Here is a 143471-nt window from a genome sequence, read left to right on the forward strand (position 1 = left end):
ATCTAGGGCACGTGCTTGCATGGGTGGGAGGTGGCTAGTGTTAAGTTTAAGGTCTCTGCAGGCCACTTGGCCAAACAAAATGGATGCCCAGGCGGCAGCACCACGGAGAAGCTTGGCGAAACTCTCCACACTCAAGGCCAAATAGGGATTAAGTGGCAAAATAGGGCTTCAAACTCAGGCAGTCTGAATCCAGAGACTATCCTCCTATGCCTTATTACCTCCACTGCTGGAAGAAAAAGAATCAAGACATTGCCCAACTGTTGTAATTTCAACCTACCTCTCAATGCCTGTAATGTTTTTAAATTTTTAATTTTTTAACACATTCAAGGAAGGCCCTTAGTATGGTACCTGACACACTCAATGAACACTCACATAGCAATAATTATCTCTTTTCCTTCTTCTTAAATTACTTTTCCACTCCAATACTCACTTACATTAGAGGAAAACTGAATCTCACCCTCCCCTCATTTCTCAAGATCAAGACTGAGACCCCTTTTAACAAGACCTTTCTAGGTAGCCTCATCTCCATTAGAACACATCACTTTTTCTACATTCACCCAATCACTCTAAAGGAATCTTCTTTTAGAGAACATTCTTGGAGGAAAGTTCTTCTAACTTTACAATTTAAACCCGTTTCCAGGCGCCTGGCTGGCTCAGTCGGTAAAGCATGCAGCCCTCGATCTTGGGGTGGTCAGCTGGAGCATAGAAAGTACTTAAAAAAAAAAAAAAACAACAACAATCACCATAATCTCAACCCTTCCCGACTCCCTACGAAGAATTTCCGTGTACATATCCTGTTATCATCTTAAACCGATCTGCTCATTCATTCAACCCACCGTGGTTGAGCTCTTCACTAAGTGCTAGACGCTGTATATTCTGTAATGAATAAAATCCTCCTTTCCACGAACTCAGTCCAGTGGAGAATAAGGCTCATGAATGAGACATAACGCGAATAAACGCTACACATAAATCTGCGACCCCTGACCACGGCCGCTATGATGCCGGGGACGGGAGCGGGGGTGCTGGAAGGAGGTGATGGGACACCAGGGGCACTGGAGGAGGGCGCCCAAGGATGAGCGAGCATTAAAGGTTGGAAAGGGGCAAATAAGTGGCTGCGGTGCGCAGACTGAAGAGAAGGATGAAAACGGGCGCAAGGAAGGGAGAAGGGAGAAAAGTGCTAGCGGGATGGACGATGAAGGCAGGCGGGCTCCTCGGGGCGAAGGTGCGTCCGTCTCACTCACCTCCTCCCTCTCCTCGTCCCGGAGGCCAGGCCGCGCGGATGGTCGCTCCCGGAGGGGCGTGGGGAGCGGACCAGGAGGCAGAAGCGAAGTTGGCGGGGAGGGTGGGTGGGGGGCCGGGCGCAGACCGCCACTCTGGAGAGCTAGAGCGCGAACGGGATCTGCAGGGCTGGTGTGGGGGATCCTCGGTCGCGGCCACTCCCCTGACGGCGCTGGCCATTCCGGGGCCCGCGCAGCCAGCAAGAGTGCGAGCGAGAGCCGCGGCCCCACGGCGCACGGGCGGATTTGCCCGGCTCCGCGCTCTTTAACGAACAACTGCGACGCTTCTCCCCGAATACCGACGCCTCCACCTCCTGACCGCAGAACGGGACTCTGGAACCATCGTTGCCACCAAAGTAGGGAACACGCTCAGGAGCCTGGGAAAATCTCTGTTGCCTTGGCTCCCAGAAGCCACCTGCGCAACCGCCCAAAGCTGAGAAAAACGTGGAAAGCGTTCCGGGTACGTCAGCAAAACCCTTCCCCGGGGCTACGTGGCGTCCAGCCCAAGTGAAACGGGTGGTGTATCCGTGTAAATAAGCCGCCGCTGCTGCCATGGGCTCGGAGTGCCCGTCCTTCCAGTTCCGCAGGAGGTTCGGCAGGTCTCGTTCGGATCAGAGAGCTTGTCTTAGCTTTACACTTGAAATACCCGAGGGGAAGGATGACGGACCACAAGGTACATTTCACAGAATGGCCATATCAACAACACAGTCAGTTCCGCTGTGTTTCAGGTGCTTTCTGTGAGTCTCTGTGTGTAACATATTATATAATATTGGGCGCTTAGTGTGTCTCATGGGTATGTGTATATATGTATGTATGCATAATATATGCAGATATACGTATATACATGTACATATATGATATATAGGAATGGCTCAAGTCGAATCACATCTTTTCTTCTGAGTCTACCCTGAATTAAAAATCTAAATGGGGAACGGGGGGGGGGGAAGCACAAAGTAGTCAAGATACTTCTACTCTGCTGACAGCGTATTTATTATAGTGTTGTGATATTTAGCAAAAAGAAAAAAACAGACCAACTTACATTTGAATTTCTGATAAACAATGAACAATGTTTTAGTATAAGTTGTAAGGTTTCACAGGCGAGATACACACACACCAGGCGAGATAGGCGCAAGGCAAGGTTTATTAAAGGCGCCCTCGGGCGAGGTTCCACGACTCAGGAGAGGAGAGTCCGGGAAGTCGCATGTGGGAAGGGGTTGAGTGAGCTTTTATTAGGCCAGGGCAGGGCAGGGGCTCATAACCATATTTGGTAAGGTTAGAGGTTGGGGGTTAGAGAGTCCCAAAGTGGCTGGTTTCTGTTTCTTGCATAGGTTTTGATTTACTCAGCGTGACACGTCCTTGACAGATGTCCTTCTGGCGGAAAAGTCCTGGGTAGGGGAAGATGGTGCCCTGGCGGCCATTTTATTGTTCCTCCTGCATTCCCAGGGCCCCCGACCCAACATTCTGACCTTTTTGGTGTAATACCCTATTACAGCAGTGACTCAGATCTGGCTACTTCCTGCTGGCAGGGAGGCGTTGTCATAGGGTTCCTCGGATGTGGAGGAAGTAGGGATGTAGGGATGTAGGAGGATGCAGGAGGAGCTGGTTGACAGTGACCCTGGAAACCTCACGTATGCGAGCCTGAATGAAGCCAAGAACACAGGGGGCGATTAGTAATAAAAGGCAAAGGAGAATAAGAGGACTTAGGATCGGGAGGAGCCAGGTCGTCAAGGGGGAGAGCCACCATTGAGAGAGGGTTGCTCCGGGGCAGGGCTCGCTATGGAGGGAGTCACAGACTTTTGCCAAGGTGTCGATATTGGTTTCGACTATACCGGATTCATTGATATAGTAACAGCACTCTTCATTGAGGAACATGCAGGTTCCTCCGTTGTTCGAAGTGAGAAGGTCCAGGGCTCCTCTATTCCGTAGAGCTACCTGGGCCACTGAGGTAATCTGCCGCTGTAGGGATGCCAAGGACTCAGCTGAGGCCTCGATGGCTGTCCGGAGCTATTCAGATAAATCTCGGGTAGCGTCTATGGAGTGGGCTAGGGCCCCAGTGCCCAGTCCGGTCGCCACTAAGGAAGACGCTAAGGAGACCCTGATAACCAGGGGAAGAAATTCAGCCCATTTCTGTCGGGGGAGGGGGGTAGTGAGGATGGCCATTTCCGCTAGGCTGGCACCCTCCGGGCTGGCAATCTGTGGTGACCAGCTGACTAGACCACGTGGTATCCCCATGGGTCCAAGTTTCCACTAGGAAGAAGCGCCACCTGAACCCAGGGTCACCAGAGGGGCGGCTATGAGGGGGTAGAAGGAGGAGTGTGAGGAGAAGTGGTACAGGAAATCTGCAACCGCGTGGGCCGCAGGGTCTGGGAAGTCCAGCCATCTTGTGGTGGAGCTCGCTTTAGGCTGGAAATGTGTACCCACGGGTGGTGTCCTGGACGTTTTGCCGTGGTGGGGGTCGTAAGAATAATAGTATGGGGGCCGGTGCACCTGGGCTGTAAAGATTTTGGGTGAAGTTCTGGTAGGAGAACCTAGTCCCCCGGGGTTTAGAGACCGGGGGAAGTCTCCGCCCGGGCTCTTGGGGGCGGGGATGGTCGCATCAGCATGGGGCCGTAAAAGGGCTCCTAGGAGGGTCAGATGGGGCAGATAGGATAGGAGGGGTGGAGGAGAAGCAGGGAGGTTGTGATTGAGCAGGAAGGGCCTGCCGTACAAGAGTTCAAAAGGGCTGAGTCCTGATGGTCCTCGAGGAGAGGCCCTGAGTCGGGTGAGTGCTAGTGGGAGAAGGGTTGGCTAAGAGAGGCGAGTTTCGAGTGTGAGTTTGGTGAGTTGCTCCTTGAGGAGGCCCTTGGCCCTCTGGACCTTACCCGAGGACTGGGGATGATAGGGGATATGGAGTTTCCAGGTAATGCTGAGGCTCTCGGAGACTGTTGTGTGATGCTGGAAATGAAGGCCGGTCCGTTGTCCGATTGTAGGGTTCCAGGGGCCCAAATCTTGGGATGATGTGTTCGATGAGAATCATGGCGACCACGTCTGCTGTTTCCCTAGCGGTGGGGAACGCCTTGATCCAGCCTGTGAAGGTGTCCGTGGGGGGTTAAGGGTGGGTCCCGGTCTGTGGAGGCCGCCCTGGGCGTTGACTGCAGAACAGGTTTTGCGGGCCTGGTGTACATGCTTAATGGTCTTTTGGAGGAGGGGGTGGTGAAAGAGAGGTTGGAGAAATTGGTAATAAGGTCTTTGGACCGAAGTGAAGGGACTGGTGGATGTCAGTAATGAGGGTGTGGATTAGGCCATTCGGGAGGGCAATTTTGTCCTGGACATAATACCATCCCTTGTCGCCTAACCTGCCACCTAATGTCTCAAGGGCCCAAATCTCCTCATCAGTGTACGAGGGACTGTGGGGAGTGTTGAGGAATAGGAGGGGGGCTGGTGAGGAGTTTAAGGCCGTTTATCGGGCAATAGAGTCAGCCTTGTTGCTCCCTAAAGAGATGGGGTCCTTGGAGGTCTGATGGCCATGGCAGTGGACGATAGCCACCTCGGTAGGGTGATTGAGGGCCTCAAGAAGTTTGGCAATGAGAGGCCCGTTGATTATGGGGGTTGCCTTGGTCATGAGGAATCCCCTTTCTCACCAAAGGACAGAGTGGGTGTGGGTAATAAGGAAAGCATATTTGGAGTCAGTATAGATGGTGACCCGTTGACCCTTAGATAAGTGAAGGGCCCTGGTGAGAGCCATGAGTTCTGCTTTTTGAGAGGTAGTCCCGATGGGAAGAGGGGCTGCCTCTATGGCAGCGTCTAGGGTGACCACTGCATAGGCAGCGTGTCGCTGTCCACCCGGCGCTATAAGGGAGCTCCCATCCACGAACAGAGTGCGATCAGGGTCAGGCAGTGGCCGATCCGAAAGTCCTGGGTGGGAGGGAGTAAGTTCTTCCAGGAGTTGAGAGCAGGAGTGGGAAGGAGTGGGGGTAGACGAGGGTGTCAGCAAGAGAGTGGCGGGATTTATGTGAGGGGAGACAGAGTGTGACCTGGGGGTTTTCTATGAACAACAGGTGGTAGAGTTGAAGACGGGAAGGAGTGAGTTGTGCCAAGGACTTGTGGCTGACTAAGTCTCCCAGTCGATGGGGAGAGAAGACCGTGAGGGGCTGTCCTAAGGTAAGTTTGAGGGCCTCCTTTGTAAGAGAAGTGGCTGCCGCTGGGGCCCTGAGGCAGGGCTGCCATCCCTGGGCAGTGACATCTAGTTGCTTGGAGAGATAGGCCACTGCTCGGTAGGTGGGACCAGTTGGTTGGGCCAGGAGGCCAGCCCAGACCATTCGTCTGTGAAAAGATGAAAAGGCTTTGAAGGGTCAGGCAAGGCCAGACTCGGTCCTGAAATGAGGTGGTTCCTGAGCTGGTAGAACAGGCATCTAACGGAGCCTGGGTCGGTTAGAGGTCCCTGTGGTGTGTCTTTGGCGGCCCGGTATAAGGGCCGGGCCAGAATGGCAAAATTGGGAATCCAATGTCTAAAAAAGCCCACCAGTCCTAGGAATGACAGTATGTCTTCCGCATTCGGAGGGGGTTGTAGGTCTTGTAGGAGGCAGATAAGATCTCCTGCGAGGGATTTGGAAGTGGGAGTTAGTAATATTCCCAAGTAGGTGACTGAGGGGGTACAGAGTTGGGCCTTGGAAGGTGTCACTCAGTATCCCTTGGTGCCCAGGAAATTGAGCAGAGTGGCAGTATCCTCCTGAGAGGAAGGGAGGGAGGGGCTGAGGAGGAGGAGATCATCTACATATTGGAGGAGAGTGCTGGCCTCGAAGGTGCACTGTTGGAGATCTATGGCCAGGGCCTGACCAAAGATATGGGGGCTATCTCGGAAGCCCTGGGGCAGGACCGTCCAGGTTAATTGTCCAGAGATATGTGTTTCGGGGTCCTCCCAGATGAAGGCGAAGAGAAAATAGGAGTCTGGATAGAAGGGGATAGTAAAGAATGTGTCTTTGAGATCCAGGACTGAGAAGTGGGTTGGATGTTGGAAAAGTGGGGGGACGTTGGAAAGGAGGGTGTAGGGATTGGGAACCACCGGATGGAGTGGGACTACTGCCTCATTGATGAGTCTTAGGTCCTGTACCAGGCGATAGGCTCCTGAGGGTTTTTTTTTTTAACGGGAAGGATGGGGGTGTTGCATGGAGAGTTAATGGGGATAAGGAGACCCTGCTGCCGGAGGCGGTCGATGATAGGCTTAAGTCCTCGCCGGTGAGTCATCGAGACAGGGAACTGTGGGTGGGATGGAAAATGTAGACTCTTCCTTGAGTCCTGTCTTAACTGGGGTGTGGTGGGTTGCTACTACAGGTCTGGAAATATCCCATACCTGCAGGCCTACAGAGGGGAGGCAGTCTGGGATAGAGGGTGAGTCAGAGGTGAGTAGGGAAAGGATGAGGTGAGCAGAAGTCTAGGGAGAGGGAGAGAGACGTATGGTGGCCTGAAGCTTGTGGAGGATGTCCCTGCCTAGTAGGGGAACAGGACAGGAAGGGATGATGAGGAAGGAGTGTGAGAAGGGGAATCCATCCAGGCTGCATGCGAGGGGGAGGGTGGCCTTTGGAGTGGAGGAAGTACCGTCAATTCCCATGACTGCGACTGGGGAGGAACGAGTAGGACCCGAGTAGGAAGGCAGGACAGAATAGGTAGCCCCCGTGTCCAACAGAAAGGAAATGGACTTACCGCTACCTGGAGTGTGACCCTGGGCTCGGCGTAGGTGAGAGGGATGTCCGAGTCTGGGCCTCGTCAATCATCCTCCAATCCGAGTAGTTGGAAGGCGGGACTTACCGTCTCAGGGTCACCCCCGCGAGGAGGCGCCAGGGATCCCCCGAGGCTGGGGCAGTCCGATTTCCAGTGGCCCATTATGTGGCATTGAGGGCACAGCCTAGTAGGCGCTTTGGGATTGGGGCAGTGATGGGCCCAGTGTCCCTCGGCTCTGCATTTGAAACAGGCCCCTGGAGGGGCACGGTTAGGTGCTCCCTTCTGTTGACCCCCAGAACCTGCTGGCCTCAGGGCTGCTACCAGGGCTTGGGTCTGCAGTTGGACCTTCTGTTGGAGTCTGGCTTGGCGCTGAAGTTCCGCTGCCTCCTCTCGGGAGTTAAAGACTTTAAATGCCATTTTCATCAGATCAGAAATGGGAGTTTGAGGGCCCTCCTCTGCTTTCTTTAATTTTTTCCGAATGTCGGCGGCTGACTGAGAAATAAAGTGGGTAGCTAAAACAGTCGCCCCTGCCGGGGAGGCCGGGTCTAGGCGAATGTATTGAGTCAGCACCTCAGTAAGTCTGTTTAGAAATATGGCTGGGTTTTCATTTGGTTCCTGAATGATTTCCCTAATTTTATCATAATTGACCGCCTTGTTGGAGGCTGCCCACATGCCGGCAATGAGGCACTGGACCATGCACTCGCAGCGCCGGCAGCCATCTTGGCCATTCTGATAGTCCCATCCAGGTTCTACAGCTGGGACCGCCTGAGCGCCAACGGGCATGGTGGCGTCAGTGAGATGGACCTGATCAGCATGTTCTCGGGAAGCAGCCTGAATGCGTTCCCTCTCCTCTGTGGTGAGGGTGGTGGTTTGGACCACATGTAGGTCGTGCCAGGTGAGGTCATAGGCCTGGGCCAGATATTGGAATCCTTTTATGTAGTTATCGGGGTTGGCCTCAAAGGAGATGTGAGGGGAGAGTCGGTGGGGGCAATACCAGGATGGGAAGGGGTAAGTTTTTTCCAGGAGTTGGGGTAGGAGTGGGGAGGGGGAGGGGTAGACGAGGGTGCCGGTTCAGAAAGCCTGAACATAAGGGACCTCTGTCCATCTGCCTTGGTGTCTGCCGAGGTTATTTAGGTCCATGAGAATCTGATAGTCAAACATGCCTTCCGGAGGCCATTGGGACTAATTGTCTAATAGGTATTGTGGCCAAGCGACAGTACAGTAATGTATGAGACGTCGCTTTCGCAGGTCCTGGTCCAGTTCCAGGGTCTTAAGTTTAGCCAGTAGACACCCTAGGGGTGTTTTGGGGTTGAATTTGGATTGGGAGGTCCCCATGATTCGTTGCTGGGCAATTCGAGGGCTGGAGGAAGGCATCCCCTCGTCCAACACTGGGTTGCGGAAAGACTGTCGACTGCGGTGGAGGTTAGGACATCTCCCAACTCCTGGAGTCGCAGGGGGTCACCTGGTGACAGGCGGGGTCAGCCCTGACGCAGCCAAGATTCGGACAGGGCTTTCCAGAGAGACTCGGAGTCAGGGGAAACTCACCACGGTCTCGGAAGTGGCGCTGGGAGAGCCAGGTCCAGGTCCAGATAGGGACAGGAGAGAGCCTTCTCACCGAAGTGGGGGCTCAATTTCCTCCCGGGTTTCGGCACCAAATGTAAAGTTTTACAGGCGAGATACACACGACACCAGGCAAGATAGGTGCAAGACAAGGTTTATTAAAGGCGCCATCGGGCGAGGTTCCGCGACTCAGGAGAGGAGAGTCGGGGAAGTCGTGAGCGGGAAGGGGTTGAGCGAGCTTTTATTAGGCCAGGGCAGGGCAGGGGCTCATAACCATATTTGGTAAGGTTAGAGGTTGGGGGTTGGAAAGTCCCAAAGTGGCTGGTTTCTGTTTCTCGCATAGATTTTGGTTTACTCAGGTTGATGTGTCCTTGACAGATGTCCTTCTGGCAGGAAAGTCCTGGGTAGGGGAAGATGGCGGCCTGGCGGCCATTTTATTGTTCCTCCTGCATTCCCAGGGCCGCCGACCCAACATAAGTATGTCACGTACAATAATAATGCAGTATTAAATGACTATTTTTGGTTGAAGATGAGAAGAACACTGTTGTACCTCCTCCACGTCCTCTAAATTTTATTCCTTATAGCTTTTTACTTGCTGTTTGAGAATGGGGAAAAGGAGAGAGCCCTGATATCTGGAAGCTAGCAGGGCATTCAGGCCATGTTCCTCTATTGGACATAAACTCACACAACATTAACCTAAGACAAAGCCACTAGGAGACTGAAGTAAGGCAAAACAAGACTAATTTATAATTTTGTCTAACCATAGATTTTTTAAAAAAGGTTGCTGTGTCACTCAGAAAACACCAGACATCCCCTCTCTTGGCCAAAATGGGTGACTGCTACTTTATCAATTACAGCTTTATTCCTGCTCTCCTCTGCCCTCCCTAGAAATAAGATTTATTGAGCTGCCCAATCATACAGTGCTGCTTTCTGACAGCATTTGATCTAGAAGGAGCTCCCCTTTCCTTAGATCATCCCCTAAATCGCCCAAATACTACAATAGGTTCTTTCTAATGTCTTCTTACTGAAACACCCCACAGTTCCCTATGGTGAGCCTTCTCCTTCCCTGCAAAGAATAATAAACCCAACTTGTCAACTATGGGCATGTTCCTGGGGATCTTTGGTTGAGGGGAATTGACATGTTCCACTGCCTAGAATGTCCTTTCCCAGATATATGCATAGCTCTTTCCCTTGGTTTATTCTGTTCTTTGCTCACACATTATCTTTTCAGAGAGGTCTTCCATGACCACACTGTTTACAGTGGCACCTGATAGTTCTCTATCCCTTGACACTGTTTATTTTTCTTCACAACATTCATTATTATCTGATATTATGCATTTAGATAATATATGCACATATGTTTATCATATGTCTCTCCCATTAGAATCTAAGTTTCACAAAGACTGGGACTTTGTCTTTTTTTACTGTATCCGCACTGCCTACAACATTGCCTGGCACAGAGCAGGTACTAAATGATATATATTTCATGAACATATGAACGAATGGGTTTTTATTGTGTCAGGGTTTATAATGGTTTCATTCTGTCACATAGTCATTGTTTGGTCTTAGTCCTCCATTTAAATAGATTGGCTCACTGCAAAATGTCAGTTCTCAATTTTTTATTTTGACTCATTTCTTATTTGAGTTTATTTCACATTGCCAAGTAATTTTTCACAAAGAACTCATGGGTAGTAATTTTCCCTCAATTTTTTTCATATTTGAAATAAGCTACCTGGTTGTTGTTGCTGTTGTTCCATAGATTCTATTATTGTTAGCAATTGTCCACTCCCTCTTTCCCATTCGGAGTGTTATCTGTCCCTATCTAATTGAGTTTGGAAGGCTTTAAGAAGAAAAAGAGAAGCAGCAGTATCAAGTCACTTAAAGAGCAAATTGTTAGGATTAAGTAGAAAAGGGGATAGAGATGAACAAGCAAATGTATATCCAGCTCTCATTAGGTACCAGACACTCGTTCATTCAACATTAAGTAGCCATATTTATCTACCATTGAGTGGATCAAGTTAGGCTTCACAAGTAAGTTAGTGAGGAATTGCATCTTTCTGGAAGACCAGGCACTTGCCAACCAACAGGAGAGACAAACTGTGGATGTGAAATGAATGGTTATTCCAGACTCAGGGTTCCAGGCACAGACACGGAAGCAGTCAACAGCATGTCATGGTTTGAAAACTGAAACTCAAAACAATTCTGTGGGAAAGTATTATTTCTATTATGCATGAACCGAATGAACGTCATTTTTTAAATCTTTTATCATCATCCATTGAATATATATTAAGCGCCCACAAGATTCTTTGCATATTAATACAGGAGAGGACAGTTGCTGCCCTCAAAAAATTCATAATCAAGGTCAAACAAGGCAAGCAAACGCTGACAATGTGGTTATAAAACCTAACTGATTCCATTATCAGCCAGTCAAAAACCTTCCAAGAATGTGAAATGCTTGATACCTTTAAAATCTACTGGGTTGGGGCGCCTGGGTGGCTCAGTGGGTTAAAGCCTCTGCTTTTGGCTCAGGTCGTGATCCCAGGGTCCTGGGATCGAGCCCCGCATCAGGCTCTCTGCTCCGCAGGGAGCCTGCTTCCTCCTCTCTCTGCCTGCCTCTCTGCCTACTTGTGATCTCTGTCTGTCGAATAAATAAATAAAATCTTTTAAAAAAATAAATAAAATAAAATCTACTGGGTTATTTGAAGTAGGCTTAAGCCTACAGATGAAAGTGAAAGATGAAATGACTGGTCAAGAAACAGAAAATTAATGAAACTCTCCAATGATCTTGTCCAAGAGGCAATCGTGAAGGTCACTCAAATTTCTTGGTGTCCTTTGCTTTCCTACCAGAAAATTCCTTTCCTGATCATTGAATCCCCTTTGGGTATAGGTAGCTTTTAAATTTTAATTTAGTTTTTGCTGGGCTGGGGGGTGAGGGACATGACTAGAAGGGAAGAGAAGGTTTCCTGCCTTAAACAATAGGTTTTCATTATACCTTAGTTGGGGCTCCACATTTTAAAAATTTTTTCAAAAGATTTTGTTTATTTATTTGACACACACAGAGAGAGATCACAAGTAGGCAGAGAGGCAGGCAGAGAGAGAGAGAGGAGGAAGCAGGCTCCCTTCCGAGCAGAGAGCCCTATGTGGACCTTGATTCCAGGACCCTGAGACCATGACCTGAGCTGAAGGCAGAGGCTTAACCCACTGAGGCACCCAGGCGCCCAGAGCTCCACATTTTTAAAGCCCTTTCAGGGAAGGGGAAAAGGCAAGGCAATTCTCTTGGCCACCTTGGTGCTGGTAATGCTGGTGTAAAAGAAATGACATCGTGTCTTCCAGTTTACTGAGAGGTAACCAACAAACATTTTATATCAAGAGTGTAGCTACTACCACTGTGACCTGTATTTCAAAGATACATCTCATTTTAGTTTTAGTCAACGAAGCTACTGAAAGGCAAAGAGTTTCTAAATTTTCAAGAAGTACTTTGTCCTGGTTCCTAAAAACATTTTTTTTTTTTGCTCCTAAATTTTGGGCAAGGATGACTCAGGAAAATGGTCATTAATCTGCTAACTAGTTTTGTTAAATCTGCTAATTTATTTTGTTAAGTGCTCAGTTCCAGGAAAATACTAACCATCTGCTTTAGTTTCCTTTACAACAGTGGACTCCTATTTCCTGTGAAATGTCTTTATATTAAACAATGAAACTCATAATTTTAAGTCCTAATTTTTAAAAAGCCCAATAATGCAGTAACTTGCACATTGTTTTCTCACGATACAAAATCTTGAAGAGCCTAAGGAATTTCATGTGGATTTCCTATTTCCGCATGAAAATACAACTGTATTACACCACTTTGGTATTTTTCTATGTGGTTTTACTTTATTGACAATGTAGAATAGATTAGGGGTGGATCGATGGTGACATTCTTGTCTGATTTCATGTTGAAGAAAATTAGATACAGTAAGATTTGTTTTCATTATGGAATATCCTGATGGACATTTTCAGCAAGGTTTTTGTACAAAGGAGGCACAGGGATTCCGACTGAAAGATAAACGGGTAAATTCAAGTATTGGGAAATAGAGGAAATATCCTATACGTATTTTTTTAAAAAGAGAATGAAGGTAGTGAATGGCCCTAACTGTTGAAGACAAAATCTAATATTCTGGCTCCTTAGTTGGATACGATCAATAATCAGCCTAAAGGGAGAGATTTTGCTCTCCAAACACCCATTCTGTTGCTCAGTTCATCATGGTACTCAGTCAGAAGTGTATTACCAGAGGGTTTTCAAAAATTACCAGGACTCGGGGCACATGGGTGGCTCAGTGGGTTAAAGTCTCTGCCTTCTGCTCAGGTCATGATCTCAGGGTCCTGGGATCCAGCCCCGCATTGGGCTCTCTGCTCAGCAGGGAGCCTGCTTCCTCCCTCTCTCTGCCTGCCTCTCTGCCTACTTGTGAGCTCTCTCTCTGCCAAATAAAGAAATAAAATTTAAAAAATTACCAGGACTCATTCATTTATTCATTCATTAAACAATTATTGAACACCGAATATATGTCAGACACCAAAACCACCTGAGAAGGAAATGCTATGTAAATAAAAATAATAAATTAACAATGAAGTATTAATTTAGGGGTGCCTGGGTGGTTCAGTGGCTCGGCGTGGCCCTTCGGCTGGGCTCAGGTCGAGATCCTTCGATCCTGGGATCCAGCCCCTGCGTGGTCCCTGCTCAGCGGGGGTCTGCTTTTCCCTCTCTCTGCTCCTACCCCCACTCGAGCTCGCGCTCTCTCTCTAATAAATGTGTAAAATCTTTAAAAAACAAAACAAAACCAGGGGCGCCTGGGTGGCTCAGTGGGTTAAAGCCTCTGCCTTCCACTCAGGTCATGATCCTAGGGTCCTGGGATCCAGCCCCGCATCAGGCTCTCTGCTCGGCAGGGAGCCTGCTTCCTCCTCTCTCTCTGCCTGCCTCTCTGCCTACTTGTGATCTCTCTCTGTCAAATAAATAAATAAAATATTTTTTAAAATGCTTAAAAAAAAAACACAATGCAAGTGTTGATTTATTCCTCTTTCAAGATACAGCTCAAATGGGAACATTTAGTTTGCTGTTTCCTTCTCTGTGTTCTATAACCTTGGACAGGTACTTTTGTCCACGTTGGTGTAACCATCTACTGAGCTCTTTGGAAAGGAGACCTTGGCTTACTCATTTTTGTATTCCACGGCACCTAACAGGAGATTTGGAATAGCTCAAACAGGTGGTCAGTAAACGATAGTCGAAACGAAGGGATTAAGATAGTACTGCATCATTTAGTATTCAACTTAGAAGGCAGTCTGGTGTCCAAACCCTAGACTGAGTTCTTAAAAATAGTGTGATGTCGCTGTTAACTTGTCATCCTAGAACTTGAGTCATCCTGAGTCGATCGATTCGACTTGGTGATATTTATTCAGATTCTATTTCAAGGTGGTTTATCGTCTAAGAGACAGGCTAACGGAGCCGTTTCAAACTTGTAAAAGAAATGAAACTCCTACGGTCTCCAAAAGTTTTCACGCCCTAGAAGCTTGCGCCGACTTTAGGATCTCAGCCGCCGGAGACCGACCGCATAACCCCATCTTTCCCTTCCCTTTTTCCCACCCTTTCGCCCTCCGGAAAGGGCCGAACGCTCCCATAGCTTCCCAGTCTCACTCCGCCCCCCGCGGAAGGAGCCGAAGGCAGCGCCGGACGCCGAAACGCGGCCGCCTAGAGCTCGGGCCCTTCCGGAAAGAGCCGAGCTGCGCTCGGAGGAGGAGGGCGCCTCCGGCTTCCGCGCTGCGCCCCCGCGCTGTGCCCTCTGTCGGTGGCGTGGGGCAGCTGTAGCAGCGGTGGCGGCAGCCGCGTCGACGTCGACCAAGACTGGAGCGACGTTTAAAGAAGGAGCCGAATCGCCGCGGAGTCCGGCTTCTGGTCGTTGGAGGGCTCCCACCCGTCCGCGCGGCCCGACGAGGAGAAGCGGCGGCGCCGGGAAGCAGGTGAGGACCCGGCCCAGGGCCGGGAGCGGCGAGGGAGCGCGCCCGCTGCCTCCGTCGCTGGGCCGCGCCTGCGTTTGCATTCTCCTCACTTGAACCAGGAAGCCGCGGAGTCGGAGGCTCCGCTCCTCCGGCCCTTTCTTTGTGTGGGCCCGGGAGCGAAGGAGGGGACGAGCCCGAGGGCCGCGGCGCGGTCCCCTCCGCCGTCAGGGGCCGAGGGGCTGCCGGTGCCCTGGGTAGGCCCGGCGCATGGGGAGCCCACCGCGGGGACCCACTTGGCTTTTTCCTCACCTTCCGCCTGCCTTTTTGTGCCTCCTTTTCTCCTCCTAGCCCCTACTTTGATTTAGAGCTTTTCTGCCCGGCCCATCCTCCCCTTCCGTCCCCTTCTCAGGGCACAACAATGCCGCCTGCTTGGCCTCATCCCCTCCCAACACCCCACCCTCCCGTTCGCCACCTTCTACTTTCCCCGGCTCGCCGGCGGACCCCCGCCCTGGCGGTGCGTTCCTACCTCCATCTGGATTTGCAGGAAGCTGCCTTTTCGCGTGAATTGGGGTGAAAAAAGAAAAAAAAACCCACCTCGGTTGCAGCCGGCTGGGTGCAAATGGGGAAGAGGGGGTGGAGTAAGGAAGATGGGGTTCAGCTGCCGCAGGGAGCCGCGTGTCGGTTGGCTTTACTCGCTCGCGGATGGCGTTTCTCTCTTTTCCACCTTCACCTGTCTTCCGTCAGGGATTTTTCTCCCAGCGATGCGGAATGGCTTTTCCGGAGGCAGGTCGCAGATCTCGGGGTGGGTTCAGAGCGATCTGTGCGGTTCCTGGGCCCACCCTGACGGGGAAAAGCGGGAGGAAATCTAAACAAAATGAAACCAATTCCCAGTGTCACCTGGACACGTATGTTTGATGCATTGCCTCCTTCCAAGAGCGCATTTGCAAACGACAAAAATTGTATTCGGAAAACCTATCTACCTACTTAAAAGCGACTTCTGTCGAAATCCCCGTCTTTTGGAAGCCCTGGTGGCTAGCTCGCTGTCCAAAGGTCACCCTTTCCGATGAGTGCCTTTAGGGTAACCTGGAATTCCTTGGTACTGTTAAACGAGCAATGCCTTATAACAAATGATCTTTCAAATCCTCATTTCTAGACTTTTTGCCTACTTTTTGTTTTTAAGCTGCAGTTTTGAAAATTTCGAAGATGCTTGAGACGCCCCGCCTTCCACGTGTATATAACTTAAGCACTGTGACAACAGTGCTACTATTTTGGTAACATTGAAGGGAGAGAATATTAGCAATAAAAGTGTTTCTCTACTTAAAGTACTTATCAGCCAATTGTGTGTGTGTGTGTGTGTGTGTGTGTGTATATATTCTATAGAAGTTAAATACATAAAAATTAAATATATAATGTATGTATATATTTTAAGCTACTAGGCACCCTTGTTACTGCAAATGTATTCTGTGACATGCAAAAAAAGAATGTTTTGGAGTGGTACACAGCATTGCTCTTTACTGACCTCCCCCCTTTTTCTAGAGTAACTGCCTGCTCTGCTCCATTAAGTTTATGTTTTCGTTTTCACTAACACATCTGGTATAGAAAAATTTTTCATACCAGTGTGCGTAATTCTTTACATAATTCTTTATGAACAAATTGAAATATTTCGTGTTTTCATGCAAATAAGCATTAAGAAATGGTGACCTTTCCTTTGTCTTATTTTTTTCACAGTACCATCTGTTGACTTCGCTTGGCACTCTAACATTTCACCTCTGGAGATTGTAAGAGTAGAGAGGTGAGGGGAAGGGACAAGGAGATGATGAAAGGGGAAAGGGCAAAAAAGGTGTTTCATAGTTTATCTAGGTGAGGCACCCCAATTTAAATAAGAACAGAAAACTGACCGGCAGTCTGGAGGTAGTAATTGTCAGTGTTTATAAACAGTTTGGTCATTGGCTGTAGGGAGTAACTTTTGAAGGTGTTCTTAGGATCAGTTAAAATTTAGGAAGAGTATAGGATGGATATTGCACACAGTAAGCTTTTCTGACACTTAAATCATTCATTTACAGGTGAAATAACTTGTGTGTGTTCACGATGAAGACTTTTTTCCTAAAGTTTTAAGATTGTTAAAAATGAACTCTTGAGTCTTCTTGGGGACAGAACCCAAAAGTGGAACTAAGAAAATTAATTCTAATCTTAAAAAATTGCTTAGTGGTGACACATGTATCTGAGATTCAGAGGAAGAGATTACCGTTCAGATCTGTAGATCAATGAAAAACTCACTTGTCTCTTCTCAGGGGGAAGTCATGAGATATGACGCATGGTCCAAAAGCCAGCCTGTATGAACAGTTTATATACGAGCCAATAATTTATGCCGAACTTCAGTTAAAATTTGAATACACCTTTGAATGGCGCTGCAGCTTACATTCTGAAATGATAAAGTACTTCTTGTTTTTCTTTTCTAATCTTCTCCCACCCCTTTCTCCTCCCTTTCTCTCAGGCATGGAGAGTAGAAAACTGATTTCTGCTACAGACATTCAATATTCTGGCAGTCTGCTGAACTCCCTGAATGAGCAACGTGGCCATGGACTCTTCTGTGACGTTACCGTTATCGTGGAAGACCGAAAATTCCGGGCCCACAGGAATATTCTTTCAGCTTCTAGTACTTACTTCCATCAGCTCTTCTCAGTTGCCGGGCAAGTTGTTGAACTGAGCTTTATAAGAGCAGAAATCTTTGCCGAAATTCTCAATTATATCTATAGTTCTAAAATTGTTCGTGTTAGATCGGATTTACTTGATGAGTTGATTAAATCAGGGCAGCTGTTAGGGGTTAAGTTTATAGCAGAGCTTGGTGTCCCATTGTCACAGGTTAAAAGCATCTCAGGTACATCTCAGGACGGTAATGCAGAAACCGTACCTCCTGGTTCTGGTGACAAGAACCTTGAAATACAAAAGTCAAAAGATGAAGCCCAAGATAACGGGGCCACTATAATGCCTATTATAACCGAGTCTTTTTCCTTATCTGCTGAAGATTACGAGACAAAAAAGATCATTGTTACCGATTCAGATGATGATGACGATGACGTCATTTTCTGCTCTGAGATTCTGCCTGCAAAGGAGACTTTGCCGAGTACCAATGCAGTGGCTCAGGTCCAGCCTAACCCAGGTTCCGTTGCCATTTCAGATGTTGCACCTGGTGCTAGTAATAACTCTCCCCCTTTACCAAATCTCACACCTACTCAGAAACTTCCTACTTCTGTGAATCAGGCAACTCTGAGCCAGACGCAAGGAAGTGAAAAATTGCTGGTATCTTCAGCCCCGACACATCTGACTCCCAACATTATTTTGCTAAATCAGACACCACTTACTACACCACCAAATGTCACTTCTTCACTTCCAAATCATATGTCTCCTTCAATCAATTTGCTTGTGCAGAATCAGCAGACACCAAACAGTGCTGTTATAACAGGAAACAAGGCCAATGAAGAGGAGGAGGAGGAAATTATAGATGATGATGATGACACTATTAGCTCCAGTCCAGATTCGGCGGTCAGTAATACATCTTTGGTCCCCCAGGCTGAGATCCCCCAGAATGCCACTTTTGATGGATCGTTGGTACAGAAGATGCAGATTCCTACACTTCTGCAAGAGCCACTTTCCACTTCCTTAAAAATTTCAGATATAATTACTAGAAACACTAATGATGCAGGTTTAGGATCAAAACATCTAATGGAGGGTCAGAAGATCATTACCTTAGATACAGCTACTGAGATTGAAGGCTTGTCGACGGGTTGCAAGGTTTATGCAAATATCGGAGAAGATACTTATGACATAGTGATCCCCGTCAAAGATGACCCTGACGAAGGGGAGGCCAGACTTGAGAATGAGATACCAAAAACATCTAGCGGTGAGACGCCCAACAAACGTATGAAAGTAAAACATGATGATCACTATGAGTTAATAGTAGATGGGAGGGTCTATTATATCTGTATTGTGTGCAAAAGGTCATATGTCTGTCTGACAAGCTTGCGGAGACATTTTAACATTCATTCCTGGGAGAAGAAGTACCCTTGCCGTTACTGTGAGAAGGTATTTCCTCTTGCAGAATATCGCACAAAACACGAAATTCATCACACAGGGGAGCGAAGGTACCAGTGTTTGGCCTGTGGCAAATCTTTCATCAACTATCAGTTTATGTCTTCGCACATAAAGTCAGTTCATAGTCAAGATCCTTCTGGAGACTCAAAGCTTTATCGTTTACATCCATGCAGGTCCCTGCAGATCAGACAATATGCGTATCTTTCTGATAGGTCAGGCACTATGCCTGTAATGAAGGATGATGCTGTTGGCTATAAGGTCGATGCTGGGAAAGACCCTGCAGTAGGGACCGCATCTACTCCTCAGAACAAGCCAATGACCTGGGAAGATATTTTTATTCAGCAGGAAAATGATTCAATTTTTAAACAGAATGTAACAGATGGCAGTACCGAGTTTGAATTTATAATACCAGAATCTTATTGAACTTTGAAATCTCCAAAAGTTTGGTTTGCATTCAGGCGCAGGGGTTTCAAAAGACCTGTAAAACAAATTAAGGTGAAAACGAGTTCATTTGATCTGCCACATCATCTGAAGGCAGTCTAGTTGGATTATTTGTTGATAAGTTTTAGAAGCAAATTATTCTGAAAGTTTGAGTAGAGATTGAGATACCCCCGCCCGAGTATCTGTTTGTATAGTTAGCTTTCAGCTCGTTTTAAAGAGGCAAGAAGAAAAAAAAGCTTGGAGAGATAGTTTCCTGAATAGAATTTGAAGCAGTCTGAATGTTTTTTGAAAATAACTGGAGTTATTAGCATACCCTAGTTTATCTTACAACTTTCCCCTTCCATGTTAGCACTTTACTGCTGAATTCTCAATTATCTTAATATTGAGACTATAAATGTGTGTTGTGTTTTGGATGTGGCATAAAAAGTAAACAAGAACTTTTAAAGTTGTTCTGGAAAATTGCAGAATAAGTCTCTGCTTGGTTGTGTGTTCTGCTAGTCCAAATGGATAGCAACCTCCTGCCTCCCTCCCGCCATGAAAATGGCCGCACAGACAAGTGTCTCATCTGAAGAAAGAGTTTTAGCTAATTAGAATTGAATTTTGCTTTTATTGCCATTGTCTGGAAAAGACTTTGGTGGCTGGACTACTGTATATATACCTTCGCAGTTGTGGCCTCTGTGGGCAAAGATGTTAATGGAAAACACATCTCTGTATTGCAGAGAGGAGGAGAGGAAAAATTCTGTTGCGTTTGTTTTGAGTTCTGTGTTCTTACATGATAGAGAGTGGAAGTGAATGGAGAGTTCCCTTTTTGTTCATCTGGTTAAAAATGTTCCCCTTCTGAAATTTCAAAGTTCGAATCCGAAAGCCACCAAATAAATATTTCATTATGTATAAATCTTTATAAATGATAGATTCCATAAATGAGACTCCTACATATTTTAGGCAGGAGGCTACCGGTATATATTTTTAAATGTTCATATTACTTAGAATTTCTAATAGAAAGTTTTCATTCGAAATAGTTGAATTCATGATCTAGTATTTTCCCTTCACAAGACCTTTTAGGTTTTTACCCCTTCTAAAGTAAGTTCCATTCCATCTGCAAAGTGCTGCAATATTATAGCAATCAGAAACTATATATGGAATGTTATATAGGCTTGTTGATTCCCGTTTATCTTGCGAACAATACGTGTACCTTTCTTCCTTTTCAGGTGACACATATTTAAAACACTTAGAGAATAAAGTCAAAACTCATTGAAATGCTAGTACTAAAAGGAAGCAGGTTGGAACAAATATATAGCCTAGCCTTTATAACAGGATTAATGTGTTGAACTTCTGTAAATTACTTTTTGCAAAGGAAAAAAATTAATAGATACTGAAAAAGATTGTTGTGAATAGTCGTTAGTCCTTTGTAACCTTGCTTAAATATTTCTTAATTCAACATAGATATTTTCTTTCTCTTTAACTATGTATTTTTAAAAATAGTCTATTTCTTGACTTTGAACTTAAAGCTTTAATCATAACTTTTCACGTATACATCATTCTTCTGACGGTAAGCTAGATTCAAAGATAATGGTTTCAGTGTTTCAGTTGGTAGCAGAGGGTATCAGGCCTCAGTATTTGCAATAACACGAGAAAGAAAAATGCTATAATCTTCTGCTTACCGAGGGCTAGAATGATGTGCATCTGTCTGCTTTCTGTTCTGAGTCTTGACGTTCAAACCATTTTGCGAACTAATCCTTGGAAAAGTTTAAGTTACCTTAGAACTTAAGACTCAGATCTCTGGAATCACAGTATCTGTTTCCATTCTGTGCAGATACTGACAACGTTGCTCTGACTATAAGGTGCACTCAGAAATATTTCCGGTGGAAATCTGTGTGAGTTTCATTAATGCTCTTTCACCAGTTAGACATAATTACTTCTGTAAGTGTGAATGATACTGACAGCCAGCAGAGCTTCCAGACCTTTCAAATTTACCTGCTAGGAAAATTAGTTGATCATAATAAAACTTAAGAGTTTCTAACAAGGCTATTACGACAAACCAGGTATCGAGTCTGTAAGGGAAAACTGTCCATTCTGAAGAATACGAACAGAATTATTATGCCCTGCCGCTGTGCTCTGTGTCAGTTTTGAGTATAAAATTTAAACTCTGTGCCTAATGAAGGTGTCTTCTAGAGTTTTCTGGGGAGAAGGAAAACTGGAAAGTTAACTTGTATTTTTGCCAGAAGACTCTTCCTTGCATGTATGTCAAAGTCTTCAGTTTTTTCAGAAGTTGCTATATCCAAAGTTCAGAATTTGTGTGAACTACTCCTTTGGGGCTGAAACCATTCACTCCTGGTGTTTATTGGGTTGGAAATCTGTAGCAAGATTCTGTTTAAAACTTACCATGGTGTTTTCCTATTTCGTACTTCGCTTTCTGGCTACTAAATTCCTTCTTTTTTCTTTCAAGTTGGCTGCAAATTTGCTCCTACACTAAATTACCTGTAAACCTTCTGGATAGGAACTGTTTGAAAATACCAGTGTGCTGAAAGAGATGACAGAAAATGAAAATGCCCAAACTAAGCAAAGATTTTAAAATGCCATAGCAATCCTGCAAGATTTACTTTAAAATCGATTTTAAATGATCATTATCATCTCGGTACTGATCCCCCACATGTAACTACTATGAGGAATTGATGTTGTCTTTTTTCCATTGTACCAAAAAGATAAATGGTTAAAAATGGTCAAGGTATTTCGTATTGTCAAGGCATGCCTAACCTAAAGGATTAAATGTTAATTCAACAGCACTGGCTTCCTCACCTCTGTCAATCATACGAAACTGTGTTCATTTCCACCCAGTACTGTAATGTTCATACTTGTACAATCTTTCCTATCATATGACTTTAAGTTCTACTTTTCATTAACCATTTCCTGGTATTAGTTCGTAGAGCTTCTTATGGCAAAAATAAAATGTTATAATTCTGATTTTCGAGCGTATTTTTTACAAGGTTATCTTTCAGAAATGATACAGGCTTGGAGGACTTGGCTGGCTCAGTTGGTGGAGCATACGGGGGGTGGGGGTCATGAGCTCAGGCCCCACATTGGCCATAGAGCTCACTTAAAAAAAGAAAAGAAATTACATAGACTCTACTCTTTTGTTTTTCAGTTTAGAGGATATTTCTGATGACAGCACAGTGGAGTTCCCCACTAGGTTTGTTGAGGTGCTGACAGTACTGACTCCATCTTGGGCTCTCCGTCTTCTTCATGTCTGCGCAGTGACCTCGCTCAGGGCTACACGTTCCAGGGCCCTTGGAGGTTAACGTATGCCCTGACCAGAACATAGGAAGGCTTGTTTTGATCTTTCCTAAAGTTGTCGAAACAGCTAGGAGAGCTAACAATTTCTTCCCCTCCCCTCTGGCACACAGATGGCACCACTTTATTTTTTTATTTTTATTTTAAAAGATTTTATTTATTTGAGAGAGAGAGAGAGACAGTGAGAGAAGGAACACAAGCAGGGGGAGAGGGAGAGGGAGAAACAGGCTTCCCACTGAGCAGGGAGCCCAATGCAGGGCTCGATCCCAGGACCCTGGGATCATGACCTGAATCGAAGGCAGACGCTTAACCAACTCAGACGCCCCAGATGGCACCACTTTCGATAACTATACTTTGGCCTCACCACAGTGCTCTGTAAGATCTGTGGGTTGAGGTCCGGACTTTGGAGAACAGCTGTGTAGTGCCTGGATTGTGGCCCGCTCCACAGAGGACCCCCCACCGCCCCCGCTGCCCGCCTCAGTGAGTTACCCTGAGTCAGACTGTTCGCGGTATGGAGTGGCTTGCTTCGCTCGCTTGCTGCTTTGTTTGGTCTCAAAATGCCTACTCAATCTGGAGGATACTTCACTGTCCCTCTTCTACCTTCTAAAAGGTTTTACATGTTGGTTCATCACATCCCCATTGTACCTTGAACCATAATAGTCAAAAGTGAATGGGCTGTTGTTAGTTGCTTTGGAGTGTTTGTGATACTTTTGTGGGTTCCATGAAGACAACGTGTAAGTGGATACGGAGGAGGATAGTTTTATTAATTTGAAACATCACAAAAGCAGTCTGGGTTTCCAACATGGCAGTGATACAGATTTTAAGCAACATCCAGTTTGTAGAGGTTCTGGATTAATATTTTAATGTTTCATGCCCAGTTCCAATACTTTAAAGCAGAATTAGGAATAAAGCAGTAAATATTACAAAATGCAGTCAAGGTACATATTGGAAATACAAATTCCTTCATTACAGCAAATGTTCTGCAAAAGAGTAAAGCAGTGAATATTAATTTTTCTAAGGTAACATGCACTTTATATAATTCAATGTAATAAAAAAAGAAGCTCAAATTAAGTGTTACAAAATCTATTCTGTTTCAAGTTATTTTGTAAAGTAAGAAAAATACATAGAAATGAGTCAGAGTCTCAACACTTTAAGAAATGTGATAAATGTAGGATATACTGTGTAATGGTGCCTTTTAAAAAATTAAATACTCATACACGTTCACTAAAGCAAAAGGTAGTGTAAATGGCAAGAAATTTCATTGAGTATTACAAGTTGGTATTGGTATAGTAAGTCAATTGGTCATTAGTCCCTTTTTGAAATCCAATAGAATTTAATATGCTCAGAACTGTAGAAAATAATAGTAATTTTATATAACGCAAAAGGATTCTAGTTTTCCTGATTTGAACTCTGGATGAGACATCATTCATAATGCCGGAAGTTAAACCGAATGCTTTGCAAACATTTACTGTGAACAATGAGGGCACTTGTGCCTTGATAATTCTTGATGGCTGGGTGTCTACAAGGTAGATGGGAGCACCAGCATTTGCCTGCTACCTCTAATCCATCAAGTCGGGAGGTAGCAAAATCGGCCGGAAAATTTTCCAGTATGCGTTCTGTGTTTGCAGAACTAATTAGGTACCCTCCTGTAGCCCCTGTATTTTTACATTATACAAGTGTAGGATTATCCATCTTCCTTCAAATCACTCGAGTCTCAGGTTAACATAAGACCGCAGTGAAAGTGTTCCTTCTGAAGTGAAGGCATGGGTGCCAAAGTGTTAAGTTCGTCAGGTGGATGGTTTAAAGCTATGCATAATTAAAAGAACCATACAAATGCCTACCACAATGTGCCAGATGGATGTGAAATCTACGGTAACACCTAAGAATTTGTCAAGTTGGCTACTTTTGAGGTTTTGCAGACTTAAAGCGGCATTGTAACACTTTCATAGTCTTGAACACTGTCGTGATTGGTCTCAACAGAAAAAAGGGCCAGTAAGAGCAGTGGCATTAAAATACAGATGATTCTCTCGGGGTGGGGTGCGGGATACGTGCGGTTTGCTGGGATTGAAGCACAATATTTGAAGATTAAATAGTCACAAAGATTAGTAACAATTCATCATCACCACCCAAGAACCTAGCCTAGCGTTTTAAACTCTGAATTTTAACCGTAAGATCTCCCATAGCCAATGTCTTCTGTAACACTGCACCATGCAGCAGAACCTCTGTCTCTTAAGTTACCGAATGTGTCACTGAGATCGACTCAAAACACCTCACACATTGGTCTTTGTATTTCAGCGCATCCTAAACAATCAGTCCTGTTCCCACTACTCGAGGGAATATTGCACTTTTCCCTTTGGGAGGTACTGATAACGAAAGCTGAGCTGAACGATCACAACAGCCATTTTTACAATACTCACAGAGAAGAAAGGAGTACAAGATACAGGCAGCGTTTTTTGACATCCAGACACAAGCAAACAAAATCTTAGCCAAAACTCTCTGCATTGGAACCACTGGGTAGCTCCAGCTGGGAAATTTTCCTTAGGGACTGACTTCAGTGGTAGGGAAAGATAGGGCCTATAGATAAGCCAGGTGCTCAACCCAAGGCGCTAGGGTGGCGGTCTGTCAAGGGTTTGAGGACGACACTGCATTTACACAAAGTGGAACAGGTGGCAAGCCCCGCTGCCGCTGCCGCAGAGGACCGAGGCGGAGCCATAGGGAAACGCAGGTCCAGGTCCCAACGGGACAAGCTTCTTGCTGGGATGGCTCCCCAGCCTTGCTTAGAGTGCGCGCTGCCCTTTTTGGAAGCGCTGGGTTCAGCCTAGCCACCCCTGCTCTGCACTGATAAATGAATAAGCTTCATCCCTATCTTTCCCTAGCTTGGCAGGCCTTCATAAAACTTTATGCATAAGAATCACACTTTAAATTTTGTACCCTACACACTTCCACTAAAGCAGAAATACAAAAGCCACGATAATCTCAATAGCCAGCAGGCATTCCTCTTTAGGGGCTGTAAGGTGGTGGTTTTTCAAAAGGAGGGTAGTAGGGGGGAGAGTAGCGGGGCGGTGCGCTCGAGGACCACATGTAGCTGGGCGAAGGCGAGGCGGACTGGGGCTCATCAGAAAGTCCAGAGGGCGGGGAGGATGGGAAGACACTGGAATGCTGTGTAATAAAAACGAAACACCAGTTAAAGCAGCTGGGTCGCAATCCACCCCCCAGCCCATCGTTACTTAAAAAACGAGTATGGACCAGGTGTGCTTCTGTTTGGAACAACAGAGCGCTCCGAAGCCTCACAGAGTTCATGCGGGGCATCAGCCGGGGGTCCCGCTGCTGCAGTCACTTCAGGCCGCACAGCGCCTGCGCGGAGAGCATGGGGTCCTCCTCCCCAGCCCCTTGAGCCCTGCCTCCAGCTGCCTGGTCACTCCTACTTCCGTGTTGTCTCTTCAGTCCACCACTTCCCTGTCCATGTTTACAGCCCAAGCCTTCAGTGCCTCTCCCTCGAGCTATGGCAACAGCATCCCCGCTAGTCTTCGGAAAGCTACTTCGGGCCTTAAGAACTTCAGAGGTTAAGCCAGTAATGCCTGGGAAAGTCTTGGCCGCCAGAATACGTCCCAGAGCCCATCTCACAGACCAAAACACCAAACAGAAACTAAGGTCAGAGAGGTTAATTGGGCTTTCTTGGATCTGGGCTTTTCCAAGTCTGACAATTTCTGTTTCATCTTAACTGCAGCCCGCCCGCCCGAGCATGGGGTAGGTCGGAGAGCAGAGAGGAGCACCGGTGCGGAGACGAGAACACCAATGGTAAGAACAAGGAACAACGTGCCAGGTTTCAGTGACGTAGGATTCAGTATTACTTCGTGTTGTCTGATTTTGGTAGTCTTTGGGAAGGGAGAGCATAGAGATTTTTTTTTTCTTTTTTAAAAAAACAGTGAATTGACACATCAGGAGTCATTGCTACTTCTCTTTCCCTGGCTCATGTGTACCCTTGACCCTGATAACTTTCCTGCTCAAGGAGAGTTGGCCTGTTTTCATTTTGTTCACTGATATATCCCCCAGAGCTCAGAACAGTGCTTGGCAAGTAGTAGGTACTCAATAAATGTTGGATGAGTGACCCTAACCTCAGGAGTATATCAGATGAACTTGGTATGTTTTTTTTTTAAAAAAAAGGTTTTATTTGCTTATTTGAGAGAGAGAGAGAGAGAGAGAGAGAGAGAGAAGCAGACTCCCCGCTGAGCAGAGAGCCTGACGTGGGACTCGATCCCAGGACCCCAGGATCATGACCAGGGCTGAGGGCAGACAGTTAACCAACTGATCCACCCATGTGCCCCAACTTCGCATGTTTTTTAAAAGTAAAACACATTTTCAAAGAATACAGTCACATCTTGTGGGTACCTCTCCTTGCTCTGGCGGTGGAGCACGGCTGAGGCCTGGAGACTGGAGGGGACTACCTGGACGGCAGGGGGCCAGAGGCTGGTTTTAGGCTCTCAGGAAGGGTGAACATAATAAGCCAATGAACAGGGCTGGAGAACTGCAATTTTCTGGTGTGTCTTAGTTCTAGGAGGAACTGGTACATGAAAAGAAAAACAAAAAGGAGCACCTGGGTGGCTCAGTCGCTTAAGCACTGACTCTTGGTTTCAGCTCAGGTTCTGATCTCGGGGAGCCCAGGGTTGGATTCCAGGTCCAGCAGGAAGTCTGCTTGATCTGTTCCCTCTGCTCCCCTCCCCCACTCCCTCTCTCTCTCAATCTCTTGTAAATAAATAAATAACTTTTAAGGTATGGCTTTTAAAAGAAAAACAAAAAGACCCACTTACACCACAATTTCTCAACAGTTGAGTGCTGTTTGCAGGAGGTTATGCCTTTACTTTGGCTGACCAGTCTGAGTCAATCATGTTACTTTTAAAGGTCTGGGGCTACCAAGAGTTGGCCTTGACATGAGATTTCTGGAGCCTGAGACCACCTGGCTGAGTCTCCTAATCCCCAGTCCTCACCCCTGCACTCCTTAGAAAGGGCTGTCCAGGGGCACCCGGGTGGCTCAGTGGGTTACAGCCTCTGCCTTCGGCTCAGGTCATGATCCCAGGGTCCTGGGATCGAACCCCGCATCGGGCTCTCTGCTCGGCAGGGAGTCTGCTTCCTCCTCTCTCTCTGCCTGCCTCTCTGCCTACTTGTGATCTCTGTCAAATAAATAAATAAATCTTTAAAAAAAAAAAAAAAGAAAGGGCTGACCGGGTATCTAGGTCTTGCCCATGGCACTGAAATATCCATCCACATTGTGCTGGGATGACAAGGGATGTGGCTCCCATCACTCCCTCTTCCTCCCCCGCCCCATTCATTTTTTCAGCCCTGAGTGAAGGAATGGACAGGGTCAAAGGACCTGCAGAACCTTTAAAGACAAAACAACTTGAGTCGGTGGACTTAAGACAAGCCCGATTCCTTGCTAAAATCCCAATTCCTCTCTCCACTCTGGGAGGACTTCCTAGTTTTCCATTCTGCACTACAGGACTCCCTTCTTCCCTCCTTCCCTCCCTCCCTCCTCCCCTGTTGCTTTCAAGGGAGAGCACTGTCCTCTCAGCCCAGTGGGGACAAGAGTCTCCACGCCAGGGACTGGAGACATGGCACTTGGCCCTTCTAAAGGCGCCACGGGAGGGTGAGAACCAGGCGGCCAGGTTTAGGTGCTCCCAGACAGGAGGCACAAGCTTCCAACAGCGCAGCAAGAGGCAGTTCTGTCCCGGGAGGTGCTGCGAGAAGCTTCTGTGGGCAGCAGCCGCCGAGGGTGGCAGTTGCACACTTTGATAGTAAAAGGTGGGGGTGTGTGTGTGACACAATGGCCTTTGGTTCTCACTTCTTGCTTTCATGTTTGGGAAGGATTCAAGCGGCCGGGAGTGGTATGATTCTCACTTCCCTTTGAGGACGCTAGGAGTCTTAAGGATAAACTTGAAGGACTCCTGGCAGAGCTAGGGAGCTAACTGGCTGCAGTCCACACACCCTTGGGGCCCGGGGTTGGGGGGGACAAGCAGGGAGGGAGGACAAGGCCCACAGGACCCGCACGTAGTTTCCTAGCAACGAGCAGGCACCTTGGGAAGGATCTGGCTTTGTTACAGCTGGGGAGCTGGCCTGGTGCTTTTTGGTTCCTGCCTGGGAGTGGGAGTCGACTTTACTAATGGGACAGGCAGCTCAGCAGAACAGAGCTTTGAATCCTCGCACACCACAAAGCATGAAAAGCATCTAAATAGCCTACTGCTGGGCCACCGTGGTCAGTTCGAGCCTGCTGCCTGCCCAGTTGCTCCTTGGAGGCAGGGGCGAGAAGGGGGGTGAGCCGCAGGCTGAGGGTGCTACCGGAGGATGACCCCCCAGCCCCCCCCCCCGCCCGGTGGAACACACTTGGTAGGCGAGGGGGAAATACAGAGAAACGGTTGAGCTGGGGCAGCCACAGCCTTCTAAGGCTTTCGGCAGCCTGTGCCATGCACCCCCTCCCCCAGGACTAAAGCGATCCTCCCATTAAACGGGTCCAATCTCTAGTGGGTCATTTTTGGTAGCTACGGTACTTTCACAGGCTTTAATAACGAGCATAAACAGAGGTGTCTGCATTTTGCGTAGGCTGAGACTTTTGTTTACTAGGTGGACAGGAGAGGAGGCAGCTCACTGTTAGTGAAGGAGGGGGACCTGCCCGGTGGGCCAGACTGGGAAGTACAGCTGGATCCCTAGAGGTGTTACATAAAGCTCCCTTGGGTTGAATTTCCCAGTGCAAGTAGAACCCTATGCCTTATACCCCACGGAATTTGGGCTACTTGGCTAAAACCAATGTATAGGTAGGAGGGAAATGAGCGTCGTTGGGGCAACGGAAGTGAGTGGGGAGGTTAGTGAGGAGGCCAAGGTAGCCTCAGTTTCAATCCTTCCTGCCTTGGGGGATGGGGAGCTCATGAAGTGAGGACACCGTGGAGTCCAGTGTTTGCAAGAGTCCCGTTTCTCCCAGCTCAGCACTCACAGCCTCCTCAGGGCCATCTGACCAGAGCAAAGCCCTCGTCGTGTCTGACCACAAGGAGTATTTCCTAAGCTTCCTAACTGGACAGCTACCCAACGAGGGCACAACTTGGAGGGATTAAAATAAAATCCTATCCCTCTTTTTCCTCTCTCTTCTATCAGCCTTGGGGTAAAAAGGAGCAGTAGCTTTCAAGCACAAAGTTACATATATAGTCCTATTTAGAAATGACCCGAATGGGGAAGTCATTTAGAAGAAAGTCTAGAAAAGTCATCTGTGATGTGGGCCCTTTTCCAATCTGAGAAGATCATAAGGAAGCTCTGGCTTTTTTTGGTGGTGGGGGAGGGAGGGGTAGGTCTGTCCTTCTGAAAGTTTCATCGTCAGAGCTGGTGTGCGGTTTTGCTGATTGCTTTCTATTTATCTGGGAATGTAAGCAAGGTGTTCCCTCATTCTCTTGGCTTTCCTGGGTAAAGACTGGTATTTCCTCCTATGAAACTAGAAGGGAGGGGCGCCTGGGTGGCTCAGTGGGTTAAAGCCTCTGTCTTCAGCTCAGGTCATGATCCCAGTATTCTGGGATTGAGCCCAGGGTCCTGGGACTGAGCACCACATCGGGCTCTCTGCTCAGCAAGGAACCTGATCCCCTCCCCCACCTCCCCCGCCCCACCTGCCTCTCTGCCTACTTGTGATCTCTGTCTGTCAAATAAATAAATAAAATCTTTAAAAAAAAGAAACTAGAAGGGAATGAAAGTTGGTGAACAAAAGAAAGCTCAATTCAAGCACACCACTGAAGTTCCAGAAGGAAACAGTTTACCTAAGAACACATCACTTGGGGTGCCTGGGTGGCTCAGTCGGTTGAGTGTCTGACTCTTGGTCATGATCTTGGGATCCTGGGACTGAGCCCCACGTGGGCTCTGCTCTCAGTGCGGAATCTGCTGGAGATTCTCTCTCTTCCTCTCCCTCCCCTTCTGTTCTTCCCCCTGCCCAGGTGTGCGCGCTCTCTCTCTCTCTCTCTAAAATATATAAAGTCTTTAAAAGAAATGTAAAAACCCACATCACTCAAAACCCACACCACCCAACTCTGAAGTCTCCAATGCAGAGACAGCTCAAATCTAGAAAAAGAACCGGGAGAGGTATGAGAAGTGTCCCAGCAGCTCCTGGAGTGGGGAGCAATTTAATAACTAACCAGAGAGAGTTTACTCTCTAGAGACCCCTTCTGAGTCATGATTAGGAAGCCCGTAATTTAAATCGGTAAAAAATATGTGTCCTAAAATAACTGGGGGAAAAGATCTATGCTGGGGTCAGATTTATAGCTTCCGCAAAGAATTCTTCAAGCCAATCTAGAGTCAGACAGACTCCAATGACAAGAGACGGGCAATGGCAAAACTCTTTCCCCCAAAGGATGATATTTGTATTGGATATATAAATCGGATGACATACGTGAAGACCTCAGCACCACAGTTGGTGCGGAACAAGGGCTCAATGAATGGGAGCTGTTATTAAAAAGAGGAGGCTTCCACAAATCCCTGCTGGTAGTGTAGGTTTGGGTTAGGGACCCTGTTTCTGTAGTGTAGGTTGGGGTTAGGGACCCTGTTTCTGGGTTTCCACGGCACTCTGGGTCTATTTATTTTTTGTCTCCACTGCTGTCCCCTGACCATTCCCCACTCAAGTCCCTGATTTCTTTTTTTTTTTTTTTACGGTTTTATTTATTTATTTTTGTGAGAGAGAAAGAGAGAGCAAGAGTACGAGCAGGGGGAGAGGCAAAGGCAGGGGGTGAGCTGAGCAGGGAGCCCGATGCGGGACTCGATCCCAGGACCCCGGGATCATGACCTGAGCCGAAGGCAGACGCTTAACCAACTGAGCCACCCAGATGCCCCTCAAGTCCCTGATTTCTTTTCTTTTTTTTTTTAATTTATTTTCAGCGTAACAGTATTCATTGTTTTTGCACCACACCCAGTGCTCCATGCAATCCGTGCCCTCCCTAATACCCACCACCTGGTTCCCCCAACCTCCCACCCCCCCGCCCCTTCAAAACCCTCAGGTTGTTTTTCAGAGTCCATAGTCTCTCATGGTTCACCTCCCCTTCCAATTTCCCTCAACTCCCTTCTCCTCTCCATCTACCCTTGTCCTCTATATTATTTGTTATGCTCCACAAATAAGTGAAACCATATGATACTTGACTCTCTCTGCTTGACTTATTTCACTCAGCATAATCTCTTCCAGTCCTGTCCATGTTGATACAAAAGTTGGGTATTCGTCCTTTCTGATGGAGGCATAATACTCCATAGTGTATATGGACCACATCAAGTCCCTGATTTCTTAATGCAATCAATCTTTATATCCACAGCTCTTAGCACAGTGCCTGGCACATGGGAGCAGAGTAAACAGTGACGGGACTGAAGCCAACAGCCCGAGTCACCACTGGCATTGTCAATCTTGTTTTCATCCCTGGGGTAGTGTCTGAATGAGGAAAAATGGACAGAGAAATGTTTCCATACCCTATAGACAGACTTCCTATCTTAGAGTGTACAAGGACCATCACCAGGGGGATGATTGTTCCTACTTTTGGGTTTGTTAGAAAGTGAAAATTCCTAAAATCAATGTAATCAACATAATTTGCTTTGATAAAAAATAAATAGAGGCAGCCTCTGGGGCTGGACCTATGTGTCTATGGCCCCTCCATCCCAGGATGACCTTTTCTTTCCTAAAGTAAGCTCTATGCCCAACATGGAACTTGAACTCAGACCCCGAGATCAAGAGTTGCATGCTCCACCAACTGAGCCAGCCAGGCACCCCCCGGGGATGACTTTTTATTACTTTTTATTCCTGTGTTAACTTCAACATCCCTGTATCCTCTCTCTCTCTTTGAAAGATTTTCTTTATTTGAGAGAGAGAGCACATACAAGAGAGAGCATGAAGGGGTTGCATAGGGAAAAGGAGAAGCAGATCCCCTGCTGAGCTCAGAGCCCGACCCCAGGACCCTGGGATCACGACCTGAGCTGAAGGCAGATGCTTAACTGACTGAGCCACCCAGGGGTCCCATCCCTGCAGCCTCTTAAAGGACTCCTTTTGCCTCTGTCACTGCTGAAATTATCTATGCCTTTTTTGAACAGATCCGTGTTTCCCAGTCTATACTTATTTGGGGAATGAGTTCCCTCTGTTGTCTACCTGTAAATATCGTAGGCTTTAGAACAAGTTCCGGCACTATTTGTTCCCAAGCTTTGATGGACACCTCCTTGTTCTGTTTCTGCATTTTATAAGAGTGAACAAGTCCATGGTCACATGTATTACTGTTGCAATATACCGGCCTAGACCTCCATGCACAGCATCGGAGCTGAACAAAAGGGCACTGTCCTCAACAAAACGGGGCTTTCCAGGTTCAATTATTTTGTGAATCTAAAGCTGAAATTAGGTTGCCCAAGGGCTTTGTGTTTGTAAACTGGCTGGCTAATTGGAAGTATCCCCAAACAGTCGTGCCTTTATGTCCCCTTGGAGCATCCAGGGGCCCTTAGGAGAAGCAAATTCATTATGGGCTCCTCTCCTTTCAAAGGTATTTCTTTTGGTTCTCAAATTTTCAATTAACCAGATTTCCATGTAATCCCGCTCTTCTATGGTCAAGGGTTGACGATCACTGTAAATGCTGAAAAGACCATTTTGCTTATTTCCTTGAAGTGCCTAGCCCAGTGCTCGGCACACAATGAAGGCCTTTTAATTAGGTGTCTTTCTTGGTTCTGTTTTTCTGTGCTTCGTCTCAGCTCAAAAGGAAAAGGGAAAGTGCAAATTTGGTAACTCTATTTTGGGTCTCTGTGATAACAAGGCAAAAAAGGGGAGGGGGGATTGTTATTAAAAAAAAAAAACAAAACAAAAACCCTTTCTCTGTATAGTCCTAGTTAAGGAAGTCTGGAGGAAAACCAGGGAATTGTTCCTTATTACAGATGCTATTCAATCCATTGGCCAGAGTCTGTTGTGTTAAAGAGCAGGGCTAGGCCTCTCTCAGTGGCAGAAGAATGGGAAAAGCCACGGTTGGACGGGGGTCCCTACTGATGTACTAATGAGTAACGTCCTCTCCTGGGTGCCGGTCAAGGCGCTCTGGGACACCTCGATCCTTGCTCCTTCTCTCCCTTTTCTTCCATCTCTCTGTTTCCTGTGTCTTTCCCACCCTCCCCATCTCTCCTATCTTGCCTTGCTATTGTCTGTAAGCTGGTCACTAGTCCCCACAGGCTGCTGATGGCCGTCGGGCTGAGGGCCTGGCTACCTTGTCCATGGTAGGGAGGTTCCGTAGTCAGGGAGAGAACAAGGCAGCATGCACGGCACCAAGAGTCACGGTGAGCTCTTTTTCTCTCCAAACTTACCTGAAAGTCATAAGCAGAATATGGCGGCAGGTGGGGAGGGCTATGGTAGTAGGTATTGTACGACGCCACTTGAGGACGAGCATAGTAAGAAACCGTCGGATGGGCATTTTCAACGGAACAGTTCAGCGCCGGCAGAGTTGGGTTCTGTAGAAGAACACAGATGCGAAACAACATAAACGTTCATCACCGGGAGACAGCGTTAAATAATAATAAGAGTAGAAAGCCACCGGCAAAACTAAGGAGGCAATAAAGAGATCAGTGGTAGCCAGGGGGTGTGTTGGGGGGACGGAGAGTGTGGAGGGCTTTTAGGGCAGTGAAACTACTCTATGATAGTATAATGATGGATATGTGTCATTATACCTTTGTCCAAACCCGCAGAATTACATCAAGAGTGAGCCCTAACGTAAACTATGGCCTTTGGGGGATAATGACTTGTCGATGTAGGTTCGTCCTTGATAATAAATGTACCACTCTGCTGGGGATGTGGTTAATGGGCGAGGCTATGTGTGGGGTGGCAGCACTGAGGACATGGGAAATCTCTATACCTTCCTCTTAATTTTGCTGTGAACCTAAAACGCCTCTAAAAAAAAAAATGAAGTCTTAAAAAAACCGCGATGAGGGCACCTGGGTGGCTCAGTCGGTTAAGCATCTGCCTTCGGGTCGGGTCATAATCCCAGGGTCCTGAAAGCAAGCCCCGTGTAGGGCTCCCTGCTCAGCGGGGAGTCTGCTTCTCTCTCTTCCTTCCCCCCTACTCATGCTCTCTGTCTCTTTCAAATAAATAAATAAAATCTTGGGGAAAAAAATCCCACTATGTTACATAACATGATTCCTGACTTACATAAAAGCAAAGACCCAAATAACTATGTATGTATGTACGTTTGTAAATGAAAAGAAATCAACCTGGGAAGATTCACAACTGTGAACGTCAACTGTGGTTATCTCTGCAGAGGGGAGTAGTATGGGGAGTTAAATGGGGACCACTCACTTTCTTTTTTTTTTTTAAGATTTTATTTATTTATTTGACAGAGAGAGAGAGAAAGCACAAGTAGGCAAAGAGGCAGGCAGAGAGATAGGGGGAAGCAGGCTCCCCACTGAGCAGAGAGCCTGACTCAGGGCTCGATCCCAAGACCCTGAGATCATGATCTGATCTGAAGGCAGAGGCTTAACCCACTGAGCCACCCAGGTGCCCCATTTTTTTTTTAAGTAAGTTCCACAATAGGCGTGGAGCCTCACTTGGGGCTTGAAGTCATGACCCTGAGATCCAGACCTGAGCTGAGATCAAGAGTTCGACCCTTAACTGACTGAGCCATGTAGGTGGTCCTCTTTTTTTTTTAATATGTATTACTGGCATCATTTTCCCCCCAAATTATTATTTTGAAAAATTCAAACATATAGAAAAGTTGAAATCAATTTAAAAAAAAAACAAAAAGACAAAGAAAAGAATAAGACCCAAAATACACTGCTAAAGAAAGTGGCCACTGACCATTAGTTCCCAAACACAGCTGTTCCAAGCAGGCCCTTATGAGTGCCGCATGGGTCAAGGTGTGGGGTCAATGTTTTTCTGATTTTCCGTGTCGTTAATACTGCTGCCATGTGTGTGGATAACCAAGAGCTGTCTGCAAAATCAATGGGTCTTGATTCTTGGTACATATCTACTCCACATTAGCGGAGAGCAGAAGCTTCCTCCGGAGTGATGAAAACGTGTGGGCAGGCTTTGGCAATGGCTACAGGCAGCCACGTTGGGAGTGTTGGCAGAGGAAGCTTCCTTATAGCAAGTTTCAACACAGTTCTGCTGCTCTCTTCCTTGGAGTGGGTTACTGTTTACATCTCCCGGAGGTTTGAAGAGCTACAAACTTCAGGCATTACAATGCAGCTCCCGGACAAGAAGAGAAATGTTTGTCAGCCCCTCCCATATGTGGGAGAGGGCTGAGATTCTTGACCATTCCAAGGGCTGGCTCGCTTTATAGAGAAAGGAGTGCTCAGAAACACCCTTACCTCTCCACCAGAATGCTAAGAAGAAATTTCATCCCCAAAGAAGTCCCAGAAAGCATGTTCCCTTGGCCTTCTGTCAATTAAAAGCACACCCTCCAGCTCTTGCAAAATGAAACCAGTTCTTCTATGCAAATAAACTAAGCCTAGCCAGAGAGAAACAATCATGCAATGTAAACTCTATCTATAAAAATTTCTGTGCGTTCAGCGAGGCCAGGGACGGCTGGGGGGGCGAGGGGGAGGTGGGATCATCTTTGAAAGGAAGATGACTGTTGCAGAGACAGCAGCACAAGAGGAAGACTGAGTGAGCACAGGAAAGGCACAAGAGAGAGGAGAGTCAAGGGTAGAGAGTGTAGACAGAAAGGACAGGGCAAGAGAGGCCCGGGGAGCGAAGAGAGGTACACGGTCGGGTAGGGAAGGAGCCAAAGAGATGGCTCCAAGTAAGTGTCTCGTGAGGCCTTACACTGCCAACTGTGATTTTACGACAGATCCAGTCTCTGTGTCTATCTGTGTGTGCATGCAGCAGTGTGTGTATTTCTGTTAGAACTCGGGGGTTCTGGGGGGGCCTAGGTGGCTCAGTCGGTTAAGCAGCTGCCTTCGGCTCAGGTCATGACCCTGGAGTCCCTGGCTTAAGCCCCACATCAGGCTCTCCACTCACCAGGCAGTCTGCTTCTCCCTCTGACCCTCCCCCGCCTCATGCTCACTCTCTCTCACTTTCTCTCTCTCAAATAAATAAATAAATAAAATCTAAAAAAAAAAATCTCTGGGGCTCCGAGGTTATGAGACTCCCCATTACTGGTCAGTCGCATTCTGAGCTTCAAGGAAACAAAAGGTTACAAGGCGGCCCAGGAAATGGTGAACGTGGTCTTGCCTGGATGAGACATTGCGGACTTTGGAAAGAGTGCCACTTTTATGCCTCCCCACTTTCCTCCAAATCAGAGACACCCATGAGGAGAAAACGGCAAGAGACAGTCACCTTTTAAAGACCCATCTCAACTTCTATCTTGGGTCAAAAGACACTTCATTAAATATTTCTCAAAGATCCTTTTCCCCAAGCCTCCTCTGGTAAAGGAATGAGGACATCCATCTGTGTCCCTCTCAGGAGGGCATATTCTGGAAGCAGCAGCTCCGAGCTGATCCTCCTGACAGCTGCCAGCTCCCAGCCCTTGGCTCCTGTCCTCACTCCCTAGGAATGGCTTTCACCCGCCAGCCCCCAGTGGGCCTCCCTGCAGATCCCTGGGCCTGCTGCTCAGTGGGGAGGCACATCACAAGTCCCCAGCCGTGTTTGGACCCAGGCCAAGGACTGTATTTAGGCTCACCTGGTTGATGTTCCAGGATGGCCTACACCACGTCTCATTTTAGTAAAGCCATCAAACTAAGGGCTCCTTCTTGGCCCCCATCTTTCACTCCCAATCGCTCTCCCATCTCAGGAAATGAATGCTTTGCCCCGATCTTTGCTCTGGTCTTTCGTTTTCCCCACTGGTCCTTGACCGAGTTCCCAGGCCCGGTATTTGTACTTCCCTGGCCCTCCTCCCCCTTCCCCCCTAAGGAAGCTCTGGACAGCTGGAAACAACTCGCTTTCAACTGTTCTAAATTAAAGCAGCTAAACAAAGGAGGTAATGTGTGTTAAAACACTTGTAGAACCGGAAAGGGATGTCCAAACGTTGGTCTGGGCAGCTGGGGTACAGTAGAAAAAGCAAAGGCTCTGGCATCGGACAAAGCTGGACTCCACTCCCAGCTCTGCTGTTTACTTCTGGGTAAGTCACTTGACCTCTGTTGGCCTATTTCCTCATCTGTTAAACGGGGGCAGAAATACTTACCTCATCAGGTAGTAAGAGTGAGGAGGAGTGAAGAAAGTAATCGTGCAAAAATCCTTTGTATAGAGTAAAGGACCATCACTGCTACCTCTCAGGACAGACCCTCAACAAACCCCTTTTCCCCCTAAAGATCAAAAGTCACAGTGAAATGAAGATTCCAGAAATAAACCTATACATCGATGGTCAACCGATTCCTTGCAGGAACCCCATGGAGGCTGCTGAGTAGCCACCACCCACTGCTTTTGAGCCTCAGGGCAGCTCGGCTGCCCAGGTCCGAAAGCACTAGGAACCTTCCAGAGAACCCTTAACACCCATCCCGCTGTCCCATCTCCCCAGCTTGCCAACCCTAGAGCTTCTCCTCCAGCCAAACTGGCTCACATTCTACACAGCGCCTCGACTTTCACCCACCCCCTTGGGGAAAGTCTCCAAGGGGGACTTGGGGGTCCCCCAAGAATACCCTTGGGGGTATTCTTTGTTCAACCCAGAAACAGCTTTTCTGAAGCCCTCTCACCCCAAAGCTCCCTTAGGCCCAGACCTACAAGACCTCCTCCCTCTGAGGGTCCCACCTATGCTGATGTGTCCCCCACCCCTTAATGTTTCGGCTTGCCCTGGCGTGGGAAGGGGCATAGGAATGAGAAATGTGTGTATGAGGGGTGCCTGGGTGGTTCAATCAGTTGAGGGCCCGACTCTGGGTTTCAGCTCAGGTTGTGATAGGGTCATGAGATCGAGCCCTGCATCAGGCTCTGCGCCGGGCATAGAGTCTGCTTGAGATTCTCTGTCTCCCTCTCCCTCCTCCCCACCACAACCCCCACTCTCGCTCTCTCTCTCTCCCTAAAAAAATAAAAAGTGGGGAAAAAAGGGGAAATGCGTGTGTGAGAGAAGGAGAGAAAAAAAGACAGACAGACAGACAGACTATATGTGAGCGGGGAAGGAATTCTCCTGACTTGGAGTCAGGAGCAGGAACATACAACTTCTTGACAACCTGGTCCAGCTCTAGAGTGTTTTCTTTTCCCTTGTCTTACCCCCCCCCCCCTTTCACTTTCCATTGCTGAGCCTTTTGACCGTCCAAGGTCAAATTACAAACTGCCTTTCAGATTCCTGTTCCTCAGGGAGCCCAAAATGGGACAGAAACAGCCCGGGGCTTAGGGGCTATCTACCTCATTTCCGGGGTCAAAGGAAAACCTCTTTTAGGTACAAAATAATTCCCTAAACACAAGTGGGACCCCTCTAGAGCAGTGGTACTCAGTCCTGGCTGCAGAACAGAACCACCTGGGGAACTTTGAAAAATATTGATGACGGGTCTTCAATTTAGACCCATTAAATTAGAAGCTCTGGAGGAGGGGTCCAGGCATCTGGGCTCTTTTAAGCATCTCAGGTGATTCTATTCTAATAGGAAGCCAGGTTAACAACTGTAGCACTAAAGCTATTAACCCCATAATCAGAGGTCAAGGTTTGTTAAATGAGCAAAGAGATGCTTAAAAATGCTTTAAAAGCAAAGGAAGGAAGAAGCCCATTATTATAGGGCACGCACTTACTGGGGGCTGAGTCCTCCCACACTTCTGTATGGCGCGTGCGTGTGCGTGCGTGCGCGCGCACACACACGCACGCACAAAGATGGCGAGAGGTTGAGAGGGAAGATCGGGAACTCAGGGAGGTTGAGGCTGAGGGCAAGACTGCGCAAGCAGCTTAGCCCAGGGCTGGCACACATGATCTTTCTGGAGAAACTCCAGGGTGAAATTCCTGGGGAGGGGGAGACTAGCATTACTCTTACCTGAGCTAAAAAAAAACCTCTTTTCTTCCATCTCTTCCCAATCTGTTAAGGGAAAAACTACCCAGAAAGGTTTCCTGCTAACAGTGTGTATTTGTGTGTGGCGGGGCGGGCGAGCACGAAAGGCTATGTTTACATAACCAGCATGAACGGGAGAATTGAGGCCACCAACTCCTCAACCCCGCCCCCAGAACGTGCCTCAAGAACACGGGCAACTCATGTTAACAAGAAATGTTTGCACACTAACGACATTGCCTGGCTCCTTCAACCTGAGTTGTTTGAAGATGGCTATATTCTTAAAGCGACTGCCTCTGATTCCTCCCTTCAAAACATGAGTTCCTCATTGCCTCCAGCCTCCTAGCTTCTACCTTGGCCCCCACCAGGGGCCTCTGGAATGGGAAGGCACTTCCTTCCTTACCATATCCTTAAAGCCTCCAAGGACCGCGGCAGTGATGATGCCCAGGAACAGGCCCACGATGTTGAGGATGGTGGCAGACCAGAGCAGATGGTAGAGGTGAATGATGTCTTGGCAGCTGCTGACGTCAATGTACTCGTAGTACCCACCGGTGATCTCCACGCGGCTGGACAGGGAGAGGCACACACCAGTTAGTCCCCAGGGAGCAGGCTGTCTCTCCCCCACAACCTCACCCCCGCCCCAGGGCTCTGGCTATCAAGCAGCTCAGCAAAAAGACAGGTGAGCAGGTGGGGAGCTCTGGTGAGGGACAGCACAGCCATGAATGTGCTGGGGGAGTGAGGTGCTATGATAAAATGTGACTGCTCTTTATCCAAAAGATAAATGAAAAAAAAAAAAACCTCCTACTGACCAGAGAAACCCTTGTCACCATCACTAACAGAATATGTATGCATATCTATTATCGTAGATGTCGATCGGATCCATGATTTTGAAAAATAATACAATTATAATAGCAAAAAGGGCTACAGTGCCCAGTCTTAGATAGCATATGTGGGCACTCGGTCCGTGCCAGGCCCAGTGCTAAGCGTTTTACATATGTGAATTCATGAAATCTGTGCTGTTGAATATGGTAGCTACTGCTCATGGCACCGTTTAATTAAATTAATTAAAGTGAAGTAAAACAAAAAATTCCGTTTTCAGGCTCACCAGCCGCATTTCAAGTGCTCAAAAGCCGCACTCCTAAGAGCCACACTGGAGGCTGGCAGAGCAGATTACATTCCCATCATTGCAGAAAGTTCTATTAGCACGGCAAATCCTTACGCTAGTCTATGAGGTGGGTCCTATCACCATTCCCATTTTCCAGATGAAGAAACTGAAGCACAGAGAGGTTAGGGGCTTGCCCAAGCCATAAGTAGGAAAGCTGGCATCTGAATTCAGGCTTCAAAGGTTTCCCCATTTCCTCTTTCAAAATAAAACAGCAACAAACACAAAAACATTGTCCCAGGAAAAAACTGAAGACAAGCTGGTGCCCAAAACCTGAATTTCACCTCCTTGGAGAGGCCTTCCCTGGGCACTCAGTCCGAGGACACCCCCAGGCCCCCCCCGCCCGGCCACCATCTCTCACGTGACTTGCTGTGAACTGAATTGTGTCCCCTTCCAACATTGGCAAGTCGAAGCCCTAGCTCCCACTAGGATTGCAATCCAACACAGACAGGGTTTTTAGGAAGTAATTGAGGTTAAATGAGGTCAGAAGGGTGGAGCCCTAATCCGATAGGATTGATGGCTTTATAGAAAGTGGAAGAGAGGGGTGCCTGGGTGGCTCCGTGGGTTGGGCCTCCGCCTTTGGTTCAGGTGTGGTCTCAGGGTCCTGGGATCGAGCCCCACATTGGGCTCTCTGCTCAGCGGAAAGCCTGCTTCCCCCTCTCTCTCTGCCTGCTGCTCTGCCTACTTGTGATCTCTCCCTCTCTGTCAAATAAATAAATAAATAAAGAGAGTGGACGAGAGAGAAAGAGAGAGGAAGAGATCTCCATCTGCACCCACCAAGGAAAGGCCAGGTGAGGACACGATGGGGGGTGGAGAAGGTGGGTGTCTGCAAGCCAGGAAGAGAGACTTCCCCAGGCCCCGCCATGTAGGCTCCCTGACCTCAGACTTGCAACCTCCAGAACTCTGAGCAAATCAATGTCTCTTGTTGAAGCCACCCTGTCTATGGTATTTACCACAGCCGGCCGAGCTGCCTGACAGGTTTACCCTCCTTGGATTGCTAGTCTCTAGCACGTACTCGTTCCTGTCTATCTCTGAATGGAAGCTCTAGAGCAGGGACTCGGTTTATTTTGTTCACTAACGTCCCTGACACATAGCTGGTGCTACATAAGCACTTGTTGAACTGATTCACTGAAAGTTCCTGTCTTCTTGGATGTTGCAAACTAGTTTACAACTTGGCCTGGGAATCGTTAACGAATCTCCAATATTGTGCTTCTTAAAAAAATTGAAGGCTAACCTCCAAAGCGAATCAGGGAGGGATTGTTCACGCCAGAAAAGACTTTTCAGCATCACAGATGATTTTATTTTATCTTAGGTTTCTTCACAATCAGTGTTTTTTTTTGAGAACTTGCCATCCACGCGGTTACAGGACAGACTGCATCAGAACCATCTGCGTTTGTGTGTGTGTGTGTGTGTGCGTGCGCGCGTGTGTGCGCACGCCTGCCTCTGTGTGTCAGTGCATTATTTGTGTGTCTGTGCACGCATATGTCTTGGAGAAAGAGATGCTTAAACATGCAGATTTCCAGGCCTGGCTTCAGTCCCACAGAATTGGGCAGAATGTCTTAGGGTGAGGCTCAGGGATCTGTGTTAACAAGGTCACTGATGTTTGAAACCCACTGTTTTATTTGTTTTTTTTTTTAATTTTTAAAGGAAACTCTGCCCCCTACGTGGGTTCCAACTCTCAACCCGGAGAATAAGAGTCACACACTTCCCCGGACAAGAGCCTGCCAGGTGCCCTGAAACCTACTGTTTTACATAGTAAGCTTCTAGAGTAAGATTTTAAAGGTGTCTTCATTCATCAGAATTTGAACTGGACTTCAGTATGTTCAAGGGCAGAGCTGGAGCCCACCCATAAGCAGGAAGGCATACACAGAAATCGTATTGCCTAAAGCTTAAAGACCCATGACTCCCTGCGTACATCCATGAACACAGTAACTCCAAAGTGATTATTACTCGTGGCAGGTAGAATATTTTGTTTTTGAGAGTATCAAATAAGAATACATATATCTAGCTCTCATCAGCGATGTCGATCAAATCTACAATTCTGAAAAATAATGCAATTATAATAGCAAAAAGTGCTACAGTCCTTACTATTACCTGGTTCTACTCTAAGCAGTTTGCAAACACTAACTCAGTCAATCTCTATAGTAACCCTATATGGTAGGGGCTATTTTTATCCCTATTACATACAGATGAGAAAAATCAAGGCAGAGACAGAAATGAAGAGGTAGAGGCAAGATTTGAACTTGGACACTCTGGCCTTGAGTTTGTACTTAACCATGACATTTTGCTGCCTCTCGAAATCAAAACTGAGCACCACTGACATAGATCACTGTGGAATTCTATTACTCTATCATTATGAATTACAATCAAGCAAATCAGATTTATATTTCATGCTACGTTTTTTGGATATTACTTGCACGTATCTTTTCTTTTTCATTGAACCTAATACAAAACCACAAGCCATAACATTGGAAAGAAGACCTATTTCATTATCTTCTTGAAAAATTCTTGCTTCTGATATAAAATATGAACATATCCCGTGTTTATTGGGATTTTAAGGCATTACTCCCAAGAGTATCACTTATTAGTAGATTTATGCAGTGAAAAGAAAGATAGTTTACTGCCACAAAGAAGCACAGACAGGACTGCCGAAAGGCAGGCCGGTGGGTAAGGGTGAGTGTGGGGTTGTCGGGGCGCAGGAGAGGCTGAAGAGTCAGCTTCTGACTTCCCCCAGGTTATCTTTGTCTACTTCCCAATACACCAAGGGCAGGCCGGGAGTACACACAGACAGGCAGTACTGCACAGAAGACTCTAGAGTTGGACCATGTTTGGATCCCAGCTCTTGTCGCTTATTGTCTGACCCTCAGCAACTTTCTTAACTTCTCCGAGCTTGGGGTAGATTTAATGAGAGAATGCACGAAAGCACCACTCCAGCACCTAATAAGAGCCCCCGGCAAAATATGTAGCTATGTTTTTCTTTCCCCCTTCTAAGAGCCAGCCTCTGGCAATGAACCTTAGACTCTTGTTCTTAGAAGCATTGACACTTGAGAGGCGCAGACCACACCACCGTGATAGGTTAGTGGTTTGTTTAAAAATATTTAATAATTTTAGATACTATATGTTTGGTTCCAGTTTGAGCAGGTTCAGCAGCTATTGAAGTATTTTTTACTCAACCATGAAGCGAAAGAACATTAATGCTTAGATCTGGTTCAGGGTTTAGCAAATGAATGTGGTTTGTTTCTCTGTGAGATTCCGGATTCCACTTGGTTCGGTTTCTAGACTGTAAGGCCCTCCTACCAGACCCTACCACTGCCTGATTAAGCTTCTTTGAACATTTTGAAAACTAAATCATTCATTTAATCAAAATCCTCCGTGGCTCTCCATTCATTACCTTCCTGAAAAAGAGTCCCAATTCCTCAGGCTGCCATAATCCGACTCTAGAAGGAGTCTACACTCCAGCTAGCCTGGAGCCCCCAGGAGCCCCAGCCTGGCCATGCTGGCTACTTACTCCAAACCTATGCTCAGATTTCTGTCCCTACATGGAGGGTGCTGCCTTCTGTTCTCTGCCTGTCCTAACCTCTCCCACTACTCGAAGCTTCCGTACCATCTCTCTAGTGTCTTCTAAAAGGACTCCAGTGCCCCATTCATTGGCTTTTTCCCTGGACTCCCACAACCTCAGACAGCATGTTCCTCTTAGTCTGGCACTTCGCAAATGTCAGTAATTCAGTTAGTCATTGAATCCAATGTTTCTTAAGGGCCCACTCAGTGCCAAGAACTAGGCTGGGTGCGGAGGTTACAGTCAAGTTGGACATAACGTCTCCACCTAAATTGTAACCTCTCGAGGGTGACGGTCTTCTCTTACACTTCTGTTGTGTCTCCCTCACTGCCTAGCACAGTGGTAGAAACATTCTAAGTCATCAATAAACACCTGGTGAATGAGTAACTGAGTTCAAAGACTGATTGTGGCATTGATCATGAGCTTGATTGCCCAATATAGGCTTTCACCCTCTTGCTCTCAACTTGCTGGGTGCGCATGGAGACACAGATAACCTCTCTGTGTTTCAGTCATCATTTAACAAAGGAGGAGGCAACAGACCTTGGATAAGGCAGCAGGACATCCTTCTGCCCTTCCATAGGGACCTGGAACCCTGGGAATCTGCACGCGGGTCTAAGCTGCCCTCCCCACAACCCCCACTGGTAAACTGAGTTCCGTAAGGGTAAAATTATGCTTTCTCCATACCTATTCTTCTCGAACAGTCCCTGGCACATATTTTAGGAGCTCCGTAAAAGTTTGTTGAAGGGAGGAATGAATGAAAGTAAGCTATCTCTTTCTGTTTTATTACCGGTGGAGACAGCTGACAGACTACCCCATATCCCTCCATTTCCTTTAGGTGACGCATTGGCAACCAGTGATATTGACCTGACCTCTCCAAAGCTGAGCGAAGGGCTTTGAGGAGCTGTGTCCTAGAGAAAGCCACCTTCCTGCACAAGGCTAAATGGAATAATCTATGTTTGGTATTAAAACCTCACTGCCTTGACGTCAGAGAAGGTCTGTGGGTTTGAGGGGACAGTAGAAACTCTGTTTCCATAGCACTATACAAATGACTGCCTGATGTTTTTGTTCCCACTTTTTTTTTTCTTTCTTGGCCTCCTTTCCAGGAAATGGACTGGAGGAGCTGGCAATTGATTAAAAATAGGTTTCGTGTGAGGAAAACAAATACACACTCGGCAAAATTAAAGTCCCCACGTCTCTCAGAATGCTTGTTGTTAGCTATATTTAGGCCTGGAGTTCAGGTCTCTTTGGCACTGACTGGAAAAAGACTGTGGACAAGGAAAAACTATTCCCTCTATTGTAGGACTGTTACCTCTTCAAATCTCGTGGCCCTAGTTTATGACCCCATTGAGACTGTTTCCTGATGGAAAGTTCAGGAAGTCTTTTCCTAGTGGCTTTGCCTTTGGAAACTTAGCACTGCCGACAGGGCCTTGACTGATGCCCGGGGTTGGTCTCCAGGCATCAGGTAGGTGAAAACCATTTCCAGGCTTGAAGATCTTTAGGGACAGTATCCCCGTGACCTCTCTTAGTTGCCTAGGCCAATATTTTATCTTCCTGGTGAGGAAGAAGGTGTTCTTCTTTTTGGTACTTTCCCAAAAATGTCACTCCTGTTTCATTAGGTCTTTACTCATACCTGGTCCTGTGCTGGGGCCTGGGGATATAGATAAGATGAAGTCATGTTCCCTGCCTCTAGAGAGCCCAGAGTTTAGCACCGCTCCTCATAAAATTCCTTTAGAGAATTTAAAGACCATCCTGGCCTACGTTGCTCTAAGAAAGTAAGAAAGTCAGTTATTATCAAGTTCAGATTGACAGGAAGATATACTGGGGCTCCACTTTCGGAAAAAAATTTCACCTAAGGACTCAGTTAAATGTAATTTAAAGTAGGGTTTAGTTTGTGCAAACCTTTTCCAGCAACACACCTCATTGCAAAGAGAAAGGTGTGTGCGCAAGGAACACACTTTGCAGCCCTCCCAGGGCTGGCCTCCCCTCTTTTCCATCTCAGGCCTGTGGTGCTGGCCAGCTCCCAGACCCCATCACCCCGCCCCCTACCCCCCCACGCCCCCCAGCCAGGAAGTGGGAAAAGAGGGGGAGTGGACCAGAGGAGGGGGGAGAGCAGGGAGACAGTGAGAGAGAGGGAAGAAGGGGAGAAAAGGACAGCAGTAGGGAAAGGGAGGCAAGGGGAGGAAAAGGAAAGATAGTAAAATAACCCCAATTCCCGTGGGACCTATTTTACATTCCTTTGATCATTTTTGGAAGGATGAGCTCAGGAAGTACAATTATAGCCAGCCTCTCCATCACCGCTGCGAAGGAGGGAAGTCCTTTACAAGTGTTAGTTATTATTACAACATGAATAATTGAACCTCCCAGATAATCCCCAAACCTCATTTGAGTCTTTAAGTTTCTCTTCCTCCGCCCGCCAAACCTTTTAACGAAACGAGGCTGGTACAAGGGAAGGAGGTAAAGGGCTTGTGTGAGTCCCGCATGTCTCTTCCTTGCCTCTAGTCCGCCAGGTCTTGATTCTCAAACCAGAGTGACGGGCCCCCCCAATACCGAGAGGAGGGAGTGAGGAGGGGGCTGCATGTATCTGATCCTTCTGGATCTAGCTCCAGCCAGGCCCCCTCTGCCAACTCCCTTCCTCTCTCCCTCTCCAGGCCCTCAGAGCCCCATATTCCACACTCTAGCATTCAGTGGCTTATGGGGTCTGGCGTTGAGTCCAAATTGCTTACAGGGTCAAGTCCAAAGTCATTCCCATGGCCTGTGAGCTCTCTATGGTCGCTTCCTACCCCCTGTCAAACGGGCCCCACCCCACAACTGCTGGGAATGCCCTCCCCACCTCTACCCCCTTTTGGTTTGTTTCCTAACTCCCAACTCATCCTTTAAACTTCAGCGCCCACATCACCTCCTCCTTGACACTGTCCCCCAGCAACTCTGAGTTCAGTCATTTGGGTAACCAGGGTCCCCAGTGTGCCCACTAATCCCCACTCTAATTATCACACTCTGGCCTATGTAATCAGTCGTCCACACATCCCCACTATTCTGTGAGCTCCTCAGTGGTAGACTCTGTATTCCTACCCCCTAAATATGTTTTGAAAGAAAGAATAAGTGATGTTTTTGCAATTAGAGAGCAGAGAGCCAGGGTGGTTGTGACAGGACTAGCACCGAGTCTGCTCCTGCCACAGGGCCTTTGCACTTGCTGTTCCCGCTGTTTGAAATACTCTTTCCCCAGGTATCTACTTGGGTTGCCTTCTGCCTTCGTTCAGGTCTCTGCACAAATGTCGCCTCCTCAAACAGACCGTCCCTGGCTACTCTGTCTCACATAGCACACAGGCTCCTCACCTTGTCACTATCTATCTACCACCCCTGGCTCATTTTTTTCTCAGACCCCTGATCAACCCTTGACATATTATATATTCACACGCTATCGGCTGTCTTCCCTAATAAAATATCAGCTTCATCAGGGTAAGGACTTCTATTCTGTTTGCTACTGAATCAGCAGGGTCTAGAACAGGGCCAGGCCCAGAGAACAGGCTCAGTAACTTTGTTGAGTGCTGTTGAACTTGGACTTAAGACAGAACTGGGTTTGAACCCCATCTCTACAATTTCGAGTTCTGTGTGACCTTGGGCCAGGTGTCTGCTTCCTCTGAGCCTCACTCCTCACTCTCCACATCTGTAAAATGGAGATGATCATCCTACATGCATCAGAAATGAGGACTAAATGAGATCAAATATTCCAAAGCACTTTGCACGGCACCTGGCACAGGGGAGGCAAGTAACGCTTATTAGCCGAAATCCGTTGACAGGTCAACATCTTGCATTTCTCTGATCTGGACAGCGGTGTGCCCTTGCACTCTGTCCTCCCGCCCCCCCTCCGCCTCCCTGCCCCTTATAGTCCCCACTGGGGTCAGACTGTCATTCCCGGAGCCTGGCCGCTCAGCACGTACTTGCCACAGTTGTAGAGGTCGCAGCAGAAGCAGGTGTTGCCCCGGATACGAGGCGTGCAGAATCCTCGGCTGAGGTGAGGGCAGTTCACCTGAGGGCACACACAACAGTGAGGGGGTGGGCTGGCGGGGATGAGGACATGACCCTCCGGGACTGGAAATATGAGTCAGTGACTGATGGAGACGGCAAGGACGGTATGGACAGCTGTCAGATGAACACCCCCGCGTGGGAGAGGGATGGGGCTGGGCCCTGGGCTGGCTGAACTTGTGCCTGAGACAAGCCACCGAGGGGCCGGGGTCGATTCCAACCCTGGCCACAGCCCTCAGTGCCCCATCCCTAAGGTCAGAGAGGCAGAGGAAGGAAGGATGGGTGGAAGGACAGATGGAAGAACAAATGACAGTAGGAAACAGGACAGGTGGGGAAGGGGAGCCAGCGGATGGGGGTGGGGAGAAGGGGAGCACATGCAGGCTGAAGTACAATAGTACCTCTCTAGCTGCCTGGGTAAGGTTCCTCATAACCCTCGCGGAAGGAGAATTTTTGGTTGAGGAACTTATGACCTTATATAGGAAAAATAGGATTAGGGGGAGCAGGGTTACAAGCAAACCTATGGAAGTCATTATTAATATTTTCACAGTCACCAAGTTAACATAAGAAAGCGATCAGCACGAAATCGAGAGAACATCAATGACATTTTTACACATTTCGAGTTTGCAAACAGTTTAAAAGATCAGTTTTTCCATTTACCATCTTTCAAGAACTTTTCCAGACTCCTTTCCCCATATGGATGCAATGAAGTGCTTGTAAGCGGACACTTTTTTTTTTTTATATATATCTGGTCCTTCATGTAAATGCTCACTGCCTTTTTGATAAACTGTCAGCACACGCACCTTTCTACTCCTCCCTTCGAACCCGAGGATAGTTAGAAAAAACGGTGAATTTGCAATGGGGGGAAGGAGGGGGAGCAGGTGAAACGCAGGGCCATAATAGAAGTATTTGCCCTGGTGCCTTGGGAGGAGGGCTGTCACTTTGCTGAACTCCAAGGGCACCATTCAGACAGTACTTTATGTCGAATGGCAGTTTCATGTTTGAGGCCTCTCTGGGTTGGGGGGCAATTATTATGTGTTCGCTGAGCAGGCAGTGGGTTGGGTCACTTTCTGAAAATGACCCGGAGCTGAGCTTCCCCTCGCTGCCCACTGCCTCTGGTTCTGCGTGAGGCATGGAAGAAGGGAGAAGTTGCCATGCAAAGTGACCCAGACTTCTCAGTGGCCCTCATTTGGCTTCCTGAATTGTCTTGCATGGGGGACACAGGCTCTGCCTCCCTAGTCCAGACCCCGGGCTCTGGTGGGGCTCCTGCTTTTCTTCCAGCTGGCCACCTAATCCAAGCAACAAAACCATCATCTGCAGAGCCGGGGGCGGGGCCTGCCTTGGGGCCTGAACTCAGCTGTCCCTCTTGGGATGGAAGCCACACACTGAGAAGCTGCCTGCTGGGGTCACGGGGGCAGCCTGTGGCCACAGAGCAAAGTAAATCTGATTAGGTCTCAGGAGGCCCCAACCTATGACCGTGGCCTCATTAGCACTTGTGCTCTGACCCACTGAGCAAATCAACTACAGACACCTAGTGGCAAGCCTTAGGCCTGTGAAAAGGAGTAAAAGAAAGGGGGTTTCAGGCAGAACAGAAGACCCTCCCAAAAGGTAAGGCATGCAGCCTCATTCAGGCTCACCTCCTCAGCCTCCTTCTGGGATGTCTTGGGGACATAGTGGCACCGGTTAGCGTAGAGTGGTTTCAGATCCTGGAAAGGGAAACAGCAAACCAAAGAGTTTGGGTTTTGGAAAACAAAGCAGCAAGTGCTCTGACTGGTAATAAAACATCTGAAAATGTGCACACGCGCGTGCACGCACACACACACACGCACACAAGCCGGCAGTGGGTCAGGTTAGTTTCTGAGAGCGGCTCATCTATGGAGCCCAAGAATCTGAGGATTAGAGACAAATGTTCTCATAACTGCTTTCCACCAGGCCACTTGGTTAATGAGAAGTTAGGAAATTGACTGAGAAATCAGTTCTGTGAAATTTTCTCTCTGGTTTTCTTTTATTTCTAGTCTCCATCTTCCTGCCCAGAGTCCCCAGGGAACACTCTTGCAACATGGTATTCCCAAAAGGAGGGAGCCCGGCTCCCAAGATGAGGTCTCATTATCACCTGAGCTCAGGAAGCGATTCCCCAGGGGGCTGAGCAGCTGCTGAGACTTCTGTAGATTCTAACTCAGCTGAACTATGAGCCATTTTCACTCAACTACACAGATTAGATGAAGACCGTGACCTCCAAAAATACCGCGAAAGCCCAGAAGACTAACATGGGGCTCAAGGACAGTTGACTTACCCTCCTGGCTTGGCCAGCTTCCTGGTGAGGAGCTCTCTGGCATGGGGGTTGGGGTAGATCAGACAAACACGATCCAGCGCTGCCTGGGAACTTGCAGGCAGGGGATGCTATTCACTTTTGGGGTGATGCTAAACATCCCCCAAGGGGTAGGGGGCTTTGGCCAAAAGCAGGCTAGGATGGGACAAGCAATTTATGCAAAGCGACCCACAGAGTTTGGCCAAAGCACCCTCCCTCCTGCCCCCGCTTTTCTCACCTGGCAGTTGCTTTTCCCCACACATGATTTGCCATCTCCTGTTCCTGGTACCCCAGGGCCTCCAGCCTCCCAGCCTCCCAGCCTGCAGCCCCACCGAGGACCCAGGACTTTCCATCAGCGGCTTCTACGTGAAACCTCCTGTCTGTCCAATGTTGGCTTAGGCTGGAGTCAGGCTGGAAAGGAATGAAGGTTCTCATGCTCGTACACAGCAAGGTTTATTTTCCGTGCTTGGGAAATAGCAGAGGCCCTTATTATCTTGGGGAAGGGGAGGCTTGATGTGCTGGTCACAGCCCTCCTGACCTTCCGGTTCTGCAGAAAGTGTTCAGCCACCAACTAAATGAAGACAGACACGTTCACACGTGATGGCTGCCCACGTGCTGCACTGAGACCCCCAGTGGGAGGTAGGAAAAAGTCACTCAGCTCAGGCTCGGCAACCTTTTTAATCTGAAGGGCTACCAATTCCAGAGTGAAGAGACAGAAATGAAAATTGCTTCATGAGCAATAGTGAGTGGCTACTCTGTGCCAAGCCCCCTCAGGGCGGTTCCCACCCATCATTTCGTATGGCACTCAGAGGAAGCCTGAGAGGGAGGTTACTGTGACACAAGAAGGTAAAGTAACTTTCCCAGCTGGCTAATGGCCGTGTTAGCGGGAGGGGAAGGGAAGGAAATGGGAGACGAGAGAGAGAGAGAGAGAGAGAGAAGGAACAAGACACATTTAGAGGGGTGTGTAAGAAGGGTATGTCTTGAGAGGAAATGCACATGCCCCCCCCCCCAAGCCAAAGAACAGGGCAAGATGGCGCTGAAGGACTCCAACAACTGAAAAAGCTGGCTTAGGGGCGCCTTGGCCATCACAGCAGCTAGAGCATGCAACTCTTGAACTCGGGTTGTAAGTTCGAGCCCTATGTTGGATGTAGAGATTACTTTAAAATAAAATCTTTTAAAAAATACATTATTTATTAAAAAAAAAAAAAAGAAAAAGAAAAAGCTGGCTTTAGCCCACCCAAGTGGTGCTAGGGTCCAAAAGTGCCTTTCATTCAAGTGGCCAATAAATATTGCCATCTGTCAATCAAAGCCTTCTTCCTCAAAACTCCCTGGGTGTCCGTGAGGACTGGCAGATATCACAGGACAGGTACAGCATAAGCAGGAAGGTTTTCTTAAAGATTCATCCAGCCTTACCCCAAATCTCTGAGTCAAAAGCCCTACTGCAGGCCACCAACTCTAGGAAGTACTGAGGGCCTGGAGTCAGAGACAGGTAGGTGGTCATTAGAGGAAACTTCCAGTAAATATAACTGGAATTTTCCCCATTGCCTCTGACGGAGGCCAGTGATCAAAAAAAAAACATGAGGAGGATCAAGGAAATGCAAGTCAAAACCACAATGAGGTACCACGTCCTTCCCACCAGGATGGCTGGAATTAAAGAGTCAGATAGTAAAAGTTGGCAAGGATGAGCAGAAATTGGAACTCTCGTACATACACTTCTGGCAGGAATGCAAAATGATGCAGCAATTTTGGAAAACTGTCTGGTAGGTCCTCAAAAGGGTAAACATAGTGACCCTATGACCCAGCAATTCCACTCCCAGGCATATACCCAAGGAAAATGAAAACATGAGACCACACAGTACCTGAATGCTTACAACAGCATTATTGGTAAAAGCCACAAGTCAGAAACAACCTAAATGTCCACCAGTGAATGGACAAACCAAGTGTGGTATATCCATACAGTGGAATAGTATCCGGCCATAAAAAGAAATGAAGCACATGGCGCAGTGTGGATGAGCCCCGAGAATATCACACTCCGTAAAAAGAAGTCAGGTCGCAAAAGACCATAATATATATGATTCCATTAATATGAAAGGCTAATTAATGTAGGGAAATCTATAGAGAAGAAACAGTAGCCTAGTGGTTGCCTAGGGCTGAGGGGAATGGGGCATAGGGAGGTGAGAGCCCAGACTATGGGGTGTTGAAAACCTTCTAAAGGGCGCCTGGATGGCTCAGTGGGTTGGGCTGCTGCCTTCAGCTCGGGTCACGATCTCGGGGTCCTGGGATCGAGTCCCACATCGTGCTTTCTGCTCAGCGGGGAGCCTGCTTCCCTCTCTCTCTCTCTGCCTGCCTCTCTGCCTACTTGTGATCTCTGTCTGTCAAATAAATAAATAAAATCTTAAAAAAAGAAAACCTTCTAAAATTGATGTGGTGATGGTTTGCTTGTAACAGTGAAGATACTGAAACCTGTTGAATTGTACACTTTAAATGGGCAAATTATATGGGATGTGAACTATATCTCAATAAAGCTGTTTATTTTTTTTTTAAAGATTTTATTTATTTGACAGGGAGAGAGAGTGCATAAGCAGGAAGAGCAGCAGGCAGAGGGAGAGGGAGAAGCAGACTCCCCGCTGAGTGGGGCTCGATCCCAGAACCCTGGGATCATGACCTGAGCTGAAGGCAGATGCCTAACTGCCTGAGCCACCCAGGTGACCCAATAAAGCTGTTTAAAAAAAATACACATCAGGAGTGGGAGGAGGAGGGAAAAGGAGGAAGCCATTTTAGCACATGATGCCGTCAAAATCTACTGCAGGCTTCTTGGCCACTAGGCCTCTGTTACCATGGAGACTGCCTCGGAGTGAATACTCCTTGTCAAATGGGGATAATAATGTCTGCCCTACATATCTCACAGGATTGCTGTGGGTCTCAAATGAGATAATAGGTGGGAAGGCACACTGAAAAGCTAAATGCTCTCCAAGAAAACAAGGCATTATTGTTATGAAAATGTCTCCTGTTGAATGCAACATAGCACCCATGCTGGGATTGACTGTAACCTCACTACACAAATAGGTGTGTACTCAGAGGGTAAGACGCAGAAATGCTAAGACTTGTTAGGTGAAGGTGGTAGGCTTGTGGATGTCACAAGTTCCCCATGTGTCATTTTTCTTTAAGAAGAAACAGACACAGAAGATGGCTGCCCTCAGCTAAGATCAGAAGGGTTGGGTCTGATATCAGGGCCTACATTTAAATTCTTGACCCCGAAAAGAAAATTGGGCCAAGAGCCTCTCTCTCCCACCCCTGACTCTGCCCCCTGCCCAGAAATGACCTCCTGAGTCACCAGTTCAGAAACTCTTTGTGGGGCAGCACTGACCGCGTGAGTTCCTCTAATCTTGGCCAACGACGGACTGACTCTTACGCCCGAGAGGAGGGTCCAAGAGCAAGTTGGAATTGAAATAACACCATCACAGATCACCCTTCCCCAGATCCAACCATACTCAGGCCACTGCCTCAGGACGACCGGCACTATTTGCCAATATCATTAGTCCAGAGAAGCTTCGGATAATACAGTTTCGCTCTAAATTGGCTGTTTCGGAAAACAAAACGTTTCCAACTAGCTCATGAGATGTTTTCATTTTCTGAACAGGAGTATCTGTGTCTGTCGTGGGGACCCAGTAAGTTGCCGTAGCTTGTGTTTGATTTTGGTTTGTGAGCGATCAGGGCTATGCTATGACTGCCCTGGGACGTAGGCACTTTTGCTTTTGTGGGCCCCTCTCTCCATTAAAAGATAGTGAAAATTATATTTTCGTTATTTTAATTATATCTAATGACTGCTTTGGTATAAAGACAAATATATTTATACGTGAAAGCTACTCCTTGACCTAAAAACTCATCCCTTTTCTACTGATTTGAAAAGAAATGATAATATTTTTATGAAACCCTGGAAGTACCATGGGTCATAAGCACTGTGCCCATTGTGCCTAATGGAGAAGTCAGCCCTGGCAGAATAGTCTGGAAGAGTGTGGAATGGAAAGTATGAAAAGAGGGGCAAGGGCTCCTGTGGAGAGCCACATGGGGATGCCCTGAACCCCAGGCTTCCTCAGAGAAGAGCCCGAGTTTGGGTTTCAGGAGTCAAATGGCCTTTCTCAAGGCACAGCTTTGAGGATTTGGCCCCTCAACTCCAGGACTGAGCTCTGAGTGGAAGCTTCTAGCCCTAGGGTTTTCTCTGGACCCCAGTCACATCACTAAACACCAACCCCTGTTATAGGGACAGCAAGGTTCAGGAATCTAAGAGGTGACTCTGTGCTCAGGGTCTGCTCCTGCTGCTACTGAAACCTCCAAGGCTCTCAGAACTCATACGCCTTCCCGCTTCTCCCTACCTCTTTGCCCCCAGCGTCCCTTCCAAGCCGTTCCCTGGCCCCAGTGCCCTTGCCTCTGCCTCTCCAAATCACACTTTCATGTCAAAGGCGATTCAGGGAAGCCTGTCCTGGCTAACTGGAGTCCAAGAGAAATGGCTCTGGCACTTAGAGTTCATACCCCCAGCTTCGCCCCGGTTCTCTAGATGACTGGGGGTTGAGCGGCGTCCTCAGCTTGACGCTCAGTGACTTGAGACAGGGATCCCGTTTTCCCCGTCCTCTGGACCCGGCACATCCCTTAGCACACACAGCCCGCACACGCTCAGTGAAGTCTTGCTCTATGGCACGCTTCCTCTGACCCAGGGCTAAGAGTACTCACAATGTGTCTGGCAGCGAAGACCCCGTCGACGATGGCACAACAAAAGGCCGCAATCACACCGAAGCTGATAAAGACAATAGAAGCCACCAGCTGCGGGGCGGAGGTGGGGGGGACACACAACACAGGTGTCTGTTAGCCTTCCATGCTTGCTGCTCCCGGATACTACAGGATCCCCAAGAGAAAGCCAGCCAAAGGCGAACTGTGGCCGGTTGCCCCACGGGGGTGCTTTTTTTCAATCACCCAGGATGAGTGGGAGCCGGGGGAGGCTGGGTTAGGGGCCACCGAAGGCCATTTTTTACATTTTCGGGGCGAGCTAAGAAATCCACTCTGTGAGTCTGTGAGCACCAGATCAAGAGGAGGCTCTGCTGATACCGAGCATATTGTCTGCGGAGGAACATTCTCTCCCTGTGGAGGAATTTGATTGTGTGTCCCTCCGTCCTCAGACTCAGAACAATGTTGCACCTTTGACATTGCGTAGCCCAAACCCCTGTTTTATTTACTGTGGAGTTGGAGGCTCAAAGAGTGGAAGTGGTGTGCCCGGGGTCCCCATCCAGTCTACAGGAGAGCCCGGTGCCCACCAGCTCCCGGTCCAGCATTCCTCTCAACCCCTCACTGTGGGCAGCGATGGAGACGGGGCCGATTCTGAGTTCCCACACAACCCCACCTGGCCTTCTGCGTGGTTGAGGAAGGCACATTCAACTTATTAAGATTTAAATATCGAAGACATCTCCCAAGGATGGAAGTCTCTGGAACCCATCAACGCTGTGTAGTACTTACGAAAATTTTTAAGAAAGAGGTCTGCTTGCACCAGACTGCCCTATACTCTGATCATGTTAGATAACAAATTTCCCTAATAATCTGTCTTCTGATACAAGGGAGATAGCACAAGCTGATGTGGGAGAAGGTGCTTCCAGGGCGGGGGGTGGGGGGTGGGGAGTGGGGATAGGTGTCACCTAAACCCACCATCTGCCCAGGGTCGATCCTCGGAAGGAGACAGAATCAGACCTTTTCTTCCTCGAGGTGTTTGCTGGGGGAAAAGGGGGAAAGAGCACGGCATTAAACTGCTCTCCGGGGCAAAATCAAATCAAAGTCAAGGCTACCCTAAGGTTCTCCTTCTCAGCAGGCTGGGAGGAAATACTTCTCTCCTTCAGGATTGTTCAGAAGCCTCTGCCCATCAATCTCACTTCACAGGGCTACAGAGAATTGGTAAATAATGGATGAACGCTGTCGTGAAATTGGCATCATTAGCTATGCGATGATCAGCCCTGCAATTAAAACTCCCCCGTTATTTTGAATAATGTAAGCCCAGAGAGCAAACAGGACTAGCGGAAGAGGCGAGGGGTCCAGGTGAAATGGAAGAAGAGAACGCTGAGCGCTCCCCTGAGGGAATTCCCCACATTGCTGGGGGAGAACAGCCGGTTGGAGTTCTCTGTCCCTGGAGCTATTATGTTATCTGATTAAACTTGCCGTTAAATAGACCCCATTATCAAAGTCTAGATGCCACAGAGGCTTGTGCTGGGGGAGCCTAATCAGTGTACCATCTGACCACTGTCCAGGCATCCTGATTTACAAGCGTCTAAATCTGTAATATGCTTGTAATTCGGTCGGTGCCAGGAAACCCAGCAGCTTGCCCTTGTGGGCCCCCATTAAGACATAGAACTTTCTAAGTTTTGCCTCCTGTTATCTGCTCATTCTTCCTTCGAACTTTACAACACACTTAACTTCGAGCTCTGGGTAATGGGAATACGTTCGGTTGGCTCACTGTTTTGTCTTTGGCGGGCCCATTTGTTCTCTTAACTGAAGTCTCCTAGAAGGTAATATCCTAAAAGGCAGGAATCCTCTGCAAAAACTTCCCACAAATTTATGCATCAGAGAGGGAGGAGGAAAGCAAAGGGCAAGATCCAGAATACTCTAACCCTTTCACATAAGGAGTCTAACCAGGGCACCGAGGGAGTGTCGGGCAAGACGGGAACAAGTCCCATACCACAGGGTCACTTTAGAGTACGTTCCTCGGTGGCTGAGGAGAAAAGACAAAGGGGCATTTTCTTCTGTGGCCCGACCTGGGAAACCTTAAGAAGCATGTTAGTTACCCATATGAATATTGAGCTTTTCCAGATGAAGAGTACGATTCCATAGAGATGAAAACTTACCATCTGCCGTTTGTTCTCAACAAGGTTTGATCCGATGATTCCAAGGAATGATCCAAAGCCGAGCTGCAAAGCAACATGGCAAACATATGGGAAGGTGATCAGCCTGCCCACGCAATGGATGGGATTCAGGACAACGAACAAGGTCTAATACGACACGTGCAGCTGTTAAACAGATACGACGTATTCAATAAAAGTATTTCTCCCACCATTTGTCCATTTTTCCTTGTAGAAATGAATCAGACCTAAGAAGAAACTCATGTGCCCAAAAACTCAAAGCAAAGGTCAACCAGAGCTTTTCAGAGTCTGCCTATTTCAATGTCAATATCTATTACCTAGCGTGTGACTGCAAGACTCAGTAAGAGACATATAATGGTGAAAAGCACACGTTATAGTCTGATCTTTATCTTTTTTTTTTTTTTTTGGAAAGGAGACCGTCTACTCTGATACATGGATTACAAAGTAAAGATTTGAAATAGCAATTTTTGATGCATCCGGCCCACTAATCAAACCCAGGAAGTGCTTTAGAAATCAGCAAGCACCTTAACCTAGACTTAAAAAAAAACAAACCTGTTTTTTGAAAGCCTGTATTTGTGGCTGACCCACTGCAATTTATGTTAGCACTTATTCACCTCTTCTTCCATCTCTGCTTCATTTATGGACAGAAAGCATTCATTAGAGGGTGAACAGAAATGGCCGTGTAAAGCCCTAAAAAAACAATCTCCCTGTCTAAGTGGCTGGAATGATGGCTCGCTGTAGCAGGTCCCACTTTCCTCTCCCTTCTGCCATTAGTGGACTGAGTCAGCCAGGCTCAGCTGCACACGATCCCTAACCGATGGCTGTCGGTAGGGATAAAAATGGAATAAGTAAAAAGTGGTGAGCACGGACCAATAAATCTTAACACAAGCTCGGTGATGTAGTTACAGGTCTCTTTAGCCTCCCTGATGGGCCAGGTTTCCATCTACAGCTTTACCGTGGCTCACAGGGGCATCTATTTCCATCTGAGGCCCCCCACGCCTTACAGCTGAACTTGGAAATCTAATGGACCAAGGGCGGGGCAGGAATGGGGTGGGGCAATGTGGGGGCACTGAGTGCTGGTCTCAGAAACCCAAGAATGAAAGGGCATGAACGGAAGGGATGAATACAAATTTCCAAGGACTCATTTGGCCACTCAGCCAGCAACACTTCTTGGGAAATAGACGCCAACTTGCACGAGGGTATATCCCACGCCCCCCAAGACTCTACTGAGAACATCTACACTCGACAGGTAAAGTCCGTCCACCTCGCCGCCAGCTCTTATTTTAAATGTAATTTAAATGTCTTGTCCTAAAGTATACTGATTAAAACCTGGTTCTCACACCAGCCTGGGTTCCTACCCCAGCTCTTCCACCTCTGTCTGTGGGATTTTGGACAGACGGACTGGCCTCCTTCAGTCTCAGTTTCCTGATCTGGGACATGGGGACTCTAGCAAGGGCTACCTCATTGGACTTGTGCAAGCATGAACCAGGAAGATATATTCCAAGAACTTAGCACAGTGCTTGGCACACAGTAAGTACTCAGTACATATTGTTCCCATGGTTTTCACTATTTTTTAAGACATTTACCTTTTGAGCAGCTCTAACCTAATTTGAGCTGGAAAATCCTATCATTGTTTGCTCAATTTCATAAGAGAGCTTCATGTTTTCTCTTTCCCCTGCCTGCAGTATATCCCACAGCTTTTATTTTTCAGGAAGAATTCTGTGACTAGTCTGTGCTTGCGGCATTCTGGACCACTTGGGGAGATGGAGAGGTCGGAGGCAGCTTCTCACATGGAACGTAAGTCTGAGTTGTTTATCAGTATCCACAGCTGCTTCGCTTAATGTCTCCTGAACCCCAACAGCAGGCTTTGCCTTCAGACGGGAAGCAAAAAACGCTCGACATTCCAGGCGCTCTCAAATAACTCCCTGATGGTAGTGGCCAGAAGAGGTGGGCTAAAGCCTCGCGGAATTGACTGGAAAGACAAGGCACCCGGGATTTGAAGTCCCAAGTCAGCCAGTGACTTCATCCAGTTCCCTCCCTTTCTCTCTGTTCCATTCGAATCCACTCTGATTCATTCAGTTTTCCAATATTCACTAAATACTTGTGTCAGATAATTAGACATGACCTCTGCCCAGCAGTTTGTAGTCCAGTGAAGGAGAGATGGACTGTGCCCAGCAGTTTGTAGTCCAGTGAAGGAGAGATGGACTGTGGGTTAAGGACCACAGGAAAGGGATAAAATAGTGCTATAGGAGAAGATGATCATTCATTTTGTATTACATCCCTGGGCCCACTATCTGTGAACTGTGTGACCTTGGACTAGTCCTACCCACTCTGCGCGTCAGTTTCCCCATCTATACAATGGGAATCACAACTAACTACCACAGGGGACTGCCGGGAGGATGAAAGGAGATAAAATATGTAGTGTGACTTCTACTGGGTATTTATCCCCCCCAAGACAAAAATACTAATTCAAAAAGATCTATGCACCCCTACATTTATTACAGCATGATTTAGAATAGCCAAGATATAGAAGCAACCTAGGTGTCCACTGATAGACAAATAAATAAGGAAGATGAGGCGTATATACATGCAAGGGAATATTGCTCAGCCACAAAAGGATGAGCTCTTGTCATTTGTGGCAACATGGAAGGACCTAGAGGGTACGATGCTAAGCAAAACAAGTCAGACTGAGCAAGACAAATACCATATGATTTCACTTATATGTAAAATCTGAAAAAAACAAACAAATGAGTGAACAAACAAACAAAAAGTAGCATCAGACTTATAAATATAGAGCACAAACGGATGGTTGACAGAGGGGAAGGCGGTGAGCAAAGGGGAGTGGGAGATACAGGTTTCCAGTTACAGAATGAATAAGTGATGGGAATAAAAAGCACAGAGTGGGGAATATAGACAATGGTATTGTCCTAGCGTTGTATGGGGACAGATGGGAGCGATACTTGTAGTGAGCAGAACATAACGTACAGAGAAGTCGAATCACTATGTTGTACACCTGAAATTAGTTTAACATTGTGTGTCAACTATACCCAAATTTAAAAAAAATTTTTTTTAATTAAGTGTGTGGGGGGGTTAACCTGGGTGGTTCAGTCAGTTAAGCGTCTGCCTTCGGCTCAGGTCATGATCAGGGGGTCCTGGGATCGAGCCCCACATCGGGCTCCCTGCTCAGTGGGGAGTCTCCTCCCTCTCCTTCCTGCTCCTGCTCTCTCTTGCTATCTCTGTCTCTCTTTCTCTTTATTTAAAAAAAAATGAAGCATGTGGTGTGAGTCGCATAAGGTAGGATGCTAAATAAATGGTAGTTCTAAGATTTCACGAAGGAGGAGGCATTTTAAATGGGGTCAAAGACAGGTAGAGTTCACCGGGCAGGGAACTATAACATCTTTTGAGTCATGGCTGGAAGAACTCAGTCACCTGGATGGCAGGTTGATGAACTCACCAGTGTTGCTAAAACTACCATACATTTGAAAAGCATCGAATTTAAAGAAGCACGTGTCCTCCATTTTGGTCACAGTAACGCTATGGAAAGTTACCCGATCTGATGCCATTCCCATTTGATAGACAGGAAAATGGCGGCCGAGAGAACTGTATGGACTTATCCCCGCTTACAGCAAGTTAATGACAGGGCCAGGACTAGTCCACAGGTCCCCTGACCAACAGCTGGTGTTCTTTCAGCCACACTGTGCTGCATTTTTGGTGCGTTAGTAGAATAGTGCCCTTCATCACTGCCCCTCCCTCTCCAGGAAAGAAGTTCCCTGCAAGGAGGGAGTGAAAAGTCCTACTTGAGGAAGAGCCGAGGGGTTGAAAATTAAAAAGGACAAATCAACAGAACTTCCAGAAAGTGGGCAGTTGCTTCTAGTCAACTGTTTACTCTCCTGAGGCCTCGGAAAGGAAAGTTCTGTGGTCACCCCTTAAGAACTGCATGGAATCACGGGAAATGCAGACCTTTGGACCTCCATCTTGATTCCCCATTACCTGAATAAATAACCAATTTGCTTTGTTTTGGCTGCCCTCCACTCGTTGAAGAAAAAGTCAAACCATTAGAAATCAAAGTCAGATTTAAGGGCTCTTTTTGGACTGGGCCCTGTAACTTAGGCTGGTTCCCAGTCATTGCAGCAGACAACCAGCTCTGATGCTCAGAAGGATTAGTCATTCAATACATGTTAATTGGACATCTACTGTGCAGCCCGGCACTGTGCTAGATCTGTGATTTGGAGGCCAGGAGTTGGTGGGGGGGTTATGATACCATGATCAAAGAGACTCAACCTCAAGAAGCTGTAATTAAGTAAACTGGTCCGCAATTTCTTCCCATAATCCTGAAATCCACAAAGCTGTTAAAACCAAAAGGTTGTTTTGTTTTGTTTTGTTTTTTGGTAACTAACTTGGTGGCAAAACCTTGGACTGATGTGAGATTATTTTATAATCTTTATCTACTTAGTATAAAAATTCATAGTTTATTAGAGAAATATGAAGGAGCTGCTTATGGGGGGGGTTCTTAAGACCTGACCGGGATGTTAGATAACATAATATATGCACTGTATTATCTTTCTTAAATTAAAAAAAAAGTCTACATTTTCAAACACATTTGGCCCAAGGATTCAGATAAGGGATGGTGGACCTGAATAAATAAAGCCAAAGAATATGGTGCAACAGATGCCATAAAGGGGGATGTAGGTATTTTCTGGAACCATGAGTAGGAGAACTCTATGGTAGGGAGTTCAAAGATGGTAGACACCACTGTGGACCCCTGGGGTTGAAAAAACGTCCCAGCCATGTCTTGAAGTTGGGATAGAACAGAACGTCTGGATCAATAAAGAGAGAGAGCTGAGGGAGAACATTCCAGACCAGGGCAAACAATGAAAACCACAGCAACAAGGCAGAAAAACCCAAGTTGTGTTCAGGGCCAGGAACTGACAATTTTGGCAAAAGAAGGGGAATGGGAGAGCAGGCCAAGGGCACCTTCAGTGAACCCTGAATGACAATGGTAAGGAGGCAACAGGGAGCCAATGACAGAACTTGCCGCCATTAGACATCTGATTGAGCAAATCCAGATTCGAGTCTCATCTTTGAAATGGACTTCTAAGGTAGGAACTTTATTTTAGAATGATCTTATATTTTAGAAATATTTTCAACAAGAGGTGGACAAAATTTCTGCCCAGTCCACAACAAACCACAAAATCCCCCTATCCAGAGCTCTGTACGTTTCCTTAGCAGTCAATTCTTTTAATCTATACTTTGTTGGATTTATCAAGGGCTCACATGTGAAGCTGAAGCCACACTTGCCTAAAGAAAGTTTCTGGGCTATTGCCTCAAATGATGCCTGTTGTCTCAGTCTCCTACTCTCCCATGGTAACTCTGATATAATTTTTCAATTCACACACACACACACACACACACACACACACACACACCCCTGGGAAACGGGGCTGAAACTCTTATTTTTTATTTTATTTTTTCCTGAAAGGAACCCCAGGCTGGTATGGGCCTAACAGTACGTACAACAGCTGGGGAGAGGGTACAAGAATGAAAGGATTTCCACGCTAATCAGGTGGCCAACCCCATCTTGTGGGTTGCTGGGGAAACACATTTCAAGGCCTCATTCTCCTGGATCTAAGGTTAAAGCATTACAGAGAAGGAGCAGGCTCTCTCCCTCTGGCCCTTTTCAGCTTTCAACAACAACAACCAAGCCCCCTCTTTTTTTAGGCCTCCACTGCAGAAAGCTCACGAAAACTCTTCAGGAATGGAATACGTCTCGAACATTCGAGGACGGTAAAAACCGTAAGCCAGTTTGTCTTTATCGGTTTTTGTTTTTTAAAAAATCGCAAAGTTCAGCATGTACAGATCAGCACGTCTTTAAAGATGCATGTGTGTACGTGTGTCTTAGGATGATGGTACCACATTCTAGCTCAGAGAGAGTGGCTTAGGCTCGATTATAACTCACCTCACTGTACACAGGCATCTCGCTTGGCAAAATACATATGCCCTAGAAAAATTTCACCTGAGTTTGAGCTGTGCAAATATAATTACATTTTAAAATACCTGAGATCTCAATATTTAAATGGGTTGTATGTAAGGTAACTCTTCTTTTAATCTAATAACAGCTCCCTGATTTGTCTGTTTCAAAAATTTAAATTCTTGCGTACTGTTAACACATTTAACCAGCAAATTAATTGGAGAGAGCAGAAAGGAAGTTTAGGATGATCCTGTGGTGTTCTGTTTTTTTTTTTTTTTTTTTTTTTTTTTAGTTAACCCAAAAACAGCAGAGTTCCAAGTAGCCTGACATTTTTCACATTTCTATACAAGAATCATTTATATTCCAAGTGACCAATCTTAAAATGCTCTACTACGTTCATTCGGGTTTTATGGCTGAGCATATTTTAGTTCTTAGGTTTTAGTTCTCCCGGTTGTTGCTGGTTGACTCGAATTAGGTTCTCCTGGGGCTATTTATCAAAATGCAGATTCAATGTGTATTACTTTCTCAATCAAAAGTTGGCTCATCAAAAGGAAATTCAGGTTCCCCGCCCCTACCTGAACCTGCTGGGTCAGATTCTCTGGGGGGCAGGGAGCTGAGGTCTGCATTTCCCCCAGCTTCCCCTGCTCATTCTTATGCACACCAAGGTGGGGAAACCATTGGCTTAGAGTTTATATAGTACCTACCTCTCTGATAACCAAAAGATTCGATTAGTGAAAGCACTCCATTTCCGGATAAATCTGGATTTCTCAGGCCTGGGTCATTACTGTATTTGTTACCACGGGATCTGACCTCAAATGCATTTTTCCGTTTTTCAATCTGCAATCTTCCCCATTCATTTTCGATAATTAAAACCCATTTTAAAAGAAACAATCTACAGGAACTCTGAAAGCACCTTTTTTAAAGGTTAAACCGTGGGGGCACACTGTCCTTTAGGGATGGTTCTCCTCTTAATATTTCTATATTAGCTTTTAGTGAAACACACACACACACACACACACACACACACACACACACCCCATTGCTTCAGCTTCCTGGCTAGCTGAACATCAGGTACCCGAACAACAACAATCACAACAATCACTCCTCCTCCTTCCTTTGTTAATGTACTCTAACCTAGCCACCCACGGGCCCATATTCTACAAAGGTTCACAGTCACCATTCTAGAATAGGAGTTCCTACTCTTAAACGACACAGAAAGTACCTTTTCCTCACCCATGGAGAGTCTGAATCTTGGCCTGAGCATTTGCTCCTCCATCAGAAATATTCTACAAAGCGCAGCTATCTGAGGCACGCGAAGTCATACAGACCCTATATAAATTGCCTTTCCAAGCCACCAAAGTGCAATCTTACCTCCCCTTTCCTCCTCACCGCCCACCCCCCTGCTCGTGTTTAAAAATAAAACCCAATTCTGCTGACAACTGGCTTTCTTGCCTCACCACAGGAAGTGGACTGGGTGAGTTCTCATATCACATGTTTAACAGAGGGCACTGAATGGTGTCTGCGGGACACCTGCCGTTGGCCGGAGGGAGCCCTGCCAGCCCAAGGGCCAAGAGTGGGGAAGGAACTTACTGGGCAGCCTTCAGCTCCTGGGAGGTGGGAGGCGCAGCCAGTCTGGCTAACCTGGGCTATTGAGGAGGCTGACTGTGGAACCCATGGCCTAGGCAACCCGCACCAGACTTGGTCACTCACAGTGCGGGCTTGTCAAAGGCATCCATCTTTAATCCCTTCCTCTCCCTTGACTTTCCTCTCCAACCCCACCTCTCCAAAAACATAAAAAGGAAAAGAAAAGAAAAAAGAAAAAAACCAACAACACAAATACATCTGACCTCTTTGCTGTACTTAAAAAAAAAATTGTCCTAAACTTCCTCCCTGCTTTCTACAATTAATTGCAAAATTATAATTGGGAAGTCATACGATTCATAGTGAAATATGACCCAACCTCGAGAGTTAGGCTTTTGGGTTCAACAAGCAGTGTGTGCTGATCTGAACGAGGTTCATGTTTGTTTTTGTTTTTCTTTTCTTTTCCCCGGATTTATTGAGGTATAAATGGCAAATGAAAGTGTCTATGTTTAAAGTATACAACACGATGATCTGGTATAAAATAAGGTTTTTGTATATTAAGAGTCCAGGGGTTTCCAGAGCGGATTGTGTGCATCCTGGAGATGGATGGGTAAAGCAATCCACTGATCTATGGAAGAAACTACCTGAACTCTCGTTTCCCATTTATTGTTTATCTAAAATGGTAAAAAAGAAATTAAGCCTTGCAAATTTTCAAGAAACAGACTGTCACTGGCGCCCCCACCCCGCCCCACCCTTGTGAGATGCCAAGGTGGGCTGCCTTGCCAGGAAGAAAGCAAGATCCTAGCAGCGACCAGTTGTTGTTGATGGCGGAGCATTTAATGTGTACTCGGATTGTGTGATCTAGTTTTAACTAAACCAGTCCCTACAAAATGGGCAAGTGCTTTGGAAAGGCTCCTGCTAAGAAAGCACAAATTAAAGATGACCCTAATAATGTAAGCAGAAGCAAGCCACAAGAAAATGGCAGAGCTGACACTTCTCTCAGGATGAGCTTTTTGTCAGCTACGTTGTGGGATTGACGTTAAAAAACAAGGATGCCACCTTATACGGGGACAGATGGCAGCGACACTTGTGGTGAGAGCAGCAGCATAATGTCTAGAAATGTTGGATCACTACGCTGTACGCCTGAAAGTAACGCAACACGGTGTGTCAACTCTACTCAAATTAACAAAAAAATCTTTAACCAATGCCAATGATAATCTAGTCATATCTGATATGTAGGCCCAAAACATTCAAAATCATCTAGTGGGGTATTTCAAATAAGGATTTATAGCCACCATCTTTCATGTTCATTCTTTGAAATTTTAGTGTTAGTATGAAGGTATTAAAAATTATTGTTTTTAATCTGATCTTTGGATTTCCATTTTTGTATGTTTTAGGAACATGCCTAAAACTTACAAATGAATAAATACATACATTTTAGAAGTAAATATTCCGCATATCTTTTCTGATAGGAGTGTAGGAGTACTTTGGAGATCAGTGCTGTCGGTCACAGAGCCTCAAGCTGTCCTCAGATTTCAGGAAGATCCGGGGAGCCCCATTATATATAGGAGAGCAGATGCCCCCAGAGAAAAGGACCTTAGGCTAAGGTTAACACTGCTAGTTAGTAACCTCTCCTAGACCGGAAAACCAAGGTCCTAAAGAATGAGGTGCCTTGCTCGGGATCACACCACTATTCTGGACAGAGCTCCAATTCTTCTGATTCTCAGTCTAGTGCTCTTCTTAATGAGCCCAGAGTTGCCTCTCTAAACACATACAGGGAAACCTCAAGGAGGAAAAACTGAGCAAACACTAAAAACTCAAGCAGAATTGAAAACCGTCAGAGTAGAACCTGAAAGACGAGCCAGAAAGCCACCAAGACCTACCTATGCCTTTTATACTTACAATAACTCCCGGGTAATAACCTCCGACCGTCACATTCTGGGTCCTGGTGGTGGCAGCAAGGCCCACCGTGAGAATTAACACGGACACAATGAGCAAGGTCACGGTGACGTAGATGGAGTTTCGTTTCCTTCGATTGAAGGCTCCTGAAAGCACACAGAGAAGCTGAAATTGCTCATTTCGGCCGGAGAAGGAATGGACTTAAAGTTAAAATCATTAGGAAGGTCTTCCTTTCCTACGTTAGCTGGTCGCTGGGGTTATCTCTGGGGAGAGGAATTACCGGGAAGGGATGGCATTTCAGTTTTTTTTGCCATCGTCAGGTGCCACGTTTACAATTAAAAAAACAAACAAACAAACAAACCCATATTTCCAGTTGGAAAATGAACAACAGAAGAAATCTTACCAGTTACATAAAAATGAAACAAAAACAAATTTGGGGGCTTTCAGAATTCTGTAAAAGATGTGTCATACCTACTTAGTAGAGTGTTTTTTTAGGCTAAATTATGAGGTGTATGATAAATGGGAAATGTGCGTGTGGAGATATTAAATGAAAATATCTTAAAGCCAATATGCGACCAAGAAGGGTTTTTTCATAAGCTGGAGATAGGAAATTTCATTTTCAGTGTAAATATCACAACCAAGCCAGGTACTGGGATTTTTTTTTCATTTATTTCTGACATTTGCCACCTCATGTATAAACTTTAAAATGGTGTGTTGGCAAGATCTGTCACATAATAAATGTGTGTAATAAAGTAAGTGTTTGGAGGCCATTAGTCCACAAAGATATGTATCAGGGGAGGTAGATGGGGAAGATTATAACTTATACACATTTAGGCTTATGTGAGGGTGACATAAATATAAATGACAAGAAACCCGTTCCACTCAGTGCTTATCAGACACGATAGCGCAAACCAATATTTTTTTTGAAAACAGGCTTATTAAGTCAGATAGAAAAATGGTATCTAGACTCACTTTTGAATTTAATTTAAAAAAAAAAAGGAATCGAGCACCGCCCCACACTCTGCCTGCATTTCTGTGGCTTGGGGAAGGGACTCTCAGCGGGAAGTACCAGGCATGAGTTCCCACCTAGGAGTTCTGTAAACAGAAGCAAAGGGGGGCGGGGGGGGGTGGTGGTGGTGGGAGAGTCCAGTTCTCTAGCGAGAAGGATGAAGCAGCGGGGAGCTTTATGATGGGATCGCCCACCCAGGCAGCTTGAGTGGCATTTATGGGCCTAAAGAGGCCACTAGAATCTGCTCCCAGGACCTCGTCATTCTGAAAGGCCTGACTGCAGCCTCAAGGCAGCAGCTGCCTTTGAAGCCGCCCAGACTGCACCACTGGGAGGGAGGGGAGAGGGGACGAAGGAAGGGGGAGGGAGGCGAGACAGCGAGCCAGACCCAGGCCAGGTGGGGGAGGGAAGGGCTGTGGCCCGGCCCGCGCAGGCCACAGCCGCTCTGCCCTCCTGGTGTGGACGCAGAGTGCCAGGAGTGCCAACCCTGGGTTCGAGCCACCATCCATCTTGTCTTCCCCAGTGCGGGCCCCGCTGAGGGCTCCAAGGGAGGTGGGAGGGGCTGGCGGTCTCCCCTGACGTCAGCCTGGAAAGTGAGGGACATGACTCATCAGGGTCATTTCTAATGCGATCCCGATCCCGTTCTGAGACTATTTCACATTGAAATGTAGAAGTAGCCGGAGTGGTTATAGGCACCCACAGACTATAAAGAGCCAGGCCTCGACCTGGGAGCAGAGGTGGGGAGAGATGGGAGATGAGGCTCCTCTCCAGTGGGGCCTGAGTCCAGCCTCCACGGGGAAGAGCATAAAGGACCACTAGTGACACCTGTGACATCAGGGCCCTTCGTGAAACATGGCTGTTTGGGATGCAAATGGCAAGCTGGTGGTGGAACCGCTGGGAGCGGGGCTGGGAAAGGCGGTCTGGAGGGGTGGGGCAGGGGAAGGGGGCCCCAAGATTTATTTCCCGTTCACCTGAAGCTTAGTTATCCTTTGTCTGCATCTCGAGGGGCCCTAAATGAGTGTCTAAACCAGGGTCCCCGAGTCTGTTTGATGATGGGTGCTTCTCAGTGAATCTGCGAGTTGGTTTCGCAGAGGGGCTCTAACCTAAACCTATCAACAACGCCTTCCAATTCCACCTGCCTTCTCCTCTGTCTCTCACCCCATCTTAGTGTTCCCCTGCCTCAAATGAACAAAAGACAGCGAGGGAACATCTGGAGACACCAAGGGTATCTCTGTGACACGGAAAGTGTCTCAACACCTCACACGGAAAACACACAACTTTAGAGACTAAACGGGGGGGGGGGGAGCGTGTGTATGGTCTTTCTAATTTTTTTCAGTGTCACTCGCCTGCTCTTTCCCTGCCAAGTGGCTTTAAATCCTATTCACAGCTCTTGGGTCTCCTTTGCAAATATCACTCTAGCTCTTAAAAGCACAGGAGCCAGGTCAGAAAAGTGACTCAGCAAACCACATGGTGTCATTTGAAAATCTATTTTTTCCCCCCTGCTTTAGAACCTGAATTGAAAATCCAGTCAGTTGAGAAACTCAGGCAAAGATCCTACAGATTGACAGGGGCCTTGCCTCCGGATAGGATTTGCTTTGAAAATTCCTAAGAAAACTCTCTCATCACTAGGTTGAACAGCTTTTCCCTGTCTCCTTCACACCCTCCCCCAAGTCACACCCTCCCCCAAGTCACTAGAAGGAGTATAATTGTGTACGATGAAATTACTTCTAGTGGCACCTGGGGAGTTGACCATCATAAGGAACCCTGGAGAGGTGGCCGAATGCTTTTAAAAAGCGAAGAATCACCTCTCCATTTACCTTTAGTGTCAATTCGACTTAAAAGTCACATCTACTTAGAACAAGACACACCTGTTCTCTGAACGTGTGGTTCAGGCTTCTAGAAGGTAGCTCATTGTGTCTGTTTAGGACATTTTCCTGGTGGTTGTTTCGTTCTAGAAGGGAGCCCTACTCTTATTAGGGTACAATTTGGGGCCTGCCTTAGATGTTCCCATGAACACAGGAACATCTGATTCTGATTTTGTCTAGTTAGTCAACCCATCAAAAACCTCCGGCCGATACCATAAGGTGCTTAAACAAAGCTGGAGGTACTTGAAAACGGTGCCTATCGCACTGTTTGATACCTAGCGAGCAGTCAATACTTGTTGAATAAACAAGAAGCAACATATCAGAATTGTTTCCCTTCTAATCAAAAAGACGTGAGGGGGATTGTATGAATAAATATAAGCTGTGTTCGTAGAAATGATTTTTTAAAATAGGGCACACCTGACGGGGTCCCCAGAACTAGAAGGCTTCTGGTCACCTGATACCACACACCCCCAGTGTCTCTCACTGGCCTGCCTACTTGGCACCCAGTACATTTCTGTTTAAAGGACAACAGCCACCCCTGCAACCAACAGCAGTGGGAGAGTCTGAAATCCCGTCACTGGCATCGCCTGCCCCCCTCCGCCCCCAGCAGCTTCCCTGCAGAGCTACTGCAGCCCTCCCTCTCTGCAGTGCCCCACCCCCACCCCAGATTCCCCGTGACGCTCTAGAAGCACCCAATTATTTGCTGTCTCCACCCTTCCAGATACAGCCTGGTCCCCCACCTTGGTCAGAGCACCCACTCGCACTGCAGTCTTTGAATGTGAGTCCCTCCTTTCCTCTAAAACCTGCTCAAAACTCACCTCCTCCAAAAGTTTTTCTTCCCAAGCCTACTGTATTCTAATTGCTCCTTATTTCATGTTCCAGAGTCCCTATATACTTTGCTCAGTACACATGTTAACTGTAACTGCTACGATCACCGTTGTAATCGTGGGTTTGGTACACAGCCCATATGATAAATCCAGCTCCAGGATGATGTAGCTGACAAGAACGAAGGTGTGGGCTGCCAGAAGGTGGGATGACTGTCTCTGCTTACTCATGTTTTACCTTGTGCATGTTCTTGATTTCCCCCTTGATTGTAGGGTGTAATGGCTATCAGAGTGCAGCCAGGACAAGGGCCCAGTAGCCTGTCCTGTACACTATGTTGTTGATGACTTGGCTAATTTGGGGGCTCGTCTTTTGAACCAGTTAGGCTTTGCTTACCTGAGTCAGCTTTGCCACACAAGGAGGGTCCTGGGAAGTCCCAGCCTCAGGCAGCCAGAAACAGGTGGCTGCCCACACAAGAGCCTCAAGACTCCGCCAATCTCCCAAACATTTCCTTAAAGGTGCTGATATCCCACACCGCCCCCGCCCCTCCCCCCTTTTGCAGTTCTTTAACCAGAGGCGTCCAGGGCCGCTGGTGAATTACAAGTGTGTTATTTGGGAGGGAAGAAGGGCCCCGCTGTAGTAGAGGGGCCTCAGCGCCTGGGGGCGGTGTTGCAAAAAGGAAGACGGGGGTTGCTGGGAGGGGGATGTAGGGGCGCTGTTCAAATGACCATCTTCATATTGCCAAGTGCCCCCTCTGCTCCCAGCCTTGTACTAACTGCTCATCCCCAGGCAGCCAGCAAACGTAGCGTGCAGGCACCTTGGTGCAGTGTGTGTCTGTGTGTTTTAAATGTTATTGTTTGGGCTGCGGTTGTGTCTTGCCTGTAGGGGGAATCCCCTCAGAAATGCTGTCCCTTGGGGGCCGAAACCCTAACCCCCACCTCCACTTCTCCTCCCCCGCCATGCAAGGGAAGGTGGCGTTGCCAGAGCTAAGTGGGAGTCGCTCCTAAACAGCCTAGACGCTGATTCAGGCCTGGGTTGTGCGGGCCCCGAGCCAGGGAACTCCGGGGAGACTCCCCTGTCCAAACTGTGGAAACCCAGGGTTACCACTCGACTCAGGAATTTGCTAGTGCCCTCGGTCTGCGGCCTTTACAAAGCGGGAGGCGTGGAGCAGGCTCGCGCGTCTGTTAGGGCTCTATGATCCTCCTTCCGCAGTATCGAGTCTGGACTGGGCGAAGCCCACTCAGCTTCTTGTTGCGCAGACCTTTCGAGAAACGCAAGAGTGGCCCAGGGCCCCTAGGAACCCAAGAAAGAACTCTCTTCGTCTTGCTCCCCAACCCCCAGAGCCGTGTGTCAAGCAGCAACATTTAAAGCCCTGGACCCCTAACCGGCCCGTTCCCCTACAGGCAGACGGCCGGCGCGGGAGGCCTGCGTTGCAGGTGGTTGTGGCCCGCGGCGGGATTGCGCGCTGCGGGCCCTCGCACTCTTCCCCCCCAACCCTCCCTGGCGCAACAGTCTGGCGTCGGGGAGCCAGGGGCTGCGCTGGCGCCACAGCTGGCCAAGGTGAGGAGTGCATTCCGTGTTCCTGTGTGCGCGCGCGTGCATGTGTGTTTGTGTGTGTGTGTGTGTGTGTGTGTGTGTGTGTGTGTGTGTGTGTGTGTGCCTGCGCGCTTGTGTTACACAGCTGGAGGGAATCTGGTACTGCTGGGTTCTGGATTCGGACCCAAGTCCTTGGCCTCATTTGGACCACGTTGCAAATAACTTCACCTTAAAAATAAATTAAAAAAAAAACACCACAAATTCTTATGCTGAATATGCAAAAGCATTGAATATACGGATCTTCCCACCATCGAGGAGATGACACTTTCTGGGGCCCCTCGGGTGAACGAATTCTGTTGAGACCCAGTCTTACGCAGGCAATAGGGAGCTCAGATAGGGGGTTCAACCCTCTTCCCGCCCCCTCCTCTTGAGATGTTCCCGCAAATTCATCGGAGACCTAAGCAGATTGGATAGCAGGAATTCTGGACGGAGGAAATTTGCAGAATGTAAAGTATGTTGGCAAGAGATAATTCGATTTGGTTAGAGTGTATCCGCGGCGAATTTTAAGATTAGGTGGGATCATGGTTTGACAATCCCCTCCCGCTCTCCCGGGCTCCAAATTAATTTCTCCGCCCAGTGAAATCACAGGGTTTGGGAAGGTGCCTAACAGCTGAGGGGGACTGGGTTTGTGTTTTGTTTCTAACTACCAAAAAGCAGCTTCGAGGGGCAGCCAAGTTGATGCCTAGAGGTAGCTGTCCCCAGATGTGATGAGGAAAAGTGTTGAACCAAATCAGGCTAGTGGGTCCCCCCTCCCCCTCCATTCCACCCCGAGAGAGAAAGCGCGACTTCAGAAGATGCGCGGGCTCGCTCTGGCTCTTTCTTTCTCGCGCTCTCACTCGTCCCCCCCCCCTTTTTTTCCACACTCACGCATTTTTATTCCGTGCATTTGGAGCAGAGTAGGAATCAAATTCAAGGAATGTTGATCCTGCTGCTGCAGATGGCAGGGCTGGGCTGTCTTGAGTGATTCCTTAGGAATTCCCCTCCCGCCAGCCCCCCTCCTTTCTTCTCCCCCCCGCCCATCCCCCAGGGTTGCGCAACCCCCCCCCCCTTCAGCGAGGTGCAAGTCCGCCCCCCCCACCACTGCAGCTCTGAATTTCTGGGCACCTTCGACAGAATTAGGAGGGGGCAAGGACTCTGCTTCTCCTAATGTCGTTAGTCGTTAGTCGTGAGCTCTTAGAAGTGACGGGGACTTTGCAAAGAGGGAGCGTCGAATGGAAAGCGAAGGCGCAGGTTGCAGGGAAGTGTTTTGATCCCCAGACAGCTGGAATTTGCCACTGGCTGCAAGTCTGTCCGCACACGCACACAAACACGCACACACCCGCACTCCGGGGCAGGGATACTCCGACGCAAGCTCGGCGCTCGCATCTCCGCGCGTCGCCCCCGCCCCCCGCCGGGCCGCTCCCCTGGGGCTCTGGTCGGCGACCCAGACGCTGGGGTGCGCGGACCCCTACCTAGCCCCGCTTCCCGGCTCCCGGGGCGGCCCGGGCGCTCATAGTCCAGAGGGCACTGCACTCACCCCTAGCTGCCGCCGCCCCTAGGAAGGGCGGCTGGACTTACCCATGGAATCGGGCAGGGACATGTCGCTGGACCGCTGCTGAGTCAGGGACTGATGCATGGTGAAAGCTGCCCTGTGGCCCCGGCCCCCGAAGCTACTTCACGCGCCCCCGGCTCAGGGCGCCCCGCAGAGCATCCTACTCCGCGGCTGCCGCTCCCCGTCCCTCCGAGAGCTGAGAGAGACTGCCTCTGGTTGCGAGCTGCAGCCCAAGTGCCGCCTCCCCCTCCCTTCCCCTCTTCTCCCTCCCTCCTGTTCTGCCTCCCTCTGCTCCGGGAGGCAGCAGCATTGGCGGTCCGAGCAGCGGCGTGCGCTTGCGCAAGACCCCCCCTCCCTCCCCCCTCGGCCCCCCCATCCTAGTTATCCACCTCCCAGCCTCCCAAGCCAGACAGGGAGCCGTTTTAGCCCCTTGGGGCTCAGGGCTGCGCAGAGAAAGAGGGGGAGGCTACAGCCTGGGGCCAATCGGCCTTCTCTGTAGTTTGGAGAGAGGGTCTTGGGCAAACGTCCTGTTCTAGGATTTATAATTGGGTAGGGGGCAGAGTCAGAGGTTCAGAGCTGATGAATACACACACACACGCGCGCGCACACACACGAATGAGCGCACGCGCGGGCACACACACACACACACACACACACACACATTTGTGCAGGTTTAGTCTTAGTGCTTCCAGAATGACATAATGGAGCTGGAGATGATCCAGAGAAGGGCCACTCTATAATCAAGGGGATGGGGGAGGGGAGAGGGGGCTGCCATATGAAGATAGATTAAACAAACGCAGACTCTTTAGTCTAGAAAGATGAAGGCTGGGAAGGGATGTGACCAGAGTGTATAAAATTATGCAGAGATGGAGAGAGGGAACACAGCCTTATTCACCAGATCTGAGAATCCTAGAACCAACAGCCCCCTAAGAGCTAGAAGGAGATTGAGCTAAAGCAAATAGGACTCTGCATCAGCACCATTCCAGTCTGTGCTTTGGTCAAGATGCTTTTAGGTCAGGGGTCTCATTTTCTCATCGCAGCAGCCAGGCAAGGCAGGAAGAGGAAGTATCCATAATCCCATTTTACAGATGAAGAGACTGAATCGCGGAGAAGGCATGAAATTTTCCTGTAGCCACTCAGCCCATAAGTGGCAGAGGTGGGATTTGAACCTAGACTGTTGGACTCCCAGGTCAGTGCTCTTGCTGCTATGGCAGCTGAAAAGGAGGATTACGCTATATGGCATATTGAAAACTCAGGGCACTCTAGCCCCAAGAGGGGCAACAGGATGAAAACGCCAGTAGCTTTGGAAAAAGTGAAACAGTCATGGCCGCCAGTATCCACTGTGGATTGCTAAGGGAAACTGAGGGTGAAGGGGAAATGTCCTTGATCTTGGAGGACAGCAAAGCCCCTCCTAATCAATCCTTCCAGGCCCTATTAGGATATTGAGCTGGAATCACTACGGTGTCTGCCCAGAGAGTGGCTTTGAGTCCTCAAAACAGCAGCAGAACAGAATGAGGCAGAAGGTGAGGAAGAGGGTAACAGGGGGCCGGCAGTTCCCTCTGGCAACTCAGCCCTGTGAGCCCCGCATCCCACGGAATTTACCTGTTTGAAGGCATCCATTCTGTTTCAGTGAGAGCTCCCAGGTCCTCACTGCCAGGTCTCTTTCCAACCACCTCCCCTGATGACTGGGGCAACGCTCTCTGCTCTCTCCGTGTCTTCCTGGAAAAAAAAAAAAAAAAAGAAAGAAAGAAATCAAGTACAAAACTCTCCTGACAGTCAATGGGATGGAAGAGAACTCGGGTTCTTTCCAGCTCTCACTGATCTACTGGGAGGCTTTGTTTCCTTATCCACAAAAGGAACCAAGAGCCCTTGCCTTTTCCCATCTTCCAAAGGAAGAAAAGATGCTTCCTGAAGGTTAAAAAGGAAGCCCTTTGTAAAACACTTGGGCCCCCCAGGGGCCCGGCTGAACACCCTGTGAGGGTATTATCAGCAGCCTTACACTGTAGATGTGGTTTAGAAATCTGCGATATATGTCTTAGATAGAGCCCACTGGTGTACAGGTGTGTGTCTTAAGCATGCTTGGCTCAAGTGTTAATCTCCGTAAGCCCCACAAGGGCAGACAGCAGTCCTGTACTTATATTTTTGCCGTGTTTGTCTTCAGTCCTGTTTACTTATCTCTCCCCACCCTCTTCACGCTAAGTATCTCATGTACTTAATGTGAAGATCTCCTGCAACCAGCGTTGATTTCTCAGGAGTACTTCATAACTAACTGGTTTTGTTTCTGTGGAAGTAGTCTTGAAGAAACAAGGGTTTAGGGGTGCCTGGGTGGCTCAGTCCTTAAGCATCCGCCTTTAGTTCAGGTCATGGTCCCAGGGTCCTGAGATCAAGTCCTGCATCGGGCTCTCTGCTCGGCAGGGAGCCTGCTTCCCTTCCTCCCTCTCTCCCTGCCTCTGCCTACTTGTAATCTCTGTCTGTCAAATAAATAAATAAAATCTTTTTTAAAAAAATAAAAAAGAAACGAGGGTTTACACAGGCTGAGAAAGACGGATTTCCACATTCTTTGGAGATTTTGGCTCCCCTCTAGCAACCAGAGAGCTAGAGATCCCCGAAGGAGCCAAATAGAAACTTGTTACTGTGCTGGTGTCGGTGGACAGAGGCCTTTCCAACTTTAGCACACTGCCCATTAAATGACACAGAGGGCCCATGTAATTTGACCTTTATAATCAAAGCCATAAACGAGTGAGGTACCCTTAAGGGGGGGCTTGCTTTACGCAACATCTGTATTCCCAAATCCTGCATGAAAATTAAAAGGTATTTTAAAAAGTAGGAGAGGAGCTGGCTATTTAGAAGAACTGCATACTTATATTTCCTTCATCCTGTCTCTTGGGGTACCTTATGGGACTTGGAACACAGCAGGCTCTCAGTCAAGTTAAAAATGACTTTGAGACCAGGAGTAGTGACCGTAGCGGCAGCTGCAGCCGCTCAGTGAGTAGTGGCAGTCCTCTCTCCAGAGATGGTGTGCTTATTTGGACAGAGGATCTGGGATAAGGGGAGGGACTAGAATGGGAGCTTGGAAAAGAAAAGAAGGAAAAAAAAAAAAGCAACCCACATTTCAACCAAGCCTGGTACAAAGACCCCATTTCCTTAAAAAAAAAAAAAAAAAGGTTATTTTACTCTGAATAAGCTGGACAATTAGAAAGCAAGTGGCAATTTTTTCATGGGCTCCACCCTGATTTTTTTTCATAGTTTTTCTTTCATAGTCAGAATGCATGTAGATTTTATGTGGTAATAGGCTCATAGTAAAATTTACCAATAGGAGAGTCACCTAGATGAAGGAACAGGTCTTTCATGCCAGCAAGGCTACTATTAAAACTGCTTGGTTAGCTTCTGAGAAAGAAGAAATTATTAAAATGGCTTAAAATAAATCCTTTTCATTGCAAGCTTAATCAAGCATACGATGTTGCCCTAGGTTGCAAACTGTTTTATAGCACGAGGAAATGCTCCTGCTTCTCTCCATCTTCTTCAAACCGATGATGAGAGCATTCCCCGGAAGCCTTTGGACCACTAGAAAAATGCCAGAGGGCGCTCTGTCTCTCACACATTCACCCTGGGTGTAGCCTTAGCGCTCCATCACTTATTTTGAAGATCAACTTGACCAAATCACTGTAGAGCCTTCCTGATTCCAAATTTGAGAGATGTGGGCTGGAGGAGTCCTGTCCACATGGATACGTGCATGTCAGGGCGTTCATGCGTGTTTGGAATGGTGGCCACACAAGTATTCCCAAAAGCACACATGCACATGCATGGAAACATCCCAGCCATTGTCCGTCCACTCTGGTTGTCACTACCCACCTTTCAGCTCGTAGGCTTGAGTCGAGTAAGAATAGAAGGGAGCTTCAGAATCCTCTAGAACCTCAAAGAGTCCAAACATCCCTAATTGAGGTTGGAGTTGTACTTTAGGTCAATGCCTGGTCCCCAGCGCCTGTGCCACAAACAGCGGAATCGTCACTGAGAAGAGCCTGCTTGAGGGTGTGATTTCACCCTCGATGCTCGACTGGTTCCACTTGTCAGCTGCTCATTTACAATTTATTATTTACTTATTTATTTGAGAGAGAGCATGAGCAGGAGGAGGGGCAGTGGGAGAAGCAGACTCGATCCCAGGACCCTGAGATCATGATCTAAGCCGAAGGCAGTTGCCCAACCCACTGAACCACCCAGGCGCTGACTGTTTTTAAGGCTTTTCATCCATATTGCCAAACTGTCCTCCAAAGTATTTTGTAGCAAAGGGTCTTCCCACCCTCGGCATGTCCAGCATGTGTGTGGATCCCCACAGTCTCTTGGCTTTGCCTTGCACAGGAGATGTTTGTGCACTTAAGACACACCTGGTTACAGCCAGCGATGGGAGGGGCGAGCCGGGAAGCTCGGTGGGAGCTCAGCGGGGCTGGGGCATTGGGTGGGAACTACAGGTCTAGGAGGCAGAGGCTGAGAGCAGCCCAGTAGGGAGAAAACACAGTGTCACCATCCGCAAGAACCTTAGAAACCTCCAACTGCTTAGTTGTTTTCACTGTTGCATTCATCACTGTGCTGTGTAGCACATACCCCAAAGTCTTCTTTTTCTGTAGCTTTCAAAATTTCTGTAATGGTCACTTAGTCATGCCCAGTCTGTAGTAGGGACTTAAATACCTGCGGAATACAGGGCACTTTAAATCATTGGGGGTTTTTTTGTTTGTTTTTGGGTTTTTTTTGCTTCCTGGATTAAAACATGACACTGTAAAAATTCTCCAACCTGCAGAGGCACATGAAGCAGCAAATTACCCTCTTCCCCTCAATTCTACTCTCCAGAGATAACAATTTAGGGGCTGAAATGCATTTTTCCTGATTTTTTTTCTCCATGCATGCCTTTGTTGGTTTGTTTTGAGAATGAAATACTCCGTTTTTAAAAGTAAACTTTTCAATAATAAAAGAAAATATTTTTTTTGTTAAGCGTTATAAGTTCCATTTAATAGCTGTCAAATACACTGCATCCATCTTCAGTCCATCAAACACAAGGTAGTGATTCTTGCACAACAAAACTCTCTTCAATTTATGTTACAATAACTATGTAGCTCTTATGAGTGAGGAATGGAAATTACAACTCTTATCTGATCACTAATGCGTGATGAAGAGCATCGGGAGAAGTCTATGAAGATGAATATAAAGAAATGGTTGTGGGCGCCTGAGTGGCTCAGTGGGTTAAGTGCCTACCTTTGGCTCAGGTCATAATCCCAGGGTCCTGGGATCGAGTCCCGCCTCAGGCTCCCTGCTCAGCCGGAAGTCTGTTTCTCCCTCCCATTCCCACCCCACTCCCGCTTGTGTTCCTGCTCTCACTGTGTCTCTCTCTGTCAAATAAATAAATAAAATCTTAAAAAAAAAAAAGAAATGGTTGTGATTTCAAAGCGCATTGCTTGGAAAATTAACAAAAATGTCCAAATATGAGAGGTATACATGCTTCCAGTATATTCTTGATAGGAAAGTTCAGAAAAACATCTGTTTCTTACTACCAAAGGGAGGGTTTCTTTTTAAGATCAAAGTCTGTTTTTTCACAGAATTTCACACTTCCCTAATTTGAAGGCATAAACCAGCAACAGAGAACAATAACGCATGCATCAATGAATACTCTAGGGAAATCTTGATATTCTAAAAGGCTAAATAATGCTTTTGTGAATTTTCGAATAAATTTAACAGAGGTTAATAGTCACCTAATGTTAAGGTTAGAGCGAGACCGGTCAGTGGGTCAACATCATTACCATATTTTATACAGTAAACTATTTATCGAAGGAAAATCCATACAGAAAAATTCACCACACATGTTACTTTTTAATCAGGGGGAAAGGGGCAGGAGATGAGAATGAGTGGCCTTCTGGCCACAGGACTGGGTTGGAGGATCAGTCGGTGGGTCTCACAGTTTGGATGTTCTGGTTTACCTGCTAGAAATGGCGGTTGCTGGGGACGGCGGAATAGCGTTCAGTTGAGCTGTAACTGCCCTGTTTCCTTTCTCTAATTAATTACAGAGCTGAGTACATCCTTTCCCTGTATCCCCATCAAAAAATATCCATTAAACATCTAATTAGATGTGGCATTGTCAGAGGCAGGGTGGGGGAGGGGTGCATCCAACTGCTTGGTTCAGGTTTGAACTAGAGAGGATTTTTGTGTTCAGTAGTTTCGGGGAATCAATAGATCTGCTCCCAGTTCAAACTGCCCCACAGAGCCTTTAAAAATGTTTACACTTGGGGCGCCTGGGTGGCTCAGTGAGTTAAAGCCTCTGCCTTCGGCTCAGGTCATGATCCCAGGGTCCTGGGATGGAGCCCCGCATCGGGCTCTAAGCTCAGCAGGGAGCCTGCTTCCCTTCCTCTCCCTGCCTGCCTCTCTGACTACTTGTGCTCTCTGTCTGTCAAATAAATAAATAAAATCTTTAAAAAAAAATGTTTACACTCCATGACCCAGTAATTCCACTTCTGGGAATCTGCACTAAGGAAAGAGAAGTCTGAACTGAGATTTATGTGCAAGGATGTCCATGGCAATGTTCTTTATAATAAGGAAAAAAATTGGAAAAAAAAACCCGGGAATGCCCCAAGTTAGGGATATGATTAACCAGATAACACAGCCATATGGTGCATATGTTATATAGCTATTAAAATTGTTTTTTCAAATATTAAGGGCATAGAAATATCCCCAGTAATGAGTGAAAAGTGGGTTGTATATTTTGATCTCAGTTTTGTTTAAAATTGCATATATATATATATATGCAGAGAAAAGTGACCAGAAGGAAAGCCATGAAGGTATTTACTGTAGTTAACTCTGGGGAGTGGAATTATAGATGACTACCTTCTTTTTTATACTTTTCTGTCTTCCAAATATGTTCAGTGAGCATGTATTATTAACATGAGCCCCCCCAAACCCTCCAAATTCTAGTTTACAAACAAATTAAATAAACCTGTGAATGTTTCATAAATTGCACTCTGTCCTCCCTGCAGTATGGGTTTGGGGCTGCTCAGGACCCACCTGGTTTGGTTCCCTCTCTCTGTGTCTCTCTCTCTGTCTCTCACACAGACACACAGACACACAGACACACAGACACACGGCTCTGCTTTCAGTCGTCCTTGCCCGAGTGCAAGTTTCCGACAATGTGTCACCTCTTTCAAGGAAATTTGTATTTCTCTTTCATCGCGTGATTATTAAGGCTTGTTGGTGCTGGCAGGGGGCAAGTACTTTTTCTGGTCCAGCTCTTTCTATGCCCCTGAAATTATGCCGGTAGGGGGCTGTCTACTCTGCGGATCGCCTGAAAGGAAGAGCTTTTCTGAGAGACTGACCTGTCTGGGAAGATAAAAGGAACTCTGCCTGGGTTGGGGTGGGTGGGTGGAATTTGAGGCAAAGGCAGAACAGAGAGAGGGAGAAAAGGAGCAGCTTTGTTTATTAGCGAGGGCTCCTTTGGTAAAGTTGCATTTTAGCGTCCGACTGCTCAGAAGAAACACAGCTTTGCAGTTCAGTTGGAACCGTCAGAAGTTCCCTTGAAGATGAAATGACCCTCACTCCAGACCTGGCCCTCGGATCTGCCCAGGAACCCAGAGACCCGCTATAACGAGGAGGGGTTGTCCAAAAAAGCCTGCTTTCTTTGAGCAAACAGCCGACACCTCCATGCCGAACAGCCCAGAAGTGTATAAACTACAAGGGGAAAGTCTTTCCCTTCCCCATCTCACTTTTAAGAGGCAACCTCGGTTCAAAGTCTGGTGTGTATTTCCCCAGACTTTTCCATTTTTCCTATGCATATACAGGTGAGCACATGCACACACACACACACACACACACACACACACACACATTTACACGCGTAGGTATTGAACAAGAATAGAGCCAAACCGTAACTCTTATGCTGCAACTTACTTTAAAAAAAAAAAAAAAAACAATTCTGTTTCATGGGCAGATTTCCACGTCAGTTTGTATAGATGTACCTCATTTTTTCCCCCCAGCAGCTGCCTAACATTCCATCGTGTGAACGTCTCAGACTTATTTAACCAACCCCCCGTGGTTGGACATTTAATTTAGTTCCAGTTTTTCATAGTTACAAGCAGTACTGCAGTAAATACCCCTGTACATATACCATGGAATCAATTTAAGGAGAAATCTTCTTTCCATCAGCTGTGCATTACCTAACCATTTGCAATTAGTTTCCTGGGCTCTGGAGAACAGTTTTTAATGGCTATGCCAAATGTTCTGTAGCGTCCCGAATGGTCCAAGGCATCCTTTCCAATTAAGTTGCAGTCTGCTACCCTCTGCATTTTAAGCGATGTTCCGCGCTAAGGACAGCGCGCTGTCTTACATTACTGATGCAGGGTTACAACGCTCTATCTTAATACCAACGCCCTGCACTTGAATGCACACCGGCTCAAGAGAGTGGGCGGACCTGGCACCATCACCCAGGGCAGCCCAGCCCAGGGACCAAAATATGTGACCTTCCCTCCTCCATTCACTTCCAGTCTCTCTCCACGACTTCTGGCAGGAAAGCCCAGCTAGAGAGCGAGGCACCTTATTTGCCTACCTAATGACTTGAGGGAAAGAAATAGGGGAGCACAAATGCCAACACCCACATGGTAGGAGATCAGGCTGCTTGCCGCCCCTCTCGCCACTCCCCTCCTACCTCTCCTCCCCCCGCTCTCCCCTCATCTGCCTCCTCTTACCCAGGTGCTGACGGTCTCCGCCATACCTTCTGGCTATGTAAAAGGCTTTTTCTTTGCCCCCCTATTTGGGGGTGATCTCGATCATTGCCTGCACCCCCACCAAAACCCATCTCTCTCTTTTTTTTTTTTTAGAATTCTCAGTTGCCAGGATTCATTTGTGTTAGCATGACAGTGCTGAAGGCTTGGCATCAGGAGACCGTTTACTAGCCCTTGGCCTTGGACCACTTCGATCTCTCAGAGCCTCCATTTTGACGTCTGCAAAATGGGGCTAATACGAGTATCTTCTTCACAAGGTTGATGTGCGATGATACGAGAGAACGTACGGCAAAGCACACTGAAAGCAAGGAACAGTGTTCAGTGATGGTATAAGGTGCCGCTATTATTTATGGATTCTTCCTCCAGCTAAGCCAGTTTTATTTTGTGTTTGTTTGAACAGGGGATTTCTGGAGAGTATAGTGCTTTAACGGGGAGGAGTGCTTATCACAGCGAAAATGTCAGGCCATGGAGCAGGCCAGGGGGGAAGCTATTCTGAGACGGGGAAACCCTTCCAGACTTCAAATCCACATATGCCAGGAGTTGCTGGCACCGCCAGGACAGAAGACTGATCAGAGTCCCCAGGCAAAAATGTCAGAAAGGTCTCTGTTACCCTTTTCTGTCTCCAGGGAAGAGGAAGGGGTTGAGGACAGCATGGATTTCTGAGAGCGGACCAGAGGACCAGTCCTCCCCAGGGAGATGTGTTCTAGCAACTGTTGGGTGTATTTTTAAAGGTCAGAGAGGCTTTGGCTCTATAGGATGGAGGGGCTGTGACACCTGATTAATGTCTGTGCAGTACTTTCCAGAATGAAATTTAATCAGCAGAATGATTGCAGCAAGCAGCTGCCTGCAGGAAAATGATCCTGTTCTAATGGTGGCTTGTTTGATGTGTTGGCATTGTAGTGGGGCACGTACATTATTAGTCCAGCCCAGGGGGCCTCAACTGGGACACTGGATCAACTAGTAAGGAAATGCAGCAAGCACCGGCAGCCCCCCTCTGGCTCCTGAGTGGGTCATCACTGTCAGATTGTCAGTTCCTGCCCACTCCGAGGACCTTGGCTGTCAGCCTCCCTCTCACCCCCGGGGTCTTTCCTGTCTGCTCCTTTAACCCCCTCCTATCATTATTACCCATTCCCTGGGTCCCTCAGATCCATCATTCGTCGTGCTACCCCTCCCCATCTTCAAGGCCTTCCCTGACAGCCTCCTCCGACACGTTCGCACATACACACAGGCGTCCCTCCCCCGCTTCCCCCACCCTGTCAAGAGGTGTTCTCAAGGCTTCAGTGGAATGAAAAATGGCCTCTCCTCATAAAATGGCCAGAGTCCCCTGGTCTAATTAACCCTTCTTGGCCTACTTTTCCATCAGAAGCACAGAGGCTATTATACTGACTCGCAGAAATTCTGTCATCAGTATTACATTCTCTAACAGGTAGGAAATGCAGCAGGGACCCGGGTGACTGCCATGTCCCACCGTTCAAATGACACAGTATGCTTTACATCCAAGCTGACTCTGTTGCACTGTCCTCAACAGTATCTGTGGTGTGAGATGTTGCCCCAGGAGTAGAGAGAGGTTGAATCAGCTAGGCACAAATTCTTGCTGATCTTTGGTCCGCAGTTTGAAAAATGGCCATACAACCCCTCCAGAGCGTACTCTGATATCACCACGGGGATCCGACCCGGGATGAGGGCAGTGATTGGAATTATCAAGGACCCAGTTTACACTGGAAAGGGTAGCCTTTTGGAAGCAAGAGGATTACAATGGGTAGCATCTCCCAAACCCTCTCTAAGCTCAAAGAAAGCGTTGAGCAGTATCTTCCCCGTGTGTAGCTGAGAGTACTTCATGACTCCCAGCCTTGAGGGAGGAAAGAGACATGGAAGAGGTCGAGGGAGAAGCAACAGGAAAAATACAGCCACCAGCAGCACCACCTTCCTGCTACCATGCATGGGGGAGAAAGCTTCTCTCTCTGGAGGTGGGTGCAGCTGCTATCTTGCCTTCTACTTCTCTCGGCGGTGGGGAAGAATTTCCCGGGTGGGACAATGTGCAGGTTGGGGAGTGGAAATTCCCACTGCACCGGTGATTAAAGGAGAGAGGGACAGAGAAATAGTTATTTCGAAGAAGAAAGGGGGAGGCCAAAGAATAAAACAAGGATTTCAAAAGAAAGAAAGAGAGAGAGAGAAGGAGAGAGAAAGTAAGACTCACTCCTAGGCTTTGCTGGAGGCAGCACCCTGCGACCCTATATGTGAAAGGAATCTGGAATCCAGGAAAAACAAAAAACTGATGAGTGTTCCCAGCTGCATTAAGTTGTGTATGCGTTTGGGGAGGTCTAGAGATGGAGCTGGACCAGAGCGGGCAGAGGTGGTATCCAAAGTTAGAAGACACTTTCACTAGCACACAATAAACCGTTGATGAATACTTGCTATGTGCCAGATGCTAGAAATAGATAAGATTCAGATCCTGCCCTCAAGGAGTAAACAATTAAGTAGGGGATAGAGATTTGTAAATTAAAAAAAAAAAGGTAATTTCAGCACAGAAAACTAAACGCAGTGGTAAAGGTGTATGCTGGATACCGAGAAAGAACTGAGAAGGGGTTTCTAACCCAGGCAAAAGAGATGGGGGAAGTGGTGCCTGATTTAAGTATTAACTTAAGATTGACTCCTTCATCCATTTTCTAGGATATAAGTCCCATGAGCTCAGGGACTTGTTTTGTTCACTGTTGTAAGTCTAATGCCTAGATCCATACCCGGAATGTGGTAGGAGCTCAATATTCACTGAAGAAATGAATACATGCCTACTATGTGCCAAGTGCTTGGGAGACTTGGGGGAGGGGTGATGGAAAGGGAAGAACCAAGAAAGATTTCTAGGTTTCTGGCTTGAGCAAAAGGATTTTGTTAAGTCTTCTTTAAACTTCTGGTAGCGTTCACCAGTGATGCTTTCTGGTCCTAGGCTTTGTTTTGGTGGAAATTTTGACCACTGGTTTGATGTCTTCACTTGCACAGGTCTACTCAGACTTTCGATTTCTCTGAAAGTCAGCTTTGGTAACTTGCGTCTTTCTATAAATTTCTCCATTTCATCTGGTTATCAATTTGTTGGCATACAAGTTTTTATAGAATTTCTTTTAAAAAAATTTCTAGGGGTGCCTGGGTGGCTCAGTCTTTAAGCGGCTGCCTTCAGTTCAGGTCGTGATCCCAGGGTTCTGGGATCGAGCCCCACATCGGGCTCCCTGCTTGGCAGGAAGCCTGCTTCTCCCTCTCCCACTCCTCCTGCTTGTGTTCCCTCTCTCACTGCCTCTGTTTCTGTCAAATAAATAAATAAAATCTTTAAAAACATTTCTATATGCTTGGAGGTAATGTCCCCAACTGTTATTATTGAATTGTTTATTTCTCCCTGCAATTCTTTTTTTTTTAAAGATTTTATGTATTTATTTGACAGAGATCAGAAGTAGGCAGAGAGGCAGGCGGGGGGGGGGCGGGAAGCAAACTCCCTGCTGAGCAGAGAGCCCGATGTGGGGTTCGATCCCTGGACCCTGATATCATGACCTGAGCCGAAGGCCGAGGCTTAACTCACTGAGCCACCCAGGCGCCCCTCTTCCTGCAATTCTGATGGTGTTTACTTCACATATATGGAGGTGGCCTGTTTTTAGGTGTGTATATATTTATAATTGTTGTATCTCCTTGAATTATTGACCTTATTATTATTATTATAAAATCTCCTTCCTCGCCTCTACTAACAATTTTCGTCTTAAAGTCTATTTTGCCTGATATTAGGATCTCCACTCCAATTCTCTTTTGGTTACTGTTTTCATGATACATCTTTTCCAGCCTTTTAGTCTGAACTTAATTGTGTCTGTGAATCCAAAGCACGTCTCCTGTAGACAGCAAATAATTAGATCATGCTTTTTTATCCCTTCTTCCAATCTCTGCCCTTTGATAGTACTGTTTAATCTATTTGGATTTAATGTAATTATCAAAAAGGTGAAATTCATGTCTGCTCTTTTGCTATTTGTTTTTTCTATTTCATGTCTTTTGTGCTCATCAGTCCCTCCATTACTGCCTAATTTTGTGTTAAATTGATTATTTTCTGGTCTACCATTTTGATTACCTTGTTGGTTTTTTTTTACTATATTTTCAGTTATTTTCTTAGTGGCCTCCCCGGGTACTGAAATGAACATATTGACCTATACAAATTGAGTCAAAATTCAAGAACTTTGCTCCAAGAGAGCTCCATTGCCTCCTCCCTCCTTTGTGCTGATTGTCATACCAGTTACATCTTTATACACTAGATGCCCATCAATACAGGTTAATCATGATTGTTCTGTGCAGTTGTCTTTTAAATCAGAAAGGGGAAAAAGGAATGTGATACATAGTCTAAAATTAATATTGCATGTTGCTTTGACCTCTGGGAAACTTCGGAATGCCTCCAATGGCCTAATGGCAAATTTCTGTCCCCACTCTGCTTCGACAGCTAAGGACCTCTGGCCAAACAACCCTCCTTATCATGGAGACCAGGCACAGTGCCTACTTATCCCTGAGTAGTGGGCTTTCATTCCCTGCCAGCCCTTAGAATGATTTCAACAAGCCAATCACATTCTCCCATGGGAATCAGGGGACACCCCATCCTCTTGATACCACCAAGCCTACTTCCTTCCCACAATGCTTGATTGTTCGTTCTGATCCCACGTGCAAACCCCGTTTAGCTCTATGTGACATACAGTGCCCTCCTCGCTCAGGCTGTAAGTGTCTGTGACTAATAAACAGGGTCAAACTCATGTGGCCAGTGTTGGGTGTTGTGTGTTCAGTTATCCCCATAATTCTAGGGAAGAATCCCTCCCTCATCAATGAGGTGAAGAAGAGGTGATCAAAACAATTGGCATCGTGAAGAGGATAGACCAACCATGACCATGGACACCTGGTTAGTTTTAATTAAGGGCTCATGGCTAATTAACTGCTTCCATGATATGGCAAATGCTGTCTGGGACAGAGCTGCCAATTGCTGATGAACTTGCACTTCGGCTTGTGGAGCACTCTGTGCTCTTTGCCAGATATTGGTGTCTCTTCTCACTCGAAATGCTCCAATCCTCTTGACAAGCATTGCTGCTAATTGACTTTACCTTAGTATGACATACCGTTGGGTTTGGTCTGGGGTTGGCAGGTGGTACCTGAGACTTCTGACTGTGAAGGCAGCATGTGCAGTATTCTAATCACTTGGCACTTGAGTCCCAACTACCAAGGATGAGGCTGTAGCGCTCTGGTGACTGTGTGTAGCCTGGTTATTGTCACTGGCTGCTTGGGCAGCCATGTCAAACTTGTCCGTGATTGTGAGCTGCCAGGATGGGCCTTGGGACACCTCTTGGTAAAGTTTCTGGAAAGAAAGGAGGCCACCATCCTGGGAGAATGAAGCATGGCACCTCAGTTGCCTAACCATCATTGTTGTTCAGACGAGTATCTTTGCTTCTCTCATGAGGTGCTACTTCCCTTGCTGTTGTCATGTATGATCTCCTGACCCCCCAGAGATAATGAGGTGCACATCCAGTGGTAGCCCATGGCCCAGGTACTGATTTTTAAAAAAGGAAGGAGTGGGGCGCCTGGGTGGCTCAGTGGGTTAAAGCCTCTGCCTTCAGCTCGGGTCATGGTCCCAGGGTTTTGGGATCGAGCCCCACACTGGGCTTTCTGCGCAGCAGGGAGCCTGCTTCACCCTTCCTCTCTCTCTCTGCCTACTTGTGATCTCCGTCTGTTAAAAAAAAAATCTTAAAAAAAATAAATAAATAAATAAAAAGGGAAGGGGTATGTTGGTACTTAATTGCTTTCCCAATGCATAAGCCCCCAGAGTGCCTGGACTTTGCCTAACACTGCTGCTCACCAGTGCGCCAAAGGGCTAATCTTGTGATCATGGGACTTGATGGATCCCATGCAGGTCACAGACAAAATGATTTTACTCTATGTGGACCTCAACCCAGGGAAGATTGACTGGCATTCTCTGGAGGAAGAGACAGCTGCCTATGGGGCCGGTCTCGGGGTCCCCGAACATTTCCCCAAACCACCAAGAAGGTCCACATCACAGACGAGTGGGCAGAAACAGAAACTAAAAGTTGAGGCTTTACTTGGCTAGAAATCTAAAATTTTTAAAAAGATTTTATTAATTTAACAGAGAGGGAGAGAGAGCGCACAATAAGGAGAAGGAGCAGAGGGAGAGGGAGAAGCAGGCTCCCTGTGGAGCAGGAACCCCCCAAGGCGGAGCTCAATCCCAGGACCTCAGGATCATGACATGAGTCAAAGGTAGATGCTTAACCAACTTAGCCACTCAGGTATCCCCAAATCTAAATTCTTACTAGGGACTTTTTACAGAGAGAAAAATAGGAGAACAAAGGGAATCCCTTGTGGGGAAAAGAGTAGGATCATGGTGGAATTGTGTACCCAAAGCTCTTCTGCTACGCCATTCTGTTGCTTATGGCTCAATGGCAACCAAGAGCTCACTCCTCAGGGCTACAAGAAAAAAAAAACTAAATTGGAACAAAGGTACACAATTTGACACTATTGGAAATCCAAAATTTACTAAAAGAATTATATAGCAAAAAGACGAAAGGGCATTGATTGGTTTTGCACCCCTATAATATAGGCTCTGAATTAACGTCAGCATTTGCTGAAAGGCACCAATTGGCAAACCTACATGGACTTGATCAATACTGAGACTCAAATTACAGTTATACCTGGGGACCCATTAAATTTAAACAAGGTACTCTCTATAATCTTCAGGGAGTTACTGAATATAAAAGAAGGGACAAATAGGTATGACTCACCTTAACGATTAGAATTATTATTTTATCTAAATTCCCGTGGTCATAGCACCCATTACCCTAAAATATCATCTAGTGGGCACAGACATTCTGACCCAATTGAGTAATAAGTGAAAATTATATAAAGTCTCCGGCCCTTATCAGTTGGCTTGGCTAAGTGAGATGCCACGGATTCCCCAGTTTAAAAAGTTAAGATGGCCCAACGTAACTTAAAACGGCCCTGAAGGATTAGAAGTTATTATAGAAGACCTAATTAGTGAAGGGGTGATTATCCCCACTGCTTCTTCATTTAACATCTCAGTTTGGCCTGTTCTTAAACCTGGAAAGAATGAATGGTGCCTCACAGTAAGTAACCACTCATCAGTGCTCTGGCCCCATCCATTAAGACCCCTGTAGCCAATACTGACTATTGGAATGACTGACTCCATCCACTAGGAAATATTTTGCTAGTTAGATTTGAATAATATATTCTGTTCAGTGTCTATTTCAACAGGCTCTTAGCTGCTGTTTGCCTTCACCTCTGAAAGGACACTTTACCAGGCTACCCATGGGGTACTTCGGCAGCCTTGCCATTACATACAGTCTTTGCCAGCAAGATCCTAACTGCAACCACCTTTCTCTAGAAACACAGACACGATGTTACATTGATAAAATCCTCTTTCAGGGAGATTCATTTGACACATTTACTAACAACATACAAATACTCATAAAGGACCTCACAAAAAGGGGACAGACCATTGCCACACGTAGTGCAATGCCCCGCCATCTCTGCTGCATTCCCGAAAATTCTTTAGTAAACTGAGGGTTTTTTCCTCTCTGACACCTAAGAAAATACCTGTTGACCCTTTCAGCACCCACAATGTTAATACAAGTCCAATATCTTCTAGGATTTTGGGGGGCGGTGGTGGGGATTTTCTGGAGATACCATATTCTTCATTTACAAATTTTACTTTATTTCATTCATGTTGTTGCTTGCAAACTGGAGCCACCTTGTTGGCTCCAACAAAAAGCTCCAGAATCTGTCCAAATTGAAATCAATAAGCACTCCTATTAGTGTTCTCAGACACTCCTTCATGCTTCCTTTCATGCCTCCTGCAATCTCTAGACAACCTATGATGACAGTAAGTGGTCCATAGGCTTCTAATATAAGAAATGGCCCTTCATAGCCCTGCACTATCCTATTAGGGCAGCAATTTGCTGGCCACATACAGAGATCTCCTGAAAGTCAAGGCTCTCACAGTCCCTTGGCCTGTGACCTTCTACACCCAGCTGCCCATTATGCTTTGTGTCATGGAAGCAGTACTCCACAAGCAGATCACAGCTACTGAGACTTCCTTGCTACTAGGTGGAGCCAAACCTGGACCCTCTGGTAGATCCCACATACAGGAGGCTGGCCTTCTCTATCCTCAGTCACTTGCCAGAGGCCATGATGCTAGAGGAGGTCAAACTTCTCCCAGACCCTTGGCTACCGAGGGACTCTTTTACGATCAACTGAGTGACCAGTAATGGGAGTTCAGACACTTTATGGATGGCATTGCACCATCATACATGATGGAGTTCAGTAGAATGTTGATAGTTTTATTCCATAACGGAGAGTCCCTGAAAAGGATGGCAACACCAAGAGTCAGTACAACTGGCCATACTTCAGGTGGTCATTTTAACATTGGATGCTTGGCTAGCAAATAGTATCATTTGCACATTTAAAAAAAAGATTTTATTTATTTATTTGACAGAGAGCGAGAACACAAACAGGAGGTGGGGGCAGAGGGAGAGGGGGGAACAGGCTCCTCACTGAGCAGGGAGCCCAATGCGGGGCCCTGCAGGGACTGAATCCCAGGACCCTGGGATCATGACCCAAGCCAAAGGCAAAAGCTTAACCAACTGAGCCACCCAGGTGCCCCTCATTTGCACATTTTTAAAAACCCTTGGGCCACTGCCTAAGAGTTGCCCCCTTTGGAGGTGCCTGGGTGGCTCAGTGGGTTGAAGCCTCTGTCTTTGGCTTAGGTCATGATCTCAGGGTCCTGGGATCGAGCCCCGCATCCGGCTCTCTGCTCAGCGGGGAGCCTGCTTCCCTTCCTCTCTCTCTGCCTGCCTCTCTGCCTACTTGTGATCTCTGTCTGTCAAATAAATAAATAAAAATCTTTTTTATAAATAAGTAAATAAATAAATATGACTCTCCTTTAAAAAAAAAAAAGAGTTGCCCCCTTTGGAGTAAAGAACTCTGGAAATCTCTTCCCTCACAGATATCCAAAATATAAATGAAGCTCACGTGTCTCTACATATGCTAAGGCCACACACAATACAAGGCTTTACCAAGATATTCCTTATCACCTTTGGAGTTATATTACTGTTAGTGACAAGGGCACTCATTTCATTTCTCAGAATATACAATGCTGGCTCTTAAAGAAGGCATTCAGTGGAATTTCCCCTATAGGGCCCAGGAAGTTGATTTAATTGAAAGGCATTATGGGATCCTCAGATAATTTTTATTTAAGTTACAGAGTGGCAAATGGACCCCCCCCCACTGGGTGTCACTATATCCATAGACATTGATTAGTGTAAATTCATGGCCTCTGGGGACACACACTCCCTGTACCAATGCCACAAAGGTCCCTCAAATGCCTTTTTGGGACATAAAGGGGAACCCCTTTAAAGTTCATGTTTTTTGTCCATCATTTCACCACATGGCCCTCTTCCTCCTGGTCAAGTACTTAGTTCACTTCCTAGGGAGGCTCTTCTACTCCCTAAAAACTTCAGTCATAACCAAGATTGAAATTGATAAGACATTCATGGGGTCAGGTGTGATGTCAGTCCTAAAATTAATATTCTGTGCTGCCCTGACAGCTGGTAAAATCAGGAGAGCCTCAAATAGACTAACCACAAGTTCACCTCTCCACTCTGCTCCCATGGATAAGGTCCCCTAGCCAAAAAACAAAACAAAACAAAACAAAACAAAAAACTTCTTCTTATCATGGGGAAGCTGGCACAGTTCTTGTTTACTCCTGAGTAGCTGGGCTCGGTTCTCTGCCGGCCCATGAAATTACTCAAACAAGCCAATCACATCCTTTGTGGGAAACAAGGGTCACCTCACCCTCTTGATACTAGAAAATCTGCCTCCCACCGACCCTGTATGTTCATTCTGTTCTCAAGTGCAAACCCCTTATGTCCGTCCATGGCAAGTGGTGTCCTCTTCCCCTGGACTGTGAGTATATGTGACTTAGAAACTACTGTTAGTCTCATCTACATACTGTCCGGTGTCATGTGTTTGGCCATCCCCATAATTCCACATTGGGGAATCCATTCTTCACTGATGGGGTGAAGAGGTGATTAAAATAGGCATTATATTGGGGCGCCTGGGTGGCTCAGTGGGTTAAAGCCTCTGCCTTCGGCTCAGGTCACGATCCCAGGGTCCTGGGATCGAGCCCCGCATCTGGCTCTCTGCTCAGCGGGGAGCCTGCTTCTCCCTCTCTCTCTCTGCCTGCCTCTCTGTCTACTTGTGATCTCTGTCAAATAAATGAATAAAATCTTAAAAATAAAATAAAATAAAATAGGCATTATAGGGACGCCTGGGTGGCTCAGTTGGTTAAGCAGCTGCCTTCGGCTCAGGTCATGATCCCAGCGTCCTGGGATCGAGTCCCACATCGGGCTCCTTGCTCCGCAGGGAGCCTGCTTCTCCCTCTGCCTCTGCCTACCACTCTGTCTGCCTGTGCTCGCTCGCTCTCTCTCTAACAAATAAATAAATTAAAAAAAAAATTAAAAAAAAAAGGCATTATAAAGAAAAAAGCCCACTTGTATTGTCTTTATATTTACCTATGTAATGAAGTTTATCAGTTTTTTAAATGTGGATTCAAGTTACTATCTACTGTTCTTTCACTCAAACCTGAGAACCTCCGTTTAGTATTGCTTGTAGGTCAGGGCTGCCAGCAATAAACTCCGTTAGTTTTCATCTGGGAATGTCTTGGTTTCTCCCTTATTTTTCAAGAAAACTTTTGCTGGATATAGAATTTTTAGTTGACAGTCTTTTTCTTTCAGCACTTTTTAAAAAAAGGTTATTTATTTATTTATTTGACAGACAGAGATCACAAGTAGGCAGAGAGAGAGGAGGAAGCAGGCTCCCCGCCGAGCAGAGAGCCCGATGCAGGGCTCGATCCCAGGACCCTGGGATCATGACCTGAGCCGAAGGCAGAGGCTTTAACCCACTGAGCCACCCGGGCGCCCCTTTTATATGTCATTTTAATGTATCATATGAATTTTTCCTAGTCACTACTCTTTGGCACTGTAGATCCTCCTTTGGTGTGAGTTTATTTCTCTCTCTTTTTGGGAAATTCACAGTAATATTTCTTCAAAATATTTCCTTTTGCTATTTTTATTTTTATTTTTATTTTTTGTCTAGGATTTCTGTTATTCAAATGCTGTCATTTCTACCCACCTTTTTTCATACTCAAATCTATTTCTTTTTTTTTAAGATTTTATTTATTTAATTGACAGAGAGAGAGATCACAAGTAGGCAGAGAGGCAGGCAGAGAGAGAGGGGGAAGCAGGCTCCCCGCTGAGCAGAGAGCCCGATGTGAGGCTCGATCCCAGGATAATGGGACCATGACCCAAGCTGAAGGCAGAGGCTTTAACCCACTGAGCCACCCGGGCACCTCTCTTTCAGCACTTTTAATGAGTCATCTTACTGTGCCCAGCTGGCCCAGTCAGTAGAGCATGCAACTCTGGATCTCGAGGTCATAAGTTCAAGCCCCACATTGGGCATGGAGCCTACTTAAAAAATACATATATTTGTCTAGTAATTCCAACGTCTGGGCTTTCTCAGGGACAGTTTCTATTGACTACCTTATTTCCCCTGTGTATGAGTCAATCTTTCTTTTTTCTTCGCATGTCTCTCTGCAGGGCAGAAACCCCAAATGGAATACAAAAAGAAACAAATGAATATAACATATTTCAAACAGATAACATAAATGCTTTAGGGTTTGGGGTGGAGAAAAAACTAACCCAAGAAACGTTTGAACACAATTTTTTGACTATATACCCTCAAAAAAAAATTGTAACCAAATAGTATACTCTAGTTAGTATGTATGGCTTTTTTCAGTTGTATAGGTTAAAAATTCTCAAGCTACAATATGGAAGGGAAGAAAGCTAGAACGAACTCTGTGGTGTTGGATTTCAATCCGAGCTATCAGTATGAACTCATGGTTTGTAATAAGTTTCACTTGCATATTTTCTGGCTCTGTCAACTGGTAAGACCAAGTACTGATAATGCTCTAATGACCTTGGGCACATCTAATGCCCAGAATCTGAGATCTACTCTTCCTTAGTAAAAAGAACCAGGGCTACATGGAGAAATGGCTGATTCCAAGGTTGTGACAGCAGAAATATCTTGTGGTGCCAGAAAATAAGGAGCTACTCAAAGAATGAAGTTAGCTTGAAATGACTTCTGATAGTCCAATATTGGATCATTTGATGAACAGAATAATGATAGTAGTGAAAAGTAACCCATAGAATGCGTACAAAAATTTTTTTTTATTGTAGGAGCAAGTCTTTTTTAAGTAAGAACAATCTTGTAGGCATTATTTTAATGTAGTCTTTAATGTGTTTGTTACAAATGAGAATTAAAGGACTAGAATTTACTTTCCAAACTAGGGCAAGGGTAAATTTCCAAAGCTAAAGGAAGGTAAACCAGTATGTAAAGCTTACTTCTGTCACGTATATTACGAACTTACTGAGTGACTTCCCATTGAGGCTCAAAATTAGTCCAAGGGAGTGTCAAGGGGAAAATAATGCCGTATCTTGTTTGCTTCTTTCAAATTCATCAGACAATACTGTGTGCCCAGGAAGCATACAGTACTGCTCTAGACACTGTGACAACAGCCCTTTCTAGAATGCTAAGCTACCTCTAATGTCTGCAGACTGCGCCAACCAGATGTAAACTACCCGTGAGATATAAACTCTTAGTCGTGTATTCGAAATGCATACATTCAAAAGTGCCATTTTTAAATAAATTGGAAAGTAGGGAAACCTTTTAAAAAAAGATACATTCTGCTATCGCACTACTATAAATATTATAAGTGTGTGTGGGGTATATATAGAGAGAGTGAGCAGATAATAAGATTTAGGTAAGATGGTAAAAAAGAAAGGAAATGTAGATTTTACCAAAGGAACTACAATAACCGCCCCAAGCTACAAATATAAACAGATTCGCTACCATGCTAATTTGCCTAGGTTCTGGGGGAAAAAAAAACTAAAACAAAGAACAAAAACAAACAAAAAAACCCAATAAGAACAAAAACCAAAAAAAAAAAAACAAAACAGAAACCAACAAAAACAAACTCACAATAAAACCCACCATAGAATAAAACAAACGTTGATGAGTCTAATGATACAAACAGAAAGGGAAAGCACTTTCTTAAAGTAGAATTCCAACTAATAAATGTAGAACTAGAAAATCACCATTTAGTGATCGCCATAATAATACTTGTTTCAGGCAAGAATCACCAATGGATGCTAAGACTAGTGGGTGAGAATATAACCAGAAGAAGGATATCTACATAGTATTGAAGCATCTTTCCATAAGATATGTATTAATTACCGAGAGTAAAATGTAACTTTACAGTGCAGAAGCCTGTTAGGGACCACCTTAACCAAATGGTTGTAGTTAATAAACATTGTGAGCAAAAGCACAAAGCACTATCATGTATCTCTAATTTGGTGTTCTATAAGAGACACAGCATCACTCTCTGCTACTCCCGGCAAAAATGCATAACTTAAATCTAATAATGAGGGATCACCAGAAGAATCCAAATTGGGGGATATTCTGTAAGATAACTGGCCTGTACTCTCTAAAAAGTCAAGGTCCAGACAAAGAATGAGGAACTAAGGGGCACCTGGGTGGCTCAGTGGGTTAAAGCCTCTGCCTTAGGCTCAGGTCATGATCCCAGGGTTCTGGGATTGAGCCCCGCTTCGGGCTCTCTGCTCAGCGGGGAGCCTGCTTCCTCCTATCTCTCTGCCTGCCTCTCTGCCTACTTGTGATCTCTGTCAAATAAATAAATAAAAACTTAAAAAAAAAAGAATGAGGAACTAAGCAAGATTAAAAGGAGTCTAAAAAGATAATTAAATGCAGTGTGTGATTCTAGATTATATCCTGGACCAGATGTTTTTCCTTTTGCCCTAAAAATGACCAGGGTGGGGGTGCCTGGGTGGCTCAGTGGGTTAAAGCCTCTGCCTTCGGCTCAGGTCATGGTCCCAGAGTTCTGGGATCGAGCCCCACATCGGGCTCTCTGCTCAGCAGGGAGCCTGCTTCCCTCTCTCTCTCTGCCTGCCTCTCTGCCTACTTGTGATCTCTGTCTATCAAATAAATAAATAAAATCTTAAAAAAAAAAAAATGACCAGAGTGACAATTGGTGAAATTTAAATTTAAGATTAGTACATTTGATAAAACTATGATATCAGTGCTAATTTTTTATTTTGATCATTGTTCTGTAGTTATATATGAGAAGTTCTGTTTATAAGAAATACTTATTTAGAGGAGAAGGAACATCAAGTCTGGAACTACATTTTAAATGTTTCAGAAAAATATATGGGGGAAGAGAAAGCAAATGTTGTAAATTGGTAATTTGGGCAGTCTGTGTATGTGAAGGGTATAGAGTACACTCTTGCACATTATCTGTAAGTCTGGTATTATTTCAAAATAAGAAGTTTTTAAAATTTCTAGGAATATGGGTGCCTGGGTGGCTCAGTGGGTTAAGCCTCTGTCTTCGGCTCAGGTCATGATCTCAGGGTCCTGGGATGGAGCCCCATGTCGGGCTCCCTGCTCAGTCGGGAGTCTGCTTTTCCCTCTCCCTCTGTTTCTCCCTCTGTTCGTGCTCTCTCTCTTTCTCTCTCAAATATATAAACCTTTTTAAAAATCCTAGGAATAAACTCAATAAAATATGTGTAGGACCTCTATATGGAAAACTATAATGCTTTACTGAGAGACACTGAAGATCTACATAGAAGAGATATAAGAAGACTCATATTGTAAAGATGTCAGTTCCCCCAAATACAGATTCAATGAAATTACAATCACCTCCCCCCATGATTTGTGTGTGTGTGAGAGAGAGAGAGAGAGAGACAGAGACAGAGACACAGAGAAAGGAGAGAGATACTTAAAAGCTAAATTTTAAATGTATCTAAAAACACAAAAAGTATTGTTGATGCTTTTAAAGAAGCAGAAGCAGAAGTGAGAGGACTTACTGTACCAAATATCAGTCATATTATAAAGTTGTTGTAAACAGGATGGTATAATACTGGCACAGAGAGACAAAAGAGAACCCTTAAACAATCCATATATATGGAGACTTGTTATATGACAAAGATGCTACTGCAGAGAAATGGAGAGACAATGGTTTGTCATTTCAAGACCGCTGATAAACAGGTGCTGAAATGGAGTTAGAAATGCAGGAGGTTTATTGGGATTGGGGTGAGTATCACCTGTGAAAGATCAAAGAGAAGGAAGCAGGATTGTGCAGCAAAGAGCCTCCAACTGTGATACATATCTGATCAGTTTTTGGCCAGTCCAACAGGGAGCTAGCTCTAGAGCAAAGATGACCAGTTAGAGGGCTCCCCACATTGGGCAGAATTGCCAGGATGGAGCACTCCCTCCAAGTTCAACGGCAAGTTCTTTCTCATTCTCTTTCTCCATGGCTGCCATAGTACATCCCTGGTGCTGAGCAGATCCATTTCTCCATATATTTTTGGGAACAAGTTTTTGTAGTTTTCCCATGGGATTCTCTTCCTGAGTAAAACTTAGAAGAGGGAAGTTAGTGGAAAAAACTCATAGCAGTCGGTCCCAGAACTACAGCTGGAATCCATTGTCTCCTCTCTCACTAGCCATCCTCAGTTCCTCTCACCCTCCACTATCGCCTCTGCTAGTCCCGGTGGCTTACTTGGTGAAGTGAGTAAAGCCCTCATTACTGAGAAACCTGAGCCCCAGTAACCATACACACCTCAGTTTGGGGCTGCTGCCCTTGCCTATTTGCAATTAAAATGGAGCAAGGCAAAGGAGTACCAAGGGTTGTCCAAACGGATTGCATAAGCCCCATTCCTATTTTACTCTGTCCCCATTTTGTAACTGCAGGCCACTGGGACTTGCCAGAAACTCTACAATGCGTGTCTTCTCACCCCTTACTCTTCCCACTCCATAGGGTCTCCTGGATCACGTGAGTTAAGCAGCTGGGCTGCTTCCACCACCCAGAGTTCCTGCGAAGAAGGACTTACTGCGACTTACTGCGAAGTGGTAGATTTCAACATCCCTGGGTATATGGAGTGGATCGGTATTCCCAGGTATGGAATGACTTGCTCTAAAATCCAAATGGTCCTTCCTGGTGTTGTGCTTTTTTTTTTTTTTGTGGTAGGGATTACAAGATACCATAATTTGTCTATTGCTTTGGTAGGGATTTTGCTGCATGCCACTGACCACTGGATTCTTAAAAACATCATTAAATCTTTATAGGATTTATCTCCTACAATCTGGAGCACATGTGTCTTACCAAAGCCTCCAGAGTGCTAGTCATCTCTTGCTTATCCCGCTCAATCAGCACAATGAGATCATCGATGTAATGGATCAATGTGATGTTCTGCAGATGTCCAGAGAGGCCAGATCTCTTTGAACTATGTTATGACAGAAGGCAGGAGAAATAGTACATCTCTGGACAAAACTATAACTGAAGATTGTTATACATTTGGCATGAATGTGAGCTCTTTCTGATTCTCTCTCTTGATTGAGATAGTAAAGAACACATTTGCCAAATCATGGGCATCTATCATGTACCTGAAGCCAAATTAATTTGCTCTAGCAAAGGTACCATGATTACCACAGAAGCTGTGATTGGCTTCTACTTTCTTGAGCTTGCAGTCATCTCTAGTTATCTTTCAAGGCCTATTCAGTTTCTGCAGGGTCTATACTAGTGTATCGAATGGGGAACACCATCCCTTCATCATTGAGATCCTTAAAGGTGGCCCAATCTATGCCATACCCCGTCCCAGAGCAGGGGGCGGAGTATTGATTTTGATTTACTATGCCAACTATGGGCTGCATTTTCAGAACTTTTGACTTGGCCTTTCTACTACTGTAGTTCTTATGACACACGACAAAGACCCAAGCAGAGGTTACTCCAGCTGCTAAGCATGTCAATGCCACTGAAGACTCAGTGAGCAGGGAAACGACCACCTGGTAGGTCTACAGGCCCAGCAGACCTGGGTATTAATGTTCAGCAGTCCTCTAAATGTTTCCCCTTTCCCCAGCGTATAACCACCCACATAAATGGCCATAGGGCCCTCTGGGGAAGAACTGGGGCTAGTGTATGGTATGTAATTGTCCTGGTGACTTAGGGTCCTTCCTTCTGGGGACCATCAGTCAATGAGTTCCAAAACCTGACTCCGATCCAGAGACTAAGCAAAGGGTCAGAGTTTGCCCAGACTCCTGCATATATACACACCCTTGTTGGCTGTCCATCTCTATGGCCCTAGAGACCATACTGTGTTAATCTTCTTGACTCCCTGAGTCAAGGAAGGAGGGGGGCACTTGTGCAGCTTCTAAGGGTGCAGAGGCAGAGGGCCTAGGGCTGGGGAATAGATAACTTCTTAGAGGGTAACATCTGTGAAAGATAAAGAAGGAGAAGGGAGAACCTCAGACTGAGAGTTTGGGCATCCAGGAGAGCGCATTAGAGACACTGCTCAGGGAGCTGGTGGGCTGGGGCCGGAGTAACCTGCCAGACTCTGTCAGTGGCTGGAGCCCACCAGGGAAGGGCTTGGCTTCTGTTTAAAGAATGCTCCAGCAGACCTCCGAGGTGCAGCAGCTTGAGGCCGACTGCTCACTGCTCTCTTGGCAGCTGGATGGCAAGTTCTTCTTCAAAGAAGAGCCAAGCGGAGCAGATGGTTCTTTTCAAAAATGGTGCTGGGATGATTGGGTACCCACACGGAAAAACGGAAAGAGATCGGGCCCTTACTTCAACGAATGCACCCAAATGAGTTACAAGTAGATTATACGTCTAAATTTAGAGGGCCAAATTGTTTTTAAAATGTACGTGATTGGGGCTCCTGGGTGGCTCAGTAGTTAAGCATCTGCCTTTGGCTCAGGTCATGATCTCAGGGTCCTGGGATCGAGCCCCGCTTTGGGCTCCCTGCTCAGCAGAAAGCCTGTTTCTCTCTTTCCCACTCCCCCTGCTTGTGTTCCCTCTCTCGCTGTCTCTCTCTGTGTGTCAATTAAATAAACACATAAAATCTTAAAAAAAATAAAATGTACATGATTATGGTCACAACTTTGGGGTAGTGACGAACCTCTTAACACTATGCAAAACTGTTAATCATAGAAGGAAAAAATATGTGACTTTGACCACAATAAAATTGAGCAGTTCATAGAAAAGACACCATGAAGAGAATGAAAAACTGAGCCATACAGTAGCAGAAGATACTTGTAATATATGCGTCGCAAATAGAGTTCTAGGACATATACAGAATTGTTGGAAAATGATAAGAAAATAAGAAAAAATGGGCAAGAAGTCACAAAAAGTTACTCCACAGAAGCAAAAATCCAAATGACCAATAAACATACAAAAATGTCCTCAATTTTATCAGAGAAATGCAAATTAAAACCATTGTGCACTATCACTGCACATTCACTAGAATGGCTAAATTTTATTTTTTTCAAGATTTTATTTATTTACTTGAGAGAGAGAGTGAGCAAGTGTGACTGAGAGAGAAAGCAGGAGCAGAGGGGCAGAGAGAGAAGGGGAAGCAGGCTCCCCACTGAGCAGGAAGCCTGACGTGGGACTTGATCCCAGGACCCCCAGATCATGATCTGAGCTGAAGGCAGATGTTTCACTGAATGAGCCATGCAAGTGCCCCTAGAAGGACTAAGTTTAAAAAAATATATTTCTTTCTTTTTAAAGTGAAAACAAGTTTGTTTGTTTTTTTAAGATTTTATTTATTTGGGCACCTGGATGGCTCAGTTGGTTGAGCAGCTGCATTCAGCTCAGGTCATAATCCTGGAGTCCCAGGGTCGAGTCCCACATTGGGTTCCCAGCTCAGCGGGGAGCCTGCTTCTCCCTCTGACCTCTCCCCTCTCATGCTCTCTCTCTCTCTCTCTCAAATAAACAAACAAACAAACAAACAAACAAAATGCTTAACCAACCGAGCCACCCAGGTGCTGCTACATATGTATTTTTAACAGCTTTATTGAGATATAATTAACATCCCATAAATTTTACCGATTTTTAGTGTACAACTGGTGGGTTTTGGCATGATTAGATACGTGTAGCCATCACCATATTCAATTTTAGAACATTTTCATCATCTCAGAAATAAATTCCATACTTTTGGTTATTAACTCCCTATCTCTTCAGCCTCCCAACCCTGCCTATTTTGGATGTTTCATATAAATGGAATCATATAATATGTGGTTTTTTGCAATTAACTTCTTTCACTTAAAGAAGTGTTTACAAGATTCACAAATGTTGTAGCGTGCATTCGTCCTTGTATTAACCTGTTTGCTGTGCCATAATAAAATACCACACACTGGGTGCCTTAAACAACAAACATGTGTTTCTTCACAGTTCTGGAGGCTGGAAGTCCAAGATCAAGGTGCCAGCAGGATTGGTTTCCAGTGAATCCTCTGTCCTTAGCTGGCAGATAGCCGAGTTTCCTCTGGGTCCTCGAATGGCCTCTCCTCTGTGTACCTGCGGAGAGAGAGAGGGCTGTCTCTGGTATCGCCTCCTCCTCTTCTTTTTTTTTTTAAAGATTTTATTTATTTATTTGACAGAGTGAGAGAGAGCATGCATGAGCCGTGGGGAGGGGCAGAGATGGAGAAGCAGACTCCCCGCTGAGCAGGGAGCCTGATGCGGGGCTCAATCCCAGGACCCTGGGAACATGACCTGAGCTGAAGGCAGATGCTTAACTGACTGAGTCACCCAGGTACCCTCTCCTCCTCTTCTTGTAAGGATGCCAGTCCTATCAGACTGACTCACCACCCTTATGACCTCATTTAATCTTAATTATGTCCTTGAAGACTCTGCGTTAAAATACAGTCATCTTGGAGGTCAGGGATTCAACATATAAATTTGGGGGGAGCGCAGTTCAATTTGTAACAGTCCTGCAGTCCTATTTATGACTGAATAATATTCCATTGTATAGATAAATCACACTTTGTTTCTCTATTCATTAGGTGATAGACATTTGGGTTGTTTCCACCTTTTATCTATTGTGAATACTACCGCCATCAACAGTTGTGTACAAGTTTTTGTGTGGACATGTGTGTTCATTTCTTGTTCATTTCTCTTAGGTTATATCCCTGGGAATTGGAGGGCTGGTCATGTGATAACTCTATGTTTAACCATTTGAGGACCTGCCAACCCGTTTTCTGAAACGGCTGCACACTTACACTGTCACCAGCCACGGATATGTGTTCCAACCTCACCAAGTCTCTGACAAAAATTGTTATTATCTGACTCTCTTAGTCATCTTCATGTTTGTGAGTGGTATCTCATTGTGGTTTTGATTTGTATTTCTTTGATCACTCACGACATCAAGTATCTTTTTTACTGTGCTTATTGGCTATTTGCATTTCTTCTTTGGAGAAATATTTATTCAAGTCCTTTGCCTAATTTTTTACTGGGTTATTTGTCTTTGTATTATTGACCTGTAAGAGTTCTTTGTATATTCCTCATTCTGTATTTCTTTCATTTTCTGCTCTGGTCTCATTTTGTGTTTCCTCAGAACTCTTTGAGCTTCCTGGAAGCATAAATAATGTTTGTCAATAAGTTTGTGAAGTTTTCAGCCATTATTTCTTCAAATAGTTTTTTTCCGCTCCTTCCTCTCTTTCTTCTCCTTCTATTACACCCATTGCATGTATGTTGGTGTACTTAATGATTTGCCACATTTCTCCAAAGATCTTTGCATTTTTCATCATTCTTTTTTCTCTGTTCTTTGGATTGGGTAAACTATTGGTCTGTCTTTAAGCTCCCTAATTCTTTCTTTTGCCAGTTCAAATCCACTGTTGAGTCCCTTTAGTGAAATTTTGCCAGTTCAAATCCACTGTTGAGTCCCTTTAGTGAAATTCTTTTCAGTTACTGTACTTCTCAACTTCAGGATTTATATTACATGGGTTTTCTTTAAAGATTTTATTTTTAGGGTTACCCGGGAGGCTCAATTGGTTAAGCGTCCTTCTTCAGCTCAGGTCATGATCCCAGGGTCCTGGGATGGAGCCCCACATCAGGCTTCCTGCTCTGTGGAGAGCCTGTTTCTCCCTCTCCCTCTGCTGCTCCCACCCTCTCTCTGCAAAAAAAAATATTCTATTTTTAAGTAATCTGTATTTCCAAAGTGGGGCTCAAACTCACAGACTCTGAGATTGAAAATCACACATTTCACTGACTGAGCCAGCCAGGCACCCCTATTTCATTCTTCTTATAATTTCTCCATCTTTTTTTAAAAAAGATTTTATTTATTTGGCAGAGAGAGTACACACAAGCAGGCAGGGAGGCAGGCAGAGAGAGAGGAGGAAGCAGGCTCCCTGCCGAGCAAGGAGCCCGATGCGGTACTTGATCCCAGGACCCCAGGATCATGACCTGAGCAGAAGGCAGCGGCTTAACCAACTGAGCCACCCAAGCGTCCCTAATTTCTCCATCTTTACTGATGTCCTCTATTTGATGTGACATTGTCATCATACCTTTTCTTCTTTAATCATGATTTCCTTTAGTTCTTTGAGCATGTTTATAATGGTTACCTTGCAGTCTTTACCAAGTCCATCATCTGGTCGCTATCGGTCTTAGCTCAGGCTAAGGGTAACAGAGTACCATAGATAGGATGGCTTAAACAGTAGGAATTTATTTCTCAAGGTTCTGGAGGCTGGAAGTCTGAGTTCAGGATGCCAGTTCGCCAGGTGGTGAGAGCCCTCTTCCTGGCTTACAGATGGCCGCCCTTTTTGTTTCCTCATATGGCGTGGTGGCGGCAGGGGTAAGTGGAGAACACTTACACAAACACTGATCCCATGATGATGGCCCCACTCTCACGACCTCTTCTCAAACTAGTTACCTTCCAAAAGCCACACCTCCAAATACCACCACATTGGGGGTTAGGGCTTCAATATGCAAATTTTGGGGGGGACACATTCAATCCGCAACACCGTCACGAGAGTTTCTGTTGCCTGCTTTTTTTTTTTTTTAACTGCCTGATTACTTTGGATATCTCATAATTTTTGTGTTGGAAACTGGATATTTTAGATAATATATTATAGCAACTCTGGGTACTGGTTTCCCCTCTATGGCTTGTTATTTGAATTTGTTTATTTGTTTGTTTGATTTGTTTCATGACCATCTGGATTAGTTAAGCGAAGTCTGTCCCCCACCCACCACAACCACGGTGTGAAGGCTCTGATGTTGCTCCTCACGGGTGTGCAGTCTTGGGTAGTTCAGTAGTCACCCTGAGATGACAGTGGTTTTCTCAGAGTTCTTCTTATCTCTTTTCCTAACCACATCTAGTCGTTAAGCTCTACCCATTGTTAGTAGACTGCTCTGCTGTTTTCAACAATGCCCAGGGCCCTAAACTTCTCCACAGACTGACCCAATCAAATTCAGAAAGGACAATTCCCAAGGGAAGTGTTTTGACCTTTGTTCTGACCCCAGAAGGACTCCTCTTAGGTGTCTCTTTCCTAGGTTCTCTCCAGCAAACTAGTGAATTTACTAGTCTCCTGCCAATTGCCTTTCATCCCAACCTCCACTATTTCTGAGGGCTCCTTTCAACTGAAACTTCTCTACACAGTTGCAAATGAAATCAGTTCTTTTGGGAAGACATTCAGAGACCTCTGTTTATGGCCCGCTTCTCACGCCCCCCACCCCCAGCAAAATCTCTGAGCCATGGATCTAGAGTTGAGGGTGGGGATAATGGTGCACTTCTCTCTGATGGCACCCCCACTCTAGAAGCTTAGTGCTCAGTGGAACAAGGAGCAGTAGCTTCAAGTTTTCCAAGCCTGCTTCTCCTAACACAGAACCACCACCTTACAAGGCAGGGCAAGGGTGATTGGGATCCCCATATTCTCAGCGGTGCCATGCCTCCAGCCACAAGTGGGGCTAGGTGGAAGAAGGAAGCCTGCACCTTTTCACAGTCACTGGATCTAAGACCCTGCAATAGGTAGCTAAGGGCCAGATGAGAAATGCTTACCTCCTGCTCCCCCTGAGAAAATAGTGCTCCAACTGGGAGCTAGGAAAAGCTGGAGCCCTTGGTTCCTGGCTGCACCAATCTGGAGTGGAGTTCCCTCCTCACAGGGTTAAGAAAGGGAGTCTCGAGGGAATAGGTCTTGGTTCAAATACCATAGACACTCCATGTTCTCACCAAATTTTAACAGATTTTCTTGAATAGATGTTTCTTAATTTGATGTATGTCCTTAAGATCATTTCTAGAGACCTTTAATGATTGCATACATTTCCCCATAATTTTCACCAGTTTCATCAGAGAGCTGATCTACAGAGCTCCTCACACAGTCATGCTGGAAGTGGAATATAAATATATATATATATATAGTTGTTGTTGTGCCATCTCAAAATAAGTTGCAGACATTAGGATAAAGTTTCCTTTAATACCTCAGTAAGCATCTTCCCCAAATAAGGACATTTTCCTACATAATGACTATACTATTATCATTCTTGAATAAACTAACATAATTCTATAGTATCATCTAATAAATATTTCATATTCAAATTTCTCTAAGAATGTCTTTTATCCATCTTTTTTGTCGGGAGGGGTGGTAGAGACAGTAACAAAACAAGATTCAAGTATTGCATTTTGTTGCCTTGTCTCTTCAGATTTCTCTAATTTAAAACAAACCTTCCAACCTTTCTTTTCATATTATTGATATTTTGAAAAGTCCAGACTAGTCTTTTGGAAGTTACCCACATGGGAAGAAGGTTATTTCTTGAGAGCCGTCTATCTTCTATTTCTTGACCTAGGTAGTAGGATTCCCTACAGTGTTTGCTTTTTAAAATTTTTCATTGGGCTGCACAACAGTATTCTATGCATCAAATTTGTTTGTAACCAGTACTAAAAAGAAATGAGCTCTCGAGCCATGAAAAGACACGGAAACTTAAATGAATATATGAGGTGAGAGATGCCAATCTGAGGTTATATACTGTATGATTCCAACTATATAACATTCTAGAAAATTAAAAACCATGGAAACAGTGAAAAGGTCAGTGGCTGCCAAAGGTTAGGGAGGGGGAATACATAGATGGAGCACAGAGGATTGAAATTATTCTGCATGATATTCTAATGATATCATTATACACTTGTCAAAATGCACAGAATGTTTGACACCAGAAGTGAACCCTAGTGTAAACTATGGACTCTGGGTGATGATGATGTGTCAGTGTTGGTTCACCAACTGTAACAAATGTACCACTGTGGTGTGGGATGTTGATAGTGGGGGAGTGGGCAGGAGATAAGTGGGAACTCTCTGTAGTTTCCATTCAATATTGCTGGGAACTTAAAAATGACTTTAAAAAGAAAGTCTAAAAATCTGTAAGTATATTTTACAACTTTTAAAAAATGGAGAAGTATCTGGAAAGAAGTGATTACATACAGTTCCAGTGCTCTAAGTTTCTCACAGTTTTTAGGAGGTATGTCAATGTTAATTTTAGACCTTACTTAAGTACACTGGACTGTCAAAGTCCAAATTCCATGCTTTTCCCATCACACCATCCTTCCTCTCTAGAATCTAGTTAGGAGTTATTGACCCTTCTTGGGTGGGTCTCCTGGCTGCCATGTTTGAAAGTTCCCGCCAATCTCATGCTCTCCAAAGAGTTGCTCTGTTCCCTAGGCCGCCATGTTGCAATAGCTGAGAGGCAATGACCTCCTCCCTCCTTCCCTCTCCCGAAGTGAATCGCCATTTGCCCCCTGCCCTAGGGAGGAGCAGTGACAGAAGACTTGGCATACCACTCGGAAAGGTCTCTGACTCATGATCAAGGGGATTAGATGAAGAAAGAGGCCGAACTAATGATTAAAATGAGAGTTAAGGATAATGTTTCCTTGCTTCTATTCTTAGCAGTACAGCACTAGCACAAGATTGGTTCAAATTAACACCTGACTTTCTGTGAAATGAGGAAGACCAATTCAGCCTCGCAAAATACTTGGGGAAAAATATTTTTGTTGATACCCTAGGAAGTGACTGACCAGAGAAGTCTGAGAATTTTTATAAATAAAATAACCATGAATCTGTGGTAAACACCATTCCATTCCACAGTATCATTCCTTTTTTTAGCTATTTATTTATTTATTTATTTATAGACCAGATTGTTTATGTCCCTGAACAGATGCAGGCTCTGTTGGGAAGGGGAGGCATGGAAGTGAGTTCTAAGAGTCAGGTACAGCCTCTGCCTTCAAGGTTCTTACAGTCCTATTGGAGAGAAAAAATATTCAGTCAAGATGAGGAAGGGTGGTAGAAAACCCATGAAATCTTTCACTGGTTTGGAGTGCGTGATCATTTCTTTACCTGTCAGAGGTGAGGCTGACCTCTGAAGACAGGGAAGGCGGTTTTGTAGCTAATTAATTGTGGAAAATGAGGGCACTCTGTAGGTTCCTGAAGAGCGAGGGCTAACAGATCAGCTAACAAATACTCCTTTGGCAGCTGTCTTTTGTCTTAAAGATGGCTCCGCAAATGTCAACTGGGATCTGTTCTTTTAAGTCCTCAGCAGATTCTAGAAGCCTCATTTCCCTGACCCTCCTTCCTTTCTCTCACCAGTGTCTCTGCCCGTCTTGGAAAGTAATAGGACTCCACTCCTTGGACAGTGTTCTACATCCTAGCTGGTCCACAAGTTTAGACTGACCTTTCACCTAGTTAGGGCCCAGAAGTGAAGTGGGACTCCATCAAGGAAAAGTGGTTAAGAGATACGATCCTATGTGGACAGTGTCTCTCAGTGAGGCAGTACAGATCAAAAGAGGGAAATGGGATAATCCTCTCTTCCATACATTATGGTCTCCTGATGACCAATAATTTTTTATTTGCTTATTTAATGTCCATCTCTCCAACTAAAGGGCAAATGGTATGAGGGTGGTGACCACATCTTTTTCATTCTCTGCTGTATCGCTGGCCCCCAGCACAGTATCTGATACATGGGCAGTGTCCCATAAACATTTGTCCGATGAATGAAGAATTAATTAATGAACTAAGTGGGACTGAATTCCTGACAGGATGTGGATGGAGACGAGCAGATGAGTGAGAAAAGGCGGTAAGAAAGACGCAGGGGTCTTCACTGGCCACCACAGGACAGCTGCAGGAACGGGGCAGGACATGTGAGACAGCGGGACCTTCTAATAGTCACGGTGGCAAAGGGAGACCGTTCCGCCATGGGTCTCTCATGTTTCTGTGCATCTTCTGAACTGACATTGGCCCAGAGTATTTCTTTCCACAATATCTGTAGAGTGAACAGCTTTGGAAGATGTGGTGTCTCCCTCTGGAGCAAAGGAAAGGCATACTCACTGCCTGTCATAAGCGATTTGGCTTCACGAAGCTCAGTGTTGCTCTCCTGCCGCACAATCCACACCAGGTCTAGTGCTCGCCTGGCCCCTTCTGAGGAGCTCCTGGGAAATCTGGAGACAAGGGGAAGTGACACAAGAAAATCTTTATACTCTGGCTACTACGCTTGCTGTGAGAAGTCAAGCCCCTTGTTTCTGACCCGGCCGCCGGGCAGATTCATACTGACCGACAGGGAGTCCCAGAGAGCATGACAGGTGGAGCTCCTTGGATAGTTCACAAATCACCAGCTAGCTTGAGCTTGTTGGGGGGACACTGGCCAACTCTAGATCGAAGGTCCGTAGCTGCTGGTTCAGGAGGTGTATGATGGCGAGATCCCAGCATCACACTCTCTGTATTTTCACCCTCCCTCCCATCTTGTATCAAGTGGTATCAATAGAGATTTCTCATCTCAGGACTCTCCAGCATCCCTTCTGTTTATATAGGTCTTTCGTTCTCATTATTTACAAACTCTTTTTATCTTCAGCTCTGTCGTGATGTTAGACCATCGCTCTCTCTGTTTGGCTGAAGCTGGCTATGGAGGAGCAGGGCCGTTCCCGCTCACCACGTCCCCAGAGGACTGCTCTTCCAGAAGGCCTGATGATTTGTCCACAGAAGTGATTACAGGCTTTCCGCATAATAGCCCTTCGAGAAAGCTGAGTTCTTCAGTGACCGTTCCAGCAGCATACTGTGCTTTCCTAACAGGTCTGGGGCTAGAATGCATCTCCCTAGCCGAGAAACGTATCAAGTTCAGAGGATAACCCCCAGGGTCAGGAGGAAGAAGAGCAGGAACATTAGGATGAGCGTTCTTCCTTTTGACAGCTTCTGGTCATCCTGCCTGGAAGACAGAACCTCAGGAGACCAAGGGCAAACCAAAGTCAATGCCAAGCTGTGCCGGGCTCCTTTCCATAAAGGCGGGGGTTGGGGGGGAAGAGCAGCGGAAGGACTGGTGTACAGCAAAGAGCCGGGGACAGACGGTCCCCATGACTTTGTCCTTCGCTTCCCTGCATCCAAAATCTACAACGTGTAGGTGCCCTCAGGCCTGCAATGGTTAGTTTTTCCTTCCCGGAGTCCAGCCAGATGGCGGGTTCCCCTGGCCGAATTGCCCACTGGCAGAGTTGCAGTGGAAATAACCTCCCCACCGGCTTCAGCTATTACCCCCCCCACCCCGCCCCCTCCAGCAGCTGTTGCTCTCGTCGGAACAGAGGATGATTGTTTCACTTCTTGACTTCTGGGCATAGATTTACCAAGCTGAGCTCTACTTGCATTGGAGCCAGAGGTGATGGGAAGAAACCAGTTCATAAAAGGCCAACACAAGCTGGGGTTGCCACCATCCTGAACCAAGCAAGGAGGACTAGCGATAAGAAAGGGAGGCATGCATAAGAGAGAAAGGGTGCCTTCCGCTCAGGTCATGGTCAGGCTCCCTGCTCAGCGGGGAGTCTGCTTCTCCTTCTCCCTCTGCCGCTCCCCCTGCTTGTGCTCTTTCACTCTCTCTGTCAAATAAATAAATCATTTTTAAAAAGAAAAGAAAAGAAAGTGTCTCGAGAAAGTGGGCTCCCGGTTTCTTTTCTTGATGCACATGTGTTTGCTCGAAGAGACAAGAGACTAGGAACCAATTAGCTAATTTCTGTTCCTCTCGCTCCTCAGGTGAGCAGCAACATGCTTTTTTCTCAGCGCGGCCATGAGGCATTCTCTAAGAACAGGGAACCTCCTAGAAGGTGCATTCATTTAACCCATTTATCATAGAGAGCATCAATCCGCTTAGGAAACCTCAAGGGAAGAAGATTACGATGAGGATACACACAACTAGATTCCAAAGCAGCTCCCCCCACCAGCATCTTGGTCTCCTCTTGTCTACTGTCCCTGCTTAACACCCCAAGTCTGCGCTATTCTCCTCTCACCAACTGGAAAATTCGCTCCATAGTCTACAGGAACAGTTCCAAAGGGTGCTGGTCTGATCGCCTTAGCTTACTACTATCAATCCTGTTAGACAGAGCACTTTGTCCCTGGCTACCTTATCTGTCACCAAACTGTGGGACCTATTGCTGGTACAGTTACGGTCACCTCTGCGCCACAGTGGCCTTCCTTCCTTCCTGAGCAGGAGGCAGTGAGCACGGTGTTGGACTTGGCAGGCACCATGACGAACGGGTGTAGCGCAGAGGGCTTTCCCTGAAGGTCTGCTGCAGCCTTGGTGACAAGGCACCCGTGACAGATTCAGCCGATTCAGGAGAGAGATGAGCCCAGTTCCCTGTGTAAGTGAAATAGGTAACTGTTCATGTCAGCATTTCCCAAGTCACGGTCCTCCAACCCCTGCGTCAGGTTCATCTTAGTGCTTTTCAAACCTTCAGATTTCTGGCCTATTTCAGACCTACAGAATCAGAATTTGGAGTTGGGATCCGAGAATCTGCCCAAGCTCCCCACATAACTCTGCGCACACGAAACTTGAGGACCTCTGCTCCATGCTCTTCGAGCTTCGCTTGAGCTGCGGCCTCTTTCTGGAAAGTTCTTTCCCTGCTATCTTCGCCTAGTGAAATTCTGTCCCATTCCTGGAGGCCCAGTTCAGAGGTGGCTGCTTCCCTGAAACTTTCCCTGATTTCATGAGTCCTTAACTCCCACTCTCTCCCACTCTCTCCTTGCTATGGGATAGGACATATTAGGCATATAAGAATTGGGGTACAGGCAGGTGTTGGCGATGAAGGCACATCTGGTGTGGAGTTAGAGGAAGGGATTTATGTTTTACCCCCAACTTTTCATTTGGAATCATTCGGAGGTAAACTATGATGAATCCTAGTATAGCCTTCACCTGGAAATTGCTCACATTTTGGATTTGCACATATGTTCTTTCTCCATATATGCATATGTGATGCACATATGAATGTATTTGGTGACACATTTGAAATTTAATTGCAGGCGTCATGCCACTTTATACCTAACTGCTACTTCGGCATGTGTCTCCTAAGAATAAGAAGAGCATTCTCTCATTCTCTTGCATCATCATAATACCATTATCACATCCAAGAAGTGTTATGTTGATAGAATAATATTATCCATTATCAAATCCGTATCAAAATTTCTTGAATTGGGGCGCCTGGGTGGCTCAGTGGGTTAAAGCCTCTGCCTTTGGCTCAGGTCATGATCCCAGGGTCCTGGGATTGAGCCCCACATTGGGCTCTCTACTCAGTGGGGAGCCTGCTTCCCCCCTCTCTCTGCCTGCCTCTCTGCCTACTTGTGATCTCTCTTTCTGTCAAATAAATAAATGAAATCTTTGAAAAAAAAATTCTCATATGATCTCCAAAACATCCTAGATGTTTGTATTGATGCAGAATTCAATCAAGAATCATGGATTTCGGGGCACCTGTGTGGCTCAGTTGATTAAGCATCTGCTTTCGGCTCAGGTGATGATCTCAGGGTCCTGGGATGGAGCCCTGAACCCCACTTTGGCCTTCCTGCTCAGCGGGGAGTATGCTTCTCTCTCTCCTTCTGGCCCTACCCCTACCTGTGCTCTTTCTCCTAAATTAAAAAAATATCTTCAAGAATCATGGATTTCACTTGTCTTTTTTTTTTTTTAAGTTTCCTTTGATCTAGATTATAGGAGTAACACTGCTTGCTTCCCACTGCGTAACATGGCGGGGTGGGGGGGAGTGTCCCTGTGCTATTACCCTGTTACTGGTGATGCGAAATTCGATCACTTACATATGGGGTATCTTCTGGAACTCTTTATTGTAAAGGTACATTTTTTCTTTGAGATTAATAAGTGATGTGTGGATTAATTAGGAATGTGCATATTTAACAAGTTCTTACAGTGAATTTTGAGTGCCCTCAAGTCTGAACCACTGTTTTGCATGTTGTGATGTGAAGGAAGGTCCGCAAGGCCTTGTCCACCTCCCAGACACAGACTCACCCAGGGATGAGCGTGTCTGTCTTCACCGTTCACCTCCCGCTCCCCCTCCCAATGGCCCCTCTGTCTTGCCTAGCTCCAAAGCGCTAGCACAGGAATCATTCATAGGCCAGAAGGGGACATTGCCTCCAAAGTGAGGGAGCTCTCTCCCTTTACCAGTAAGGTCATCGGCCTTGTGAAGCAGAACCCTTAAAAAGGATCCTTGCGCTAATCCAGTGAGTGCACATATGGGAACACTGAGGTTCAGAGAGGTGAAGTGACTTCCCCAAGTTATTCGGGGTGGGAACTGGATTCGAATCCCGTTTCAGCTGTAGAGCCCATGCTTCTAAGCGCTATGCTGTACTCCCTCCAGAGCACTCACTCTGCCTGACTTCAAGACTCTCTCAACATTTTCTTCGGAAGCCCTCTGGGCCCTCGGCATTCCTGGGAGTAAGGAAGCAGGGGTCCTGGGCTTATTCTCTTTCAAGGCGGGGAGACGGTGTGACGCAGAAATCAATTGGAAAGCGAGTAACAGAGCAGGGCCGCTGATGGAGAGACAGTAAGCTCTTGCTTATGAATTTGATTTTGATTTAAGAGGCAGCTGAGAGCCACTGTGATTTCTGACTGGTGCTTGCTGAATCCAGAGTGGGTTCGGGGTGGATTAATATCACTGTCCTTTGTGCAGGGAAATGCTGCTGCTTGATAATAAACAGGTTTGCAGGCTTTGGCAGAAAAGACCAAGGTTGCCCAACAGTCCCTTCTGTGCTTGGCACACGTGATCGACTGCCTTTAGGCTTCTGGCTTTCTGTCCAGCCTGTCACCGGGAAAAATGCGACCTCTTAGATTCTCATTAGCTCCAGAAAACCTCTCACCTCCCTAATCCCTCCCTCCATTCCCAATTAACAGAAAATGAGCCTGGTGGGGGGGGCCCCCATTTGTGTAGCCCACACTTTTCCCCCATCACTCAATTCTTCCGTGAGAACGCCCAGTCAGACGCTGCAGTGAAATGAAAATGAAAGGACAAACAAACCCACAAAAACAAAAACAAAAAGCAAAAAAAAAAAACCCAAGACCGTCTCCTACTAGCAAGCCACTGGTAATTTGGGGGTTTACTGTCCAGTCTAATCTTCAGTTTCAGGTTGCCCATTTTCTAGCGACAGAGGTGTCAGAAAAAACATTTCTGCACCTGTTGCAAAGTCTCAGCTGCGGCTGGAGACAGACGCAGACAAACGCATATAGAATGTCAGCCCAGTTTTAGCCTATGTGCCGTTGAAGCCAGCGCATGTACACATAAAGTATCATCCAAGTTTAGTACGTCCTGATAAATTACACAGCATCACATAGGGACACAGGAGATGTCAAAGTTGGAGGACTCCTAAGAGGTCATCCGGCAAAGCCTCCTATCCTACTCGTCACCCCCTGGCCGAGAGACCAAAGTTCGGGCAGCTCCAGTGACAAGGGACTCCTTGGCTTTCAGAGGCAGCTGGTGTCTGTGACCAGCTTCTTTTCAAGAGAGGTCTTTTCTAAAACAAGGGCAATCCATCGTCCCGGTACCTGCTAGCCACTGGGGGTTACTTCCTTCTTCAGAACAAGGGATCTCCTTGGGTACCCGGGCCCTACCCCCAACCCTAGGGGGATTGAAACTTCTAGCACTACAGTTTCCGAGCCAGCGACGGCTGCTGCCTCTGATGGATTGTGTCCTGAGCTCCGTTTCCCCGGTGGGGCGGGGGTGTCGGTCGGGGCGGCCCCGCCTCTATGGCCCCACTCCTCCCTGCCCACCCATCGAGCGCGAGGCTCCTGGGAACTGCGGCCTCTGCGGGCCCCCTGCGGCGCCGTGACTTGGCTTGCCAAAAGCCACCCGATGCAGCAGGTAAGCAGGCAGTCAGAGAGGTGCACTGGCTTTCTGAGAGGCAGCAGTCTGGCTAAGGCAGGCATAGGTTCTAACTTAATAATCTGCTCATCACACGCAATAAGAGACACCCTGACTTATTCAAAGACACCGTGGGCGGTGCAGAGGATGAATAAGCATGATTCACTGCCACTCTGGCACCCGGGGCACGAAGAATAATAAAACCCAAAGAATTGTAGCCGCCTGAGTAGTAAATTAAGAGATCCGGGGCTCAGCTAGACTCTAGACATCAATGTTACCATGGCGATAAAGGGCCCCAGCGTTCAGCAGTTATTATAGAACAGGCGTCTAATAGGCTAGTCTATGTCACAGCCAAAGCCCAAGGGGCTAGCAAAGAAGACCAATTAGCATATCCATTCATTAGGGGCCTCTGCACACTTCTTCTCTTAATTCCAATTAGTTGTTTGTTTGAACCAATGTCTCTTGCCTGCATTATGCTCATTAGTGCCTTTTAGCCACTGGAAATAGGCTTGAATCTCCACAAGGACCTCACAGTTTCCCAAGCCTTCATTTCCACCCCCAGGGGTCTAGGCTTATACAGTCACAAACTCATGGCCCTCAGTCCCTCGAAATGAAAGCATCTCTCACTGTACAACTGTACTCGACAGATGGAAACTCTGCTCAGGAATGTGATGCGCTAAGGGTTCTTCCTGGAACCCAGCGAAGTAGGGATCTGGGGCCATTATCTGGACCATTCAGGTCAAGGAAACCCTCTGGCCTTAGCCAGTGAGCCCGCTGGCTACGCCTGCTGGCCACTGCTCAGAGGCTAGCTGTGCGGGAGGGGGAGCTTCGGGCACCAGGGACCACACTGGCATCAGCAAAGTCGGGCAGTAGCTGTTCCAGCTCAAAGGACTGCCCTTCAAGGTCCAACCCAAACCCCGCCTATTCCGGGAAGCCTTTCCTGATCTCTGCAATCGCAAATAAGATCCACCCCCCCCTTCATGCACTTTGAAGATGACACCCTATGCTGGGCAGTATTCATGGGCAGTCTCAGGCCCTAGGCTGGCCTGGACCTTCGGCACCCATGACTTCAGAGTCCACGGGTCACTAATGCTGGAAGGGTCTGGGGTTCTAGAGAGTCCCCAGTGCTACCCAGCTGAATGCAGTGGCAAAGACCTCTTAAGCCCCACCGCACATGACCTCCCAGAGAAGATTCAGCAAATCCCTAGGTAAGGAAAGCACACAACTGCTCTTTGGTGGCTCTGAGACACACTCTCCCCTCCCCTCACCCTACACACACACACACAATTGCAGAAGTGACCCACAAGAACGGATGTCAGAAACTAGCCCCTCCCGTGGTGAAGGTGAAGATTCTTTGAAGAATGCTCTGGGAACAGGAGGACCCAGTCCATAGGTTTCGGTTCCCCATCAGCCACCCAGAAACCATGCAGTTTGTCCAGAGCAGGCATCCAGGAGACGAGGCTTCTAGAAGCAGCTGCTAACATCTGCGCCCAAGGACTGGGCATATACAGTTTGAGAGACTGGAGTCATTTGCCATTTAGTCTGCTGTCAAAGCCTCTCCTTGCCACTCTTGCCTCCGGAGCCACCGTTCATTTGCAGTTCCCCTCGTCCCTTCCAGGTCCAGCCCACCATATGCCCCCCCCCCAAAACCGGCAGGAAAGGTTTCTCCTGTAGCTAGAGTCTTCTGAGTGTGAACTCACACAGATTTCTGTCTTTGAGGTCCTATGGGATTTTGTTATTTTACCCCACCCAACAGCTGGCATTCCAGAAGACAGCCTGATCTATAGCCAAAATACATGGCAAATATATTAAGTGTACAGCAAACCCCAGGTTACCCGGAAGGCTCGGGCGTGGGAGACTCTGGAGAATGGAATATTTTGTTACCTGAGGTCACATTGCTCCGAATCTCCTTTTGTCTTCCTGCTTTTGGGTTTTCCCCCCCAGCTTTATGGAGATGTCTTGACATATAACATTGTGTAAGTGTGGGTGTACGAGGTGATTTGACTCACTCATATGTTGCAAAATGATGATCACCATAGTGTTAGCTAATAAAACCTTCACCGCGTCACTTAAGTGCCATTTCTTTTTTAGGGGGAGGACACTAAAAATCGACTCTTAGCAACTTTCAAGTAATAATACAGTATTATCAACTATACTCAGCACGCTGTACACTAGATCCCCAGAACTTACTCACCTTAGAACTGGAAGTTTGCACCCTTTGACCAACATCTTCCCAGTCTCATCGCCCTAGACCCGCTGACCACCATTCTACTCTATTTCTAGGAGTCTGGCTTTTTTAGAGTCCGCATACAGGAGAGCGCCTCCAGTATTTGCCTTTTGCTGTCTGACTTACTTCACTTGGCACAATGCCCTCAAGGTCCATCCATGTTGTCGCTAATGGCAGGATTTCCTTCTTTCTCATGGTGAAACGATACTCCTGTGTATGTGTGTGTGTATCACACTTTCCTTATCCATAAATCCACTAATGGACACTTAGGTAGCTTCCGTACCTTGCCTATTGTGAATAATGCTGCCCCCCCAACTCTTGATTTTTGAAATCTTGCTTACATGACTGTGCTCTTTTCTGCTTTAGGAAGATAAGACCAGTTAACCTACCCTTTGGTTTTTGAGGATTGCCAAGGGCTTCAAGATTCTCATATTTAATATTGGGAGTCACACAAAAGGCTTGACTGGAGAAAGTGTGAGAGAGCCCAGTATATACTGAGATCAGGTTAACCCCTGGAATGTATTTTGTTTTTATTAAAGTCCAGAAAGTGGAATGAGTGTCTCTTTTTTTGTCAGTGGCCTCTTTCTCATCAAATAAGGGTATGGCGGGGGGAGGGACTCTGTTAAGGAAGAGTCCTAATTAGTAGCGTTCTAGTAAATGGAGTCTTTAAATTAAGCACTATGGAAGCTGTCTTCATCAGAATGGCCTAGGCTTGGGATTATGAATAAGTCAATCTATCTAAGCTATTGTGCTGGCTTTCTTGGTTATGTATCTGCCCAGAATCTCATTATCTGCAACGTTCTCAGCCACCTGGGTATAATGGGTTGGAAGGGTGATTTGCGAAGGAAGAATCACAAATTCCACCCAAACCTTTTAGCCACCCAGGCTCTGATGGGGTGGACTGGGCAGACCCAAAACGCTATTCAGTGTTTTGGCTCTTTCTACTAATTTTTCTTTTGTTGGCTCCCACATTGGCTTCAGGAGTTATATATGTCTGGGAAACTGACACGGCAAAGTTCTGGCCTGTTCCCTGCCCTGATGCTAAGGGATAAATATAGATCTCAACCACTACAGAAATGTGGCCAGGATTCCAAGGGCTGTGTGCATGAGGGGCAGCAACTGATGCGACCATTCTGACATGTGGGCTAGAAAAAGGCTTCTTTATGTCCAAGACCCTTGTTGGGGAGGGGAGGGGTAAAGCAGGAATCTGGCTTCTAAAATCAGAATGCATAATCCACATTTCAAGGGGCTCATGGGTTGACACAAATAAGGAATATTGTAGGTGGCTTGGTGGGGGGGGGTGGGGAGAGCAAAGAGAATCTTTCCTGACACCCTAGATCCTTTTGCATGAGATCAGTCTTATGAAAAAAGAAAAGTTATTCTTGGCCATGTCCCCTCACCCCTAACTCCCACCCACGCCCCACCTCCTGCACACACTGCTACTCAGCTCTCGATTGAGAAGAACACGACTTAAGGTTTCCATTGGGCCCATAGTAGCTCGAGTGCTAGAGAAGGGCAGAGGGCGGGTAGAGACGTGAGGTGAGGGGGGCGGTGAGTCGCTCCTCCTCATGACCCAGAATATCTCCCCCCTCCCTGTGATGATGAGCTTGCTTTTCCATAAGGGCTTTCCTTTGATTCAGGGAATGGGCCAACCAATGAGAGAGGGGCATGTTAGATTATTTTGGGGAAGGGCTCGTGCCAGGAGGGTTCACTTTTACTAGGCGCCAAGTGTCCCCAGCAACCAGTGTCTCCTGTACCAGTGGGGACTCCAGAACTCTCACCCCCTTGCCTGCCTCTGCCTCGTCTTTGCCCACGGAACAGCCATGAGAAGGCAGCTCCGGTCCAGAAGGGCTCCGGCAACTCCTTACGGTTATCGCTCCAGACTTGTGAGTCCCGGGGAGCAGAATGTTTTGCCGTCCCTTTTGAGGGGGGTGGGCTGGGGATTGCATAGATCTTGGCTTACGGCTGCTTCTCCTCAGCATGGGCAGGAACAGCGGGGTTTAAGGAAGCCTATAATTTCAAGATGGAGTAGTGACTCCTGGCACCCCATTGTGCCCTAAACTGCTGCATTGAAGGAGGAAGTCCCTCTTCCTGGGGGAACAAAAGACAAGGGAAGGGGAAGATGCCAAAGAATAGGAACCTTCTAAAATTGGCGGGCGGGGGGAGCGTCTGGAATTTAAACAAATAGAACTTTTGGAGTCTGGGAGTAGAGGTTTTGGTCCGTTAGCAGGAAATTTTAGCCAGGAGAGAGAGGAAGGGGAAGAGGAAGCGAAACATACTGCCCACCCAGCTGCCTCAGTCCCCTGGGGTGGGAGCGTCTTAGGAACCCAGCTGCTCTTTTTCTAAAGCAGAAATTCCAAACTCTCTTGCTAAAATCAGAGAACCGTAGATAGAAGCCGGGAGTAATCTTAGACACCATCTCTCCAGAACCCCTCATTATGTAAAGGAGGCTGCTGGGGCTCCGAGCACGGGAGTGACTTGCAAGTTTCCTCACTTCTAATCTCGGGCTCTGTTAGACATGCGGTAGGCGACTCCCTAGCCCTCTGTCTCTCCCCCACCTGCCGCCAGCCCGCCTGCCACCCCACCCTGCCCAACACACACACACACACACACACACGCACACAGGCACACAAACGGGCACACACACTCACACACGGGCACACACACGACTCTCTGCTGTCGCTGTTTATCTCCAGGGTGCACCACAGAGGTCTTTGAACCCACCATATCCTTGCATTTACTTTGCTCGAAATCGTTAATATAAGCCACACACAGTACTTTTTTTCCGGGGGTGGGGGGTGGTGGTGGTGGGGAGTGTAGTCTGAAATCTCCGCCAGAGGGGGCTGTGATCTGAGCCCAGGGAGGAAACAAAGCTTAATCCACTTTTCTTTGGAAATGGCCGCTTATATAACCAAGGAGTCAACGGAGGAAAACAGGAATCCTTCCAACCCCGTATCAACCTACAGAGGGCTTCCCTTCTCAGCCACACCACGTAGAATCCTTCTTTTCACATTCCCAGAGTCCCTCCCAGCTTTCGGAGCAGCCACAGCCTGTAGGGCACCTACAACTCTTCCTTCCTTGGCTTCTTCTCTATGTACTGTTGCTAAAGCGTTATGTATCCGTTCGATTAGTTGTCAAGCGCATCCAAGGGCCTGCTCTTTATAGGAAATGCTTGATTTTAAATGCACTGGGGGATCTTGCCCTGTAGAGGGACTACTTGATCAAATCTATTTAATGCAGTAGTTCATCGTATGCCGATTTCTCTTTGAAATTAACCAACTATTCAAATGTTTACAGGGTGTTACTCAACGCAGGGCACAAATTTATCCTTTGGGTCACACTGTTTGTTTATATGTTTATATGTTTGTATATTTAGAGTGCTCAAAATGGAGCCACCCTCTGCCCTTCAGACTCTCCCTTTTTAGGGCAACACGATGGCCCGGGCACACACCCACTACTATAGTCCAGCACGTTCACACATGCTGCCGCAGGAGGGCACGGCCGCTTCAGGCAGCGGGCAAACACAGACCCTCTCATTCCCAGAGGATTCCTGACAGGATTCTGTTAAATAGTGAGTTGCCCAAAAGTGCCTCCCTTGTGGAATGCGAGGTTCTCCTACACAGGGAAGCAGAGGAGAGCAAAAAGGATATTTGAGGTTCCTGAAACTCAGGCAGTGTGAGAGCCGTGGGGAAATTAGCTCAGAGAAGGTTAATTCTTCCCGGGAGGGTAAAGCTTTAATGACAAGCCATCTTTAATGGGATTATCATGAAAGCTCATATCTACAAATAAGATCAGGCCGAGGCCCAGGCCAGCTGTCTCCTCTGTGAAGCAGAGGTGGACAGCAGGCCCTCACACAAGAGGGAGAGAAAAGAAAGCTATCCAGAAAATATAAAGGGGACACTAAATGCCCCCACAGTGAACCGTTCCACCTAAATTCTCTGAGATTCCCAGTTGCGGTGGATTCTTCCCAGGCCATGAGGACTACACACCACAGTCCACAAGGCTGCTGGGGTTAGGGCGATGAGCTCTGGGAGAGCAATTTTCCCAGAGTCTCGCTCAGGTTTTAAGCCCAGTAGTTATCACTGGCACTCGTTCAGTCCCCACTGGCTCCCGAGCCGTGGGCCCCACACGGGTGGAGGGACACCAAGGAGTTGTAAAGAATACCCACTCTGCCCCTTGGGTGCTCAAAATGTAGTTGGGGAGGTCAAATGTGTACACATGTTCGCACACGAGGGAAAGAGATTTGAGAGCATTTATGAGTCCATTCAACACTGAGCGGATTGGGACTCTCCTCCTGAGCCTTGCACCATGAGCCCACGTCAGAGTCAGAAATCCTTGATTATGAGCGCCTACAATCCCTTGAGAACACAGACTCCGACCCCCCACTGGTGGCTCCAATCTGTTAGCGACATCTAGGTGCTTGAGCTCAGGGTGCGAGGGGAGAAAAGTCACTGCCCCAGGTAACGAGAAACACAGGTTCTGTCGACTTGATCACGAACTCTCTGTGTGGCTGCAGCTGCGTCCTGCCCCCTCTCTGGGCCTCCGATGGACAAGGGAATCTTCAGGGTCCCTGTCAGTTCTAATGTGATGTATGACAGAAAGCTTTATATTGGAACAGACTCGAGAGTCGTTCAGGATTGCTTCTGATCCACAGCCGGATGGCACGGGGCAGGCTGAATGCTGAGAGCAGAGTCTTGTCATTCTGGGTCATTTTTACTGATTCTGAACAATCCAATTTTCTGAGCCCCCGCACCCCCGCCCCCCACTAATGGCAGCATTTTTAGCTGAGTGTCCTCTAAATGGCCTTTGAGGAATCAGGCAGGGAGGGGGCAGCACGGAGCCCCTGGTCTCTATCATTTGACACATCCAACCCCAACAGGTGCACAGGCCCCGCCACCCTTCAGATTTGGACAGCAGAGAGAAGGGAGGGTGGCCTCATTTTCTGCTGCTGCAGGGAGCCTTGGCAGACCCCCAAAGAGCAAAGATCCAACTCTCCTGCCTGTGGCCGGGAGGCATTCGAAATCCCGTTGGTGAAGTCTGGGTTTCTCTTTTTTTTTTGTTTAATTTTCTTAGAACCACTCAGAGAAGATTACAGTTTCAGATCTCAATGACTGCAATCAGTCAATCAACAGATATGTGCTGAGCACTCGCGACGTGCCCAGATTCTCGCCTAGGTTATGGGGCTGGGGTTGGGGGTGGGGAGCGGGGAGATGAGGGAAGTAGCAGATGAGGTTCCAGACCTCAGGGAGTCTGTTCGACCAGCTGAAGGCAGGAAGAGGCGCCAGCTCACGCAGCAGTCAGAGAAGCAGCAAACAGACCCCTGTGTTTTGTTTCTGCTCGGGTGGGCGTCTAAGTTTTGAGGAGGGGTCCAGCCGCTGGCCTTGCCCTGCTGTCAGAGGCTACTTTCAGGTACAATGCGGGATGGTCAAGTTGAGCGCCTGCCAGCATATGGGACTGACAATGAAGCTGGCCTGGCCTTAAAATTTGCCGTGGTGGACTCAAGTGTCTAAATTGACTCCGTCCTTGGTGTCCAGCTCAGCTCCACCCTGACAGGCCAGACAAAGTGAGGCCAAGGCCCCAGGACAGAGGACAGACAGAAGCAGAGCCCTGAGGGGAAGAGCCCCAGGGCCTGCAGCTGAGACTAGAACTTACACCTCTGTGGGAAGACTATTGGGTCAAGATGGGTCAAAGAAAGGATATTTCCTCCAAAAGAGCAGAGAGAGGGAACATGTGCTTCTCGTAACCACGGGTGTGTATCCGGGGAGGCTTCTCCAAATACTGAGTCGTCTTCCATTCCTTTTGGCTGGGGGGATGCGCCCTGGGGAATTTTTTTTTTTTTTTCAAAAAGGGGACTGTGTTTTGTCACCGTTCCAGGACGATCAGGATGAAGTGAACCAGAACTACTTAGCAGATGAAGAGGAAGAAGCTGAAGAAGAGGCTCGGGTGATGGTGGTACCCGATCTGGAGGAGGAGGAGGAGGAAGAGGAGGAGGAGGAGGAAGAGGAGGAGGAGGAAGAGGAGGCGAAGGCGGAGGAAAAGGGTCAGGGTCAGCCGGCAGGCAATGCCTGGTGGCAGAGATGGCAGATCGTGAAGGAATACCTGTGGGATCCGGAGAAAAGGATGTCTCTGGCCCGAACAGGTCAGAGTTGGAGTAAGTCCCAGTTGTCCCAATGCCCCAGTCGGGTGTCCTTTGCTTTTGGCTTGGTGTCCAGGACTCCTTTACCATACGTTGGATGGGCTTGTCTGCACACTTCTCTCAGATCTCATGTGAAGGGCTTGATGCCTAGGGAAATGCCTGCACTGGGGGCAGATCCCGTCGGAAGAAACCAAGTAGGTAAACACATCGGATGGTGGAGCTGAAAGCCGCTGGGCTCAACTTCATTTGCGATGCAAAGGGACAGTAAGAATGAGCGGGAAAAGCACAGATTTTACTTGTTTGTTTAAGTCCCAGCCCCATCACTTTCTATCTGTGTGACCTCGGGCTCATCCTTTACCCTCTCTGAGCCTTGGTTTTCCTCATCTGCCAAATGAGGGAAACAATCCCTACCTTGTCTCTCCCACAGGATCAGCCTGAGGCTCATTTTGGATGCTTCAGTTGTAAACTTGAAAGCACGGTTGCCTCTTGAACAACACAGGTTTGAAGGGCACTGCTGCACACGGGTGTTGCGTGTTTTCCCCACAAACACAGCGTAGTGCTCTAAATGTACTTCCTCTCGCACAAGGCTGCCTCTTCCGTGGCTTACTTTATGGTAAGCAGACAGTACATCCCACATGGAATGTACCAAATACGTGTGAATTGACACTTCCTATCACCGGTAAGACTTCTGGTCAATGCTAGGCTGTTAAGAGTTACGTCGGGGGGGAGTCAAGAGTTAGACACAGATTTCTGACTGCACGGGGGTCGGCGCCCCTCAATCCCACACTGTTCAAGGGTCAACGGTACCATGCAGGAGACCGCTGCAAGGCTGTGGGACCATAGTCCCTGCTAACTTGAACGCGGGTTGATAAAATCTCGTCGTTTCACCCAGGAATGTCAGAAAAGGAAAGCCAGGAGGCGCGCCCTCGGCCCCAGCTTGTGGGTGTTTCAGGCTCCCGCGGGGCACACAGAGAAATTCGATTTGAAGAGGTCATTTCTAGCGATTACAGCCGAGGCCCGGTCATGCTCGATCGATGGCAGAATGGCATTCCTTAGCCAGCGTTTCGGCTTCACGACCTCTCCAGCACCCCTCTCCCAGGGTCCTACTCACCTCTTGAACTATTCACGCTGAGCCTTCTCCTTAAGAGATTTAGCCTGTGATAAAATTCACACTTGCCACACTCTCCACACGGCCCAGGAATAGAGCAGCTGCTGGCTTGGCACTCAGTTAACCCACAGCAGAACAAAATAGATGACTGTATGGGTGAACTCAGAGTCCCCCAGTGTCCAGGGTCTCGGTTGCTAAAGTTGACCATCATGCCTGCTAAAGGCCCCTTTGGCTGAGAATTCTCTCCCCCCCCACCGCCCACCCACCCCCAGTTTAGGTTTCTAATTCAGCTCTGTCGGGGTGAAAGGGCCGGCCCTCCTTCCTGGAATTAGGAATAGCAGGTGTGGGGCTCTGAGCAACGCCCTCCTCCCTTCACCCTTCCTTAGTTCCCAGCCCCACCCCTGCCGATGATCCCTCAAACCCTCAACTGGAACAAATGTACCATTCAAGGAACATTCCAACGTTCTGGAAGCTGCAGACAAATGCGGGATGCTCACTGGGGCTCCTAAGGGGGCACAGCTGTTTCTCCCTTGCCTAAAGAAGACTGGGAACACAGGCCTTGTGAAATGCAAGTGCGCTTCCGGGAGAGGGAGCTGTACTTTAACCCCTAAACAGCCAGCCCCTGGAACTTTACCCGAGGAGCTGAGGCAAGTTGTTCCCATGGAGAATAATCCATGGGCCAAAAGAGAGTGATGGGGGAGAAAGGTTCAAGTGCCCAGGGAAGACACGGCAGTGGGGACACCCCATGGTAGGCCATATCTGGGCCTTTGATGGCAGGTGTGAGGAGGGTCCAGCAACTCGGGCTTCTGCTGTTGGGCTTTGCCTGGGCAGGCGGCACGTGGTGATGGTAATGGCTAGGCCACCAAGCACATGTTTTGCTGCTCTCTTGCTTGAAAACTAGGTGCCCACTTGAGCAGTTACTAACACTATCTCAGCCTGCACATCGACATGACCAACATATTTGCCCAGCCTATGGTTATAGTCTGGGTCTTCCTTTGGTAGCGGGGCAACTTCTATTTTTAGGAACTATCTGTTATTTTATTGGATACCGACAAGAACCATATGAGGTAGTAATATTATTATCCCCATTTTACAGATGCAGAAACTGAGGCTTAGAGAGGGTAAGTAACTTATCTAAAGTCACACAGTTATTAAGTGGCAGCACTGGGATTCAAGCCCAGGTCAGACGAACACTGGGGTTCACCCTCTTGCTGGAACACCACGTTGTCCTCATGAAGTATAGTGATGAGCAAGGCTCTGACGGGTAGCGTCTCAGGACCTGATGGGATGGTCTAGTGGGAGGAATAAAGAATCTAGATCATGGGTCCCTACCCATGTCTATCCAAGATACCCAGGTCTAGCCAGGCTTGGGTAAGGCAATCAGAAGAGACACCTGCATTACCTAGAGGAGTAGCGCAGGGAAAACCTGGACATCCAGGGAAGAAAAAGTTGGAGGGATCAAGGGGTTCCGATGGGTATGGAGCTTGGTCTTCCTGGGTGGGGACGGGGGGTGGGCAGCTGTGTTAGCCCATCACAGACTTCAGGGCGTAGCTCAGGGGTGAGGCTCATGGGACTCACCACTAGTGCCATTCTCCCCTCTGCAATTCCTAGCCACACATCCTAGGCAAGGCGGAAGGCATCTCCAAGGGAGTGTACCTGTATCCCATTGCTTTCCTTTCATCCATGAGACTGAGTCTTCTAGTCCGCCAGGACGGCTCCGGCCATTGCTCCCTTTCCGGGGCTGGGGGTGCGGGTTGAGGAAAGCAGGAGGAGGCACCAAGTACCACCGGGGCACCGGTGCTGCTGTTCCTTCTCCAGGGCTTCCGGCCGAATTGCTATGTTCCTGCTCCAGTCCTGCCTCAGTTCACCTTAGAAAACATCAAGGTTCCATTTCCAGTGGGATGCCTGCGGAGCTTTCTTCCCCCTTCCTCTGCTCCTCCCCCCGCCCCTTCTGGTTCATTTTATTTGGTTCATGGTTCAATTTAAAAATTAATATTTGGATTCAATTTTGGGTACAGCAGAGTTATGCGGTTTGTTCCGGTTTCTGGTTCGTGAGTCAGTTCCAATCTGTCGTTCCGACATCATGTCGCTGCTGTGAGCAGAGCCAGACACTGTTGCCTGAGAGGGCCCCAAGGAGGACTTGAAAAGAGCTTCTCAGCAGCCATCTCGTGCTCATTCCCCTCGCTCGGTGCTGCCTCATCCTGGGGCAGACCTAATCCCAAAACAGCCCGTGGACGAGGGACTCACACGACCATGTTTCTGGTTCCACAGCAACACACATATGAATATTGACGATGGTGGGGACCCACCATGTTTGTAAAGAGCACTTGGTATCTGCCAGGCTCTGGGCTCTGCTATTTAAATGCATCGTCCCACGCCAAGAAGGAAGTCCTATCATTGACCTCCCTGGACAGATGAGGACATTGACGCCCAGAGAGGCGAGCAGGACACGAGGAGAAGCGGAGTTTTAGATATTGTTAGGGCTATAGATCAGTATATGAGGTGAGCAGCTAAACTTGTTTCCATTCTCCCTGTGAGGAATTAGGGGCACAGAGAGATTCTGGAACTTGCTCTAGCTTACAGGTAGAGCAAGTGTCGATGTGAAACACACTCTCTTCCCCCTTCCTTCCCCGTCACGTGTTCTTTTGGAAAAGCAGAGCCACTTAAACTTTTGCTGAAGATGAATAAGATTTGAAATAAGTAGGGTGAGGCCTCACTTTGCCTTGATTAGGGTAGAAGCAAGTCCGGTGGAAATTAATCAAAAGTTTGAATTATAGGCTATGTGAAAAGAAACGCTGTTTTCATCACTTGCAAATACATATAATCACTGGAGCCAAGCTGCTAGGACTCTTCAGGGCACCTGCTTTAATGAGGACGCCCAAGCAATTTGCCCTCTGCTGTACTTTCAACTCCACTCCCCCGTAATCTTGCTCATGGCCCTCATCGGCTCAACAAGCCCTTCCATCAGAGATGCTGTAAAGGTACACGGCGATCAGACCTCCGACACAATTCTCACGAATTCCAGATTGGTGAGATCTGAATAAGCAAGGACATACTGAATCTGGGGAAGGTGGAAAAAATAAACAGATAAATAAGAGACGTCGCACCTGCTGGGGTTGGTTCTGGCTCATGTGTTCAAGCAAGGAGGCAGGAGGGCTTGTTGGCAAGCACTGACCACTCTCATCTTTGATCCTTCTGCAGGCCTGATTTTAGTCATTTACTTCTTCTTCTATGCCTCCCTGGCTGCTGTGGTCACTCTCTGCATGTACACGCTATTTCTGACCATCAGTCCTTACATGCCGACCTTCACCGAGAGGGTGAAGCCTCCTGGTGAGTGCCCAGATGCCCTGTGCTGTCAGAACTCGCTGGACAGAAATCTGCTTGTACAGCATGTTCAGCCTCAATTAACTTTGGCTCTTCCCGGTAATGACTTGGGGATTCAATTATTAAGAGTAAAAGTAAAATGGTACTTGGCAAATTATGGTCCTTTTTATTTTGATTGCCTGGCGGGGGGAGGGGTGGGGGGTGGGTAATGGTTTCATGGGAATCAATACAAAAAAGTTATCCCAAGAACGGGTTAATATATCCAAGACCTGTTTTTGTTGCCAGGAGTTATGATTAGACCCTTCGCCCATAGCCTTAACTTCAACTTCAACGTTTCTGAACCTGACACTTGGCAGCATTATGTCATTAGCCTAAATGGCTTTCTCCAAGGTAAGTAAGTTCCTCTGAATGGGGGAAATCTCTGTGGAAAAGCAGTGGGGGGTGGGGTTGGGATTCAAAATTCACAATTCACCGGAAGTCCCACTCTTACTCACCCCAGCCCATCCCGGTCTTTCCTTACCTCGCATCCCCTTCAGTACCTGTATGTACAATCAAGACTGTTCTGGTTTGTGATTGTATGTTGTCTTGAAAGCATAGAAGACAAGTCTCCAGCAAGATGTTAAGTTCATTGGGGCAGAGAACTTGTTTTCTTTTCTTAAACATTCTAGGGCACCTAGTTATGTCCTGGGCACATCCAGATGGCTCAATAATGACCATTTATAAAAGATCATTCCAGGGGGTGGGTAGTGGTGAGAAAAGAAGAGTGTTCTCCAGAATGGGAAGAGTCCTGACTCCTATACTTTCTCAAGGTAAGAGAATTCCTTTCTTGGAGATGGGCCATCTTGAAGGAAGAGGGCAAGGGTCTTGATTTAATTAGCATCCCGGCAGGGAGTTAGAGGAAGAATCTCTGGGTGACAGTCACTCCAACATTTTGACAGCAAATATTTGCAAGACGCCCATCTCTATAGTGTCATCAGATACACTCCCAGGGACCGACAAGTGGCTTTTTGAGAAGCCCTTCCACGGACTGAAAACGGAGGTAGCACTTTGGTTAAGGTCCAACACAGCATGAAGGATCTAAAGCCCCAGTGGGTTGCACAAATTATTTGCGGAAAAAAAGCCAGTTTGATTGCTTTGGTTGTCCCTGCCTGGCTGAGATGGAGGGATAGAGAACAATCTTTTATGTGACTGGAAGTGTTACGTAAATGCATAAATCTTCTCATTTAACTTTAACCCTGCATAGAAGCAACCGGCGGGGCACCTGCGTGGCTCAGTCATCGGCCAAGTGTCCAACTCCAGATATCTGGTCCGGTCTTGATCTTAGGATTGTGAGTTCAAGCCTCGTGTTGGGGCTACATAAAGAATCTACCATCTCCATTCTACAAATGGGGCAACTGAGGCTCAGAAAGGGGAAGTAATGTGATAAAAGTCTCCCAGCAGCCGAATCAGTGTTTAAACCCACATCCATGGTTGTGACACACTTGCCACTGGAAGTGTGATCCAGGACCCACAGCATCAGCATCCCCTGGGAGTTTGTTAGAAGGGTGGGCTCTCAGGTCCCACCCCAGACCTGCTGAATCAGGATCGGCACTCGAACAAGATCCGCAGGTGATCTGTATAAACTCTAAAGCTTGAGAAATACTACTTCTCGTAATTCTTTGCTGCTGCCATATGACCTGGAGTTAGAATCCCAGCTTTGTATCAGTCATGCTCAGTGTCATTTTGGGGAAGTCTGAGTTTCAGATTCCTCATCTGTAAAATGACGGAGGCTGGGTCCTTTCTGGGTCCACGTAGTTTTTTGAGCTCAAAACAAACAAAACCCAAAATGTTTTGGGCATCAATGCCAGCACAGTATCTTCTCTTCTTTCAAACTGTTTGTGAGCTGTTGCAAGTGTGTTGTCAGACTCTCTGCTGAGGAAATCCCTCTGAAAAGCTAGTAGAGAAATTATGACCTGACGACAGAGATGGAGAACATTAGGGAAAGCATCGGGTTTTTAGTTCCTAAGTGTAGATAACATGCCCTATTTAAAAGGAACACATCTCTGAAATAGACATCTCAGAGTATCAATTTCATTCCCACGAGGACTGCGATTTTGCAATAAGGGTCATGCCCATGTCACATTATTTTTAATGGAACTACCTCAAGAGAAACAATGAGCACGTGATTAGAGCTTCTATTTAGAAACTTATCAGTTGAACATAGTTCTTGTTCTAAAAAAAAAAAAATTAAAAAGAAACCTTGAATCGAATGTTGCTTTGTTAAAGGAAAAATAAAGGCTTAATGGTAATTGGAATAGATTTAACATTTCCAGTTGCTCCTTAACAATACTAAACCCGAGTCACAACCTGTCCAGATGACAACCTAGCAGTACACTTGGTGTTTTACCACCAGCAGATCATAGGTGCACAGTCTCCTCTGAAAAACTGAGCTACTGGGAACATGAGTGCACGGGGACTGGACCTAACAAGACAAACTGGACTCCGTCATTGAAAGCCAAACTGGAAATAATGCAGTCGCTTTCAAAGCCCAGTCCGTGGCATCTGGTAGTCCAAAGAGTGAGCTCACGGACAGCCCCTTTCAGCTCTCTCTCCTTGATATGTATGCCTTGGACTCATGCTCCATTCCATCCGATGTAAAGGGACACAAACCCTGAGTGCCTTGAGTCTCCGTAGACAAGATCTCACCCTCTCACTTTCTCGGGGGAGACCCTACAGCTTGTCACTGGTTTCTGTCTTTCAACCTAAGTTCTATTCCGTGGTGCTAACTTCTGTCTGTAAGGGATGAGAAGCTGGTTTATGTCCTTTTCCTCCCTCTCTTCCTCCTCTCCCTCCCTCCTGTCCCACAACACCCACTTCTCATTTTCTTGTATCTGAAAAGAAATAATGGAAGATGGAAGCTATACAGTGACCAACACGTGACCCAGAGATAGATATTCCAAAGTTCGTAGGGAAGGAGACGCCATCAAAGTGGGCCGAGGGAATGAGCCCGAAAGGCTTCCGGGAGAGATGCTGGTGGGGGACCTTGGGCACCGACGCCCAAGGGTCCTTGGGTCGCAGAGCCTAGGCCAGGCTGAGTGGGCTCTCAGAGGAGCACCAGCAAGTTGCAGAAAGGAAACTAGGGAGAAGGCCTCCTGAAAATGTGGCCTTCCCCTGTAGCACCTGTCTAACATGCCCCTCCTTTGCCGCCCCCACACATACTTTAGGTTACAATGACAGTCTTCAAGAGGAGATGAATGTAGATTGTCCCCCGGGGCAGTACTTCATCCAAGATGGCGATGAGGAGGAAGACAAGAAGGCCTGCCAATTTAAGCGCTCCTTCCTGAAGAACTGCTCTGGCTTGGAAGACCCTACTTTTGGCTACTCTACTGGACAGCCTTGCATTCTTCTAAAGATGAACCGGGTATATTGGCCCTTGATACTCCCGTGATAATAAGTAGAGGAGCTGGGTAGGAGGGCTCCAACCCCTCTGTTTCCCTTGGGCTCTGTCTCGGCACACTGCACGTCTGGCCACTTTTACTGACAGCGTCAGTAATACAAACAACTGGACAAACCTATCAAACAATAATCCCCTTTTCTCCCTGATTACTCCCTATTTCCACTCTTGTCTCCTGCCCCTAACCTGCCCTTTGATGCCCTCTGTCAGTAATGAGGTCCTGAGCTTTTTGGAACAGGGCTGACATGATGGGGAGGGACAATTCTTCTATCATAAGAGATATACTTTCCTCCTCTCCTGCCATGCCTTAGGTGTGGTAGAGCCTTACCAGGCACATCGCTCTTAAAACCGGAAAGTTCTTTCCATCTTCAGGGTTCTCCTGCTGCAGTTACCTTTGTATGAGCATCAGGCACAAATACAAGGGGTAAGCTGAGCTGCACAACTCTGGAGATATTTTTGCATTTTTTGCCTTTTAAAAAAATTATTATTTTTTATTTGACAGAGTACAAGCAGGGGGAGCAGCAGTGGGAGAGGCAGAAGCAGGCTCCCCACTGAGCAGGGAGCCCGATGAGGGGCCCCATCCCAGGACCCTGAGATCATGACCTGAGCCAGAGGGAGAGGCTTAACCCACTGAACCACCCAGGCGCCCCTAGTTGTTGGCTTTTGTAACATTCCTGAGAGGGCTAATGGGTTGTTTATGCCTAAGGAAGGGGTGGTTTAAGGGGGGTTTAGAAAAGCCCCATTTTTACTGTTCAATCCATTTTGGGTTTTGATGTTTAAAAACAACAACAACAACATTCTGGTTTTCTTTTGATAGATTGTAGGCTTTCGTCCTGAGCTTGGGGATCCTGTGAAGGTGTCCTGCAAAGTTCAGGTAAAGTGCCTTTTTTAATAAGTACTGCTAGCCCATCTGTTTTATGCAAAAAGATGGTTCATCCCTCCTAAGGTTTTCACTGTGGATGACTGGCTGTGGGTTAGGGAAAGGGCTAGGCTTTTCATAACTCTGCCTCCCTTTGGTAGCTTCCGGCCTCCCTCTTGCCAGAAAGCATTCAATTCATGTGTGTTTGTGTGTGTTGTGCGGGTGTGTGGGTCCACACCGGTTTATACCTGCGAAAGCCGAAGAACGACCCTGCTAAAGGCCACAGCAAGGACTGACAATGCACCCGTCATTAACCGGGATTCTGTTTACACTTTTGCTTTTAGCTCTAATTACTTGTTTCTTTGAACTAAACAAACAGCTTTTATTAGAGTCATTAGTACCTGCTTTTCAAACAGAATTTCACTTTTTGCAGCAATGACCAGTGGCACTGAGTGTTGGGATAACAAATGACTACAAGGGAAGTATAAACAGAAGTCCATTAATATGCTAATTAACTGTCCTTCGAGGGACCATTAACTCCTATCTCATCGGCACCAATTAGCTCCTTTGTAGGAAGAAGCCCTAGGTCTTGGGTTTGCTTCTCCAACTGGAAGAAGTAGCTCCCTCCAGTTTCCCAGCATCCACTGCGCCCCCAGCCCCGGCCAGCCGTCTCGCTCCTGTTCGTGAAGCCGGGTAATCCCATCCTCCGTGCTAGAAACACAGCTAGAAACTCCAGCCTCGATGGTGGTGGATCAGAAAGCCGCAAGAGGTAGCATTTACCCAGCACCCATTTATTGGTCACTTTTGCTCTACCGGGTACTTTGGTAGGTGCTGGGGGCGCCAAGATAACTATGGCTCTGTCTCTCTGAAGTGGGGCTTCACGTATTCCAGCTGCTATGAAAGGGGCAGTGGGGACACTGACGATGATGAGTGTTGAAAGGTCAGGCCACGGTTTGCCCCGCCAACAAAGTAGGAAGGACATTCATTCTGTTCACATGGACACAAGTCTGTAAATACACACACGCGCGCGGCGTGACAACAAACTAGTGGCACTGATTCCCCAGACTACTCACAGACATGAACTGCATGGCTTTCTAGAAGAATATGTAAGTAAATCATAAAGACTGACTCGGTCTTAAACTAGCATGTTAATTGGCTCGAGTCCTATTTACAGCTCCCTAGAGCCATTCGTCTTTCTGCTTGCACAGAACCTTGCTGAGAACTGTCCTTTAAAAAGAAAACAAGAAACAGTAAGAGTCATTATACATTCTATAATAATCAATTGGTCAAAATCCACACCCACTTGTGGAAATCAAGCAGGACAAGGTAATCACGAGGATAAATTAAGGGGAGCTTAGAGTATACTCTGAACGATCACACTATGTTGACAGAAGGAATCACATGATCCCAGTGAGTGATTTGCTGGTAGTGAGCTCTGTTTGTCCCTCATTAGCCCCCAGATCTCTGCTATACAGGGCAAGCCTAATGCATAGGCAGAATGGTCAGTCCCCTACCTGATGTGATATGATGAGGGTAGACTGACTTCTTTCATCTTTCCAGCACTGGTTCCCTCTTGCTTGTCCTCCTGAGTTCACCTCCCATAAGTAAGCACTACGGAGAAGATGGTCAGACACACGAGTTTTGGTGGGTCAAACTGTAGGCTGTGTCCCTGGGCAGCAGATCCCAGCGCACCTGGTCTCCCTTCCCACGGAACTGAGCCCCGGTGTGCAAGGTGTCATGGCGTGGGATCTACTCAGCATGTTCTAACTTCTGCCTGCCACAGCATCCAAGACTGGCTGCCAGGCCCACGATGATTTTTTTTTTTTTTTGAGAGGGGCTGGCATGGTAGACCCTCTTGCTAGAGCAGCACCAACTACTGGCCACCCCCCAGAACCCTTCTATCTGGGTCTCCTAGGAGCCAGTATGGAACTCTATTGAGCACGTTCGGTCTCCTCAGTCCAGGCTTTCCATTCCGTATTCTTTGAACTGAAAACCGAGGCACAGTCTCTCCCTGGAAATGTTCTGGCGATAGGTGTGGGGTAAGCTATGCCCCATTCTGCTTTCATGGGTCTTCCTGGGACAGTTGGTTCTGGGTCACATCATGATTTCACCAGGGGCACAGGGCCCTCGAGCTCAGGCTTCAAATCCCTGGGGGACCCAGCATCCCACATATACCTGCTTTTACTTCCAGAGAGGCGATGAAAATGACATCCGATCCATCAATTACTACCCAGAGTCGGCTTCTTTTGACCTTCGCTACTACCCTTACTATGGCAAACTGACTCACGTAAGCCTGTATCCTTTTCAGTCTTTGCTGTCGGAAAGGGCTCAGAGACAGAGGCAGGGTTACCCAGAATCTCTGAGAATTAGGGAGCAGCATGTAGTAACAGTGGGGTGAATAGTGGCTGGCCAAGACCAGGAGCTCCCTCTCCCAATTCCCACTACAGCCGCTCCTTTCCGTATCTGAAGGTATTTCGCATATGGTCTGGTCTAACTCCTTCAGTTTACAGATGGAGAAATTCAAGTTCAGAGAGAGAAAGTGACTTGCCCAACACACAGAGCTAATTAGTGGCAGAGCCAAGAGCAGACAAATACCTGTCACTGCACTCCACGACACCCAACCCAAATGATGAAACCCGCCTGTTTGTCCCAGGTGAAGCCTTGGGGCAGGGGTGCTGGGTCACAGGGCCGGGCTTCACCTTTAGCACAGACCTTTCAAAGACGCTAGTTCTGGCTTCATTCATGGTCTGATACCCGGAAAATCCTATCACACAGAGTTAGACCTGGTTTTCCCCAGAAGACAGTCAGACATCTGACAGGGAGTTAGGGGAGAAAGGTGTCATTTCCCCCATGGAACCAGGGCAGAGAGAGAGCGTGTCAGTTGCTTTAGCCATTCGTGACTTGGCATCATGGGATTTGCTCAGTTCGCTGGTGAGGGTTACCCCATCCTGCTCTGAGTATCTGCTCCCTTGCATCCTGTTACCCACCCCCACGGCCTCCGCTCCTCCCATTTAGGAGTCATTGTTCTTCTGCCTACAGGTTAACTACACCTCCCCGCTGGTGGCAATGCACTTCACAGATGTGGTGAAGAACCAAGCGGTGCCTGTCCAGTGCCAGCTGAAGGGCAAGGGCATCATAAATGATGTCATCAATGATCGTTTTGTGGGTAGGGTGATCTTTACTCTGAACATAGAAACCTAAGAACTTTGCGGGGCACTCCCACTGGTTCTGTTTCGGTTTTATTTCATGTAACCCCTGGTAGGACCTGAATTCTTTTTCTTCGCTCAGGACACAGCCAGATGGACACCTAAGACAGCAGATCATCTTTCCTTGCCTTTGACATATGTATAAAATGACATTGTGGGATTGATTTTTTAAAGGTAGTCTCTCCTGATAACAAATAGATGATTTTAATTTCCTTTCCCCCTACTTAAAACTAAAACCCATTCGTGCTGCTAGAGGTCTCACCATAGTGTAAATGTAGAATCTGATAAAATTCACAAGAGCCATGAAGGAGAATTTCTATAACAATTTTAAATTCATCGTGTTTTGCAAAATTTTGTTGTTTTTAGAGGTGAGATTCCTCCCAACCAGGCTGATAAGCTTTTTTTTTGTTTCTGTTTTTTGTTTAATTTTTTCTTAACCTACCTAGCAAGTTCCTTCCCTGGGAATCACCAATCAGACCAACTCAGAATACACCTAGGGCTATCATATCTAGAGAACTCTATATCCAAGGGTGCTTGAGGAACTGGCTGTCTCAAATGGGCAACTAAATAATACTGATTTGAAGACTAGGTTATCTTCAACTGGGACAGAGAGCAGTGCTAACTGGATATCATTCTGGAATAGAAATGAACTCCTTTTCTATGACTTTTGGGGGGAGGTGAGGTCCATAGCAACTGGGGCGAATACTTACCATGTGGATGTGATTGGCATTTGATTCCTTGCTCTGTGGTGTGATCATCCAAAGGCAAACATTTCTGCACACAGGTTTGTCTCAGCTGCAGGCAAAGGAGAAAACGAGGAAGATCTCCACCCGCTAATTATTCTTGGGCCCTATGCTTGGCCGTGATATAATGTCCTTTGAGACCATCCGGGAGGGGCATGGTGAGCCCCAGCTACAGCTCTAGGGATTGAAATCACAGCCTGCCAGCTGATACACAGTAAGACAGAAAGCTCCCACCGGGCTTCCCCCAAACCCAAGGCCCATTTCCGGTGCTTCATATGCCCAGAAAACGATGCAGGGCAGGTGTTTATCCAGGTTGTGGGTCAGCCAGGCTGCTTTGTCTTCTCCGGCCACGTGACCCTTCCACAGCTTCTTAACACCTCCACCAGGGGGAGGGCTGGCACAAGGAGAAAAAGTGAGCATTAGCCAAATGCATGGTGTCTCGGGGTCCAAAGAAAGCTTCGGTGCCACCTAGAAAAGCGTCCAGAGTCTAAATCTCCTCCCAAAACGGGGAACTGGCAATCTGGTAGTGAAGACAAACAAGCAAAGAAGTAACTCTGAACGAGTATGACGAGTTCGACGACTAGTATGTGGAAATGCTATGGGAACATGAGGAAAAGTACCTAACTTGAGCTGAGAAACTAGCAGAGGAAATTTCACATGCGAAGTTATAATCACGAAAGACCACCATGTGTTTGGGTAACTGGGAGCAGTTCGTGTGACTGGAGTGTAAGGGGCTAAGAGGAATGGCCGGGAGTGACAGGGGATTGGGCTAGAGGGGTATACAGGTACTGAAAGAGGACTTCGAGTTTAATCCAGTAGGTGAAAAGGAGTCCTTCAAGTATTTTAAGCAGGGAAGCTCTGTGATCATATTTGCACTTTGGAAAGAGCACTTTGGCAGCTAGAGTGAAGGGGGGGGGGGTTGGAGAAGGCAAGACTGGGGAATGGGCACTGAGGGAGAAGGAGGAGTCAGGAATGCCTCCGAGGTTTTGAACTTGGCTAGAACCAGTGCGATGGTGACATTGTTGATCGAGACTGAGAATCCAAGAGAGAAGCAAGATTGGAGAGCAAGATGTTCTCAACTTAAAGCTTGTGATTCCTATTGGTCAGACACCGATGTGGAGATGTCAACACAAGTGGGGTTGGGGAGAAGGAAATCTGAGAACAAAAACAGCATTTGCTTAAGTGAACGCTCTTAAGAAATTCTAAGCTATTTAATCTCGGGAACTTGAGCCAGTTATGTAAACAACGCCCCACCGATCTAGTCTCTCAGATAGTGTTTTTCTCTTTAGCTTGTGGCAGAAAGCTCTGCCGCTGCTCTTTGGAATCTCCTTCCCGCTTCCCAACTCTCGTCAACAGAGTAGAGGGGAGCTGACCTCTATTAACAAGATAAAAGATACTCAACAGCATATCTGTGGAAAATACAAAAAGACAATGAAACTGTCTCCTCCCAACCCTTCCTTACCAAATTCCATTTCCAAAACGAATCTTTCAAAAGAAAGAGCAAAATACCTGAAGACGGTAACTTTAAAACCACTTCAAGATTTCCTCAAACAATCAAGCTCTCAAAATTCAGTAGGAAAAGATAATAGAACATTAGATCTGGAAAGGATACTAGAGTGTTTAGAGAAAACAACCTGCATTGCATCTGACTCCAGGTCCAGTGCTCTTTCTACTCTGAGCTGCTGCTTACCAGGAAGTACCATCTTTTTAAAAATCAATGGATGATACCCCAAACATTTTGAAACATATGTCAAATTTGAGTTAGAAGAGTTAACATTTCACAGGAACTCAACTACTGGTGCTATATATACATAATACATTATCCTGTTAAATACGTTGACTATTACACAGACAAGGAATTATGAATCTTTTGTCCTACAGTATTTCTCATTCAGTGGAATCCATTGTATCCACAGTTTCCGAGCAGTATTGAATAGTACTAGGATGGTTTGGGTTGTCAGATGGGACATGTAAAAATAACTTTATCACACAGAACTGGAAATTATCACTAAACTGGGATTCTAACAGTTCAATAAACTTCCGGTGGATTAGTCTAAATCTTCCCCCATACCATTTCATACGGGGATTTGATTTGTATACCATCTGTTGCAATGCACTTGGTTTTACTTGATTGTCAATGAGAATTACTACTTCCAAATGCCTTTGTGGTTTTGTCCATGCTAGAGTTATGATTTCTCACCTCTCTGAAATCATTACCCTAAAGTAACTTTCCTTAGGCATCTATTTGCTGAGAATCTTCATGTAGAAAACATTATTATTGTATTGAGGAATTGTTGACAATAATAAATTGAAATAAAAAAGATGTGTATGGTTTCCTCTTTCTAGACGGTATCACTGATTTTCCCACAGGAATCCTGGGTAGCCATGTGGGTGGACAACTTGACAATTGACAGTCTATTAGTTTAAAACTTTTTTCTTCTTCTTCCTCCCACTTTTTTTTTTTTGACTCTTGGGGTTTAACCACAGGAGGATGAAGCTAAAAGTTGTTTCATTTCTGAGCATCTTTCCTTTTTAGTCTCTATGCTCTGGTTTCTCGGAACACTACTTTGTCAGAGCAAACTTCCTTTCTTCATCGAGTCCTGGTATAAATTGTTCCATTTGTTTGTGTAGGAAAAGAACACCAAAAGAAACTCTGAAGTGGGGGAAAGGAACAAAAATCCAAAGAGAAGCTGCAGTTGCTTGATGAAAGCCTAGCTAAGTGACTTTAGGGCACATCTGGTCACAAATGGTCTCCCAGAGCAAATCTCTAATGGTAATTGCAATTAAAGACAGAAATATTTCCACTCCCTTGTTTGGCTCAGAGACTAAGCTGCTGTAGGAATCCCTTCTTTCTTTGGAAGCTGCCCTGACCCAAGGTCTACAAGGCTTATATAGTTTGATTGGGGAGTGAAGTCTGTGATCCCAGTACATTACCCCTATCTAAGTTCTATGTTAGAGTCATTTTCCTTACTGATTTCCTCTTAAAATACTCAATCATGATAAAGTAATTTAGCCAAGTCATGCAGAATGTGATTTACACTGTGATTTTATACAGGCAGAAAACAGAGGTTTGGATGTGTGTGGTGGCGGGAAGAAAGGAGAGGATGGATGGAGGCAAAGGGCGAGGAAAAGGGAGTTGAAAGGCTAAATAGACCTGCTTACTTCACAAAGTTCTTTAGTTGCAGGCTAGAAGGGAAGAAACGCTGATAGGAAGATATAAAAAGCTTGAGAAGGATGTGATAGGCTCTCAGTCTGGCAGCTTAGTCTCCAGGATGTACTTCTGTGCAGGATCCTGCATGGCCATAACATCAATCAGGGTTCCAACAATAAATAGCACACCAGACAAAATGGGGTAATTAGAAGGGGGGTTATTTCCAAAGAGATTACTTATAAATGTGTAGATGCAGGGAACCACAGAAAATAGCACAATAACTCAGGCTAGTATAAGCTAAACTCTTACCTTCCCTAGAGCTCCAGGACAGGCATAGGAAGTGGCTCCCCCAACCCAGAAGGACTGAATCATGTACAACTGACTGCCTTGAGAAGAGTGGTGACCTTATTTAAGGTCTAACCTAGCCCAAGGTGATTGTGTGGGGAGGTAATCCCACACCTATTTATGGTGATAGTTGAACTTTTAAACTAAAATCTTTTCAAAATTTTAACATTAAGATCTCCAAAGAATAGTCTTTTTGCTCTATCCTAGCATTTTGTTGACATCTTTCACTTGAAAGAGAGGGAGGGTGAAGAAAGAAAGAACCCACCTTGATTTTTATTCTGCTTTATCTTTACCAAAAAACAAGCTATAATTCAACTCTGTATTAAATGTCTGGCTTGTATAAGACATTTTCTTTCCAGAACAGAATGATACAACCTTCATAATACAGTTAACTTGAGTCAGAAAAGTATTTGTCTTCCATTAAAGACAAACATATTCATAAATGGGAATCAGGATAAGGGTGATATCTTTTCCCTCTCCAATCCTCCAGCTGATGATATCATCTTGTATATAGGAATATATTCCCAAGGAATCTATTAAAAGACTATCTTACAGCTAATAAATAAATTCATCAACATTGCAAGATAAAAGATCAATATACAAAAATCAGTTGTCTTTCTACGCAATAGCAGTGAACAATTAAAAAAGAAATTAACAAAACAGTTCCATTTACAAATGCATAAAAATAAAATACTTAGGAAAAGAGTAACAAAAGAAATGCAAGACTTGTGCACTGAAAACTACATAGCATTGTTGAAATAAAAGAGCTAAATAAATGGAAAGACACCTATGTTCATAGATTAGAAGATTAATATTGCTAAAATGGCAATACTTTCCAAATTGATCTACATATTCAATACAATCCTTTCAAAACCAACTTCCTTTTTCCCCCCAGAAATTGATATGCTAATCCAAAATTAATTTGGAAATGTAAGGGACTCAGGGGAAAGCCAAAATAATTTTGAAAAAGAACAAATCTGGAAGACTCGTACATCCCAATTTCAAAACTTACTACAACTCTAGAGAAATTAAAACAGTGTGCTACTCTCATAAGGACAGACATATAGAACAATGGAATAGAACCGAGAGTCCAAAAATAAACCCATACATCTATGGCCAGTTGGTTTTTGAAATTAGTGCTACATTCATTCAACAGTCAAAGAATAGTCTCTTCAACAAATGGTGCTGGGACAGTCCACATGCAAAAATGTTAATTTGGACCCTTACCTCACATCATATGCAAAAATTAACCCTGAATCGATCAAAGACCTAAATGTAAGAGCTAAAATTATAAAACTCTTAGAAGAAGTATAGACATCAATCTTTGTGACCTTGGATTAAACAATGGTTTCTTAAATACAAAAATATGCAAAGAGTCTAAATAGATATTTCTCCCAAAAAGCTATACAAATGACTAATAAGCATTTGAAAAGATGTTAAACATTATTAGTCATTAGGCAAGCACAAATCAAAACCACAGTAAGAGACTATTTCACATCCACTATAATAGCTATTAAAAGAAAGGACAATAACGAATGTTGTTGAGGATATGGAGAAATTAAAACTCTCATAAACTGCTGGAGTGAATGTAAAATGGTGAAGCACTTTGGAAAAAAACAGTTCGACTGTTCTTCAAAAGGTTAAACATAGATTTTACCATATGACCCAGAAATTCCACTCCTAGATACACACCAAAGATCACTGAAAACAAAAGTCACCCAAAAGCTAGTATTAGAATGTTCATAGCAGCATTATTCATAATAACCAAAAAGTGGAAATAACTCAATGTCCATCAACTGAAGAATGAATAAACAAAGTGTGGCATATCCATATAATGGAATATTATTCAGCTATAAAAGCTCTGAACTACAGATTCATGCTATAGCACGGATGAACCTCAAAATGATGCTAAGTGAAAGAAGCCAGAAAAAAAGGCCACATATATTATCCCATATATATGACATGTACAGAATAGGCAAATCCTATAAAGACACAAAACAGATCAGTGGTTGCCAGGGAGGGGCTGGAGGGGGGTGGAATAGAGTGATTGCCAATGGGAACGAGAATATCTATCTATTATCTATCTATCTATCTATCTATCCATCCATCCATCCATCTATCTATCTATCCACCTATCTATCCATCAAAAAGACAGAGGGACAGAAATTTATGGGTCATATGGCAACTTCTTGTTTAGCTTTTAGTGGAACTGTCAGGCTGTTTTCCGAGGCAGCTGCACCATTATACAGTCCCACCAGCAATATATGAGAGTTCCAATTTCTCTATATCCTTGCCTACACTTGTTACTATCCATTTTTTAAATTATAGTCATCCCACTGGGTGTACAGTGGCATCTCATTGTGGTTTTGATTTGCATTTTGCAAAAAATGTCAAACATTTTTTTCATGTGCTCATTGACCATTTGTATATTTTCTTTGGAGAGATATCTATTCAGATTCCGTGCTCATTTTTAGTTCGGTTGTCTTTTTTACTATTTTTGTTAGAGCTATTTATGGTCTGGATATGAGACCCTTATCAAGTATAAGATTTACATATATTGTCTCCCATTTTATGCGTTGTCTTTTCAAGTCTTGATAGAATCCTTTGAAGTAAAAAAGTTTTAATTTAGGTGAAGTACAATTTATGTATTTTTTCTTTGGTTGCTTGTGCTTTTGGTCTCATATCTAAGAAACTTTTTCCTAACTCAAGGTCATGAAGTTTACTCCTGTGTTTTCTTCTAGGTGTTTTAGAGCTTCTGCTGGTACATTTAGATCTATGACCATTTTGAGTTATTGCATGGTTTTTTTTAAAGATTTTATTTATTTATTTGACAGAGAGAGCAAGAGAGCTCAAGCAGGAGCAGCAGAGGGAGAGGGAGAAGCAGGCTTCCCGCTGAGCAGGGAGACATAGGGCTCAATCTCAGAACCCTGGGATCATGACATGAGCTGAAGGCAGGTCACGCAGGCGCCCCTTGAGTTACCACTCTTTTAATTACTATAGCTTTGTAGCAAGTTGTGATTGGGAAGTAGGAATCTTCCAACTTTGTTCTTCTTTTTATGTACCCTTTTTACTTCTATTTACTTCTATTTTATGTACCCTATTTACTTCTATTTACTTCTATTTTACTTCTATTTACTTCTGTTTTTGGATCTGCTTGTTAATTTCTGCAAGAAAGGTTCTATTTCAACGGTTGCTTTAGGGTTTATAGCAGGTTTCTCTCAGCATTGTTGACATCTGGGGCCAGGTAATTGTTTTGGGGACTATCCCATGCATTTTGCAGCATCCCTGGCCTCTGTCCTATAAATACCAGTTTTGGAAACCAAACATGTCTCCAGACACTGTTGAATGTCCTCCAGGGCCCCAAATCACCTCTGACTGAGAACCACTGGTTTAGAGTTTACATCTTAAAATCACAACCTACCTTCAAGTCATATTATACCATTTCATGTATTGTATATGAGCCTTACCATAGTATACTTCCATTTTTCCCATCCAGATCTTTTGGCTACTATTATACATTTTACTTATTTATATGTCATAAGTCCCACAACACATTGTTATTATTTTTATTTAAACAATTGTTTTACAAAGAGACTTAAATAACGAGAAAAATAATCATATATATTTAATCATGTAGTTACCATTTCCAGGGCTCTTTATTCCTTCGTGTAGATCCAGGTTTCCAAGTAGCATCATTTTCATTCTGCTTGAAAAATGTCCTTTAACATGTTCAGTGGTGTGGAACTGCTGGTGAGGGTTTTTTCAGCTTTTGTGTGCCTGAAAATCTTTTTATTTTTAATTTTTAAAAAAATCTTTATTTTTTAAAGATTTTATTTATTTATTTGATCACAAGTGGGCAAAGAGGCAGGCAGAGAGAGAGAGAGAGGGAAGGAGGCTCCCCATTGAGCAGATTACCTGATTTTGGGCTCCATCCCAGGACCCTGAGATCATGACCTGAGCTGAAGGCTTAACCCACTGAGCCACCCAGGCACCCCGAAAGTCTTTATTTTTGCCTTTTTTTTTGAAAAATATGTTGATGAGTATAGAATTCTTGATTGGGAGGGGCACCTGAGTGGCTCAGTTGAATAAGCATTCAACTGTTCATCTCAGTTCAGGTCTTAATCTCAGCGTTGTGAGTTCAAGCCCCATGTTGGGCTCCACACTAGGCGTGGAAACTACTTAAAAAACAAAGAATTTTTTTTTTAAAGATTTTATTTATTTATTTGACAGACAGAGATCACAAGTAGGCAGAGAAGCAGGCAGAGAGGGAGGAGGAAGCAGGCTCCCCGCTGAGCAGAGAGCCCTATATAGATGCGGGGCTTGATCCTAGGATCACTGGGATCATGATCTGAGCTGAAGGCAGATGCTTAACAGACTGAACCACCCAGGCATCCCTTCTAACCCTGTTTGTAAGATTTTCTCTTTATCACTACTTTTAGGTAATATGATATTATGTGCTTGACACAGTTTTCATGCTCCTTGTGCTGGGAATTCATTGATCTTCTTGGATCCGTGGGCTTCCTAAAATTTGGAAATAACTCAGCCATTATTTGTTCTTCAAATATTCTTTCAGCTACCACTCCCACATCATCCTCTCCTTCAGGGACTCTGAATACATATATGTATTAGGTTGCTTTATATTCTCCCATAATTCATTGATACACTGACCTTTTTTTCCCATTC

The 143471-nt window shown here is 46.5% G+C and overlaps 3 protein-coding genes across 7 annotated transcripts; 2 read left to right on the forward strand and 1 right to left on the reverse strand.

The window, feature by feature from the left end:
• Positions 1-14394: 14394 nt before the first annotated feature.
• ZBTB33 (zinc finger and BTB domain containing 33) lies at positions 14395-21995 on the forward strand. Its single transcript, XM_080794937.1, has 2 exons — positions 14395-14522; positions 16996-21995. Exon 2 carries the CDS (start codon positions 16998-17000, stop codon positions 19014-19016), a length of 2019 nt encoding a protein of 672 aa, XP_080651063.1. The 5' UTR covers positions 14395-14522; positions 16996-16997; the 3' UTR covers positions 19017-21995.
• A 3327-nt stretch (positions 21996-25322) lies between these two features.
• On the reverse strand, positions 25323-73524 carry TMEM255A (transmembrane protein 255A; the record flags this gene model as incomplete). Of its 4 annotated transcripts, XM_080794938.1 has the most annotated exons (10): positions 25323-25481; positions 33645-33788; positions 39637-39799; positions 47890-47978; positions 48373-48444; positions 49609-49677; positions 55008-55097; positions 57158-57220; positions 66624-66766; positions 73467-73524. In XM_080794938.1, 10 exons carry the CDS (start codon positions 73522-73524, stop codon positions 25323-25325), a joined length of 1050 nt encoding a protein of 349 aa, XP_080651064.1. The 4 variants fall into 4 exon arrangements, with proteins under 4 accessions (XP_080651064.1, XP_080651065.1, XP_080651066.1 ...); XM_080794939.1 differs by lacking the exon at positions 49609-49677; XM_080794940.1 differs by lacking the exon at positions 48373-48444.
• A 44681-nt stretch (positions 73525-118205) lies between these two features.
• ATP1B4 (ATPase Na+/K+ transporting family member beta 4) lies at positions 118206-137603 on the forward strand. 2 transcript variants are annotated; one of them, XM_080795102.1, is made up of 8 exons: positions 118206-118369; positions 122358-122634; positions 126929-127057; positions 127337-127441; positions 130255-130451; positions 131302-131358; positions 133535-133630; positions 134383-137603. In XM_080795102.1, the coding sequence occupies exons 1-8, from the start codon at positions 118307-118309 to the stop codon at positions 134542-134544; spliced, it is 1086 nt and encodes a 361-aa protein (XP_080651228.1). In that variant the 5' UTR covers positions 118206-118306; the 3' UTR covers positions 134545-137603. The 2 variants fall into 2 exon arrangements, with proteins under 2 accessions (XP_080651228.1, XP_080651229.1); XM_080795103.1 differs by having other exon boundaries at positions 118233-118369; positions 122358-122622.
• The last annotated feature ends 5868 nt before the right edge of the window (positions 137604-143471 follow it).

Source organism: Martes martes (assembly GCF_963455335.1).
Source record: "Martes martes genome assembly, chromosome: X".
NCBI lineage: Eukaryota > Metazoa > Chordata > Mammalia > Carnivora > Mustelidae > Martes > Martes martes.

What these genes read in the sequence shown, in the direction of transcription:
- ATP1B4 (XM_080795102.1), top strand. Translation starts at nt 118,307, where the DNA reads ATGAGAAGGCAGCTCCGGTCCAGAAGGGCTCCGGCAACTCCTTACGGT. An exon ending in TTCTTCTAAAGATGAACCGG is followed by an intron (nt 130,452 to 131,301) that starts GTATATTGGCCC and finishes TTCTTTTGATAG; the next exon opens with ATTGTAGGCTTTCGTCCTGA. An exon ending in AGGTGTCCTGCAAAGTTCAG is followed by an intron (nt 131,359 to 133,534) that starts GTAAAGTGCCTT and finishes TTTTACTTCCAG; the next exon opens with AGAGGCGATGAAAATGACAT.
- ZBTB33 (XM_080794937.1), top strand. Translation starts at nt 16,998, where the DNA reads ATGGAGAGTAGAAAACTGATTTCTGCTACAGACATTCAATATTCTGGC.